General features: G+C 46.8%; 1 protein-coding gene, 2 long non-coding RNA genes and 1 pseudogene across 14 annotated transcripts in view; 2 read left to right on the top strand and 2 right to left on the bottom strand.

The window, feature by feature from the left end:
* Window positions 1–8,504, bottom strand: part of LOC142874378 (uncharacterized) — a 12,436-nt gene extending 3,932 nt beyond the window's left edge. The window contains exons 1-2 of the long non-coding RNA XR_012922200.1: window positions 8,305–8,504; window positions 2,213–2,323 (exon numbers count right to left, since the gene is read on the bottom strand). This is a non-coding gene — a long non-coding RNA (uncharacterized LOC142874378). The remainder of the gene's footprint in view (window positions 1–2,212; window positions 2,324–8,304) is intronic.
* A 43,953-nt stretch (window positions 8,505–52,457) lies between these two features.
* Window positions 52,458–55,965, bottom strand: LOC142874313 (uncharacterized). Of its 2 annotated transcripts, none has more exons than XR_012922136.1 (3): window positions 55,856–55,965; window positions 53,983–54,081; window positions 52,458–53,230 (listed from the first exon to the last, which is right to left on the bottom strand). It is a non-coding gene; the product is annotated as an uncharacterized LOC142874313 (long non-coding RNA). The 2 variants fall into 2 exon arrangements; XR_012922137.1 differs by lacking the exon at window positions 55,856–55,965 and adding an exon at window positions 55,358–55,440.
* Window positions 55,511–120,441, top strand: GGTA1 (glycoprotein alpha-galactosyltransferase 1 (inactive)). 11 transcript variants are annotated; one of them, XM_076009011.1, is made up of 10 exons: window positions 55,515–55,683; window positions 58,563–58,636; window positions 88,251–88,363; window positions 97,339–97,577; window positions 98,151–98,239; window positions 102,665–102,700; window positions 104,896–104,961; window positions 105,500–105,613; window positions 112,935–113,072; window positions 117,787–120,441. In XM_076009011.1, the coding sequence occupies exons 5-10, from the start codon at window positions 98,160–98,162 to the stop codon at window positions 118,478–118,480; spliced, it is 1,128 nt and encodes a 375-aa protein (XP_075865126.1). In that variant the 5' UTR covers window positions 55,515–55,683; window positions 58,563–58,636; window positions 88,251–88,363; window positions 97,339–97,577; window positions 98,151–98,159; the 3' UTR covers window positions 118,481–120,441. The 11 variants fall into 11 exon arrangements, with proteins under 11 accessions (XP_075865121.1, XP_075865127.1, XP_012627203.1 ...); XM_076009007.1 differs by lacking the exon at window positions 97,339–97,577 and having other exon boundaries at window positions 55,517–55,683; XM_076009012.1 differs by lacking the exons at window positions 97,339–97,577; window positions 104,896–104,961 and having other exon boundaries at window positions 55,513–55,683.
* A 10,374-nt stretch (window positions 120,442–130,815) lies between these two features.
* Window positions 130,816–143,061, top strand: LOC105875134 (N-acetyllactosaminide alpha-1,3-galactosyltransferase pseudogene; annotated as a pseudogene).
* The last annotated feature ends 255 nt before the right edge of the window (window positions 143,062–143,316 follow it).

The raw sequence follows: 143,316 nt of genomic DNA, 5'->3' as shown, positions 1-143,316 counted from the left end.
TGGGCTGCAGTTTGAATCGATGCTGCCTGTCACTGTTGCTACCGTTAGGGAGTGACATGGGCCAAGCAACTTGATCCTGCAGAGCCTGTTTCCTTCCTTGCACAACGGGGCTGCGGATAACTTTCTCCTTGCGTTGTGGGGAGGGTTGAGAGAGTCGACATGCGTGCAGAGCTTGGACCGTGGCCAGCACCCAGAAGACACCCTGTCACCGTGGGCTGGGGCTGAATCCTGTGAATCTAGGGATGGAGGGACGCTCTCATTCTAACCCCTTATACAACATCCCCTCTCAGTGGGTGCCCTATGTCTGCTTAAATGCTTCCAGTGACGGGGGACTCACCACCTCTGAGGAAGTCCTGCCCCTTCTGTCCTGTTCAGCTCTGGCCACGACAATGCCCTTGTTTATGTAGGGCCAAGAATCACCTCCCAAAAGTTTTCCAGCCAGGAGTTGGACCTATTCCAAACCTCTATCTCCCAGGGCCATCACTAACTCCTCACTTCCCTTCCCTGTGACAGGAGCTTCCGGCCTTTCCAAAATTAGACTCCGGCTCTGGCAAGCAGAGGAGGGCAGCCAGCAGCTGAGGTCTGCCGATTAACTACTTCCGTGCCGGGGCTGGGGTTTTCCTACAAAGGTGGGGAGCAGTTCAAGAGGCTGCTTCTGCTGGGACTGGAGACATCTCCGCTCAGTGTCCCTGTCACAGAGCCACTATACATGTTGTCATGGCTGCCTGAGGCTCAGAGCAGCACCCACTGGCCGTAGATGGGGAAACTGGGGCTAAGAAGGTAAGTGGGAGCTCTGGCTGCACAAGACTTTATTCATTCGTCCAAATGTTCTCTGCGCCCTACTCCTCGCTGGCCCTGTGCTGGGGGCTGGGGTCCTGCAATGAAGGAGACAGAGACCTGATTTTGTGATAGGCAAATGACAAAGGGAACTAGAGGGGGACACAGAGGCAGAAATAATTTATCCTTCCAGTGAGCCCGAAAGATGGCCTTGTTCACCCATCTGTCCATCCACCCATCCATCCATCCCTCCCACAAACATGCGTTGGGTGCCTAGAATCGGGGGCTCCCAGTGACCATTGTAGACATTTGTTACATTTGCAGCTCAGCATCCATGCTCTTTTCTTGGGGCAGTAGTACCCCGATTTTGCTTTGGGGGGACCTTGCCCCCCGGCCCACATGTTTCATAAGCAGCAAACTCCATCCCCCATCCTGGGGGCGGAGCCATGATCTAGGGTGAGCCAGTGAGCGCTTTCCATGATTCTAGCTGTGACAACCAGTTGGAGGACAGACCTGTGACCTAAGTCAGGCTAATGGGGACGAGCAAGACCCAACCCCAGGACTCTGGCTTGAGATATGGAGGAAGAGCACCATCCTTTCCTCTGGATTGGTGGTGATGGGAGCCGCTGGCACCACGCCAGGGAGCTGGGGGAGGGAGCCAACCAGTGATCCTGGTGACATTGTTTTATGGTCCTGAATCCACTTTTGCCCGAAGCCCAGTCTAGCAGGCATGTGAGCCGTTGCCTGCTCAAGCCAGTCTGGGTTTGTGTCACTCACAACACAAAGAGGCTGCCTGACTCAGGCACAGTCCTCTCTTCCCAGCTGACCCTGGGCAGGCCTCGGGGTCTGTGGTTTCTGCTGCTTTGTGACCACGCCCCACCCCCACCTCAGCCCCTGGTGACTCCAGTCCCCAGGGGGAGAGGCAGGGTACCCCTCCCGCAGGCAGCCTCAGGGCGCCGGCTCCTCAGCCAAGTTCACTTCTGACCTGGGCCCTTCCTCTCCGCTCTCGTCTCTGCCCCAGACCTTGGAACAAGCCCTGTCTGTCACTGGTGGAGCCTTGCTTGGGCTGTGCCTGAGGATTCTGCCTGCTGGTGGTGCTTCCTGTGCGGGAAAATGGCCCTTGGTTTTCTCATTCATTCATTTATTTTTTTAACTGAGAAATAATTGTACGTATTTATGGGGTACAAAGTGATATTTCGATATATGCAAAGCATAGTGATCAGATCAGGGCCATTAGCATATCCATCATCTCAAACACTTATCCTTTCTTTGTGTTGGGAACCTTCAATATCCTCCTAGCTATTTGAAACTGTGTAATGTATTATTGTTAACTGCAGTCATCCCGCAGTGCTATAGAACACTCCGGAACTTATTCCTCCTGTCCAGCTGTAGGTCCCTGTTTTGAATGAAACTGTGAGTTTCTCTACCAACTTACCTGCTGCTACTGTCCCCAGCAGCCACCAGAGGCCGACAGAAGAGCACCGGCAGGGGGTCCACCCGCATGGGTCCCTTGGGGGGTGACTGCCAGGGGTCGGCTGTGGCAGGGCTTCAGTGACACAAACACAGGGTGAAAGTTTAAGAGTTTTTAGTACTTACAGACCTGGAGGGTGCACTGCACACCTGGAGGTCACACACACACATGCACACATACACACACGCACACAGATCAGGGAGCACAGGCAGGGAGACAGGAGGGAGCCAGGGGCCGGGGCCTTTACTGGGTCTGGGGCATTGTCCCAACAGGTCTCCCAAGGGGAGCTTTCGTTGGTGAATTAAAGCAAGCAGGCGCCAGTTCCAGGAGGCCACACTGTGGCTGACAGGTGGTCACTTTAAGCTCGGAGGCAAATGGTCCATTTCAAGGAAGCCGTGGCAGGAAAGCAGGGAGAAGAGACGCCGCTGGGTTTTTATCTCTGTCCAGCAGCCGGAGCCATCTGGATGGGGCATGCTACTGGAAGCTGTGTCAAGGGTGACTGAGCCCTGCTTCTGGCATGAGAACGCTTAACTGATATTTTAAAATGGATGCCAGGCCGGGCACGGTGGCTCATTCCCGTAATTCTAGCACTTTGGGAGGCTGAGGCCGGAGGATCACTTGAGCCCAGGAGTTTGAGGTTGTTGTGAGCTAGGGTGACACCATAGCCCTCTAGCCCGGGCTACAGAGTGAGACTATTGTCTCAAAAAAAAAAAAAAAAAAGGATGCCAAGGAAAGATAAAATTATAAGCACTCACTACAGCCGCCATGATTGGGATTCTCTGGGCATTTCCCATTGTATTGGGTCATAGAGCACAGCGTCCAGCAGGGCTGCGCTCTGAAGTGCATGCTGGGAAACAGGGGTCTACGGACAAGCAGGCAAACTCCTTACTGAGCACAGCCCCACCTTCCCTCTCCCTCTCCTCTCCTGCCATCGTCCTCTACCCATCAAGGCCCTGACCCTAGCAACTTCTTCCTAGTTCTTGCATGGGTGTTTTTATCTTTTAACAGCTTTATTGATTTAAAAAAAAAACTACATATATTTAATTTATCCAATTTGATGAGTTTGGATATATGCATACAACCATGAAACCATCACTGCAGTCAGTGTAATGAACAGCCAGCACCTCCCAAAGTTTCCCTGTGGCCCTTTGCTTTTTTGTTTTTGTGGTAAGAACACTTCACATGCTACCTGCCCTCAGATTTTTTTGAAGTGCACAGTACAGTATTTTTAACTACAGGCATTATGTTGTACAGTAGATCTCTAGAAGTTATTCATCTTCTATAACTGAAACTTTATCGAACTATTCATCGAACAACTCCCTATTTCCTTGTCTCCTCACCTGGCACTCACCGTTCTACTCTCTGTGTATATGAGTTTGACTGTTTTAGACACCTCGCATACGTAGAATCATGCAGTATTTGCCTGGACAGGTCTCATTCTTTCCAACACAGTGTTTTTGCTGACACAGTTTCCTCTTCCTTCCCTCAGCTGGAAGACTCAAAGGCTGAGGATAATGCAATAACTGAGGTTTGGAATCATCTCGAGGCTCGTTCATTCATTCATACGTCTGCTGGTTCCTGCTGGCTGTTGGCTGGGATCTCACATGGGCTGCCAGCGTTTCCATGTGGCTGCTTGAGCTTCCTTACAGCATGGTGGGAGCTGAAGGCTGCCAGTTTCTCAAGGCCAAAGAGACACAACCCAGAGAGGGGACAGAGACCCCACCTCTCAGTGGGAGGAACATCAAGGAATTTGGAGGCTATGTTTTAATAATTCTCTAGGCTATTGTGCTAAGTGAAATAAGCCAGCCACAAAAAAACAAATATTGTATGATTCTTCTTATATAAGGTATCTAAAGTAGTCAAATTCATAGGAACAGAAAGCAGAATGGTAGACACCAGAAGCTGGAGGGGGGGAGGGGGAAATGGAAGTTGTCATTTGATGGGTATAGAGTTTCAGTACACAACTGAACTGTACCCTTAAAAATGGTTAAGATGGTAAATTTTATGTATTTTTTACCAAATTTTAAAAAACTCAATGATAATTTCGAAAACCCCAACTTAAAAAAGTGGACAAAGGACCTAAACAGACACTCCCCTAAAAAAATATATATATAGGTGGCAAATAAGCACATGATAAAGCGCTCAACGTCATTAGCTGTTAGGGAAATGAAAATGGAAACCACAATAAAATACTACTTTGTACCTAGTAGAATGGCTAACATAAACATACAAAACTAACAACACCAAGTGTTGGCAAGGATGCAGGGCCAGTGGAATTCTCCTACATTGGAATGCATGAGGTTACTGCCACTCTGGAAAACAGTTTGGCAGTTTCTTATAAAATTAAACTTACACTTACCCTATGACCGGCAATCCTACTCCTAGGCATTTATCCCAGAGAAATGGAAATTTCATACAAAAATCTGCACATATATGTTTATAGCAACTCTATTCAGAACTTCTAAGGACTGGAAATAACCCAGACATCCTTTAACGGACGCGTGGATAACAAACTGTGGTATATCCATATCGTGGAATACTACTGAGCAAGGAAAAGGAATGAAGCATTGGTAGAAGCAACAATTTGCATGGGCCTCAGGGCACCATGCTGAGTGAAAGAAGTCACACTGGAAGGGTTATATATTGTGTGGTTTCAACTGTGTGACATGCTGGAAAAGGCAAAACTGTAAGGATGGTGAACAGATCAGTGTGGCCAGGGAGTGGGGTGGGAGGCACACGTGATACAAACGGTTTTTGCAGTGATCAAACTATTCTACACCCTGCCTGGGGTGGAGGCTGCATGATTCTGTATGTGTGTTAAAGCTCATAAAACTCCAACAAATAAATAAATAAAATAAACTGAAAAAAAAAAAAAACCCTGAAACCAAAAACCTTCCTAGGGGTTCTGTTACGAACAGGAGGAATGAATGAATATTAGTGGAAATTAGTCCCCTTGCTCCTTCTAATGCCTGGTGAGCCTGGCTGGATGTTCACACTTGAAAGTGAAGCTTTACTTTAGAAGCTGGAAAAGGCAAAGGAATAGATTCTCCTCCCGAGTCTCCGAAAGGAGCACAGCCCTGCCGACACCTTGATTTCGGCCCCGTGAAGCCCATTGTGGATTTCCGTCCTACAGAACTGTAAGATAGGCCGGGCACAGTGGTTCATGCCTATAATCCCAGCACTCTGGGAGGCCGAGGCAGGAGGATCGCTCGAGGTCAGGAGTTCAAGACCAGCACCGAACAAGAACAAGACCCCATCTCTACTAAAAATAGAGAAATTAACTGAGCATGGTGGCTGTGCTTGTAGCCCCAGCTACCAGGGAGGCTGAGGCAGGGGGATCACTTGAACCCAGGAGCTAGAGGTTGCTGTGAACTGGGCTGATGCCACTGCACTCTAGCCTGGGCAACAGAGCAGGACTCTGTCACACACACACACACACACACACACACACACACACACACACACACACACACACACACACACAAAAGAACTGAAAGATAATACATTTGTGTTATTTTAAGCCCCTGAATGTGTGGTAGTTTGTTATAGCAACAACAGGAAACAAATATAGCGGCTAACCACTGCGGAGGTACGAGAGGTTGCTCAGGAATTTAGATGTAAAGTAGGGAGCAGCTGCTGCTCTTGGGGACAGTACCCAAGGACATACATCTTTCCTGTGCGCTTTTAAAATTTATCTTTGTCTTTGGGTTTTGGCTACTTTACTCTGATGTGCTCTAATGTGATTTGTTTGTATATATTTTGTTTTGGGCTTGCCAAGCTTATTGGATCTAGTTTGATGTTTTTCTTCATGTTTGGAAAATATTTGGTCTTTCTCGCTTAACATATCACTTCTTCCCAATTTTCTCTTTCTCTAACCATATTTATGTTATGTGAGATCTTTCAACTGTGCTGTATTTATGTCTCATGCTCTTTTATGTTTCATTTACATTTTTTTTTTTGAGACAGAATCTAGCTCTGTCGCTCTCAGTAGAATACAGTGGCGTCATCGTAGTTTACTGCAACTTCCAACTCGTGGGCTCAAGCGATCCTCCTGCCTCAGCCTCCCGAGAAGCTGGGACTACAGGCTGATTTTTCTATTTTTAGTAGAGACGGGGTCTCGCTTTTGCTCAGGCTGGTCTCAAACTCCTGGCTTTAAGCAATCCTCCCACCTCGGCCTCCCAGAGTGCTAGCATTACAGGTGCTAGCCACCGTGCCTAGCCTTCATTTGATTCTTTTTCAGAAAAATAATTCCAATTGTCTCTTGGGAAAATAGTGAAGCTTCAAAAAGGCGGTTGGAAGCTCGCTGCTTGGGTTCTGCTGGAAGAAAACCGAAGGGTGCGCAGATTTGTCATCCTCCTCATCAGTGCAGGTGCGTCTTTTGGGACTTAGTAGCCTAAAAGAAAAGTCCTGCAATCTCTCGCTTGGGGCTCTGGCTGTTGGGAGCAGGCCAGGCCAGGGAAGAAGGGCTGCGAGCCCCGCCATCCGAAATGCATACCCCTCCGTCTGCAGTCCTGTTCTCTGTGTGCCTGGTCTCTGCATGTCCGGGACGTTTTCGATTCAGTTTCTCCAAGAAACTGCTGTCCTTATGCCTGTGGGTGTAGCCGTCCGGCTGCACGGGACGGGGAGAAGACTTGGGAGAGCAGCGTTCCGTGTTCGGACTTCCAAGCACACCTGGGCCCTCCGAGACTTGGCCGCTCAGGGCTGGTTCAGGGCCGCGAGCACTTTGGGTCGTGGCCGCTCGCTTCCATGCCACTTCCCTGTGAGCAAAGCCGTCTTCCAAAGGGTTGCTCACATCTTTTTTCTGCTGATGTCTCCTCCCCCAGCTTCTTTGTCTTTATGGGTTGGTTTAGACCTACTGCATTCCTTCGAGGTCCGGTGAGCGGGGTCCGAGGAGGGAGAGGGGAGAAACGCCTTTTGCCCATGCAGCCGTCACAGCCAGAGTGCGTGAGAGGGTCGTCTCTACCTCCCGCTCAGCCCTCACCCGTCCAGCCTGGCTCCTGCCCGCTCCCAGACGTCCCTGCCCAGGTCTCCAAACCCATGGACTGCACCTTCCCCGCATTATCTGCTGCCTTGGTTCAACAACCGTTGAACTCACTCTCCTCCCCCTGCTCTCCCCCGTTAGCTTGGGGGCAGGGGACTGTGTCCCGAAGCCCCTTCCTGCATTTCTCCCACAGCTCTGGCCTCCACCTCGGGGCTGAATTGCTGGCTTCTCTTCCTTCTGCCTCCTGGAAACTGTGGCTATTCCCAGGGCTCCGTCCTTGGTCCCTTTCCCTGCCACCCCCGTCCCTGAGTGCACTCACCCATTTCTGTGGTTCCCATTTCGCTCCACAGGCGACCCCAGCACGGCCCCCGTCTCCAGCTGGCCCAGGGAGGTCTGTTCCTGGACCTCGCAGACCCCACACGCCCGGAGCCGCCTCTGCCTCTCCTTCCCCCATGCCCGCCTCTCCTTTACTCCTAGCTCAGAAATGGGCCCCGCCACCTGTCTAGTGGCCCAGAAACTCGGGTGTCATCCGTGACTGCCCCGGTCTCTCAGTTTCCACACCCGATAAGTCGCCAGGGCCCACTGCCTTTACCTCCTTCGTAAGTCCCAACTGTCTGCCCACAGCTGCCCCAGCCCAGCCTCCGCCTCCCAGCGGCCTCCATCCTGCTGCCTGCGTCCTGTCTGGATGCAAATCTCACCACGTCACCTCCTGCCCTAGCAGCCTCGGATGGCTCCCAACTACCCAGGAATTGGATCCAAACTGCCCCCAAGGCTGGATTTGCCAGATTTAGCAAATAGAAATAGAAGCTGTCCAGTTCAGTCTGAATTTCAGACAAGCAGTGAACATATTGTTTAGTATGACCACATCCCGTGCAATATTTGGCATGAGCGCCTTCCATGCCCTGGGCTCTTTGCACATCTGCAGCCTTGCTTCTTGCTACACCAGATTTCACACCTGAAACTTGGGACAGACTGGACTACTTGAAACTGCCGCGGATGGGCCTGACATTTCCCCAGCAATATGCTCTCTGTACCTGCTGTTCCCTGCACCAGAGGGGCCGTTCTCTCTGCTCACCTGGCCCATTTCTGCTTGTCTCATGGGTGTTGGAACACTGGGACCCTCCTCCTCCAAGAAGCTGCTCTGCTGCCTTGTGGAGGATCGGCTCCTTTCCTGGGGAGGCCCCTGTGTGCTGGGACGGCAGCATGCCACCCTCTGTATGGTCACACGGGCTCTCTCATTTGTCTCCCTCTCCTGCAGACGCGAGTCACCAGCAACTCTGCAACTTTCCAGCCCCAATTGGCCCAGCCCACACGGCCCCGTCCAGCTGGGTGCTCCCAAAGGCTCCCAGCCTTGGCCGAGGCCCAGCTTTCTTCTAGTTCTTCTGGCCTGGGTCCCAGTCTGACGGTTCACACTCCCTTCTCGCCCAAGTTCCCACGAAAAGTGGCCTCCACCCCCAGCCCCCTGCCCAGATTACGAAATGCTGAGACAATGGGGGCTCCAAGCCAAATTTCCAACAGGCCTGCTGTTAAATCACCTACAGCATCGGCACATCCATCTGGGGACAGATGCCAGCAGCTGGGGCTGCAGAGAGCACAGCTTTGTCACACTGGTCAGCATGGGCTTTGGTGCTGGTAGGTGGGAGAGCTCAGACTGAAAGTTGAAACACTTGAAACTTGTACCTTTCTAGCTGTGTCTTATTGGGCAAAGGAGCACCCTCCTCTTTGAGCCTCCATTTTCCCATCTGTAAAATGGAAAGAAGAGGCCAGCACGGTGGCTCACACCTGTAATCCTAGCACTCTGGGAGTCCAAGCCGGGTGGATTGCTTGATCAGGAGTTCAAGACCAGCCTGAGCAAGAGTGAGACCCCGTCTCTACTAAAAATAGAAAGAAATTAGCCAGACAACTAAAAGTGTATATATATATATATATATATATATATATATATATATATATATATAAATTAGCTGGGCATGGTAGCACATGCCTGCAGGAGTCCCAGCTACTCGGGAGACTGAGGCAGCAGGATTGCTTGAGTGCAGGAGTTTGAGGTCACTGTGAGCTAGGCTGACGCCACGGCACTCCAGCTGACTCTGTTCCCCCCCACAAAAGGAGAGAAGAGTGCTTATGCTATCAGAGGAAAGTGCCTACCACACACGAGGACACGTGGTGGCAAACAGGGTGCCACCTCTGACCTGCACTTGCCATTGTCGAGGCTGGTGGCAGCAGGACCCGGGGACCCCAGCTCTTCTTGAAGGTTTCTTCTTCCAGGGTCACCAACCATGCCCAAGCAGCTCTGCCCAAAGAGAGGAGAAGGGTCCCCAGACCCCAGTCTCTACCCACAGCACCGGCGCCAGACAGCATCTGCCCGGTGAAAGCACGTCCAACTCAACCGCCCAGCGGACACAGTAGAGCTCTAGAATCAAGCTAAAGGCGAGAACGACTGAACAAGGTGGTGGCAAAGGCCAGGGGAACAGCACTGGGCTGGGAGTTGGAAAGCCGGGGATGAGGGGGGTAGCCCTGGCTTCTCCAGGCTGGCCCCCCACCCCTCTCTCTGCCCAAGCTGGACTGTCATTGTCACAGGGCAGCCTTTGCTGCCCCTCCCTCTGCCTCAGGGTCCCCCTGTATACCTTCCTGGGGCACCTCTCATTCTGGCCGACAGGATGATCTGTTACCTCCACCTCCAGACTAAGTGCCTCAAGGGCAGAAACCTCGCAGTTTACAAATGACAGCAACCGGAAGTGTTTTAAAAAAATCATCTCCCTGATCTGATCACTGTAGCTTACAGATATCCAAACACCACTGTGTATCCCATGAATATGGACACTTATTGGTTGTCAATTAAAAAAATAAAATTAATTAAAGAAGATTATCTGCACACACAAAACATACACACACTTCCAGTTTCAGCTCCAGCATGTAAAGAGCTTGTGTAACCGAGTAGTCCCCCTCCTCCCGTAGGTACTGAAGGGCAACATTGGCAGTGGGGAATGTGTAACAGAGGGAATGGCCTGAAAAAAAAATGGCAAAAATATTTCCTGTCTCTTTAAGACATCCTCCACTCCTTTCTGAGAACTAAAGCCTGAACCTCTGCCGCAGGCCAGCGGCAGGGAGGGGCAGGGCAAGTCTTTTGTTCTTTGTGCTGCAGGAGGTGGCTCAGCCCTGGCCAGGGAGGTCTTGGGCAGAGGTCAGGGGATAGAATCATCAACTGTAGTTGAACAGCAATTGCCTGACGCTGAGAACCCGCCCTTTAAAAGCTCTGTGTTTCTGCTTAGTATTAGGACGGTGGCATTTCAGACAGAAGTCTCCATCCTCCTCCTTTGCCGGCAAGGTAATAAAGTTCTCTTTCCTTCTCCTCAAACCACTTGTTCTCCTTCTTCTGACGCAGCTCTTGGGAGTCATTACTTCCCTCCTCACAATAAGAAAGATCTGAAGAAACTGGAAATGGATGATTTGTCTCAGCTCCATCAGAGAACTGAAGTCACAGGGCAAGCCACCACCTAAAACCTGGAGTGAGGGAGGACCACAGTTCAGGATCAGCCTCGTGGCAAAGCAGGAAAGGCCAGAGCCAGGGACTGGGGGGCACACTTAAAATAGTCATCACTGGAGGCCCCTGCAGACTACATTGGGAGTTTAAGCCTCCTAAGGGGTCCAGTTTTAGGGGGACCCACACATTTTTTAAGGTTTTTATCTCTAAGAGCCTACCAGGTTCTCCTGGGGAAGACTGGAGAGAAATCGCCTCTTGCTTCCCCGCATAGGCAGGGAAATAACCATTGAGAACTACTCCCAGATCTGTGTCTCTAACAAAGGCCTGCCCTCAAGGGAACCAACTTTACCACAGTCTTGTCTGATCTTTCAGAAAAGGCAATTAGGTAACTCCAGCCTCCTCTGGACTTTCCACCTCACAAAAGCAGAGGACGAATTAAAAGCTAAGAAATTCTTGTGGAAGCCGGGCATGGTGGCTCACGCCTGTAATCCCAGCACTCTGGGAGGCCAAGGTGGGAGGATTGCTCGTGGTCAGGAGTTCGAAATCAGCCTGAGCAAGAGCAAGACCCTGTCTCTACCAAAAATAGAAAGGAATTAATCAATCAACTAAAAATATATATACAAAAAAATTAGCCGGGCATGGTGGCACATGCCTGTAGTCCCAGCTACTTGGGAGGCTGAGGCAGGAGGATTGCTTGAGCCCAGGAGATTGAGGTTGCTGTGAGCTAGGCTGACGCCACAGCACTCGCTCTAGCCTGGGCAACAAAGTGAGACTCTGTCTCAAAAAAAAAAAAAAAAAAAAGAAATTCTTGTGGAGGTCCTAGCTCAGGGACTCAGGCCCCCTAAAAACAAGAACAAGTGGGATTTACTTATAAGATTATAGAATGCTTCCTCTTTCCAACTCCTTACTTCCACATCAACAGGTATGATAACAGTGGATTATAATCCAGAGAGCTGCAAGTAAAAGACTGCTGTTTAGGAACGCATTCTTGGTTGCTGAAGAAACGAGAGGATTCTTCATGACATTGAGACTTTCTACAATACTGCAGTGGAGGAAATGCCCATGAGTGTGGCTGACCTTATCTAATTCCTGGGATGAGATAGTTTTGAATGCAGTGCTCGCTGTTACTGAATAGGTGATCACACCATGCATTGTGCATCTTTGGGAATATTTGAATCTTGTCTCAATGCTCATAATGGATCAGAAATACATATTTTGATAGCAAATCAACATTAGTCATGAGCTCTTATGAAAAGTCATTGGATTTATCCTCTTTAGAGTTAGACTGTTGAGTGGGTATAAAAGATGGGGTGTGTTAAATCTTTCTTAGAAATTTATTTCCTAGTTCTGTAGAAATGATTGTATTAGATGTTCTCTGTCATTTAATAATATACTTGTGGAAGAAAAGATATAAGTGCTGTATAAAATCAGCCAATTATGTTAAAGTAGCATATCTGCCTTTATTGTGTTTGTCATTAGCCTGAACAGAAAGGCCTTTAAAAATGATTTTTTTTGGAAAGCATTTGAATGCATTTTGTTTGGTATTATATTTATTCAATAAAGTATTTAATTAGTGCTAGGTGAACTGGACCCTGTTGCTAAGGCCCAGCAGGCAATCATATCCTAGGCAGGGCTAAATCCCCAGTAAAATTGCCATATTGCACAAGTCTTAATGAAGTTTGAATGTTAAATAAATTGTATATTCACTTTCATAAAAGGAAAGACTTCTTAGGAAAACAGAAGACAACAGGAGAGAAAAACAACAGGGAACTAGAAGAATTTATTTGAAGGCTGTGGCACCTACAGCTACAGCCAACATTTAAGGCAGCCCAATCTTAGCCAGATTAACATAAAACCTCACACTAAAAGCCTGATGACCTTAGTTCCTATTACCAGACACGTCATCGCTGGCTTTCAACAAAAAATTATATCATGTCCTAAAAAGCAAGAAAACAACAGTGCGAAGGAACAAAGCAGGCACCAGAACAAGACTCAACACAGATATAGGAATTATCAGATAAGGAACTTAAAATAGCTATGATTGATATGTTGACACAGACTCTCTTCTTTGACCAAAGTTTTAGATTTTAGGTGCCTCTGAATCCTCTGCTTTACTAGGCATGACCTTGGGCTTCCCTCCCTGACCATGTAGAATCCAAGTTGAGAAAGAATACCGCAGAAGTCAGTTTATTGAAAATCCCCCACCCTTCCTATCTGACCACCCTCCATATCTCATCAGCCTGACCTGCCTTCAGCAAATGTCCTATCAAGTAGGTTCGGCCAGAAACACCTTGCCCTTGATGTTTGCTCTTAGTAATTTTCATCCACTGGGACACCCACCCCACCTGGCCCCTTGGTAAGAAGTTCCCACCTGTCCTTGTTGGAGTTAGAGCTGAGCCCAGTCTCTTCCCAACTGCAAGACTCTGATGCAGTGGTCCCCATTCCTATTTCCATGGCCCCCTTGAATAAGATCTGCCCTACCATCTTTAACAAGTGTTTGGATAAATTTTTTCCTTAACAATGTAAAGCAGCGGTCCCCAACCTTTTTGGCACCAGGGACTATTTTCATGGAAGACAATTTTTCCATGGACTGGGTAGGGAGGGGATGGCTTCAGAATGATTCAAGCACATTACATTTATTATGCACTTTATTTCTAGTATTATTACCTTGTAGTATATAATGAAATAATTATACAACTCACCATAGATTGGGGACCCCTGACATGAAGGGATATAATGGAAAGAGTAGACAATGTGTAAGAACAGATGGGTAGTGTGAGCAGAGGGAAACAGAAAGAATCAAAAAGAAATGCTGGATTACACAAACCCAGATGGTAAAGAAATAAAAAAAGAGAAAGGAAAAAGGGAATGCTGGAAATAAAAACACTGTAACTAAAGTGAAGAATGCCTTCAATAGGCTCAGTAGTAGATTCAACATGGCTGAGGCAAACATTAGTGAGTTTGAAGATATGTCAATAGAAACATCCAAACTAAAATGCAAATAGATAAAAAAGTATGATAAAAAGAGAACAGAATACACAAAAACTGGGGGACAAGACAAAAGTTGTAACATATGTGTTATGGGAAGACCAGAAGGAGAAAACAAGAGAGAAAGGAGGAGAAGAAATATGCAAAGTAATAATGGCTGAGCATGTACCAAAGTTAATGACAGGCACCAAAACCATAGAGCCAAGAAGCTCAAAGAACACCATGCAGGACAGACAGTGAAAAAGTCTACACCTAGGTATATCATGTTCAAACTGCAGAAAACCAAAAACAATGAGAAAATCTTGAAAGAAGCCAGAAATGAAAAATGCCTTACCTATAGAGGAACAAAGATAGGAATCACATCAGACTTCTTGTCAAAAACCATTCAAGGAAGAAGAAAGTAGAATGAAATGTTTAAAGTTTTGAAAGAACAAACCCACCAACTCAGAATTCTGTGTCAGGTGAAATCATCCTTCAAAAGTGAAGGAAAAATAAAGACTCTCCAAGACTAACAGAAGCTGAAAGAATTTGTTGCCAGCATCCTTGCCTTGTAAGAAATGTTAAAAGAAGTTCTTCAGAGAGAAGGGAAATGATACAGGTGAGAAACTCAAATCTATATAAAGAAAGGAAGAGCATCAGAGAAGGAATACATGAAGGTAAAATACAATATTATTTTTCTTATTCTTAATTGATCTAATAAATAGGCATTTATTCAAGGTAATAATAGTAACAATGTATTAGATGATTATAGCTTAGGGATAATTAAAATTAATGACAACAATGGTGTCCTAAGGTACAGGAGGAAGGAATTGGGTATGCTCTGTTATAGGTACCTTCAGTATCCCTGCATGAGGTGATATGGTGTCATTTGAAGGAAGACTTAGATTAACTGTAAATATACATTGCAAACTCTAGGACAATCACTACAAAGTTTTATTTATTTATTTATTTTTTTTTTTATTTCAGCATATTGAGGGTACAAATGTTTAGGTGACATATATTGCCTTTGCCTCACCTGAGTCAGAGCTTCAAGCATGTTCATCCCCTAGACAGTGCATACTGCACCCTTTAGATGTGTATATACCCATCCCCTCCTCCCATCTGCCCAACACACGATGAATGTTATTAGTATATGTGCACTTAAGTGTTGATCAGGTAATACCAATTTGATGGTGAGTACATTTGGTGTTCGTTTTTCCATTCTTGTGATACTTCACTTAGTAGAATGGGTTCCAGCTCTATCCAGGATAATACAAGAGGTGCTAGATCACCATTGTTTTTTATGGTTGAGTAGAACTCCATGGTATACATATATGACATTTTATTAATTCACTCATGTATTGATGGGCACTTGGGTTGTTTCCACATCTTTGCAATTGTGAATTGTGCTGCTATAAAAATTCTAGAGCAGATGTCTTTTTTATAGAATGGCTTTTGTTCTTTTGGGTAGATGCCCACTAATGGGATTGCTGGATCAAATGGTAGTTCTACTTGTATCCCTTTGAGATATCTCCATATTGTTTTCCATAAAGGTTGTACTAATTTGCAGTCCCAGGAAGGTCTTTATTTCTCCTTTGTATAAGAAACTTAGCTTTTCAGGGTACAAGATTCTAGGCTGGGCATTATTCTGTTTGAGAAGAATGAAAAAGGAGCCCCAGTCTCTTCTGGCTTGTAAGGTCTCAGTTGAGTAGTTTGATGTTATTCTGATGGGCTTTCCTTTGTAAGTTACCTGCTTCTTTCACCTTACAGCTCATAGGAAGGCCTTTTTTTTTTTTTTTTTTGAGACAGAGTCTCGCTTTGTTGCCCAGGCTACAGTGAGTGCTGTGGTGTCAGCCTAGCTCACAGAAACCTCAAACTCCTGGGCTCAAGCAATCCTGCTGCCTCAGCCTCCCGAGTAGCTGGGACTATAAGCATGTGCCACCATGCCCAGCTAATTTTTTCTATATATATTAATTGACCAATTAATTTCTTTCTATTTATAGTAGAGACAGGGTCTCGCTCTTGCTCAGGCTGGTTTCGAACTCCTGACCTTGAGCAATCCACTCACCTCGGCCTCCCAGAATGCTAGGATTACAGGCGTGAGCCACCTTACCCGGCCAGGAAGGCCTCTTTCATGGTTATTTTGGCCGCTCTGATGACTATATGTCATGGTGTCTTCCTGTTTGCGATGAATCTCCCGGGAGGCCTTTCACCTTCTTGTATCTGGATATCTAGATTTTTAGCAATGCCAGGAAAATTTTTCTACATTATATCCTCAAATAGTTTATTCAACCCTTGTGTATTTTCTTCTTCACCCTCAGGGATGCCTATAATTCCCATGTTAGGTCTCTTCACATAATACCAAATTTCTTGTAGGCTTTGCTCTTTTCTCTTATTTCTCTGCTCTATCTCTGCAACAAACTTATATAATTGAAAGGTATTATCTTCAATTCCTGAAATTATTTCTTCTGTTTGATCTACCTTATTCTTGAGGCTTTCCACTGTGTCTTATAATTCCTTAAATAAATTCTTCATTTCCAGAAGTTCTGTTTGATTTTTCTGTAGTATTTCAATTTCTTTAGTGAATTTTTCTTCCATGTCCTGGATTTTTTTTGTGGTTTCTTTGTGTTGGGTATCCATTTTCTCTTCCATATCATTGAGTTTTCTTACAATCCATGTTTGAAATTCTTCTGTCATTTTAGTGTTCTGAATTTGGTTGATGTCCATTGCTCGAGAGCTGGTGCTCTCTTTTGGGGGTGTGCTTTCCATTTGATTCTTCATACTTTCAGAGTTCTTTCTCTGATTCCTTCCCATCTGGATTGGCTATTGCTTCTTACCTTTAGATTTTCATTTAGATAATGACATGCCCAGTTTAGTCTCTAAGCCAGTAGGTGGTGTTTTGGGTGAGATTCCACCACACCCTATATGATGAGACAGTAGATGCAGTAAAAGAGTGTTCAAATGACCTCCCTATCAGTAGGTGGTGCTTGCTGGGAGGTTCAAGCTGCAGTGATGTTTTTAGGTCCTGTAACCAGCTCTACTTCCTCTGGAGAGGCACTCTAGTGCCTCAGGTGGTGGGTGGGGCCCTGGAACTTCTAGGTGTGTCCTTATTCTCCATCTCAGTGAGGACAGGTAGGGGAATGAGGCTAGGCAGAGCTGGGTTGGCTGAGCCTGCCCTCAAGCTCCACAAATTCTGTTAGCAGGGGTCAAAGATCTGTTCTGGGCTTCTGGATGAAGCTGCCAGGGAGGGGCTAAGTGGTCTCATTCAGCCAAAAAGTCTATGTGTGGGGGTGGGGCTGTCTGAGACACCCCCCCCCCACCGTCTGGCAGTGTGGTGCAGGCCTTGCTCCTTTCCATTCTTCCCTATTCCATGGTTTCTCCTGGGCATCTGCAAGCAGACAGGACCTCAAGTCAGTGAGTCTCCCCTAGCTGTGATGTGAGCCAGGAGGTTCCCTGCCCAGGATTATAGCGTGATCTGGGAGCTTGGCCCTCCCATGGGAGGAGGGTTGCCCCTCAAGCACGCTGCAGCTAGGACTCACTCTGATGTGCCCCTGAAGGCACACACACCTGAGTAGACTCATTCACAAATATCCCTTCTGTGCTCCCAAGAAATGCAATCTAGACCTGGGTATATGGGATCTGGCCTGCAGGCCTATCCTTCCAGGAGATCAATCCCTGACCTTGCCAGGGAGAAGATGCTGGTCTCAAGTCACCCACATGTTGCCCAAGCTGGATCGATGTCTCTCCACCTCAGGATTTGCCCCACTCTGCTGGAGTCACCAGGCAAGCAGCACCTGGGAGGGCTGGCGGGTAGTGAGCTCACAGTCTGAGTACCCCTCAGTCTACTGCAGGGCTCCAAAAGGAATGGTCCTGTTCTCTGTGGATGCCACAGGGTAGTGGCTAAATTGTCTCTCTCAGCAGCCTTGGGTAGGGGAGAGAAAGAGGAGAATGAAGCAATATGATGCCTGCTGATTGGCTCTGGTCTGCAGAGGGGAGGTGCCCTGGGGAAGCTGGGAGCCTGGTGCCCTGTCCGCATGAGGCTCACCACTCACTGGCGGCAGCCATCTCTGGGCTGGTGTTAGCAGGTCTCTCCAACCACTGGAGAGTCCACCAGCAGTCTGAGATGCAAGGGAGGGGAAATTTAACAACAATCCACCCTTGTTGTGGGTCTCCAAGCCTCTCAGGGTGTGGAACCTGCCGATGCCTTTATCCTTCCAGTTCTGCTCTGCAACTTCTTCCCATGGAGTCTCCTGTAGTTTCAGGCATCCTCCTTCTGACCCTCATCTGATCTATGTTTGTCTGCCTATTTATTTTTTTTTCACTTTCATCTAAAACCTATCTTTCTTATAGAAACACTGGTCCACCATCTTGCCCCTCAGACAACAGAATCTTCCCGACAAAGTTTAAAAAAGAATCACAATTGATATTCTAAGAAAGGATAAAAACTGGAATTGTAGGAGCCAATGAGTCAAGTTCCCCTTGACCCTCTGGAGGTTGCTGAAAAATCAACTTGCAAGAGACAAATCAATTGGTGGAAAGGCAAGCAAATTTATTTAATGCGTATTTAACAAAAGCTTTCAGAATGAAGACCCAAAGATATAGGGGAAATTGTCCATTTTTATGCTTATATTCAAAAAAGTATGGACAGTCATGTAGAAATATGATGGGACAGAAAGGGTATGATCTAATGCCAATTGACTGTGAGAAAACCCAGTGAGACCTGTTGCCTAGATTCTTCTTGGCCTCTCTGAGCAGCATTTCTTCCTTCTGGGCGTGGGGCAGGACCCTCTCTGGAAGGGGGGGTCTTATGACCTCCCATCAAACAAGGCAGGTCAGATAATTTCTTTCTTTTTTTTTTTTTTTTTGAGACAAAGTCTTTCGCTTTGTTGCCCAGGCTAGAGTGAGTACTATGGTGTCAGCCTAGCTCACAGCAACCTCAATCTCCTGGGCTCAAGCAATCCTGCTGCCTCAGCATCCCGAGGAGCTGGGACTACAGGCATGCACCACCATGCCCAGCCAATTTTTTCTATATATATTTGTTGGCCAATTAATTTCTTTCTATTTTATAGTAGAGACGGGGTCTTGCTCTTGCTCAGGCTGGTTTCAAACTCCTAACCTTGAGCAATCCACCGGCCGCCTCGGCCTCCCTGAGAGCTAGGATTACAGGCGTGAGCCACTGCGCCCAGCCCAGATAATTTATTTTATTTTATTTTTTTTTTTTTGAGACAGAGTCTCGCTTTGTTGCCCAGGCTAGAGTGAGTGCCGTGGCGTCAGCCTAGCTCACAGCAACCTCAAATTCCTGGCTCAAGCAATCCTCCTGCCTCAGCCTCCCAAGTAGCTGGGACTACAGGCATTCGCCACCATGCCCGGCTAATTTTTTGTATATATTAGTTGGCCAATTAATTTCTTTCTATTTATAGTAGAGACGGGGTCTCGCGCTTGCTCAGGCTGGTTTTGAACTCCTGACCTCGAGCAATCCGCCCGCCTCGGCCTCCCAGAGAGCTAGGATTACAGGCGTGAGCCACCACGCCTGGCCCCAGATAATTTCTTTATGGACAGTTTTTAAACAGAAAGGCAGAGGGAAAATTAGAATAATATCATTAAGTTTTGTAGTTGGCTTTGGCAGAAAGGGGTTCTGGTTTCTATGGCCCACCTTGGAGAAGAGAGATTCTAGTTTCTACCTAGCCTTGGGGGAGAATGGGACTGGGAGACAGGAGGGCAGGAGAAGGTCAGAGAAATACTTATGCTTCTGAGGCCTTCATTTTGGGGTATTGTCTTCTGAGCCCTAAAAGAATCATATAAAATATGCAATTAAAACCAAAGAATGGGCTGGGCACGGTTGCTCATGACTGTAATCCTAGCACCCTGGGAGGGCAAGGTGGGTGGATCACTCAAGATCAGGAGTTTGAAACCAGCCTGAGCAAGAGTGAGACCCCATCTCTACTAAAAACAGAAAGAAATTAGCAGGACAACTAAAAATATATAGAAAAAATTAGCTGGTCATGGTGGTGCATGCCTGTAGTTCCAGCTACTTGGGAGGCTGAGGCAGGAGGATTGCTTGAGCCCAAGAGTTTGAGGTTGCTATGAGCTAGGCTGGCACACTCTAGCCTGGGCAACAAAGTGAGATTGTCTCAAAAAAAATTGTAAAAAAAAAAAAAAATCCCAGAGAAGGCAGAAAAAGAGGGTAAGATTAAAAATATATATACACAAAAAAATATAAAGAAAAAAATTAAAAAGGTCTATAATTCTATCTACCAGATGATTAATATTAAAATCATACTAAAAAAATAAAATTAGAAAATGCAGACAGCACAGTTATACAATGAAAATCATCTCTCCCCAACAATCTCTATCCCACTGTTGATAATTTCTTGCAATTCTTCCCAGAAAAAAAGCCTTATGCACATGTTAGCATTTTAAAATTCTATATACTACTGTTTTTAAAAAAATTGCTCAAAAGGGATCCAAACTATACTTACTTACAAACTATACTTACAGTTCTGCATATTGATTTTGCCTATTATAATATACCTTAAAGAACTTTTCATTTTCCTACATTCTGGACCTCTTCATTCTTTTTATTTATTTATTTATTTATTTTGAGTCAGAATCTCACTCTCTTGCCTGGGCTAGAGTGCCGTGGCATCAGCCTAGCTCTCAGCAATCTCAAACTCCTGGGCTTAAGTGATCCTACTGCCTCAGCCTCCCGAGTAGCTGAGACTACAGGCATGCGCCACCATGCCCGGCTAATTTTTTCTATATATTTTTAGCTGTCCAATTAATTTCTTTCTATTTTTAGTAGAGACGGGGTCTCGGTCTTGCTCAGGCTGGTTTTGAACTCCTGACCTTGAGCAATCTGCCTGCCGCAGCCTCCCAGAGTGCTAGGATTATAGGCATGGGCCACCACGGCCGGCCTCTTCATTCTTTTTAAAAGCAACATTGAATTCCTCCCTATGAAGGGATTGTAATTTGTTCAATCTGCTGCTTACTGATGACTACTTTTCTTGTTTTCAGTGTTTCACTGTTGTAAATGACACTGCAAAGAACATTTTTATACATTTCTGTCTTTAAAAAAAAAAACTTTTTCTTTTGAAATGGTTAGGCTTACAGAAAATTTACAAAAAATAATGCATTCTTTACCCAGCTTGCCACAATTTTAACATCTTACCTAACTGAAGTCAATGATCAAAACCAAAAAATGAACATTGATATAAGAAAATAGTAATCTACATTTTCCTACTAATATTCCTTTCCTAGTCTAAGTTTCAATCCAGGATTCCACTTTGCATCTAGTTGTTGTATTAGTCTGGGGTCTCCAGAGAGACAGAACCAATACAATAGATGGATGGGTAGATAGATGGATGGATATACATAGATGAGAGGAGATTTATTAGGGGAATTGGCTCAAAGGATTATAGAGGCTGAGAAGCCTTCTCCATTCACATACCACTAACTCACATGCCAGTTTCCTCTGAAAACACCCTCACATTATTCCTGAGTGTGACACACTCAGAAATAATGCTGTACCAGTTCACCAGGTATCCCTTAATCCAGTCAAGTTAACACCTAAGATTAACCACAAGTCCAACCCTGTTGACTTGGCACTCATACACATCTCCTTAAGCCATACTGAACCTCCAGTTGAAGACAATGATATGGTCATAGTTCTTCCTAACATGATACACCTATCTTGCATACAATTGAAAACACACCAATCCCTTCCCTAGAAGAGAAGGTAAAGTCCTTCGGTGGTGTTTTCTCTTTTCCTGATGTCCCATGACTTAAGTACTATGATGTCAAATTTATAGTACTTAAATACTGACATAAAGTCCATATATCTTATGTTATATGATAAAGGAATAAGAGAGTAATGAAAACAAAGATATTTTCTTAAGATATGCACATATGTACACACAAACATATTCTTAACAATAGGGAGAAAATACAACAGTTACCCTACTCGGTTCTGTAACTGGTCATGTGGTCGTAGCTGGTCTCTGTAACTACCTTCTTCTACCAATTCTTGCCTTCAGCAAGCACCACAGCTGGTGGCGATTCTCTACCTGGTGGGGTGACCCAAACTCAACATTCCTACAAGGTCTGGGCCATTCATAATCTTGCCCGGGTTGTGTTTCTGTAGTTTTCTATTGACATTAATCACAGGGCATGGAAAAACTAAGAGATGCTCTGAGGGGTCTCCCGGACTCCAGACAAACTCTCCCTTACCCCGTTGTGGGTAGTGGTCCACTTTCCCCTTGGCAGTCTGGCTCCACCACCCCGGCCAACACTGTAGCTTCCTTCGCGGCCGCTGACTCAGAGACGGGAGGAGCCCAGCGTGCCCGGCGGTCTTAACTCCCAGTTCAGTGGCATCATCGTTGTGTGTCCTGGTGGCAGCATTTCTCCCTCTGGACAGGAGACCTCTAGGCCAGCAAAGCATAAAGTCTTGGAAACAAGAAGCAAACATTTTGCTAGTGTTTGTGGTTGTTGACTTGGAAAAAGAAAAAAAAAGCTTTTGAATTTTGCTAGGGGGTTCCGAGGGGACATGGTCAGCGGTGCCACTCCCAGTTCCGCCCCGTGATTCCCGGACCCATGCATCCTGGCTATGGGAGAAACACGTAAATATCGGGTGCCGATTCGGAGCATATACAGCCTTCTGGAGAACCTCGCCCCATCCCTACAGAGCACTGTCACCTAGCTGGCACTGTAACTGTGGCTTCAAAAAGGCCATCCCTCTGTTCTATCAAGCCAGCTGCATCAGGACGGAGGGGGGGAGGAGCATGCAGCAAGACCAGCGCATTCCATGGGCGAGGGCCCAGCCCACACTCCCTTGGCTGTGAAGTGAGTTTCCTGGTCAGAGGCCCGGCTGCAGTGCTGTGCAGAGCGCCACGACAGTGCACAAGGCACGCCGGAAGTCCAGGGATGGGAGTTTGGGCAGCAGCGCTGTGTGCAGGGAAGGCAGATCCATGTCTGGAGTGAAGGACAAACACCGCCCCTTCCCTGAGGAAAGCGGTCCAGGTCACTGGCTGATCACCCCAGGGAACAGAGCCATACGGGAGCTCAGTGTCGGTCTTGCTGCTGGCGGATTGGGCACTCGAAGGTGGCCGTAGCCAGGTCGGCCTTGGTGAGTGGAAGGCCATGCTAACTCGTCCAAAAACACCCTCTCAGAAACATCCAGGATAATGTTTGACCGCATACCTGGGCACTGTGGCCGGGCTGAGGCGACACCTGAAGTTCACCACCACGGCACGCACATGAGCACACACAAACATACTTCCAGCCCTGTCTGCTGAGACCGACTGGGGCCAGTGATGCCCCAGTAGCAATGAGCACATTTAGCACCCAGATTTTAGTCTCAAATACTATTTCCTAATAGAAAGAATCAGGACTCCTTGGAGAAATGACTGATTCCAGGATTGAGAAAGGAAACATACAGATGAAACTGGAAGATCTTGTGGCACCAACAAAGTGAGGAAGAATTCAAAATCTGGGACAATTTGAGTAACAAAAGAAATCATCGTGGTGACAGGTTATAACTCGGAATAGATGTTCATATGTTTTTAGTGATAGAAATGATTGAATAAGTAAGTAAATGAAGGAGAAGGGGCAGCTTTTTCTTAGGAGTCCAGCTAACAAGTGTAGAAGGAATACTGGACATAACCATTCAGTGCACACCAGGGTATTAATGAGACAGGAAAGAGTCTGGCAGCTGCTAAAATCAGCAGGCCAGAGTGTGATGAGAGACAGGACATTTGTGTAATCTCTAAGTGTCTCTCCACAAGACACTCATGAATTATAAAGGGTAGGCAGTAATTTTACAGGGGATGGACCTGGCAGATATTTCCTGAACCAAGTGAGCCCAGTGAACAGCACCAGTAGCAAGGCATGTGGATGCACTGAGGACACGGTGTCGCTCCTGCAGGGTTCTTGGCCCACACTTGCCCCATGATTTAATCCAATCATGAGAAAATATCAGACAAATGCAACTTGAGGGGAAGTTTACAAACAACTAGCTACAACTCTTCAAAAGTGCAGAGGTCACAAAAGACAAAGAACGACTGAGGAATTGTCAGAGATTGGAGGAAACTAAGATGACATGGCAATGGCAAATAACCAGAATCAATTGTACATGTGTGTATATGCGTGCACCTGTGTGTGCACGTGTGTGTGCACGTCTCCAATACATATCCAGCATACATCCAAGGGTTCATACTGATACCTCCAATCCCAATCCAGTGCCACAGGATTTATTCTAGCCTTCCTTCTTTGCTTCTTTCTAACTCTTTTCTCCAGCAATGAGAAACATGGCCTTCATTATGTAACATTAAATATGTTAACTTAGTAACATTAAATATGTTACTAAGTAACATATTTACTTAACTGCTCAACCCTACTATATATAGGTAAAGTAGTTTCAGGACTGCTAACCCATACCCCTGTGAAAAACAAATTCACTAACAAGAATACAACATTGTGTATACTTCTTTTTGTCCCTAGTTTTACAGGAAATGTAACAGTATTTACTGTAAATTTTACTGTAAATATTTACAGTACAGTAAATATTTCCAAAGAGTCATAATAACTGTTTCCTGAAGTTTCTTAAATTAGTTTCCTTCCCCACTGCCTTCAGTGTGGCGACATTATTCATTTATAATACTGCTAGGTCTCTTGTTTGACAGCCTGGTTAATTTTATTTATTCATTTTGTGGGTATGTGCAATATTGCCATGGTTCTAAGAATCAGAGCTATGCAAAAGGTATCCTCGGAGGCCAGGTGCGGTGGCTCACGCCTGGGTGCTCACGCCTAGCACTCTGGGAGGCCACGGCAGGTGGATTGCTCGAGGTCAGGAATTCAAGACCAGCCTGAGCAAGAGCGAGATCCCATCTCTACTAAAAATAGAAATTAGCTAGACAACTAAATATATATATATATACACACACACACACACACACACACACACACACACATACATATTAGCCGTGCATGGTGGTGCATGCCTGTCGTCCCAGCAACTCAGAAAGCTGAGGCAGGAGGATCCCTTGAGCCCAGGAGTTTGGAGTTGCTGTGAGCTAGGCTGATGCCATGGCACTCCAGCCCGGGCAACAGAGTGAGACTCAGGAAAAAAAAAAAAAAAAGATATCCTCAGAGAAGTGCCACCCTTCTCTTTCCCCTATCCCCCTCTCTCCCCCCAACCCCGTTCCCACCTACCCACTGAAGGGAAATGATCTCCTTAGTTCCTGGTTTATCTTTACTGTGTTTCTTTTGTTCAAATGAGTAGATACATGTGTATTTTCTTATGTCTTTTTTAAAAACACATTTATCTTGAAAACACTTTGCAAAAGTTTCTATAAGTTCAATTCCAAGTATGAGATTTCTGACGTGTGCTGCATATGTTTCTTAGATCATGCAAATTGCTTCCATGTAATAGAGTAGTTGCTCTGTAAATATTTGTGGAACGAATGCATGAATTCCTGACTTGAGAGTAACTCACTGCGTGATTTGGGGAAAGTTTCTTGGTCTCTCTGGATTTTGGTTCTCCCAACTTTATAGCAAGGGAAGGCTCTTCCAGTTGTGACCTGAGAGGACATACCAGGGCAGTCAAATGTGCGCCTGGCCTTTTCCCTCCTCACTCTCCATGTTTCCTTTCACTTCTAGCCACCTGCCCTCTCCATTCCATCCCCATAAACAGCTTGTAACAATAACAAAAACAATAACAGCGACTACCATAATGGCTACAACCATTCATTGAGCACTTGCCACGTGCATTATCTCATTTAATACTTGCAAAAACCATGTGCGATAGGAATTTTTGTTATTCCTCTTTTACAAATGAGGAATTTCAGGTCAGGGAGGTTCGGTAACTTGCCCAAGGCTGTATAGTCCTAAATTATGGTGGCAAGACTTGCATTCACACCTGCCTGGCCGCTGAGGCCACATGGTTATGCGCTTTGCAGAGCATCCATCCTGTCCCCTGGCCCCTTCCTGCAAGCATGGCTCTCATGAGTTGTTGACCAAATTCCCTAAGCCCAGCATTTCCCATGCCTGGTGGATATAAATAGCTGTTCTGTGCTCAAATAAGTCCCAGGCTCTGTCCCCCAGGGCTTCCAGCACTTCATGTGCTCTGTGACTCTCCGCAGAGGCCCTGCAGGATGCAGAGCCGCCTGGACTTTTGTAAGCATGAAACTGCTTTTTCTTACAACCTTTGCTAACGTCTCATGTCTTAGTTCTTTGGGCCATGCTTTAACTAATGTAATGCCCTTGGGATTTTAGGGGCGATGTGATCCAAGAGGGTCTCTTTCCAGGGGTGGCGGGGTCGTTACATTTTCCTAGGAGGCTTACAGCCTGGGAACCATCCACAGGCCAAAAGGGGTGACTCTATGGGTGGGTTTTCAGGCCCTGGAAGAGCTGGCAGGAGAGTGGGTGAGGGCATGAGAGTTGGCCCGGCCCACCACACAGCAAACGTAGTTGGCAGCTGCTTCCTCTCCGCTTCCTGAGGCTAGTTCTAGGGGCAAGATGATGTTCCTTCCCCCTCTCATGTGGGGTGGGGTGGAGGGGGAGGTTGGCCTCAGCTGTGTTTCCTCTGGCTCACGAGGCAAATGCTAAATACGGTTTCTACCACTGGACAATGTTTCCTGCAAGCCTTGATGGGAAACGTGCAGAGAGCCCCGAGACAAGCAGTCTCCACCAGACTCTTCTTTATGGCGGGGCTGCCGCCCTGCACCACGCCAGGAGGCACTGTGCACATGGGGCACGTGGGGCGCTGAGCGTGCCCTGCTGGGTGTGTCCCCTGGCCTTGCGCTGTCCCCACGCTGCCCTTTTGCATTTCCTGAGCCAAAAATCAAGGTTTCATTCCACTGAAACAGGAAAAAAGGAGGATTTGAAGAAATGTGAGGCCGCTAAATGCTTGCAATTCCAGCATTTTCCAAAATGAGAGTTTTTACTCAGAAAAAAAAAAGAAAAACATCACTCAGTGAGGGATAAATGCCATGATCAGATATTTTAGAAACTTCCAGGTTAAATAAAATGTGGCAAGTTTCTTTGCTATGTGACTTGTCAGAGCCTTTAATATACTGAAGACTCTATAAATCCAAGAGGGAAAGGGGGACTGTGGCATTTCTCAAACTTATTTCACCATAGACTCCCCCCCCCCCACCCAGGAACATTTCCTGTATGTCAAAACAACAAAACAACATACTCTGGGAATCTCTGGCATAGAAGAGTATGTTTTCCTGAAAAAGTCACCTTTCCCCGATTTCCCCAAGAACTGCACAAAACATCATTATTCTCCTCCTGTCCCTTCCAACCTGAATCCCTGTTGGGACCCTAGGACAGCCCAGCCTGCCAGCCTGTGGGCCCTGCAATGAACTGTGGTATTTGCTGAAGTCCCAGGATGTGTTGTTGCTGAGCTGGTCTACTCTGTGTGGCTGGGCTGCCTCAGTTTCCCTGCCTGGTGCTGCAGTTCCCAACTGGGATGGGACCATCATTTCAAACTTCAGCCTATTTGGGTGGTCTGGTCACGGCTAGTTCATGGCCCAGGAGCGCTGGACCCTGCCTTGCACCCACTGTCTGCTGGCTGGGGAATCGCCGTGAAGGGTGTGGCTGCCTGAAATGCTGTTCTTTGCTGGGCCCCACCCTACCCCACCCCCACTACCTCCTCCTACCATGTTTGCTCAGGCTTTGACATCCAGCTGAAGTGAGTTATCATTGTGACTTGGCCACACTCCCCAGCTATGTGAATCTGGTTGGTGGGAGGGTGTATGACTCCTTTGGGGCTGATTAAGCACACATCATAAGGAAATTATAGACTTGCACAAGATAAAAGATACAGTGTGCTTAGCCCAGTGCTGGGCACGTAGTAGCTCTTAGCAAGTCCTCTTTGGTTGAGTGACTCCCAACTGTGCCACTTCCTGGCTGTATGTCCTTGTGCAATGTCTTTCTTGACCCTGAACTCCAGTTTCTGGCCTCTAAAGTAAGAACAATCATACATATTTCAGCGAGTCATTGGGAAATTGAATGAGAAAATGCATGAAAATGCTCTTTGGAAACCATGAAGCACTATGGAGTTATAGTAACCATGGTAACAACAACGAGTTAGTGAGATGTGTAGTTGCTGCACCAACCCCAGCAACACATTCTAAATCTCTGAGGAATTCTGTGTACTTGGCAGTGATTCCCTTGGATTGACAACCATTCATTCCACAAATATTTTTGGCTGCCAATTCTAAGCCAGGCTCCAGGCTTAGGCTGGGGCTACCTATTAAGAACTGGAAAGGGTATGAGACTTTACCCTGCTGAGTAGCTAACTTAGATGCTGGCAGAAGACAAAAGACTCCTGGGTCAGAGACAAAGGACTTTATTACGCACTGCATGACAAGCAGCACAAGCATCAGCTTATTTGCATGAGTTCCTTTTGGTCCCAAGTCCCACAGAGGTAAGGTTTGCCAGATGCAGAAAATAACAATATCGTGCAGTTGAATTTGAATTATAGATTAACAACGAATATATTTTTAGTATGTTTCAAATGTTGCATGGGATGTACATAGACTAAAAAAGTAATCATTGTTTACCTGAAATTCAAGTCGCACTGGGTATCTTGTATTTTTAACAGGCAACTCTACCCAGGGTGACATAGATGAGTCTAGCTGTAGGAACACACACACACACAGTGGGTGAGATTACAAGAGATGCCTCTGAGCTTAGAGAACCCAAATCTTTTATAAAGGGCAGTATAGTATGCCTGCGCTTTGGTTCAGAGAGATGCCAGTTCCGTCTTCCGCTGTGTTTGCTATACAAACGTCAGTGAAAAGACAGTCCAGGACAAAGGACACTCAGCGGCTCTGCTTGCAAGACTTGGAGAATTGTCTCCCAGTAGCGCCCCAGGGAATAGGTGTGGGGAAGAGGAGATGGTGGTGGTTTCTATCCCCTGGAGTCACTATTTTGGGATAATTGCTTGTCAGGGGGGCTGGGTTTCATCCACATCCCTCCCCTAACCCCCCACCCCAGTTACAAGCTGACTCCTTTGCAGGGAGAGAGGGAGTTGTACGGTAATACAGGCGTGAATCTGCTCCGAATAGAAGACGGATGAGAACGCCTCCCCCCCACTCCTATGCATTCAGCGAACGTCTGTCCTGGGCCTGCCGTAGTCCAGGCGCCGGGTTAGGTGCTGGGGCCGCAGCTGCGGAGGAGACCCACCCGGTCCTTGCCCAGCTGCGGCTTCTGTCTGATGGATCTGTGACGGGAGCGGGGAGCAAAATGACGGCTCCTTTTTGTAAAGAAGCAGCTCTGGCTGGGCGCGGTGGCTCACGCTTGTAATCTAGCACTCTTGGAGGCCGAGGCGGACAGATTGCTCGAGGTCAAGAGTTCAAAACCAGCCTAAGCAAGAGTGAGACACCCCCCCACACACACACATACACACTAAAAATAGAAAGAGATTAGTTGACCAACCAAAAATATAAATACATAAAATTAGCCGGGCATGGTGTGCATGCCTGTAGTCCCAGTTACTCAGGAGGTAGAGGCAGGAGGATCGCTTGAGCCCAGGAGTTTGAGGTTGCTGTGAGCTAGGCTGACACACCAATGGCACTCTAGCCTGGGCAACAAAGTGAGACTCTGTCTCAAGAAAAAAAAAGGGAACAGCTCTGCCCTGGTGACCTCCTGCCTGAAGTTGCCGGTGTCCCCTGCACTATTTCCCGCCCAGGGAGTCTCCCCACTGGGGGTGGCAGCCTGGAGACCTGAGTTTTGGCTGCAGCTCTGGTCTCCAACACCCCTTGTGACTTCGGATGAATCCCTTCCCGGGGCTGAACTGATAGGCTGGATCGGGCGGTTGCCCCAGTGCTGATTAGGAGGCTGGGATTCTACTGCCGTTGGGCCTGCTGATGTGTCTTTAGCTCCCTCCAAGGGGCAGAGCCCAGAGAAGAGCCCTGGCCCCTGTGGGCTCCGGGGGGCCTCCGTTTTGACCTCAGTCTCAGCCCCATGATGGGAAGGGAGCCCGTGCACCCTGCCGGCCGTCTGCTCAGCCGCCCCCCAGCACGGCCCCACGTGCGGCCGAGCCAGTCACTGCAGGAACCACGATTGCCCAAAGCTGCTTTCTAAATAACCACGAGCGCTGAGTTCCTGAGGAAGGAAGAATGTGGATAACGAAGAAAGGCAATTTCAAAACTCCCTTCTGGTTGCCACAGGATCTTGGGCCCCTGGGCCGCTCCCTGGCTCCCAGCACCCTCCAGCCTTTGGGGGGTCATGACCCTTTCTCTCAGGGCCACCAACTCAGACCCCCGGTTTTACAACTGAAAATCTCACATTCCAAGAACGTCCCAGGCCTAGGCAAACCAGGAAGGTGGGTCACATCACGCCCATGGCACTTTTCATATTTTCTACCTTAAGAATGACTCGGTGATCAGGCGTCTGGGCTCTGGAATCAGACAGGACAGGGTTTGGGTTCCGCCTCTGGCCCCTCCGTTGTGCAGCGTCGGGCAAGTGATTTCTCCTGTTGGAGTCTTAGTTTTCTCAGCTGTTGAATGGGGATGACAAAAACATTTTTTAAAAAAGGGTCAGTATGAAGATGTACTGAGATAAGGTGTAGTAGTATCTGGTCCCTTGGGTCCCAGAGATAGCACAGACCTAGCCCGCACCTTGGAGGGCAGGACATAGATGCTCTCTGGAATAGGATGTGTTAAGGGTTTTTTTGTTCTTGATTTTTTTTTGGAGACAGAGTCTCACTCTGTTGCCTGGGCTAGAGTGCCATTTGTGTGTCAGCCTAGCTCACAGCAACCTCAAACTCCTGGGCTCAAGTGATCCTCCTGCCTCAGCCTCCTGAGTAGCTAGGACTACAGGCATGCGCCACCAGGCCTGGCTAATTTTTTCTGTTTTTGGTAGAGACGGGTCTCACTCTTGCTCAGGCTTTCTTGAACTCCTGAGCTCAAGTGATCCTCCCACCTCGGCCTCCCAGAGTGCTAGGAATACAGGTGTGAGCCACCACAACCAGCCTTGTGTTAAGGTTCTAAGGCAGGTGGGAACCAAGGGTCCTGGGGCAGGCACATGGAGGGGCTAAGTCTGCCCAGGGATGGCAGGAGAGACTTGAGGAATGGAGATCCAGTTGGGAGGGGCCTTGATGGATGAGTAGGGGTCCTTCAGGAGGAGAATGGGGAAGAACATTCCAGGCAAAGGAAGCAGGCTGAGGAAGTGTGTGTCTGGTCAAATTTCGCTGAATTGCAACTATGTTTCCTGGAATTTCCTTCTGGTTAGGGTTGGCCGTAAGAAAAATCTGCGTGAACCCCAGGAAGAGAACTCTGCTGGTTTTTCAAGCGGGAACTTGACTAGCCTATTGGCATCTTGAGGCCTTTTAGAAAGCAGATGTACAGGAGAAGAGAAGTCGTGCAGCTTCCTGTTCTCTCTGGTGTTCAGGGGAGGATTACAGGCTTATTCCTTTGTGGTGGCTTTGAAATGTGCTGTTTCTCTAACAAGCATGTCTTTACCGACTTCTGTACTCTCCCGTGAAGCCCGGGGACGGGATAAATGGCCCCGTGCAAGCCACAGCCCAAGGTCCTGAGCTTCCCGAACAAGGCACACAGGTCCTGGGAGCTGGTGTGTGTCACCTTTGTCACAGTGAGTTCAGGAGGGACTGGGCTTGTCACGTCTCTGTTACAAACAGTTTAAAGTCTATTCCTCATCATTAAAATTTTTATTTTTTCTAAGGTATATTTTAAAAACTAAAAAAGAAAAGAAAACTCTGTGTGAGATCTGAGCAGTGGAAGTGAAGCATCTAACACGTTTATGCCCAGTTTGGGGGCGACACTGATGCAGCTCACGCGGGCTGCCGTGGACCTGCAGGCTCACTGTTTTTGGCGTGACGTGGCAGCTGGGCCCACACCAGCTCCAGCTCCCACTGGATCTTCTCCTTCGGTTTCTGCATCTCTTGGACCACGTTCTGCAACAAAGACTCCAGTTTCTCCTGCAGGTCAACCCCACGGTGGAAGCTGCAGGCTCAGACACAACGAGAGACCAGTGTGGGTCCCAGTTTGTTCCCGTGGGTTCCAGCCAGCCCTCGCTCTCCTCCACCTGTGTCCAGCTGCCGGCCCTGCTGGCCTCAGACCCAGCACTGGCTGCAGAAGCCACGGCTGGGTGAGCTCCTGTATTGCACACGGTCAACTGCCCATGATGCATCCCGAGTCTCTGTCCCTCCCGATGGTTCTGCGTCTCCAACTGAAACACTGAGTCCCCTGTGCCTGGGGGCTGGAGAGCCGGGGACATGAGGGTGCACGATAAGAAATGAGGATAAGCCTGGGCAACATAGTGAGACTCCATCTCTAGCAAAAATTAAATAAAAAATCAGCCAGCCATGGTGGTGGCACCTGTAAGTCCCAGACACTTGGGAGGCTGAGGCGGGAGGATCACTTGAGCCCAGGAGGCTCGAGGCTGTAGTGAGCAATGATTGCACTACTGCACTCTAGCCTGTGCGACAGAGTGAGACCCAGGCTCTAAAAAAGAAAGAAAGAAAGAAATGAAGATAGAGAGGTGGGGCTGGGCCTGGGGGAAGATAATGGGGAGCCATTAAAGGTTATTGAGCAGGACAGTGACACGGTCTGGTCCCAACTTTTCCTCTAATTCTTGGTTTCTTTTTTTTTTTTTATAGAGTGATAGAGTCTTACTCTATCACCCTGGGTGAGTGCCATGGCATCAGCCTAGCTCACAGCAACTTCAAACTCCTGGGATCAAGCAATCCTTCTGCCTCAGACTCCCAAGTAGCTGGGACTACAGGCATGCGTCACCATGCCCGGCTAATTTTTTCTATTTTAGTAGAGATGGGGTCTCGCTCTTGCTCAGGCTGGTCTCAAACTCTTGCGCTCAAGCAATCCTTGCCCTCCTAGAGTGCTAGGATTACAGGCGTGAGCCACCACGCCCAGCCTAATTCTTGATTTCTATGATTAAGTGTTTATTATGAGCCAAGCCCTGGGCTGGGTCCCCAGGGGCTCAGTGGGCATGTGAGTTATGCCTCTTCCTCAAAGAAACTCCAAGTAGAAGCTGGTCAGCGCCATAGGAGAGCTGGAAAAATAGTATTATTATATTACTATATTTCCTCGGTGAATATGACTTTCTTAAGCCATGTTTTTTCTCTACTTCCCCACCCAGGGCTTAGTATACAGCAGTTGCTCCTGAACTGACTTGGAAATGCTGCCTCCCTCTGCATCATAAGAGGACAAAAAACTCTCAGAGGCGTAAACTAAACAGACAAAGGTTTCAAAATCATCTTTTCTTCTCATCTTCCTTCATTCACCTAAACGCGTGGGTGGATCTGTGTATTGGCAGGGAGCGGGGGCTGGGAGCCCATCGTCCCTGTGTCTTGGGTTTCCTGGCTGATCATAGCTGGAATCCAGACGCCTTTGTCCGTGTGTCCAGGTAGGGGACACTCTTCACCCGGCCCCAGGCTGGGGGCACCTGCTGATTTACGTGGGGGCGGAGGAGCTTCCAGGGAGGGTTGAATGGGGTTCCAGCACCGAACCTTCCCTTTTGCAGCCGCCTGCCAGGCCGTGGCAGCTCTGCGAGGTCTGTGAGTGGCGGTGGCAGCTGTACAGGCTGAATCCTGGTGGCAGAACCCCGGAGTGGCAGAGGGGACGGCTGTGTCACATGACGTGTCTCCTGCTCGGCCCGCAGCAATGCGGGCACCGAGAGCCCCGGCCGTGGCCGTGACGTGGAGTGACCGTGTCACGCTCCTTGAGCCTGTTGCTCTTGCGGGGGGAGCAGGCGGAGGTTGTCTCGAGCTAACTGCCAGCGGGACATTATCTGTATCCACAGTTGGCGAGACCCAGGTCATGCCAGGCTCACATCCAAATGAGGACGAGCTGGTGAAGGGACAGTGCTGGGGTGAGTGGACAACTGGACCCTTGTCTTGCGCTGGCGGAGGATGTGGCGCTGGGGTGGGAAAGCCGCCGCTCTCTGCGGCAGGGCTGTCACTGTGCACACGTGTCCCACAGCACCAGGGAGAAGGAATGCGGATCCTCGAGAGGCAGCTTCCTCCTCAACCCAGGGAAGCGTTTTCTCACCGCCGGAGCCCTCCAGAGCACCTGGCCCCGCAGGATAGCCACCGAGAGCGGTGACTGAGTGGTGGCATTGCCCCAGACCCGCAGACTGCAGGGTCTCAGCCTCGTGGACCAGCAATCAATCAACCAGTCAGTCCATTACGAAAGTCATCTGGGTACTAACACAAGTTTAGCACCAAACAGAAGAACATATGCAGAGCCCTTCCCAAGAGGGATTTATCCATCATGTATATACCAAGGGGGGAAAAAAACCTAAAAGAATATATCACAATGTATGCCTCCAGCTCCCATTCAAACGAGAGACTGTTATACCACAGTGACTAGAAGGAACCGAAACCAGAAACAGAAGTCCAGATGAACCTCAGGAACATGACGTCAAGGGGAGAGGACACAGAAGATGAGACATTACATGTAGAAAAGTTTTAAAACATCAAGCAAAACCAAACACCGTGTTGTGTAGGGGTGGCCGGATCCGTGGGACAGCTGTTGTATTAAAGAAAGGGGACCAGGAACATGGCCTGGGGCTGACAGCCCGAGCTGCTCCATGAGACAGAGGTCAAGAGCTCGGCGCTCTCGGTCTTGTCTGGCTCTGCCCCAGTGATGGGAGTGAGCCTGGACAAGTCGCTTGTCCTCTCTGGGCCTCAGTTTCCCCAGCTGTACAGCGAAAGCATAGGAGTGGGCTCTGACCAAGGCTAGATGCCAGTGGCCTCAGCGCGTCTGGGACAGAGAAGGGTCTCAAAGGAGGAGCTGCCATCTGCCCAAATGTCGGCACCCCGAGGAGCTGGGCTTCCCTGTCCCCTTCCAAGGGGGCTGTTCGGGGTGAGCCAGGTGCCGCCCTCCTGACCGCCCCTGTGCCAGCGCCGCCCTGAGGGAAGGCTTCGGGGGCAGCTGTGAGGCGGCGGTGGCAGGAAGCCTCTGACAGCCGCCAGTCACCCCCGCTGCATCCCTGCCCTCACGGAGCCCCTCCTCCTCAGCGTGACCGCAACCTGGCCACTCGGTTCTCACAAGCGGAATATGGCGAAGGTGGTGGCTGTGGCCCGTGACGTTACAAGAAGACTGTGGCTTCCAGCTGGCTCTCATCCACTCAGACTGAGAGCAGTCCGTGCCGTGAGGGACGAGCCAGGCCTCTGACCCGCCACGGGGAGGAACAGCCCTTCAGCTGGGCGGGGGGAGGGCGGAATCCTGCCAGTGACCGTGAGCGAGCTTGGGAATGGGTCCCCCGGGGGAGACTGCAGCTCCAGCCCACACCTTGGGCCAGAAGCACCCAGCTAAGCTGAACCTGGATTTCTGACCCCAGAAATGATGAGATAACTCAGAGTTGTTGTAAGTCACTAAGTTTGGGGGTGATCTGCTGCATAGCAATAGATAATTAGCCCCTCCCTCCTGGGGCTCCTGTTTCCTGCTTTGCCTGTGGTCATTAGGGCTGTTCTCCAGCCACCTGTCCCTCTGTATTCTAGGCTATTCTAGGACAGGGTCACAACCTGTCTACCCCACCAGGTCTCTGAGGGGTCCTCTCTGTGCCAGCCTCTGACACCTGGAAGGAGGGTGACAGTCCGGCGGCACTGGGTTCTGGAGAGGGTGCAGTTCTGGAAACCTCTGCTGGGTTGCTGTGTAACTCTGCATGGCCATTTGACCTCCCTCTGGTGGCAGGATTGCCAGGAGGCTGCGAGCTCTCTAGTGACTGTTGCTATAAACAGAGAGCAGATGGACGTCTTTCCTGCCTGGAAGGGGCTCTGGTTTGTGGGTCTCCTGGGCCAGCTGTTTCCAATGTCATCATGGAAAGCAAAGGTTGTCAAGGGAAACCAGAGAAGCAACCAAGTCGTGGGGGTAGGGGAGAGAGGGCCGGGCCCAGCCTCCCCTGCTGGCCTGCTCGTGACCTCAGAGCCAAGCCTGCTCCTGTGATCTCGGAAGTGCTCCCCGGAGAACCGCTCACCTCTTGCCTCCAGCACCCCTCCACTGCGCCTGGAGTGGCGTCTCCTCCCCAGGAGACCCTCTTAAGGGACTTTGGAAAGAATGGAGGAAAGATAGGGACGAAAGGAGAACCTGGATTTAGAGTCAAACCTGGATTCAAATTCTGACTCCACTATTCCCTGCTAAAAGATGATGGGCATGGCAATTAGTCTCTCTGAGCCTCAGTTTGCTCATCTCTAAAATGGGGTGAATCATCTTTGCTTTAAGGTGCTTTAACATTTTTTTACTGTGGTAAAATATATATACATAACATAATTTGCCGCTATAATCATTTTAAGTGCACAATTCAGTAGCAGGAAGTCCATTTACATTGTTGTGCAACCGCCACCACCAGCTCTAGAACTTTTTCATCATCACAGACAGAAACTCTGCACCTGCTAAACACTAACTCCCCATCCCCCACCCCAGCATCCACTATGCTACTTTTTTTAAAATTTTATTTTAGCGTATTATGAGTGTACAAGTGTTAAGGTTACGTATATTGCCCATGCCCCCCTCCCCCCTCAAGTAAGAGCTTCAAGTGTGTCCATCCCCCAAACGTTGTGCATCTCACTCGTTGTGGTTGTATATACCCCTCCCCTCCTCCCCCCTCCCACCCTCCCGACACCCGATAAATGTTACTCCTGTATGTCCGCTTAGGTGTTGATCCGTTAATACCAATTTGCTGGTGAGTACATGTGGTGACTATGCTACTTTTTAACTCTATGAATTTGCCTATTCTAGGAACCTCACATAGGTGGAATCCTACAGTATCTGTCCTCCACGTCCGGCCTCTTTCACTTAACTGCTTTAGGGTGTTTGCGGAATAATTGAAACTGTGTGCGTGACAACTCCAGCTGGGGGCCAGCATGTAGGAGGTGCTTAGAGCTGCGTGTGCATGAGTAACTGACCGGACAGCCCCATTTGTCTCCCATGTCCCCAGGCTTAGCGGCTGAAGGAAGAGGACTGAAAGAAGGAGACATGCTTTTGCATGTGGGGAATCCTAGCCCCAGGATGGGAAGCAGCTGCCCGTGTCATAGCTGCCACCCAGTCATCCTGTCCCAAGCAGGCCATGTGGTTTATAACAGACCAGAAGGTCTCTTGTTCATTCAGTGCCACTGCCTGATGTCCTGCCATTAGGACTCCTTATTCTGGATCTTAATTGTTATTGATTCCCAACTTGTTTCCACACCTGTCTCTCTTGCCTATATTGCTCCTTCATCATCATAGCCCTGGAAGCTTCAGGAAAGGCCCTCATCAATGGCCACCAGCATTAGCTGGTGTGGACAGCACCCTAACAGAAGACAGACAGTCCTGGGAAGCATCTGCATCCATCCAGGGGCCCCTAGAGGAGAGTCCTCAAAACCAGAGGACTTTGTCCCCAATGCCTGACACCTGGGCTACAGAGGTCCATTATTACAGCAGAGGCTGTCTGGTCAGGGGAGCCCAGTGGCTCCGGGACTAATGCACCAGAATTATCAGGGCCCTGTGTTTTAGTTTCCTATTCCTACTGTACCAATGACCAACACTTAGTGGCTTAAAGCACACAAATTTATTATCTTATAATTCTGAAGTCAGAAGTCTGCCATGGGTCTCAGTGGGCTAAGATCAAAGTGTTAGCAGGGCTGTATTCCTCTCTGGAAGATGCAGGGGAGAATCTGCTCCCTTGCTTTTTCCAGCTTCTGGAAGCTGCCGGCATCCCTTGTCCTGTGGCCTCCTTCCCTCTGCAAAGCTGGAAACAATGAGCTGCGTGCCTGTGTCATGTCACTGCAACCTCCGCTTCCTTCTCAGACTCTCACTCCTCCTCTGCCTGCATCTTCACTTTTAAACACTCTTGCCTTGGGCTCGCCCAGTGTCTTAGTCCGTTCGAGCTGCTACCACAAAGTACTATAGTCTGGGTGGCTTATAAACAACAGAAATCCATTTCTTCCAGTTCTGGAGGCTGGAAGTCTGAGATCACAGTGACAGCACAGCCAGGTTCTGGTAAGGTGTCCCTTCTGGGCTGCAGACTGCTGACTTCTCCTCGTATCCTCACGTGGTGGAAAGAGAGCTAGAGAGCTCTCTGGGGTCCCTTTTATAAGGGCTCTAATCCCATTCCCAAGGGCCCCACCCTTATGACCTAATTACTTTCCAAAGGCCCCATCTCATAATACCATCACATCAGAGCTTAAGGTTTCATCCTGTGAATTTTTAGGCACAAAAACTTTTATGCCATTGTATCTGGATAATCCAGAACTCCTACATTTGTTTCTTTTTAAGGCCGGCTAACTAGCAACCTTAATTCCATCTACCACCTCAATTCCCCTTTGGCATGTATGTAACATAATGTATTCACAGTTTCTGGGGATTAAGCCATTAGTCTTCCAAGCTTTCTTGCAATGCTGATTCCTGGGCCCACTGTGGATGTGGGATGAATCTATCTGTGGCTAGGAATCTGCATTTTTCAGGCTTCTGTGGTGATTCTGATGATGAGGTTTGATCAGGTTTGGTAACTATATTTCTTTTTTTATTTTTTTATTTTTTTATTTTAGCGTATAATGGGGGTACAAGTGTTAAGGCTACATATATTGCCCATGCCCCCCTCCCCCCTTGAGTAAGAGCTTCAAGCGTGACCATCTGGTAACTACATTTCTAAGAGTCTTTGTGGGTGCGCACGTGGGCACACGTGTTTGTGGCATGGTCTGAGTGCGACTACGTGTGGCATCCACGTTTGTCTCTGTGCGTGCATCTGTAGTGCATGTGTAGTGCAAAGTGTTTGGAACAGACCATATGGTCTGAGAAGTTACCACATCTTAGTCATCAGCCCAGAAGTCCTTGTCCTGCAGGTTTGGTTGCAAGGCATGCTGGGAGAGCAGGGGCCCCGGCAGGAAGTGGGCGCCAGGGAGAAGGCAGAGCAGAGGAGCCAGCGTGGGGGTTTCCCGGCCAGCCCTCCGCAGACCCATTTGCTTCCAGACGGCCTCCTTTCCTGTCAGCCTCTGCAGCTGCCTCCTCCTCCTCCTGCTCAGAAAAACCAGAAACCCCAGAGCAGTGCCAGGGTCAGCCATGCCGTGGGTAAATTTAAGCCCAGGTCTGAAGTGGGAGGTGGGAACTGGGGAGGCAGCCAGGGTGCCCACGAGGGGAACCCCAGGTTCCTCGGATGGGTACTTCTGACTCCTGGAAACTGGCCTTTCTGTTCCAGGGCCCTGTGCCACCTTGTCACCTTCAGTCTGTGGATAGACCCTGGGGATTGATGCAGCTTCTGGGTGTGCCTCCTTGAGACTCCCAAATGCCTGTGTTCTGAGTCACTTTTGGGGTGGTGGCAAGAGCTGCAGGGGGCCTGCCAGAGCACGTACAAGAATCCCCAAGGAGTCTGGGCGCGGTGGCTCACATCTGTAATCCTAGCACTCTGGGAGGCCAAGGCGGGTGGATTGCTCAAGGTCAGGAGTTCGAAACCAGCCTGAGCGAGAGCGAGACCCCGTCTCTACTATGAATAGAAAGAAATTAATTGGCCAACTAATATATATAGAAAAAAATCAACCGGGCATGGTGGCGCATGCCTGTAGTCCCAGCTACTCAGGAGGCTGAGGCAGGAGGATTGCTTGAGCCCAGGAGATTGAGGTTGCTGTGAGCTAGGCTGACACCACGGCACTCACTCTAGCCTGGGCAACAAAGTGAGACTCAGTCTCAAAAAAAAAAAAAAAAAAAGAATCCCCAAGGGAAAGAAAATGTAGCAACCAGGTGGGGAGGGGTCGTTTTGTCACTAGAAAAATTGTAAAATGAGGCTCCAATGATCTGAAATGAGGAGGCCCTGCCTGGAACCCTCTCAGGCAACCACTGCTCTGGGGGTAACCGCAGTCTGGGCCCTGCCCCGCCCGCCCAGCCACCTCTCAGACAGTTCTCCCCTGCCTGTCTCCTGAGCCCTCCATGGTCTTCCTGTTAGCGGCATGTGCACCACGCTCCCTTCCTGCCCCCACGGGCCTCTGCACCCCCCCCCCCCCGTGCCCTCTTTCGTTAACACTTTCCCTTCTGCTCGTACTTCCGATGGAGCTCGGTCGTCAGTCCTCAGGGAAGCTTCCCTGCCCTCCCTAAGCCAGTCCAGGCTTCCCCCCCGTAAGCCCTCGGAGCAGCCTGCTGTTGGTCATCTCTCCCACCAGCCTGGCATCCTCAGAGCTTAGCATAGCGCCTGGCACACAGTAGGTGCTTAAAGAATATTTGCTAAATGAGTGAAAGGAGACCAGCGGTTACGCTGTCTAAAAGTAGAAGGTGCTTCTTTGGAGGGAGTGAGCCCCGCATCATTGAGAAGCATCAAAATGCACACTGGACATTTGTCTGGATGGAATGTTTGTCTAGAGGGAAGAGATGTATCAGATGAATAGCTCATGGGGGATTTCAGTTTCCCTTTTTCTTTTTAAGAGACAAGGTCTCACTCCGTCACCCAGGCTAAAGTGCAGCGGTGCCTGCCATACATCAGGGCTCACTGCAGCCTCGAACTCCTGTGTTCCAGGGATCCACCCATCTCAGCCTCCCAAATCCCTGGGATTTCAGCTGCTGCCACCACGCCCAGCTAATTAAATTTTTTTTTTTTTTGTCGAGACAGGGTCTCACTATGTTACCCAGGCTGGTCTCAAACTCCTGGCCTCATGCAGTCCTTTCACCTCGGCCTCCCAAAGCACTAGGATTACAGGCATGAGCTGCAGCACCTGGCCTCAGATTCCCTTAGACCCCAAGAAGCTGGAGGGCTGAGGAAAACTCCAGAAACAGCCTGGAGAGGCTCCAGTTGTGCGAGAGGCTCAAACTGATTTGGGGCTCTTACTAATCATTCACTGTAAGCACTTTATTCCCCATTTTTTCACTTTGACCTCCACTGACATCCATTTTCTCATGACATGGGGTGACAGTGCAAACTCGTGCCCCAACTCACGGAGCGATTGTGCACTCTGCATGACAGGAGGCTGTGAAAGTGCTCTCGTGTCACCGCAGGCAGGGCTCCTACAGGCAGAGCCTGAGAGGGGCTTCTCGTGGAAGTGTCATCTGTGTGGTCTCCGGACCAGAAGCCGAGGGGAGGGCTGTGGGTGGGGCGGGAAGGAAAGCTGAGGCAGCGTGGGGGCTCGGCGGGCATTAGTTTAACCTGACACCACGAGGCGCTCTCAGGAGTCGGTTCTGTCTTGAGATAAGAGCGGTCATTTCTACAGCCCCTAGCAGCCAGTCCTCGCTGGTTGCTGGGTGTGCTGGGGGTGAACATGACCTCCCAGGCGAAGCAACTTCCATCCGGCTAAGGACGTTCCCTAAAGAAGGGGGCAGCTGTGACCTTGGAAGGAACACTCACAGAGGCTGGGACAGGTGCACCCGCTGGGGAGCGGACACCTGCCGCGCCCTGACGGCATCCACTACACCTATCAGTGGGCTCAGCTCAGGCTCACTGGAGTTGAGACGGGTGGGTCGACCTCGATATCATCAGGAGTCTCATGTAGGGGCTTGTCCAAGCCCTCTTAGTCTGGCCAAGGGCACGGACTTGGACCCAGATTGCTTTGCTTTGCTTTGCTTTGCTTTGCTTTGCTTTGCTTTTCTTTTCTTTTCTTTTCTTTTCTTTTCTTTTCTTTTCTTTTCTTTTCTTTTCTTTTCTTTCCTTTCCTTTCCTTTCCTTTCCTTTCCTTTTCTTTTCTTTTCTTTTCTTTTCTTCTTTTTTCTGAGACAGAGTCTCACTCTGTTGTCCTGGCTAGAGTGCTGTGGTATCAGCCTAGTTCGCAGCAACCTCAAACTCCTGGGCTCAAGCAATCCTTCTGCCTCAGCCTCCCAAGTAGCTGGGACTACAGGCATGCGCCACCATGCCTGGCTAATTTTCTCTATTTTTAGTTGGCCAATTAATTTCTTTCTATTTTTAGTAGAGATGGGGTCTCACTCTTGCTCAGGCTGGTTTCAAACTCCTGACCTCGAGGAATCCTCCCACCTTGGCCTCCCAGAGTGCCAGGATTACAGGCGTGAGCCACTGCGCCTGGCCCCAGATTGTATTTCTTCCACAATCTCTTGCCCTGACCATTTCTCCTGCAGGGGCTGGGGCTCCCCCGGCTGGGGAAGGGGCCTTGCCCAGCTGCACAGCATGGGACCCGGGGGTGCGGTGGTTGGGGACAGAACAGAGCATCCTCATTGGAGGTACAGCTGCAACACTTTTCTCCATACTTCAGCATCCGGGCATGTGGACAAGCTTCGGGTGAGCTCTTGCAAACATGTCCCTCTGGTTCCCACAAAGAACGCAGAAATAACGGGGTGGGTGAGAATGGTTGAGGCTGCCAGCAAGCCTTAGTGCACCCACCGAAGTGAAAGGGGAACTGGCAGATCATACAAACCGCAGGCATTTCCTTACTTGGGCAGGGAAAACAAACCCAGGGCCACCCTGCTTCCTGTACATGCAGGTGCCAGGCAAACACCCCTCTCAGTGCGCATGCATGAGGCACACACACACACACTCACAGCCACGCACCCAGAGACATGCTCATGCACTGCCCTTGCAGACAAGCTCCCAGACGCACACGGGGGCCCATGCCCTCCACTCAGCTACACGGCCACACACACTGACACATGCACTCATGCTCCCAGCTCCAGCACGCCTATGCGCACACACAACACACGCCCATCCATGCCCCACTCCCACCACAAGGCACAAACAGGCACGTTCAGGTGAACACATGAGAATGCACACACAGCCACATACGTGCATAAATATGCAGATTCCCTCCAGCACACACACAGCTGCACACATTCATTCAACTGCATTATATTACATTTAAACATATCTGCACCCACAGAGATGAATACTCAAGCGTGCACACAGTCACAACATACCTATGCACACACACACACACACACACACACACACACACACACACACACAGACCAGTAGGCTTGACTGCCCTCCAGGCACAAACTGTTTGACCTCTCAGTAATCAAGGTGAAACACTATTCCTAGAGAGGTCTTGGTAGTCTCTTCCCTTCTCTGCCCTGCCCTCTCCTCCCTTCTATCTGTCTCAGGGGATGGGTGGCTTGAGCACTGGGTGACAGTTATAAGAAATTCAACTTGGAGATCTGGGGATTTCTCTCCTGCCTTGCATTGCTCCAACCTTTCTCCCTTGCTCAGATCACGCTGACTGCCTTTGACGGTCAGGACCAGGATTAGCAGGACCAGGTGGTAATCACCCCCCCAGGGGAAAAAAGGGTGATATCTGTCCTGGAACCCAAAGTTTGAAGAATTTGATAGTAAATATAGACAGACAAGAAAGTGAGGCCAGGCCTGGTGGCTCACGCCTGTAATCCTAGCTCTCTGGGAGGCCGAGGCGGGTGGATTGCTCAAGGTCAGGAGTTTGAAACCAGCCTGAGCAAGAGCGAGACCCCGTCTCTACTAGAAATTAAAAAAAAGAAATTAATTGACCAACTAATATATATAGAAAAAATTAGCCAGGCATGGTGGTGCATGCCTGTAGTCCCCGCTACTCAGGAGGCTGAGGCAGGAGGATCGCTTGAGCCCAGGAGTTTGAGGTTGCTGTGAGCTAGGCTGACGCCATGGCACTCACTCTAGCCTGGGCAACAAAGTGAGACTCTGTCTCAAAAAAAAAAAAGCAAGAAAGAAAGTGAGACCCAGGACTGATTCTTGGGTATGAAAAGGTGATTGTCATCTACAGTTATGGGTTGTGATGGCCCAAGAATGCCCGTCCTCTTCCTGTATCTTCACAACTACCTGTTCCAGTGCCTGACATTCCACTGTTGGATTATTCCTCGGTGTCCTGATAGTACTCTCTGCTGTCATGTGCTGCCAGGTGCCTCCCACACCTCATCTCTGGGCTCCTGAGCCGTTGGATTCCCTGTTACACAAAAGAGGACTCTGGGGAAGTTCTGGGGGGCAGTGTCATGTTCAAAGCCCCCAGCTGGTGAGGCTGAGGCAGGGTGGCAGCCTGGCTTGGTTAGAATCGAGGACTTTCTCTCTTTACTGGGGCTGCTAATTGTGGGGTCCTCCAGGCTGTGACGCCTGCCTCCAGAAACACAGGGGACTCCAAGTGTGCAAGCCTGGAGGCTCAGTGACAGTCAGACAGAAGGAGAAACACCAGGGAACCATGGGGCTGTCTAAAGGGGGGACACAGAGCTTCGGAGCAGAGGCCTCCCAACAAAGCTGCAACTCAGAAAACCAACCTGGGCTTTCAGTGCCTGCTCTCTTTTTTTTTTTGAGACAGAGTTTCACTTTGTTGCCCAGGCTAGAGTGAGTACCGTGGCGTCAGCATAGCTCACAGCAACCTCAAACTCCTGGGCTCAAGCAATCCTTCTGCCTCAGCCTCCCGAGTAGCTGGGACTACAGGCATGCACCACCATACCCGGCTAATTTTTTTTTCTATATATATTAGTTGGCCAATTAATTTCTTTCTATTTATAGTAGAGACAGGGTCTCGCTCTTGCTCAGGCTGATTTCGAACTCCTGACTTCAAGCGATCCGCCCACCTCGGCCTCCCAGAGTGCTAGGATTACAGGCGTGAGTTTTGAATACAAGATATTAAAGAAGTACACACAACAAGTAGAGAAGTGTATAAAGTAAGATGAAAAAGTTCCTTTCCCCTTGAATTCTTTTTCTTTCTTTTCTTTTTCTTTTTTTGAAACAGAGTTTTACTCTGTCACCCAGGCTAGAATGCGGTGGCATCAGCCTACTTCACAGCAACCTCAAACTCCTGGGCTCAAGTGATCCTCCTGCCTCGGCCTCCCAGAGTGCTAGGATTATAGGCATGAGCCACCACGTTTGGCTCCCCTCGAATTATTTTCTGATTTTTTTCCATGGATATGCTTTAAAAATGGGTTTATCTTCTACCTCATGCTCTGTGTCTTTCCTTTTATCACTGAACAGTGCATCATAATTAACTTTTTGCATCAGTAACATAAAGCAGACACATTCTTGTTCCTGGCTCTATAATATTCTACGAAATAGGTGTGGCAACATTTCTTTAACTGGTTCATACTGATGAACATGAGATGTCAGACGCTGTTGCAATGAGCATCCTTGTAGACCTGCCCATGTGCATGGCTGGGACCACAGGGCAGAGCAGTAGAAGTGGAATAGCTGAGACAAAGGCCACAAGCATTTATAATTTTAACAGAGACTCCCAAATTGTACTTCGAAAATGTTTGACTGATGTCACATGCCCACCAAGACTGTATGACACTAGGGTAGAACCTGAAAAATACCAGAGCAGCCCGAGAGGGAACAGACACTTTAGGGGTGGCAGTAAGTGTGTAAGCCGTATGTAAATGGATATGGGTGCCATGTTCTAGGAATCCCATAGAAAGGATTCGAGTATCCGATTGGGGAGAAAATAGAGGATGTCTCCAGGTTCCTTCCAACCCTGAGACTGTATGATGACAGAATATGAATCAGAATGACTCAGGAAGTCGAACATTTATAACTGCTTGGGCCCCCCACCAGAAGGTTCTGGTTCAGTGGCATTGGGCTGGGCCCAGGTAATATGCATCATGGGTGCTATTCCCCGGAGAAAAGCTTGATTAGTGCCAAAGGTCACTATTTCTACCCTTACGTTGCTTGAGGATGTCTGGGCCCAGGCCTGGAGGCCAACCTGCTCCCGTGGAAGGTGCCCCAACACCTGCCCCTGAGTAGCCGGCGTCACCCCCGTCTGCGGGCTGCCACTCTGCCCAGCCTCCCCCTCCCCCCAGCCAGGGCGCCTCCCAGCTGTCCAGGAGCACACGTGGCGACATATGGTCCTGTCACCATGGCACCAGGCCACTGTGTGGAAAACAAGACCCGTGGCTGGCTGCGACCAGACAGCTCCAGATGGTCTGGATGGAGGGCCCCACCAAAACTGCCCCGGAAAGAGACAGGACGGGCAGCGTGGGCGTGGCCTGAGGCAGGCTGCTGCTGCTGTGTGGTGGCTTTGGGGTCCCGCAGCCTGGCTGAAGCCAGTGCTGGCACTTAGGGCTGTACGGCACTAGAAAACCACTTTTCTTTGGACCTCAGTTTCCTCCTCTGTGAAGTGACAGTAGTTAGACCCACTTCACAGGCTGTGTCCCCAGGACTATAAGGTACAGTGGTGGGTGCGGATTTGCTCTCAGGTGCAAGAAACATCATGTGGCTCCATTTAGACATAAAACGAAATCGGGCTCAAGTCAAGAGCCCAGCATAGGCCAGGTGCAGTGGCTCACGCCTGTAATCCTAGCACTCTGGGAGGCTGAGGCAGGCGGATTGTTTGAGCTCAGGAGTTCGAGACTAGCCTGAGCAAGAGCGAGACCCTGTCTCTACTAAAAAAAAAAATAGAGGCCGGGTGTGGTGGCTCACGCCTGTAATCCTAGCACTCTGGGAGGCCGAGGTGGGCGGATTGCTCGAGGTCAGGAGTTGGAAACCAGCCTGAGCAAGAGCGAGACCCTGTCTCTACTATAAATAGAAAGAAATTAATTGACCAACTAATATATATAGAAAAAATTAGCCGGGCATGGTGGCGCATGCCTGTAGTCCCAGCTACTCGGGAGGCTGAGGCAAGAGGATCGCCTGAGCCAGGAGTTTGAGGTTGCTGTGAGCTAGACTGATGCCACGGCACTCTAGCCAGGGCAACAGAGTGAGACTCTGTCTCAAAAATAAATAAAGAGCCCAACACATTAGCTGAGGGCAGTGGCTCACACCTGTAGTCCTATCCTAGCCCTTTGGAAGGCTGAGGCAGGAGGATCACTAGGGCCCAGGAGTTGGAGGTTGCAATGAGCTGTCATCACGCCACAGCACTCTGGCCCAGGAGACAAAGTGAGACTCTGTGAAAGAAAGAAAGAAAGAAAGAAAGAAAGAAAGAAAGAAAGAAAGAAAGAAAGAAAGAAAGAAAGAAAGAAAGGAAGGAAGGAAGGAAGGAAGGAAGGAAGGAAGGAAGGAAGGAAGGAAGGAAGGAAGGAAGGAAGGAAGGAAGGAAGGAAGGAAGGAAGGAAGGAAGGAAGGAAGGAAGGGAAGGAAGGGAAAGAAGGAAGGAAGGAAGGAAGGAAGGAAGGAAGGAAGGAAGGAAGGAAGGAAGGAAGGAAGGAAGGGAGGGAAAGAAAGAAGGAAGGAAGGAAGGAAGGAAGGAAGGAAGGAAGGAAGGAAGGAAGGAAGGAAGGAAGGAAGGAAGGGAAAGAGGAAAGAAAGAAGGAAGGAAGGAAGGAAGGAAGGAAGGAAGGAAGGAAGGAAGGAAGGAAGGAAGGAAAGAAGGAAGGAAGGAAGGAAAATATGGCCTATATACACAATGAAATACTATTCAACCTTAGAAAAGAAGAGCATTCTGTTACCTGTGACAACATGGATGAACTGGAGGACATCACGCTAAGTGAAACAAGCCAGGCACAGAAGGGCAGATGCTGCATGTTCTCGCTCATGCCTTGGAACGCGGGGTCTGAAACAATCGAGCTCACAGAAGCAGAGAGTAGAATGGTGCTCATAGAGGCTGGGGGTGGAAGGAGTGGGTAGACAATGGTCAAAGGGTACAAAAGTCTCAATTAGACATAAGGAATATGTGGCTTCCTTTGAGTTCTACTGTGCAGTGTGGTGAATATAGTTAGTAGTAAAATACTGCATGTTTCAAAGTTGCTAAGAGAGTCAACTTCAAATGTTCTCATCACAAAAATGTTTAAGTATTTGAAGTGATGAATATGCTAGCTAGCTTGATTTAATTCTTTTAAATTGTATTTATAAATCGTAACATCCCTTTGTACCCCACAAATTTATACAATTATACAGTGTCGATTTGTAATAAAAAATAATGGTGCAGTAACTCTCACTTCACGCACCAGCTCTGACCTTGGTCTTACCACCGTCTCCGAGAGGCTCAGTGTCTGCGCCAGTGAGAGTCGGTGACTGGCGCACGTGGTGGCTCCACCCTCTGCTCAGCTATCCAGATGCATCACCCTGTTCTTCCAAGGGCTGATGGGAGATTCTCAGTTGCTATTCGGCAAAGTTGTGGTGGTGGCTGCTGAGGCTGAGACTGGGAGCCCTGATGTCTTGTCCATCCTCCTAGGGACACTAGGGAAGTCCTGCCACCTCCCAGGGCATTGCAATGGAATGGGGCACCCGCCTCCACTGCTCCCAGAACCCCAGATTCTGGTGAGTCTTGGGGACTCCCTCTGACCACACCCTTGGGTTCTCCCTCCCTTCCCACTCCTGCTCAAGGGCACCAGCCTCTTAACCTTCTGGCATAATCACCTTGGGCCAAGCCTGGCTTTGTACAAAACTTCTGTCCAACAAATGCTAGGGGTGGGGCGGTATTCAAACAACTTCTATTTTGGCAGTGACCGAAGGCTCCAGAGGGTCTAGCTAATGTCAGAGACAAATGACCGTGAACCAGCTCCAAGTAAGTGCTCAGGTAACAGCGAGATCCAAGGCTGGGCAGGCCCCATGTTTCTGGCCAGAACACAGCTACCTTTTGGGAGCGTGTGCACTGCAAGGAACCAAAGACCTAACTCCAAATAGCGTAACCTTGCGGGAGTCGGAAGTGGGCTGCTCCCTGGGGGAGTTAATCCAGCGGCTCATCAACATCCTTCAGGAGTCAAGGTTGTCCATCCTTCTCTGTCATCTTCATTGTCACAGGACAGCCACTGTAGCTTCCGGCCTCACGTCCTCACTCGTTTGCTCATTCATTTACTCATTCATTCACGGACACATGAAAGCACCTAATATAGGGAGATTGGACCACATCGGAAAGATGGGCCAAAGGCCGGCCTTGCAGGTGGAACTGAGGGCTTCATTTATCCAACAGTTATTTTAACAAATATTTATTGAGTGCCAGAGAGCTGAGGGTGTCGCAGTGAACAATGAGAAGTCCCTCCCCTCCTGGAGAGACAGACAATAGACACGTAAATCTATAGCAGCAAATGTCAACTGTGTGGAGAAATAAAGCCAGGTAGGTAAAGGGACAAAGAATGTGATGGGGGTGGGGTGTCACTTAAATGGAGTGGTCTGGGGAGGCTAAGTGCTCCAAGACAGCCTTTCTGCAGGGACCTGAATGGAGAGAGAAAGCTACCTGACTACAGGGGCGGAGAGAGACACACCCATTCCTGCAGGATTCAGTGACCGAAGAATTCAAAGAATATATTTATATAATTGATAATAGGAGATGACAGGAGCTCACATTGATTCAGTGGCTTATTGAATTTAGAGTCTCTTTTGCAAGACGACACATCATCTTATTTTTATCTTTATAAATCTCTGGGAGGTAGAAATAATTATCCTCCTTTTACAGATAAGATAACTGAGGCTCAAGGAGGTTAAGTCATTTTTTTTTTCTTTCCAAGGTCACACAGCAGTGGAATTCCAAGGACAGGCTGATCCCAGGCTTGTTCTACCAGATACAAATTTCATTTCTAAGGCCCAGAGGACAGCGTTCAAATTCTTGAGAGGACCTGGTACATTAGCTTTTTAAATTTGTGCTTTTAAATTTTATTTATGTACTTAATTTAAAAAATAGGATAAGACATTCTCATGGAACAATCCAAAAGTATAAAAGAGTTTACAGCAAGAACTTCCCTCCCCATTCAAATGGATTATTTCTTTCTAATGACTTTTTTTTTTAAGGTTGGGAGGAACATACTTTTAAAACTTGTGGAATGCAACTTTATAAATTTTGGTTGCGTAGGTAAAATTTTTACTTCAGCTGGTAGAATTCTTTGGCCCTGGGAGTGCTGTCAGTTTTTAAAAAATGAACCCAAAAGCATAAAAATACTTGGCTTTTTTCCTGTTTCTGCCTTTTAAAATTAGATACATGTAAATGCCAGAGGTGGAATTTAATATCCACCTCTAGAAAACAAAGGACTTCCAAGTACATAACCAAGTAAAAAGATAGGATATTTCTTCCCCTGGAAATAATGATTTTAACAGCATTTGGTTGGGGACAATAAAAGACAAAGAAGTTGATGGGTTAGTCAGTCCCTCATCTTCTATATTGTCAAGCCAGTAGGAAAGCAACGTTTGATGTCAGTCTCGAGTCAGAAAGCCTGTTTTTCTCTTTTCTTTCTTTGTTTTTTCCTTCCCTTCCTCCCTGTTTCCCCTCCTTCCTTCCCTCTGTCTCCCTCCTCTCCTCCCTTCTTCTTCACTGGATTTTTTTTTTTTTTTTGAGACAGAGTCTTGCCCTGTCACCCGGCTATAGTGTGGTGGCATTATCACAGCTCACTGCAGCCTCAAACTCCTGGGCTCAAGCCATCCTCCTGCCTCAGCCTCCTGAGTAGCTGGGACTACAGGCACAGGCCACTGTGGCTGGCTAATTTTTCTATTTTTAGTAGAGATGCTCAGGCTGGTCTCAAACTCTTGAGCTCAAGTGATCCTCCTGCCTCAGCCTCCCAGAGTGCGAGGATTACAGGCCTGAGCCACTGTGCTGGCCCTCTCCTCCTTTCTTTTTCCCTTCCCTTGTGACTTCATTTTTCAGGGGTGACTCAGATGGTAGGGTGAGGAATATCTCAGACACACCCCACCATGTCACTCTCCCTTCCCAGGGATCCTCCAGAGGCTGCTCTGTAGGGGAGGGACAACATGCTAATCCTGCTTTTCCTCTTCCAAGCCTCTCTGCCCCGACTCCTCAACTGGCCCCTCTTGCCCGGCCACGTGCCCACGCAGTGCCCTCCTGCAGGGACCCCGCTGCCCGCCCACGCCTTGGCAGGGGTGTCCCTCCCTGCCGGGCACCCCTCCCAAGTGCCTTCAGCTCATCTCCCTTCCTCCAAGACTCTGCTCTCATGTTCCCTCCTGCTTTTCCTGGCTGCCCACCCCGCTCTGGTAGCTTCTGTGACACACCTTCCCCTCTGGACTGGGAGGACTGGGAGTTTTGCCTGCCACCTGCCTGGGGCTGAGGAGCCCGTGAGAGAACACAGGGAATGCACGCTAGTTCTGCAAACTCCCAGCCTGCGATTTCCTGGAAGTCACTTCCCCATCTGGATCTCATTTCCTCATCTGTAAAGTGAGGGCGGGAGGCTGGGACCGGCCATCCCTCGGGGCTTCAGAGCTGTGTGTTGCCCTGGTTCTGTGGAGATTTTGCATTTCCTGCATCCAGTATCTCTGGGAAAAGGGCTTATCTCACTCCGGGGACATTGACATCTCTCTTCCCCACCAAGGTTGCAAGGAGGCAATTTTCTCAGCCAAGAACCTTTGGGATGTGCATTCCAAACTCTCCCTGCCAGGGCCAGCCCACCTCGCTGTTTCTGACATGGAGAATCTGAGGAAGAAAGGGACCTTGTTCAGAGAAGGGAGGACAGGACGAGGGAGGATGGAGGCTGGCAGCAGAGTGCCTGAGGGTGTGGAGATGCAAGAGGTAAACACCTCTATCAAAATCAGTGTAGCAAGCCCACAGTGGGTTAAATGGAAGGACCCAGACAGGATCCTGTTCTCAGGGGCGACCCATCTAGATGAGGCAGGCATAGAAAGAATCTCACTGTGTGGCCTTTTCATTCAGCCCCGCACCCCTTCCTCTAGCCCATCAGCACACGATTATTTCATTTCTCTTGTGTGCCGGGCACACGCTATGCCCTGGGAATGCCGGGTCAGACGTGGGCACCCTTGACTTGTGGGGCATGCTGCCAAATAAAAAATCATGTGACAAGTGCCATGAAGAGGACATACAGGGACCCTGACCCAGTGCCATTTCACCCAGGACTTTAGTCAGGTGTGAAAATGGAGAAGCATGTTTTTTTTCCCCTGTGTATTTGCAGGAGTCCTGATACATCCTGGATACCAATCTTTGCCTGGTTATCTAGGCTGCAGATACTTCTCTCAGCCTCTGGGTTTATCTGTTCATTGTTGAGGTGTCTTTTCTGTATGTTTAGCATTTTAGTGTAGTCGAATGTATCTGTGTGTTTCTTTATGGTCATTGCACTGTGTGTGTGTGTGTGTGTGTGTGTGTGTGTGTGTTTAAATACACCTTTACCTATTCTAAGGTATAAAGATATTTTCTTCTAAATGTTTTAAAGTTTCTCTTTCCTTTAGGTCTTTGATTCATCTATTATATGGTGTGTGTATGTGTGTGTGTACGTGCGTGTATTAGGAATGTAATCTTATTTTATTCGTCTGTATGGATGGCCCGCTGACCAGCAACATTTGTTAGAACTGTGGTAAAATTCATATAACATAAAATTCACATTTAAAATGGTTCAGCCATTTTAAAGCGTACAAATCAGTGGCGTTTAGAGCGTTCACAGGGTCGTGTGACCATCGCCATCTGGTTCCAGAGCATTCTCCGTCACCTCTCAAAGAAACCCCCAACCCACAGAGCAGTCTCACCTGCTCCGCCTCGCCCAGCCCCCGGCGACCACTTATCTGATTTCTGTCTCTGTGGATTTGCCTATGTGGATTATTTTATATAAATGGGATTATGCAACATGCGGCCTCTTGTGCCTGGCTCCTGTCGTTTAGCATAATGTCTTCCAGCTCCCTCCGTGCCTGCAGCGTGGATCAGCACTGCGTCCCTCCGGAGGCTGCCTGATGTTCCATTGCATTGTTTGTCCACTCCTCAACCGGCAGACATTCGGGCCGTTTCTACTTGTCGGCTACTGTGGACGGTGACGCCATGAGCACTCTCGTGCGAGTTTTTGTTTGCACGCTTCCTTTCCGTTCTTTGAGGCCCGGCAACACTTGTGAAGAGTCTGCTTTATCACCCACTAATCTGTGGTTCCTCCTCTGTCGCACGCTGCGCTCCCACACACGTGGGTCTCTTTCTGGCTTCCTCATTCTGATCCCTTGGTCTAAAAATGTCATGAACAAGACACTGCTTTTGTTGTTAGAGCTTCACATCTTTTTTTTTTTTTCTTTCTTTTTGGAGACAAGATCTCTCGCTCTGCCGCCCAGGCTGGGATGTAGGGGTGCAATCATAGCTCCCTGTCACCTCAAACTCCTGGGCTCAAGTGACCCTCCTGCCTCAGCCTCCTGGGCACTACAGGCATGCGCCACAGCACTCGGCCTTTAGGTACATCTTCACAGCTGGTTGAGCAAGTGCCCAATCCTCCCCTCCCCGTGTCCTGTCAAAACCGTCTTGGTTAAATGTGGCCCTTTGCTCTTCCATATGAATTTTAGGAGCAGCTCATCAAGTTCCACAAAAATTTCCTTGGGATTTTTTTTTTTTTTTAATTTATAGTTGATTTGAGGAGAACTGCCATCTTTGTGATGTTGACGCTTTCCCTACACACTCACAAGCCTTGTCCCTCCCACCTCAGGACATTTGCACCTGACTCTGCTTGGGCCACGCTCCCCCAACTCTGCCTCATCAATTCCCTGCTGCTGCTCCGGGCTCAGTCCTCCCAGCGGCGGGACCCTCCGCGCCTTATGGCTCCCTCTGAGCCTGAGCACCATCGCCCTGGAATTATGAACCGAGTGGTTCTTGGTTTACTACCTGCTTCCCAGTAGGCCGCAAACTCCTCCTACAATGCTGCCTAACTTGTTCACCTTGGCGTCAGCCCGCAGGACACGGGCCGGCTGGCAGATAGCAGGGTCTCTATCCATGTCTTCTGTCTCAATGTCTGTCGCATAAAGGAGACACAAGAGGAAGCTCTTCTGCCCTGGGGCATTTGGCCACATGCAGAAGGATGGCAAATAAAGTTACCTTCTTCCCTGAGCCTCTGCTTTTCCCCTGGAAAAGGGAGATGTGATTAGTATCTACGTCCCTTGGGGGGGGGGGCTGAGCATGAAAAGCGTTCCTGTGTATAAAACATGCTTGGAGCAAAGTCTGTCCCGGGGTCAGAGCTACCTGGGGGCTCACCTGCCGCACACCTCCTCTCCGTAAATTCTTCAGCCTCACCTTCCTGTAATGCTCTGATGGCTCCCAAGCCCTTTCCTGAAGTCATCCCATTTTGATTTTACTTCTGTGAATCAGTCGTCTTACCTCCATTTTGCAGATGATGCAGATGAGTCTCAGAGGGGAAGAATGACTCATCTAAGGCCTCACATCTAGAATTTCTAACCCCAAACCCAATGCTCAGAATCTTTAAAGTGTTTTCCCGCTCAGTCAGTCAGCAGAATGGCTAGTTCCACTTTGAGAACTATATGGCTCTTCTCAGATGGGGAAAAAAAAATCTAACAGGCCCACAGTATTGACTTACATTACTTTTATTTTATTTTTATTGAAACAGGCAGGTATAAACCTAAGATTAAGCCTGAACTTCTCATGCTCATTGCTCTAGAAACCAACCATAAAACCAAAACAAATCTTCAAATTAAATACAAACACAATCACAAAACCAACGAAATAATTCAAATTAACAACATTAAATCAAGTGACAAGATTAAACCTGCGACATTGGGTTTAGTGGTGGCAGAGTAGTGTTTTGGGATGTTTTCTTGTTTCCTGTGTATGTTGCCTTCTTCCCCCCCCCACACACACACCTTTTTTAATAGGGTCTTTACAGAGGTAAGTCATCTTCTTTTGGTTTTGGTCATGCTGGGCCATCATTTGAGCCACCATCGTATTCATACCATTGTTTTCTTAAAAAAAGAAAAAGAATTTATAATACAGTTTGATGGGCCAAGCAGTTTAAACAATGCGTTCCCATTCTCTTCATGCAATAAAGAAAAGTGGGGAATAATGCATAGCATAACATCACTCATTGCATATTTGCTGCGGTGCTCACCACTAATGAACTATTGCAAGTGTGTTCACAGAAGACGATAATGGCCCAATTTATCTTCCAGCAAAGGGCCCATTGTGCTGGCTGCAGTGAAGTCTCATTCCTGAGTGTGGGGCTGGGGAGTCGCTTCTCCCACCACTTTACTCCCCTGAGCCCACAGGGAAATTCCATGCTCCCACATTCCCGATGTCACCTGGCTCACCTGTAGGCCGAGTAAGTCCTTCCAGTATGCAATCAGGCCACTGTTCCTTTCTTATTAGCACGAGACCATTGAAATTATACATCATGTCTGTGCTCCGTGCCATTTTCAGGATGTCAAATGACAGTTCCAATACATTCAATTATTTAAGAAGCTAACTAGTCTACGAAAATGACACTCGGTGGCAAATGGTCCTGGCAAAAGGAAGTTTTGACTTTCCCACCCTAAAGGAGATCCTTATGAGCCCGAGGGCGGGAATGAGATGAGCCTCGTGGTAACCAGGGTAGGATGAGCAGACTGAGCCCCCCAGGTGCAGCTGATCAGAAGTGAGTCGCTTTCACAATAAGCACGGAAGTGCAAACACTGAAATGGGAATTTTTGGGTTCTCCTCTGATTAATTCTAGTAGAGATTTGCTGCACAGCCCAGGGCTGTGTAGAGCCCCATTTGTGAAACTCAGCGCTCAGAGATCGCTGTCAGTGAACGAACCCGGGGCAGGCCGGGTGCTGGGTGCTGGGTGCCTGATGGGGAGCCCCTCCTTTCCGGAGCTCGGGACCTGGGGGCCTCCAGCCAGAGCCCGCTGGCCTGTCGCTGTCTACATTTTTACTCTTCCTTCCTGGGAAACAAAGGGTGGATCAGACCTCCCAGGCTCTCGGCTTCCCCCCGTGCTTGGCCGAGTGCCAGGGTGCCGAGGCCCCTCCCCGCAGCACAGGGTGACAGACCCCAGCCCACCCTCCAGTGCCCCTTCCCTCCTCCACCGCCGCCACCAGCATCACCGCCACGTGCAGGCCGGAGAAGGCAAAAGAGGCCCAGCAACGTCATCAGGGATTTTATTTTCTATTTTTGCTGGTTTCAGGCTTTTTTCTGCCTGAGTGAAAATGAAACAAATGCCCCCTCCCTCCCCCGGCACACACACTCTCACTCTGGCTCACGCACCCGCGCGGCCGGCCTCCCAGCTGCCTGCGTCCGGGGCGGGGACCGGCTTGGCACCGACCGCGCGGGCCGGCCAGGGGGAGCGCGCCGGCCTCGCGCCCCGGCCCGTGCGCGCTGCCCGCGGCCCCGGAGCGGGCGCCCGGCCGCCGGCCCACGGGCGGGAGCGCCGCGGGCACGCCCCGCCCCGGCACGCCCGGCCCGGCCCGGGCGGAGGCAGCGCGGCGGCGGATCCGCCGCGGAGGGCGCCGCGGGGAACGGAGCGAGGCGCGGTCCTGCCCCGGCGCCACTCGCCGCGCGCCCGCCCTCGGCGCCCGCGTTCTGCGGATCAGGTGGGTCCCGCGGGGCGCCGGCCGAGCCCCAAGGCTGCGAGCCGGGCGCGGGGCGGCCGGACCCCGGGCTCGGCGCGGGGGCGGGCATGGCGGGGGCAGCGGGGCGGGCCCCTGCTCCGGCCCAGCCCTGCTTCTGCCCCGCCTGTGTCGCTGCTTTTGTTCTTGTCGCTACCTCTGTGTCCAGACCGGACCCGGTCCCTGTCCTCCTCCTGTGCCCGTCGCTGCGTCTGTCCAGCCTTCCAGACTGTTGCCCGAGGGTCTGGGGTCGCGGTCCCCCACAGGGTTCGCGGGAGCGGGGGGAGAGGGGAGACTCAGCGGGCGCGGGGTGCGACCCAGCAAGTCTCGAAAGGAGTGAGGGGTCTGTCCCCGTCTGTGGGCAGGACAGAGGCATGGCTCGTGCCCAGCACGGGAGCGGAAGGGGGTGCCTCTGGGAATGGGGAGCTGGCGGGGGAGGGGTAAAGTTGGGGCGCAGGGACCCTGGGGAGCAGGGCATCTGAGGAAGATGTCCCGGAGCCGGGGACCACGCCGGGAACCCAGCGCAGGGAAAGTTTCAGACACTGTAACTTTGGCAGCCAGCGTGCCCGCCGCCTCGGGGTGATGGGAGGCAAAAAGGCTCCCTCGCCAGCTCTTCGTACCACCTCGCCCCCGCTTGAGACGGACGCCACCCGCGTTTGAAAATGGCACGAAAACAGCCAAACAGAATGGTTGCACAAACTCTTGAAAAGCGTCCAAGAAACAGCAAAGGGGAAGAAAATGTCAGCGCACGGGGAGAGAGAGAGAGCAGGCAGAGCAACTGAGTCCCCACGTCCCCGCAGTGGCAGGCGCGAGGGAGGGGCGAGGCGCGGAGGGTGTCACCGCCGCTCCTCCAGGAAGGAACCGAGGCCCAGGCCGCCGTTTCTGTGGCTTTGGTTGTGGTTCGCACTCCTGGCTCCAGAGCAGGCCTCGCTGCCTCCTTCACTCACCTGGGACTAGGTGTGTCCCTGGAGGCAGGAGGCGCAGGGTGGAGCCCTGGCCTGGCCGCTTCCAAGCTAGGAGACACTTCCCGAAGGCCGTCAGACAGGATGCTGCCGGCCACCGCGCTTCCAGGCTCCCAGTAAGAAAGCGCAAAGCGCCTTGCGCATGGTGAGGGGCTCTGGGGGGCTGGGGTGTAGAGGATGCGGTTGTTCTGTTACACTTCTGTGCTTCTTGGGCTACACGAAGCACTTTCTGCTTTGTTCGGAGTTATCTCTAGGTGTCCTTTCGGTCTCCTGCCAGATGCCGGGCAGGCTGCAGATCCAGGTTCTCTGTTAGGAGTAACAGGTGCTCAATGAACTGAGTGAGGCAGAGCTGAACCAGTCCCTAGGGTTTACCCGGTCCCACGATTTCAAACTGTGCCCATGAGAGCCTGAGGTCGGGGAGGAGAACTGAGAGGACAGGGTCTGGCCCCTCTCTACCTTATTTTAGGTAGAGCCAGTTCAGTTCTGCCTTTATCTATCTCCCCTACCTATTGGGAAACCCCAGAGGGGGTTTTTTGGTAACAAATTCCCCAGATCCAGTCTGATCTGGTAATTTACCGCAGAGTAGCTGCGGTCAAGAGGGGTGCACAGGGATCTGGGCAAGGTCCTCCAGTGGCCAAACCTTACCAGGAAACCTGCCTCCTAAGTCACAGGCCAGCAGTGGCCTTTCTCGGGCGGAGGTGGCTCTGAGCAGCCATTTCTGTAGATGTTAGCACCCGCTCACCTACACCCTAACTCCAGGGCCCCAGGGCTGCCTTCTTACCTGCAGCCTATGAGTAATCCTCTGAGCACTTCCAGGCCTTTAGTGGGGCAATTTATGTGACTTTGTTTTACAAATTGAGGTCAAAATGAATTAGGTTCCCTACCCTCTGGGGTAGGCTACGTGTCACTATCCCATTTTATAGTTAAGGAAATGAAAGCTCAGAGAGGCCAAGTAACTCACTCATGGGCACTCAGCTATTAAATGGCAGCTGGGATTTAAATGCTCTTCTTTCTGGCTCTAAGGCTTGTGCTCTTTCCATTACATTATCTCTCAGGAGGGCTAGAAAATAGGTAATGGACAGGTGTCATGGAGACGGGGCAGAGGTGAGGGGAGAACGGCTGAAGCAGGGGTGCATTAAATGGAGGCTGAGCATTCGAATAGGTGCATTCCTTTTTTTTTTTTTTTTTTTTTTTTGAGACAGAGTCTCACTTTGTTGCCCAGGCTAGAGTGAGTGCCGTGGCGTCAGCCTAGCTCACAGCAACCTCAATCTCCTGGGCTCAAGCAATCCTACTGCCTCAGCCTCCCAAGTAGCTGGGACTACAGGCATGCACCACCATGACTGGCTAATTTTTTGGTATATATATTTTTAGTTGGTCAATTAATTTCTTTCTATTTTTAGTAGAGATGGGGTCTCGCTCAGGCTGGTTTTGAACTCCCAACCTCAAGCAATCCGGCCGCCTCGGCCTCCCAGAGTGCTAGCTAGGATTACAGGCGTGAGCCACCATGCCCAGCCGGTACATTCTTAATATTATGCACATACAATTTTATTTGAAATGAATGTGGTTTCTGCCCTGTACTTTTTCTATTTTAGATTTGTTTTATGGACATCTAAAAATTATTTTTCTAATTTTTAAGTAAAGTATAATTTTTCTTCTTTTTTTAAAATTTTTACTTTAATAATTTACATTTTCTTTTTCTCTTTTATTTAATGGAGATTTTCTAGGTCTAAAGTAAAGTACAATTTATATACATACAATCCACAAATCTTACATGTTTGGTTCATTGAGGTTTGACAGTTTGTTTATACCTTTGTAACCACCTCCCTGCCAAATGAAACATAAACTATTTACGCAACCCCACAAAGTTCCCATTTCTGATTAATTTTCCTTCTACCCTTCCAGGCAACCATTTTCTGATGATATCATCACTGATTAATTTTGTCTGTTTGTGGACTTCATGTGAATGGAATCACACCGTATGTACTCTTTCATGCCTGGCTTATTTCATCCGTAATGTTTTTGAGATTCGTCTGTGTGGTTCCGGGTATGAGTAATATGTTCTTTGTTGTTGCCGGATCGTATTCCATTGTATGGATGTACCACAATTTGTTTCTCCCTCCTGTTGTTGGTGAACATTTGGGTTATTTCCAGTTTCGGGCTATTATGTGAACATTCCTGTACAAGTCTTTTGTGAACATTTGTTTCCACCTAGGAGGGAAATTGCTGGGTTGTAGGGTGTAGCATTTTACACTCCCACAGCAATGTATGAGAATTAGGATTACTCTCCATCCTTGACAATATGTGGTATTGTCAGTCTTTTTGATTTTAGCCATTTTAGTGACTATGGAGTGGTATCCTATTGTGATTTTTACTTTCTATTTTTTATGATTGAATTTTAAGAGGTTTTGGAGAGGACAACATGAGTGGGGGGTAGAATATGAAATAAAATGGTGATGTGGAGACCATAATGGGCCATGACTTGGGAAGGAGAGAACCAAATGGTGGTTGTCATAGTGACCTTAGAAATAGGGGGTTCTCTGTGGCCCCACTGGCATTTAAAGAGCTGGAGCTTATATTCCATAAGCTGGGAAAATTCATCCATCTTCCTGGCTGTAAATGCCACTTCTATGACACTCATCTCCAGTTTTGGGCTCCCAATCCACATATTTAACTTCCCACTGGGCATCGCTTTTTGGACATCTCAAAAGGCACTGCAAACTCAATAAGTCTGGACTAGAATTATCTCACACCCAATAAAAGAAGGTTCCACTAGGTGAGACGATAAGGAAGGAGGAATGTTTAGGTGGGGAGAGATAATGAACTTAGTTCCCTGCCAAAGGGTGCAGAGCATTCCAGGAAAGTAAGGACTGGCAGTTGCACTGGGCAATTAGGAGATTACTGAAATCTACTTCGAGCAGTTTGGGTGGAGTGGAGGAAAGAAGCTGGATTGCCTATGGGTGAGAGGGAGAAACGGACACAGTGAGTATGGTCAGCTCTTTTCAGAAGTTTGTTTGAGAAGGTCGGGAGAGAGATTGAACTGCAGCTGTGGTGAGACAGGGTGAAGGAAGGGGTTTTAGGAAGAAAAAGACTAGTATAGGATCGGGGGAGGGTTCAGTCCAGGAGAGGGAAGGGATAGTGGATAGAACAAGTTGCTAGGAGGGACAGGAGGCAGAGGGGAAGGATGATTTTGAAAGAGAATGAATGACTCCATCTCTTGACACTTGGGACGTGAGTAATTGAAGGTGAGAAGATTCATCAATTAAAACAATCTAAGGTTCTTCTCAATCTGCACTTCTCATCTCACGTCTATCATGCGTATCAGGTAGCTATTGCTGTAGCCATACTGCATAACAACCCCCAAATCTTAGCTTTTGCCCACAAAGTTCTATTTATTATTCACATAACACGTCAGCTGCAGTGCAGTAGTGGTTGCATGGTTTTGTGGCTCTGCTCTAGGTGCCAGCCAGACATAAGATTTCTCTAGTGTCTTCTCAATTCCTGGACCCAAGCTGCTTCTGTCTGGTGTATGTTATTTTCTTGGTGAGAGCTGGAGCAAGAAAGAGATGACATGATGACTCTTATTGCCTCTGCTCTGAACTGGCACCCTGTCTCTTCCACCTGCTTTGCATTGTCCACATCCAGCTGTAAGTGTAAGTCCAAAGTCAACTGGGAAGAGATACAGACGATGCCTATTGGCGGTATATTGGATACTAAGGAACAATAATCCAGTTGTCTGTATATGTCTGCTAATAACTCCACAACAGAGATCTCCAGCCTAATCTCCATCTCTTTGGTACAATTGCTCAAACATGGCAATGCCCTTTCGAGTCTCTACACCTTTGCACATGTGGGAGTCATCTCCCACTCCCTCCCCACTGTCAAATCGTGGTTTGCATGATCCCACCTCTCCACCAACTGTCCCAATAGTCCTTTTAGTTCCAACCTGGCTGCCCCTGCGTAGCTCAGGCGCACCCCTCCAGCCTGGCCCCAGCTGTTACACTCTCTCTGCTGTCTGCTCCAGGCTTGTCCCCTCCAGTTCATCCCTGTGTCCCCACCGCGAAAGTCTTCTTCCCAGACCCCAGACTGATGGGGTTTTTTGGTCTCTCTGAGGCTCCCCACTGACCTAAGGATGAAGTACATGCTCCTTGGTGTGACAGCCAAGGTCCCGCCAGAAAACTTCTCTCCTTCATTGCCCTGCCCCTCTGAACCTCTGCGGTCCCCACTGCAGCTGGACTGCTTCCCTGGCTGCTCCCTCTGCCTGGACCGTCCTCCTCCCTCCCTCCCAAATCGACCTGCAGATCCCTCCTTATCTTCCAAGACCCAGCTCAGTCGCCACCAATCCCTTCCACCTGCCTCTGATGGACCAGACTGGCACTCTCCCCCAGCACCCTGGGCACACTGCAGGGTGGCACCGTTTGCCACCTGTCACAGTTTTTTCCCTCCTCCACTGTGAGCTGCTGCAGCCAGACAGCACAGCACACTGTTCTCACGACCACAGTGCTCTTTCCTCTGCACGGCACCCTCTGGGAGTGAAGGGCGGCCTCAGTCTAATCCTTAAGAGCACCCAGAGTCTGCTGATGGGTGTCTGACATTCGCTCCTGAGAGGGAGGCCAGTTGAGCTAGTTTGGGAAGTCCAAACAATGATGTTGATTTGGTCCATGGACTGAAGGCAAGGAGGTCATCATTTAGCACACTTAACCCAGAATGATTTCTAAAAGTCCTTTCAATTCTAAAAAGAGGAAATAAAAATATATTATCTAAATCTCCAGCCAAAGAGTCAATCTCGGCTTGTCCAAGCCACAGAACCCCATTACCTGCATTCAGACCCGGCCATGGGAGTTTCCCAGACTTGGGCTTCGCAGCCATTATGCTAATTTTTATGGCTGCACAGAGTCTCATAAAGCAGAGGCGATGACGGCAGTGCATGGAGATCCAATGTCCCATGCTCACATTTTTGTGCCACAGGGAAACCCTGTGCGGACTTTGACAAGGGACTTTGGTGGTGGGCATGTGCTTCCTCTGGTTCCTCTCCGAAGCTACGTGCAGTTGGCAGATGTGAATGACAGGAACAAGCATGGAGTTGCCACTTGGGCCAGGGTGTAGCTCAGACAGCGAGTGATCTGGGATGCAGGAGGAGCTTCCAGAGAGAGTGAGTGTGCAAAGCTGAAGGAGGAGGGGTTTCCAGGAGGGCATGGCCACGTGGGATGAGTGGCGCAGAGAGGTCAGGCAGAGAGAAGGGCCCTGGAAGAGATCAGCTCACTGTGAGTTGACAGCAAGATCCTGGGGAAAGTGGAAAAATAATTAAGGAATTATTACGATTAGAGTTCTCTACAATGAGGCCAGGCACAGTGGCTCATGTCTGTAATCCCAGCACTTTGGGAAGCTGAGGGCCAAGCCAGGAGGATTGCTTGAGGCCAGGAGTACAAGGCCAGCCTGGGCAATGTACCAATGTACCAAGGCCCCATCGTCCCCCCACCAAAAGAAGAGTTCCTTAGACTGGTCCACAATTTGAGAAGTGAGACTATGTACTCATTTCATGTGAGTCTCACAAAAGCCCTGTGAAAGGCCGGGCGCTGTGGCTCACGCCTGTAATCCTAGCTCTTGGGAGGCTGAGGTGGGCGGATTGCTCAAGGTCAGGAGTTCAAAACCAGCCTGAGCAAGAGTGAGACCCCGTCTCTACTATAAAATAGAAAGAAATTAATTGGCCAACTGATATATATATAAAAAAATTAGCCGGGCATGGTGGCGCATGCCTGTAGTCCCAGCTACTCGGGAGGCTGAGGCAGGAGGATCGCTTGAGCCCAGGAGTTTGAGGTTGCTGTGAGGTAGGCTGACGCCACGGCACTCACTCTAGCCTGGACAACAAAGTGAGACTCTGTCTCAAAAAAAAAAAAAAAAAAAAAAGCCCTGTGAAGTTGGTAGAATAGAAATTATTTCCCATTTTATATGTAGGGAAACTGAGGCTTAGAGTTTTAATTTCTTGATCAAAACCACTCAAGAATTTAGTGACAGAACTGAGGCATGAAAGCCGGGTCTTGACTCCCAACACAGTGTGGCTTGGAGCCCCGGGTAGGTGCTGGCGAGGGGATGAAGGTAGCTCTGAAGGTGGTAGCGGCTGTGATCTTGGCTGGGGCCCAGGGGAAGGCTCCTCCCTGGCATTGTTGGTTCTGAAACCAGCCAGAGAGAGCGAAAGGCAGCAACTGGGAGAGGCTGGGGAGGGAGAGGCCAAATCTCTCGATCAGTTGTTTTTCCGAGACAGTCTCGCTCTGTTGCTCCAGGTGCAGTGGTGTCATCATAGCTCCCTGCAACCTCCAAGTCTTGGGCTCAAGGGATCCTCCTGCCTCAGCCTCCCTGGTAGCTGGCACTACAGGTGCGTGCCACGATGCTCAGCTTATCATTCTACTTTTAGTGGAGAAGGGGCGGGGTCTCACTCTTGCTCAAGCTGGTCTTGGACTCCTGAGCTCAAGCAGTCCTCCCACCTTGGCCTCCCAGAGTGCTGGGATTACAGGTGTGAGCCACCGCGCCCGGCTTTGATCAGTTCTTAATAAGAATGTTTCAATCCATTTCAGTCTGGGTGCTCTTGTCTTGGGAGCCTTGCTTTTAATGCCCTGGACTTGGCTCCCCTTAGGGCTGGGGCACTGGAAAGGGATCTGGGTTGAAGGTGAGGTGGTCACATCCCACCGGGTGTGGTGCTACCAGCTGTGGTTGCTGGGGGAGCCTCAGTTTCCTTGTCAACCAAATGGCACAAGGCACAAGTCTAGCAAAGCTCCCAGAGCAATCCCTGCTATTAAGCAAAAAACAGAAAAATGTCCAAACCCATAGGAAATGGATGCTCAAACCCAAAACCTGTAAGGGAGATGCAGCTGTTGTGCACAAAGGAATCCCAAGTTTTTGGCTTCCTCTTGCCAGTTTTGGCACCAGAAACTGAGCTTCTGGAAGATACACCTGTTCCAGAGACTTGTGCTGTGAATCATTTATTCATTCAGCATTCACAGAGCTACCCCCAATCCATTCATTCATTAATTTATCCAGAATTTATCGAGCACCTTCTAAGTGCTGGGCTAGATACCTGAGATGGCTGCGAGCAAGACAGGCACAATCCTTGCCTGTGCAGGGGCCACAGTTTAGCTTGGGAGACAGTTGTCCAACGACTCACTGCACAGTGAGAGCCACCAGGGAGAAGCATAGGGTGTGCGACACAGGGGCCCGATCCTGTCTGGGGGGGCGGCAGGGAAGGCTTCCCCAAGGACACGACCTTTAAGCAGGGCCCTGCAGGAGTCAGGAGCTGAAGAGGGAGGAGTGTTTCAGGCAGAGGGAAGAAGCGATGAGAACCCATCACCCTGCTGTCCCTCCGGCTGCTCCAGAATCCAGACAGCCCTGGTGGCTGCAGGGACACAGAGAAGGGAGCAAGCCTGGAGCAAGGGTGACGTTAGGGTTGCCAATGTCTGCTGCACCGAAGCAGCTGCAGAGAAGCCATGAGTCCTTGAGTGGCAGGCCAGCTGTCCCAAGAGGAATTTGCCTGGCATCCGTGGGAAAAGCCAGGACAATTTTCAAAATCAGAGGCAGGGGTTCTTTTAATTGGGACTGGGCTCCCCCAGAGCAGGGACGGGGTCTGGGTTTGCTTGTGGCTGCCTAAATCTCTGGCTGTCTATGGATTGACATTTTGGGTAGTAAACTCTATTTTCATGTTAGCCGGAGCCAAGCAGAGGAAGCGAGAGTTAATATTTCTATGTGCAAATTTAATTAAGTGCTTAAGAATTCATTGATGGCATGAAAATTCAGTAAGGGAAGTGCTGAATAAATGACTGGGACTGATATATTGAGTAGCACACGAGAAGGTGCACAGGTCAGAGATACGGTTGTGAGCAACAGATGGAGATCCCAGCTCAGCGAGGCAGAAGAGGAATGCCTTGGAAGGACGTTTTTGTTGCTGACAAATTACCGTCATCCCTGAGAAAGCTGGAAAACCAAACTGGCCAGAACCAGTGAAGGCCAGGCAATAACCACGGTGAGGGTCTCGCACAGGAGCCAATTCTAGCTCTTCTGCAGCCAGAGCTGCTGTGAGTGGCATTTCTCCAGCATCTGCCTTCCTGAGGTTTCCTTAGCAAGCAAAGCCACCAACTGGCGAGGCCCACGTCACTCTCCCGAGTTCCAGGTGTGGATGAATGGACTCGGGGGAGGATCTGGCCCATTCTGCTCTGGTGCTGCTGCTGGTGGTGTTGGGATGTTGTTGCCATGAAAAGTGGGCAGCCACTAGTCCACCAATGCCACCAGAGATGGGGACCTTGTAGTGCCACTGAGTTTTGCTGGCGTAAGGAGGATCATAGAGCCACAGCTGAGGGAGGGAAAATGTCTTCTGGGGAACTTTCAGAGGGGCAGCCTGGCCTTGAGCAAGTCATTGAACCTCAGCATCCTCACATGTAAAATGGGTTGGTGTGGACTTCAGAGGCAGGGCCTACTGCCTGGCGTGTGGTGCTGTGGAATGGCAGTGCTGGTGTCATTATCAGTAGTAGAAGTAGTGGGAACTTCACTCTGCGGTTATTACAGTGCTTATGTCCTCAACGGAAGGAGACCCAGAGTAATCTAGAGAAATTCAGAAGTGACTATGCACATTTCTTTTTTAGAGACAGTATCTCATTCTGTCACCCATGCTGGAGTGCAGTAGCTCACTGCAACCTCCAACTCCTGGCCTCAAGCAATCCTCCTGCCTCGGCCTCTCAAAGTGCTGGGATTACAGGTGTGAGCCGTGGTGCCTGGTCAAGGTTCCTCGAAATGTTTACTTCCTCAGGGTACCTGAGGGATTAATTTACCAAAAATAAATAAACAAATGAATGAGCCACCATCTTCTAGACCCTTGACACATACTGTTGGAGAAAGTGGTTCTTTTGCAGAAGCAGACAGATGTACTTAGAAATCCCAGATGTGCTTCACTGCTGAAGCCTTAACAGAGGAGGAGGAACGGTCACACTCGCATGGCTGGGGGCACCCCCACCCCCCGACACACACACACCCAGGAGAGCTGGCTACGCACCACACTCTCCCACTGTCCCCTCGCGCAGGAAGAACGTAGCCTCCCCCAAACACAGACGGCCTGGGGCTGGCGATGAGCAAGTAAATGTTTCATGACCAGCTCTTTGAAAACCAAAAGCCCTAGGATGTGGTATTGTCATAGTGTAACTGTTCCCGCCATGGCCAATGTCACGTTACCACTCGAGGGGCCGGGCGTAGACGCACAGGAGCACAGTGTCGTATGGTATTTTCCACCATGCTTAGATACTATCGATACAAGGAACCTCAAGAGTATAATTAAAATGTAGTAAAATAATTAGGCAGTGATGAGTTTTTAGTATTACCTCTGTGCCTAAAACAATTCATTTAACTGTGAGTTTATCTAATTTAATTTGAAGTAAGAGCTGTGTTTAACAACTGGGTTGCTGAATTGTTGAGAATTTAACAGTTGGCTCATGCGAGCCAGGGGGAACCAACCCCAGGACGCTGCTGGCATGGGGCCCCGTGGAGAGGCCGGCACTAGGAGGCCACCCCTGAACAGTGCCCCCCGTTTGCTAACATGGCGACATCTTTTATTTGCTTTATAACCCTTTTTGCCACCTGAAATTATTCCCTTTGTTTGCTTCCCAACTGGAATGTAAGCTCCCAGAGCGCTTGTGCACAAGGGCTGAGGGGGCTTTGATAACATGGTTGATGGAATGAATGGAGGCGGGGCAAGGAGCCTTCGAGGGTTCACATCCTGCCTCTGCTGTAAGGTGCATCTTTCCTTGAGCCTCTGTTTCTTTATCTGTAAAAGAAGAGGGTTTGAGCAGACACACCCGAGGTTACCCTTTGCTATGAAAAGTCTGTACCTACTTATGGGGTACAGCGTACACTCTTCGGGTGATGGGTACACTGGAAGCCTAGACCTCACCACTGTACAGTGTATATGTGTGACAGAATTCAATTTGTAGTCCCTAAATCTACTAAAAGAACAAAAAGAGAAAAAAGAAAAGAAAAGTCCAGGCCTGATAAAGACGCAGCCTGGCCAAGCAGAGATCCTCAACCGAGTGCCTGCGAGGTGGGAGCTCGTGCGCGGGTTTCCTCCGCGGACAGCTTTTTAAACACTGAGCTGGAAACGGCTGTCTCCAGCGTCATGGTGTCCCTCGAGAGCCAGCCCTCTTCCCACCAGACAGGCCCATCCCTCAGTGCCAGCGGATAGTGCAGGCCCATTGCTGCTGGGTGAAATGTTTCAGGGTCAAAGTCTGCCTGCGCCAGGCGTTCCAACCAGTTGCGGAGACCCGCAACTCCATTCTGCACGTGGAGCCTCCCAGGGGCAAACCTGCCTGGACAGCCACTGCCCTGGGAGACTTGCCAGCTGCCTTGGCTGCCTTTGTTTCCCACAGTGGCTGGAGAAGTAGGTATCTGAGGATCCTCACTCCGCAGATGAGAACACGGGAGGCCCAGGCAGGGTTGGGGACACTCCCTTAGAGGAGCAGAGGGAGGCGGCACCACCCACACCCGAGGCCAGGTTGAGTCACTCCTTCTCAGAGCTGAGATGACTGAGGCCAGCCTCCTCCTTCTCGCATGGGGTTCAGGGGCAGAGGCAGGAACAGGGGCAAACCCAGGCCCAGCATGTGCTGCGGCATCTTTTGTCATCCGTCCTCCCCGGGCACACTGGGATGGGCGGGGCCGCTCTCTCTGCTGCCCAGCCTGGGTGCAGCCTGGCCGGCTCTGTGCCCGCCAGCTCCCCATCCATCTGCTTCGGCACAGCATCGTAGGATTTCCTGCCTTTCCCCCCCAGAGTTTCCTTTTCCTGCTGTGCTTGGCGCAGACGGATGGTGAGATGTGCTTTCTCTGAGTGGTGGGGCTTGGGCGTAGTCTGCGGGGCTCACAGGGCCGTCTGCCTTCTGCTTGCCCCTTTGCAGACACGGGCAGACTGGGAAAGGGAAGTGACCCAGAAAGCAGAATAAACGAATAGTAAAACGATAGCTCAGGCTTCTGGGTATTTTTTACATATTCTGGAGACTGTTCTAGGTGCTTTCTAGAAGTCTTGCCTTTTATTCATCCAGAAACTCCAGGTGGCAGGGATTGTTGTTCTTCCAGTTTTACAAATGAGGAAACTGAGGCACAGAAAGATTAAGAAATTTCGAAGGGCCACATGGTAGGGGAGAGATCTGGGGACTGACACACACGCAAGGAGGCGGTGCCATGCCTTTCATCAGGGCAGCCCCCCACTCAATCGATGGGAAACCCTGACCCAGAGGCGATGGGGGCTTCCCTGAGGTCACATGGGCCAGGCTGGAGCCCTGACTCCCTCTCAGTGCTCTCTGAGCCCCACCTGGGGCTCTCCCGGCCTTGGTCACTGTCACTTCCCGAGACTGCGAATCTGCTCGTTCCGTGCTGTGGGACGTCCTATGAATAGGCCAGGGTGGGGGCGGCGTGGGAGGCCCAGCCAGACAGGAACAATGTCCTGCTCCCACACCCTGTGCGAAAGGTCTTGGGGCGCCCAGCCCTGGCTTTTGCTGGAAAAGTTCAGAAACTCTTTGTTCTCCCGTCAGCCGCCCATGCCACGGAGAGCTGGGCTGTTTATCCGCTGCTGTGTCATGTTTCCTGTTTGTGCCCAGCCCCAAACAGAGCTTTAGGTGAAAGGCGAGCGGGGCGGGTCGCGCAGGGCCTCCCTCAGCAGTTGTGGTCCTCGAGGTGGAAGGAGCGTGGCAGAGTGAACCTTAACCATTGTTTCGTGGACAGGGAAACTGAGGCCCAGGGATTGTAAGAACCACCTGTCCTAGTTCATCTAGTGCCCCAGAATGACAATAGTTTTTGGTGGGGTTTTTTTTTGTGGTTTTTTTTTGAGATTAATAAAATCCTAGAAAGGGTGAACTGGCTGAAGTCTAAGACACTGGCTGGGCCACCTCCCATGTTCCATAGATGAGACTCTGGGGAGGGGACTTTCTTAAGAGCACAGAGCTGGGGAGAACCCTATTCTGAATCGACACGCGACAAATGCCACTGAACGCCACCTCTCCGCAGGTCTGAAGAGCCGTCAGTGCCCCAGAAGAAAAGAACTCAGGCCGGGCGCGGTGGCTCACGCCTGTAATCCTAGCACTCTCGGAGGCTGAGGCAGGTGGATTGCTCGAGGTCAGGAGTTCGAAACCAGCCTGAGCGAGAGCAAGACCCCATCTCTACTAAAAATAGAAAGAAATTAATTGGCCAACTAATATATATAGAAAAAAATTAGCCGGGCATGGCGACGCACGCCTGTAGTCCCAGCTACTCGGAAGGCTGAGGCAGGAGGATCGCTTGAGCCCAGGAGTTTGAGGTTGCTGTGAGCTAGGCTGACGCCACGGCACTCACTCTAGCCTGTGCAACAAAGCGAGACTCTGTCTCAAACAAAACAAAACAAAAACAAAAAGAACTCAGTGCTCCGGGGAACCCGGGGAGGGTCTCATGCAGGAAGTGGCCTTTTAGCTGACTCGGGAGGGTAGGGAGGAGGGGACAGGGAAGAGAGAAGGGCCGAAAAACAAACCCTGTTGCTCACTCTTTTTATAGACGAGAAAACTGAGGCCAGAAACTGGAAACCTGTCTGGCTTAGTGCCTCAGAGAATCTTGCCTCTTTTTCCCTTTTCTGTGTTTTCAGGGAAGAGGCAAGAGGTAATCAACTGCGCAAGCAGTAGCGGCAGAGCTGGAAGGCAGCACCCTCTGCTCCCTACGCCAAAGAGTCATTTTAGAAAACCCTAAAGTTGGCTGTTTCCTAACTGTGACCTTGAACGAGACAGTTAAGGTCTTTGAGGCTCTGTGTCTCCCTCTATAAAATGAGCCCACACAGACTCCACGGAAGGTCTCTGTGTGCTGCCCAGTGTGGGGGCGGGCGGTGGCGAGGGGAGGGGCCTGCTGGCCCCCCAGGCCCCACCCTGAGCCCCAGGTCTGCGGGGCCTTGTCTCTACCCACTGCTTTACTGTCATCCCTGCCCCTGGCACTAACTACATTTTGGCACCCGCCCCCCACCGCCCTGCACACACACCCCCCGTGAAGACACACATTTTATATGGCACCAGACACTTCACACATGGGACAACATCTCACGTGCACAACCTCCCCGCAAGAAGGACGAGTCGTGTCCTTCTTCCTGCTGGTTCGCTGGGGACACCTGAGGCTCTGCAGGAGACTGCCTGAGGACACTGTCTCACGGTCAGTGGGGCCCCTCCAGGGGGCTGTCCCAGCTGCTCGGACCCTTCCTGGGGGCTCCGTTCTGGCCTGTCTGCCTTTGAGCCGCCCTGAACAGAGGGCGGGGGAGCCAGCGAAGGTGGACTCTCGTGGCCTGGGACCAAGGACACCCTGGCAGGCAGACGCGTTGGCTGCCCTTCAAACCAATATTCTTTTAATATTTGTCCACCAGTTATCTGGGGTGGGGAGTGTCAGAGGAAATGGGTTTGCAATAAATACAAGTGGTGGGCCTCTTCTGGATTCCAAATTCCGTTCTGCACAAGAAATGTTTTCCAGAAGCAGAAGGAACAGAAATTCACTGACAAGGTTACTTTCCCAGCTGCAGCGAGTCGATGTCCTGAAAAAACACTGGCTGTTCCCGCTTTTCTGCAGTTCCCTTTTTTTCTTCGGTTTTCGTTTGAGCTTTTCCAAGCCAAATGCCTTCTGGGGAGGCTGATGAGAGGATTTATTTTGGTTCCGTTTTTATGTGAGATTTACTTAAATACAGACGAGAACATCTCGTCTTAGAAGGGAGACAGCTCTGCGTGTCATTTATTTTGACTTGTGTATACTTCACTTGGCATCCTTGAACTTGACTCCTTTTATTGAGTACAGAAAGTATCACTTACACTTACATAAAAGCAACAGTGCATTTTTGGACAGTGTCAGGGAACCACCAGATTTATTTACTTAAATCGCTTTCTGTCTGGTTACAAAAGTAATACGTTCTCATTGTAGAACATTTGAAAAATGCAGAGAAGCAGGAAGGATAAACAGAGCTCTCTCCCACCACCTCCTTGCGTGGACTTCACGGTTATTGCCGCATGAATCTAGTTCTGGCCAGTATGTTGTTGTTTTTTTTAATTGTGGTAAAACATACATAACATAAAATTTACCATTTTAACCCTTTTTGAGCATAGAATACAGTAGCGTTAAGTACATTCACAACATTGTGCGACCATCGCCATTATCCATCTCCAGAACTTTCTATCATTCCAAACAGAAACCCGACACCAATTAAGCAATACCTTCCCAGCCCCCCCTTACCCCATTGCCCAGTGACCTCCATTCTACTCTCGGTCTCTATGAAATTGAGTGTTCTAGGCTCCTCATATTAGTGGAGTCACGAAGTATTTGTCAGTTTTTGTGTCTGGCTTATTTCGCTTAGCATAATATCTTTAAGGTTCATCCGTGTTGTAGCATGTGTCAGAATTTCCTTCCTCTTTATGACTGCATAATATTCCATTGCATGTATGTATTAATGCCACGTTTTGTTATCCATCCATCCATTGATGGACATCTGAGTTGTTTCTACCTTTTGGGCTATTGTGAATAACACTGCTTAAACATTCGTATACAAATACCTCTTTTAGTCTCTGCTTTCAGTTCTTTTGGGAATATAACTAGAAGTAAGATTGTTCTATCATATGGTAATTCTATGCATAATTTTTTTGAGGAACTGCTATACTTGTTCAGTATTTTTGATATACAAATTCCATAGTTGAGGTCAATGTACAATTATATATCTGACTTTCTCACTTAATTTTTGATTTTAATAACTATTCTCCAGAAACACTGTTTTTTAAAAGTTATATGATATTCCACTGTGTTGCCATACCACATTTTTTCCCTCCACTTATTCATTTTTGGACCATAGCAAACGATTTTAAATTATGATGATAAAATAAGTTGCTTTTGGTAAATAGCCTCATGCTCATTTGAGAAATACTTAACAAGGATAAGTTGCTGCCTTCAAGGAGTTCTTTTAATTTCTCCTTGAGAATTCTTGGAGATCATCCAATTCAGTGGTTTTGAAAGTTCTTTTTAGGCTGGATGCAGTGGCTCGCACCTGTGATCCTAGCACTTTGGGAGGCCAAGGCAGGAGGATCGCCTGATCCAGGAGTTTGAGACTAGCCTGAACTACATAGTGAGACCCTATCTCTACAAATAATACAAGAATTAGCTAGGTGTGGTGGCATACACCTTAGTCCCAGCTACTCGGGAGGCTGAGGCAGGAGGATCACTTGAGTCCAGGCGTGGAGGTTGCAGTGAGCCCTGATGACACCACGCCACTCTACAAAGGGCAGCAGAGTAAGATCCTGTCTCCAAATAAATAAATAAATAAATGTAAATTTTAAAAAGTTACTTTTAGCCAAGGGACCCTCATGCCAAACAAAACAGCATATGGACGCAGAGCATACTATAACAGACAGATGAAAGGCCACATGCTGTAAAGAGGGGTGGGTGGGGGATTAGAATCCTGCTCCCTGGGCCTCCTGTCTCCTCCTGGTGGTCTCTGAGGGACTTCGGGGAGGTTTGGGGTTCTCTGGGACACACTTTGAAAACTGCCAGGCTTGCCCAGCCCCTTTCTATTAAAGAAGGGGAAGGAAATCTTGAGGGAGAAAGGAACTTGCCTGAGATCAAGTTCATTTTTTTATTCATTCATTCATTCTTCTCTACTCATAGCGCCACTGCCTACATCCAGAATCACTGAGGGCACTTGTTCCAATGGCAGGTGTCCGGGACTCTTCCTCGTGGGTGCCAAAGCCATAGGTGCGGGAGGAACCAGGGCTGGAAACTCCAGTCCACACCGGCCCTGGGAGGTGCCCCCAGCCCAGCCCCCTGCACCCTGGGTGCCCTCCCCGCTGGTGCGACTCCGCCCAAATGCCACACTTCCTCTTTGAAGCCTGTCTTCAAGCCCCAGGCGCGATGCCTTACTCCTTCCTCTGCGGCCCCAGAACATGGGACTTCTGTCTCTGCTCGAGTTCAGTTCTTTCAGTTCCACGTAACAGTTCGTTATCACAGGTCTGCATCGCCGTCCTGGAGCCCCATTAGAATGTAAGTGCCTTCAGGGGAGAGATTAGGGGTTTGTAGAACCTCCCCATTGCCCACCGTGCCAGGCGCACAGTAGGTGCTTTGTAATTGTTCATCAGCTGGAGCTGGATCTAGTACCACCCCCATACTGGCAGGACAAGAAAACCAGGGCCCGGGGAGGGGCAGCAAGGTGTGGAGTCCGGTCGTCCAGCCCATCAGGTGCCTGAGGGGCCCGAGGCTCAGCCCTGGGCATCAGCCCAGGATCAGCCAGGATCAGCCCGAGATCAGCCAGGGTGATCTGGCTGGGGACAACTGCACCCACATGCCTTGTCCCCAAGTCCTACAATAGCCTGTCCCCGGCCCAGGGGTTTGCTGAATTCCAGAGAGGGCTGCCAGATTTGTGACTGGGCGACCTGCCGGGATGCCTGTCATCGCCTTGGTAAAACACCAGTGCGTGCAGCGTGAGATACCGTGCGAGGGCCGCTTAGAGGTCGAGCCAGTGCGCAGGCGCTGAGAAAGCACCTGGTGGGGGCGGTGGGCCAAGGTGTCCTCGGCGCCGCCGGCTCTGGCTGGGAGCCAGCCAGCATCACACCCAGGGGCGGCTGCTGCCAGCCCCCCGTCACCCCATGTTGTGATCAACAACTGATACGTTTCTAGTTCGCACACAGGATGCTAAAACTTGATTTGATTTCTTTTTAATTGGGGACATGAGGGACTTGTTAATTATTATGATGAATGTTGTAATAGGCTTGCACTGCAGAAATCAAAGGTAGCTATGCTGTGCGGATGTAGCTGTCACTCACGCCCCACCCGTGCACAGAGACGGCAGAGAATCCTTCACGCTGGACCAGCCAGGAACTCTGGATCCTCTGGGATGCACGGAACACAGAATCCTGCTTCTGAACCCCGGCCCTGCCTCCACCAAGGTTCTCAACCCTTCTTATGCCATGGACCCTTTTGGTGTCTAGGAAAGCCTATAGACCTTCTGAGAGCATTTTTATTTATTATTATTTATTGTTTATATACTTTTTTTTGAGGCAGGCTAGAGTGCAGGGGCATGATCACAGCTCACAGCAACCTCAAACTCCCAGACTCAAGTGATCCTCCCTCCTCAGCCTCCCGAGTAGCTGGGACTACAGGTGTACACTGCACACCCGGCTAATTTTTAAACATTTTTTTGTAGCAATGGGGGTTCGCTCTGTTGCCCAGGCTGTTCTCAAACTCCTGGCCTCAAGTGATCCCCTTGCCTTGGCCCCCCAAAGTGCTAGGTTGAAAGGTGTGAGCCACCACACCCAGCCCTGAGAACGTTTTTAGATGTGAAATATAAAATAAAAAGATGATAGGGGAATGGAGTCACATTGAACGACAGTCATTAAAGTATTCATATTAGGGGCTGAATCTCACCTCGGCCAAACTGGGCTTCGTCCTCAGCTGTAAATGGAGATGATGCCGGGACCTCATTGAGTGCCTCGGACATCGAATGGGAGAAGAGCACAGCGTGCTGAGAGCCTGGCCTGGCACGTCCTAGGCCCTCAGTGAATGGAAGCATGTGCGGCCACTGCTACTGTTGTCAGAGTTGGTAGTGTTATGTTATTGCGTGAGATGCAGATCCCTGCCCTGAAGATGCTTGCAACCTGGAATGGGAGAAAGGACATATGGAAATGATAGTGATTAAAGAGAAAGGTAAAGGATGCGAAGAAAAGCCCACTAAAGGGCCAAGGAAAGTTCAGGAAGAGTGAAGTTGCTTCTGGTTGGAAGAGTAGAGCGTAGTGGTTAATTAAGCCTTTGTGCCAGCCGGACTGGGACTGGTTCTGGCTTTGACCCTCAGCAGTCTGAGCTTGGGCAAGAGATGTCATCTCTCTGTAAAGTGGGGATAATTTGTAGAATCTACTTCACAGGCATGCTGTAAGCTCTTCCCCTTCCCCTCCCGCAATCGCCAGTCAAATCACGCATCCATCTGTGCTTTTAACCAGCTTCTCCTCTTTTTTTATTTTTTATTTTTTTAAGAGACAGGGTTTTGCTCTATTGCCCAGGCTGGGGTGCAGTGGTGTCATCATAGCTCACTGTGGCCTGGGCTCCAGTGATCCTCCTGCCTCAGCCTCCCAAAGTGCTGGGATTACAGGCCTGAGACACCTTGTCCTCCTTGTCTTTTGGGCCCACCCACCTGACCAGTCAGTCCCAAGCTGTGGATGAATCCAGCGAGTTGCTACCTCTGCCACTGTCCCTGGGCTGCTGAATGGGACCAGCAGGGAAGTTACGGTTGGGGACAGCCCCAGCCCCTTCCCTGAGCTCTTCCATTGCCTGCTTGTGTCCCCATCCCTGGTTGGTGTCCTCTCCCAGTGCTCCTGGCTTCTGCTCCTAACCCAGGGTCCCTCAAGCTTCTGTGCCACTTGCTCTAAGCAGTGACTCATCCTCCCGTGTCCTAGGAAAGGGGGCCTAGAGAGAGGAACACTCCGAACTGCCCTACAACTCCTCTCCAATCCAGCTGAATGTTTGAGACTCAGGAGGAGAAAATTTCCACAATACCTTGGAGAAATATTCTCACTTCCACTTCACTTCCCTTAACTCACACAGGACTCTCATGGAAGAAGGGGTAAAGGATTTATAGGGAAGAGCGCAGGCTAACACCCAGACTCCCTCCTCCTCTCGGTGAGGGGGGCGGTGTAGCAGTCAGGGTTGGGTGGGGTTATGCTGCAGTAACAAACAGCCCCTGGTCTTAGGCGCCAAAGCCACAAAGCTTCACTTCTTACTCCAATTCAATTAACAGGAGCATCTTGGGTCAGCTGGGGGCTCTGCTCCTAGTTCAAGGAGCCAGGCTCATGGAGCCATCACCTTCTTGAATATAGTCCACGGCACAGAGAAAGAGAGTCCCTGACAGTCTTGCATTGACAATGAAATGCTCGGGCCCACTCCCATCTTATTGGTCGACTACTCACATGGCCCTACCCAACCAACCCCAGAGGGCCGGGAAAGGGAATCCTACATGAAGGTGGAGAGCAGGAAATATTGGGTTGAACAACACAAATAAGGACCCCAGGTTGGATGTTCCCTTTTGTACCCAACTTGCTGACATCAGCTCTGCAGGCTGAGGCACCTGGCCCGGGACAGAGCAGCCTGTGGGCTTTGCGTTGTGAATACTAGGACACCACGCCCAGGGAAGAAAACCCCAAAGCCACTTGTCAGCCCCAAGAGCTGCGCTGTTGACGAGGGAAGTAACACTGCATAGGTTGGATGTGCCTGCTAAGAGCCGGAGGCCAATTACCGTGCTGAACACTGGGAGGGCGGAAGCAATGGGGTGGAACCGGGGCTTGCAAACTGCGTTCTGCAGAACAGCTCCACGTGACGCTTCGTAAACGGAGCTCATTTTAGGTGCTTTTGCTCTGTTTCTGAGCTGTTTGTGTTTATGCTTGAGTGAGGGGTGTTCTTTCTGAATTTAATGCCTCACTCCTCTTGGGTCCACCCATGATACTCCCCCTTTTCCAGTGGCGTTTCTGTGCGCACGTCAGAAAGCCCGCCGTGGCGGCATCGTTCAAGAGCAGAGGTGGAGGGAGGGACGGTGATGTGGACATCGCTGGCTGAGGTCGCTAGGTTTTCTCCAGCACAGATGAGGAGACTCAGCAAGAAGACAGTTGGTCACAGCCCCCAGCCCCTGCCCTGAGCTCTTCCGTCTCTTGTGCTTTGGTTAAGACGCCCCTTGTCCCAGGGACATGTTGGACACTGGGTACCACTTCATTGCCAAGGGGCCCTGGGTAAGCCATTTCCCCTCCTTGATGCCTCAGTTTTCTCATCTGTAAAATCGGGCAGCTCAGAGACGCGCTTGAGAGGAGAGTGACCGGGACAGCGGGGGGACCTCCAGCCGCACATGGCTGTGCCGAGTGGGATTGCTCTCTGAGGCCTCCAGGAGTCCAAGGAGCTCCGAGCGAAGGGCTGACTGAACGTAGGGGAAGGTCCTTTGTCACTGCCGTCCCAGGGCACTCACCTCAGCTGGATAATGCGTATGGCAGCGTGGTGGTTGTAGTCTGGGCTCAGCGTCCCGCTAGACAGTGAGCTCTATGCGAGGGGCCATATTTTGCCTCATCGCAGAGCTGGCAGCCTGAACCATGCGTTGCGCGTGGTGGGTGCCAATATCGGTGATAAATAAATTTTTATCTAATGAACGAATAAACAAACGAACACATAACTCCCTCTAGCTCTGATGGAATCTGTGACTTGCAGACTTCTTATGGGGCATGAGGAGGTCAGAGAGAATCCTTGGACATCGCCTAAATCCAGCTTCCAGTCCCAGCTGAGTCACCTCGGGCAAGTCACCAGACCCCTTGGTGTCAGTCTCCTCTCTCTGCAAGTGGAGAGAGAGCAGCACGGCCCTGCCTCACAGGCGGTGGTGGAACCTCCAGTGGAACAGCGGATCAGAAATGTTCTGGAAACTTCCACACCCCATGCAAATGAAGAGTTGGCTGTTTCCAGTACACAGGAACGAGGAGGACTCTGGGTTCACCGGGCAGACGGCGCCAGAGCCTATGGGGTGGAGAGTTTTGGAATCATTGTTAATGGGAATTGAATGGCTACCGTTTGTTGGGCACTTGCTAAGATACGAGGCCCTGCACTTTAGGTGCACCATGTCAGTTACGATGGACAGAAGACAGAAAGAGAAGCACTGTTATGCTCATTTCGAGTGACTGGCCCAAGGTCATGCAGTTAGTTCCTGTCCATGTCTGCCTCACTGAAGTGCAGGCTGTCACTCCTGGCCCCAGGGGGAGGTGGAGACAATGCTTGTCTCTTAGGCACCAGTGATAATAATGCACCTTGCCTTTTCCTAAGTACCTACAAGATAGCAGAAACCTTATAGGTGTTATTGTTGATGCTTTTGACAGCCCCTGGAGTACAGAATTATTATCTCTATTTTACAGATACATAAACTGAGGCTCAGAGAAGGTGAAGTGAAGGTGAACCCAGCGTGACTCAGCAAGAAATTAGTGGAGCTATGCCTGGTATGGTGGTTCACGCCTGTAGTTCAAGCTACTTGGGAGACTGAGGCAGGAGGATCACTTGAGCCCAGGAGCTCAAGGCTGCAATGAGCTATGACCATGCCACTGTACTCCAGCCTGGGTGACAAAATGAGAACCCGTCTCTATTTAAAAAAACAAAAAAGAGGCCGGGCGCGGTGGCTCACGCCTGTAATCCTAGCTCCCTGGGAGGCCGAGGCAGGAAGATTGCTTGAGCTCAGAAGTTCGAGACCAGCCTGAGCAAGAGCGAGACCCCGTCTTTACTATAAATAGAAAGAAATTAGCCAAACAACTAAAAATAGAAAAAATTTGCCGGGCACAGTAGCACGTGCCTGTAGTCCCAGCTACCCAGGCGGCTGAGGCAGGAGGATTGCTTGAGCCCAGGAGTTTGAGGTTGCTGTGAGCTAGGCTGACGCCACAGCACTCACTCTAGCCCAGGCAAGAGAGTGAGACTCTGTCTCCAAAAAAAGAAAACAAAAAAGAAAAGAAATTAGGGGAGCTGGGATTTGAATCCAGGGCTGTCTCATTCCAAGAACAGGTAGGAAAAAAGCTATCTCCATGGTGGCCTGAGTTAAGAGGGTTTTTGTTTGGTTGGTTTTGGTTTTTAAGCTTCCTGCTAGGGTTTCTGGAATCTCATCATTAGAGATTAATTCTTGGAAGGCCTTTTCTGTTCGAGCCAATTTATTACACGAGACACAGGAAAATCTAATGGAAGAAAAAAAAAACCCTCAGAATTTTCCAGTAAAATTTCAGACTCAGAATACTCCTCTGGCCATGCAACAACTTACTTTAGCCTCAGGGAGGGAGGGGACAGGGGAGCCTTCACAGCCACAGGGTGTGTGGGGGGATTCAAGGTGAAGTAAGGGCAGGAGGAACTGGGCTTGTGCCACCTCTGAGCAGTCACAGGAAGGAATCCGTATATCGGAGAGGGGTAACCTAAGGGACCAGTAGGATTAAAAACAAGCCCTGAATCCTGGAGGGTCCAGGCTGGAAGGGTTCCTGAAGAGGACTTCATTGAACTCTATTTTGTTGGCCACTTTTACACAGGGTGACACCGATTTATTCTCTAGATCGGCACCCTTTTGAGAGTAAAAAGGGGACTAAAACAATGAACCCGTTAGCTGATCCATAGCAGGTGTCAACCAGAACTGTCCTGGGGAAAGCGTTTCAGACGCTCACCCTGATTTTACAGGAGTTCCCTGAGCCTCCCTCTCCAGACATGGAAAGTGGGAGAAGAAACGCCCCCCACCAGCAAGGGTTGCTGGGAAGAGGCAAAAAGCAAAAGTAGGAGGGTGGTGGAAAAGCAAAACAAAACAAGAGGGGATGGGGCTCCGGCAGGGCGGAGCAGTGGCTCCCACCCGCGGCGTCTGTGGAGTGCTGCCGCGTGCCGCCTCGGCGTGGGTGCAGGTCGGCGGGCCCCAGGTCTGCAGATACGCCCGGTGCCTGTGTGCGCTCACCTTCCTGTCACCAGACCCGACTGGAAAAGTACAGGCAGTGGGTCTGATTCATTTCTGTGCTTGTCCCATTCCCAGGCACAGCCCCAGGTACTGGGTGAATGTCCTTCAAATGTTCATTGACGCAGTGAGTGCTAGTGGGCCAGGCTTTCCTGAAATGTTCCAGGAAAGATATTATTTTGCTTGGAGCGGAGACGCTCAGGGAGCCCTGTCTCTGACGAGCTGTCGTGCTCAACGGGAAGGGCAGCGCTGGCATGGACGCGCAGAGCTCATTGTCTCTCTGATCTCGTCTGTGTTGCCCCACCTCTGAGCCGCGATTTCTCTGTCTGGGAAATGGGGAGGGTGTTCACTGACTACAGAAAGGATTAAATGAGATTAACTTAAAGGATTAAATTCGTGTATGTGCACAAATGGTAGACTTCACTATTATTAATAACGTCCTGTGCACGAATGGTAGATTTTTATTATTATTAATAACGTCCTGAAAGGCTGAGCTGAGCTCCACACTGAAAAGATGTGTTTTACTATTAGAATAGTCCGGAGGTGACATAGGCTGCCAGAGGAGGTGATGAGCTCCCCGTTGCTAGAAGACTCCAAGCAGAGGCTGCCTGGCACAGATGCTGTAAATGGGGTAACCACCTCTGGGAGACAGGCTGGGCTGGTGGATTACTCCTGGCATGAAGGCCTGAGGATGACAGTGACCTTTGACTCCTCGCAAGGCAGACTGTGCTGGCAGCCAGCCAGGGGCCGCACAGGGGCAACAAGGCTGGGCCGGGAGTTGGCCCCCCGAGAGACGTGTCTGCTCCTGGGAGGGAGGGCAGGACGCAGGCAGAGGCCAGCCTGAAGCATTTCGCTTCTCTGCACGTGGAACGCCTTTTGCTCCAGCTGGGGCCTCCCAACTGGCCGAGGGAGAGAGAAGGCGTCTTTAGAACTTGACTCTCAGCACTTGTGACGGCAGCCAGATAAAGCCGAGGATTAGGCGCACCTGCTGGCTCCTGCCTCTCGGCCCAGAGTGCCTGTCCTTCACCCAGGCTGCCCACCTGCCCTCCCGACGCAGTCTCGGGAGCCGCGTCCCGTGCCCGCTGCTGCACGGCAGGGCGTCGTCGCCTGGAGTCCAGGTGGGCATCGGGCGCCCTGAGCCCCCAGAGCTGGGATACAAGCGCAGAGTGAGAGACTCTAGTCCAGAGTTTCGACCAGCAGGAAGGGGGTGGAATTAACCAGGCAGACCCCGGGAGCTGCCCGGAGCTGGAGGCAGAGCTTGGGTTCCCGGTTCCCAGACCTGGCGGGGCCCTTTCCTGCACAGGGTGGGCTTTACGCCGCTCCTCCGCCTGCGGGCACCCCTTGGGGCTCTCAGACAGCTGCGTGGCTCCCCGTCGCCCCTTCGCCCAGGCACATGTCTGTGGCTTTCTTCTCCCTTCCAGAGGTAAGTGGGGCCAGAGAGCACTGAGGATGGAGAGCAGAGAGGAGCTTTGCAAGCTTTAGTGCGAGGCCGGATCACCCGGAGACCTGGCTCCTGCCCTGGTCCCTAGGCCCCACCCGAGACTTTCTAACTCCGCCGGGCTGCATTTGTGCCAGCTCCCGGGTGGTGCTGACAGTGCTGGCTGTTCGCTGTCCACACTTTGAGTATGGACTAGAGTCTCCCCATCTCCCTCTTCCTCCCCCTGCTCACTCTCATTGTTATTTCTGCCATCCGTTTTAAAGTAGTTAACATTTGCTGAACGTTTAGGTGCCAAGCCCTGAAATAGGCATGTTTTATGGCCTACTGGTATTTACTGAGTGCAAGTTACTTTTGCATTGGTAGAGAACATACAAGGTACTTTTGCATTGGTACAAACGCCCCAGAAGTTGACATTCTGACAGAGAAAGAAATTTAAAAGATAAATAAGTAAACGACGGAAGGTTAGAAAGTAATTTTACATCTGGGAAGGTCTCACCAAGAAGGTGACATTAAAGCAAAATTTGAAAGAGAATTTATTTCATGTAACCTAAGGTCACAGGATGCCATCTCCTTCATTTCTCTCAAATCATTGCTGCTTTCTTGTCTTCCAGCTCATTCCATTGGTTTAGGTCTTTCCTCTTTCACTTGGACATCCGCCGCAGCCCCTGGCTGGAGACTTTCCTTCTCCCACCCACCCTCGCCCTGCAGCTGAGTGAGTTTTCTGAAACAGAAATCGTGTCATGCCCTTTGCTTAACCACTCAAGGATTTCCAGCACCTTCAGGTGGAAATGCAGATCCCTGATTCGCTTCTGCCTGGCCCTCCACGCCTAGAACTTTTCAACTTTCTCTTTGCCCCGAACTTAGCGCCAGCCCACCCATCCGGGGCTCCTGCCCTTCCGCCTGTCCTAGGGGCACCCCTCCTTGCACGCCTGGAGCACACCCCACCTGCCCCTGCAGGGTGACCTTCAACAACTGTCTTCCCTCCTCTGAGCTCCAGGCTCCTCTGCCCACTGGGCCTCGTCTGCTGTGTACTCCGGACACTTCTCTTTCTCCAGTCTCTGCAGCAGACACCCTGACCCCAGCTCTTCCCAGACAAGCTTGTTCTTTCTTTTTTTTAATTTCAGAATATTATGAGGGTACAAATGTTTTGGTTACATACATTGCTTTTGTACTGTTCAGGTCCAAGTTGTAAGTATGCATGTCCCCCAGATAGTGTGCACTGTACCGGCCAGGTGTGAACTTACCCATCCCCTCCTCCCACCTGCTTGACTTCTGATGAATGTCATTTCCATATGTGCACGTAAGTGTTGATCGATTAGTTCCAATTTAATGGTGAGCACTTGTGGTGTTCGTTTCTCCATTCTTGTGATACTTCACTTAGAATGGGCTCTAGTTCCATCCAAGGTGATACAAGAGGTATCAGTTCACCATTTTTTTAATGGCTGTGGCCCTTACTCTGACCAACATCACTTCGTCACCTGTCATTCTTTCCTCCACCCCCTGCAATCTAGCATTTGGCTCCGTGCTTCCGTTGAGTTCCTTGGTGCCAGCTGTCCCGGGGGCCCTCTCTCCTCTCCACACCCTGCCCCGTCCAGGGTGGCCTCCTCCACTCGCGTGTTGGCAATGCCCGGAGCTGAGCATGGACATCGGTAGCAGCATTGCTCCTGGACAGCACGCGGCGCCTAGGACAGCGTCTGTCCCAGAGGGGGCATCGCTCTCCTTCCTGTGTACACTCTCCTCTCCCCTTGAATCTTTCCCCAGAAAATCCTGGTCAAAGAGAGATACCCTAAGGATTCCGTCCACTTCCCTCTTTCTCAGGAACAATCTCTTTCCTCCCCTGTGCTTTCAACTCTGAAATTGTGTCCGTCCAGTTCGGGGGGATTAGTTAGTTGCATTAGCCTTAGGAAACCAATCCGCCATCCATCGGTCCTTCCGTCCACCTGCCTGCCGTTCTGCAGCACCTCCTCTGTACTGGGCCAGAGCGAGGACTGCCAGGGGCTGCTGCTGCCCTTGAGAACTTTCACCGGAGAACTTTCGCCGGTGTATGCATGCCATCCTGGGACGATCCTGTACAGGGGCCGTGGCAGCTCAGGGGAGTAGTAGTTCCAGCTGGGGACGGGACCTCTGCAGAGGTGGCTTTTGAACTTCGAAGGCTGCACGTTGCATTCATCAGCCAGGTTTGCAGAGCAAGTGAGAATAGGCTCGTCATAGCCACCTCGTGGGTCCCTACCAAGACCTCGCCACCCCCAAAACAAATCAAAGAACATGAGGCATCTTGGGGATCCTGGCAATGTTCTGGTTCTCAGCTGGATGAGTGCAGGCTGGGCGCTGTGAGGCTCAGACAGAGAAGAGCGCTTGCCTGAGGCCATGTGGCCCGGGAACTGTGTCAGTGGGTTTGTAAAGCACTTTTTTTGACCTCCTTTTTCTAGCTGTGTTATGAGTATTGATTTAACATTAAAAAAAAAAAAATTCTTCACTGTAAACCTGCCTGTTTGCAGGCTCTTTGGCCAGAAAAAGAAATGCTTCCTGTTAAGCTGGGTGGGAGGGGCCGTCACAGTTGCTGGGCCCCCACCCTGGCCCCTGCTGGGACCCAGGACCGGGGGAGGGTTCCCCATGGGCTCCACCAGACCTTGAGTCCCCCGTCTCAGGAAGCCGGTTTCCCTCTTTTGGCCTGGCTGGCTGCCTCTCTTTTGTGGCTAGAATTGGTGTTTCCTCCTCTCGCCCCGGTGGGCCGGGGCTTCCACTGGGAGGGCACAGTGGGGCTTCAGGGTGAGCTGCCTGGTCTGGGGCATTCTGCGCCCCATGGGAATCCAAAGCTGGTAATTTCATAAGGTGACCCCACAGGACCAGCTGGGGGCCAGGCCTGAGCAGAAGAGGATTTATAAATCCCAAAGGGCAGGGTTGCCTCACCCTCCCCTGCAGGGTAATTTTCCAGCTTATCTTCAGGAAACATGTGAGAAGAAGGGAAAGAGGGATGACAGCCTGTACAGACTGAGATGCCAGGTCTCTGGAAGGAGGGGCAAGGGTTAGGAAAGCCCATCTGTAAAGGTCCGGGAATGTCACCTCTTCCATGAAGCCTTCTGAGATTCTCCTAGTCAGAGTTCTACAGGAGCCTGATTCACAGCTGCATCGCAGGCTCAGGCCCAGGCAGGGCAGTGGAGCCAGAAGGGACCCAGAGAAGGGGAGGGACATGCCTATGTGCCATAGGCTGGCAGTAGCAGAGGGGAGTGCAATCATGGTGCTTCTAGCTTCCAGTACCTATTTCCCCTATGGCCAACATACCACATTCGAATTCAGAGAAGTGACATCTGGGCACAGTTTTCTTTTAAAATCTGATTTTATGCATATTCATAATTGAAAATGGCCTGTAAGTTTCTTTGCTCATTCTGTGCTTGACTGGATATTTTGGCCTCCTAAAATGAGCCAGATTTATTCTTTCTCTCTATGAGAATTTATCTAAATTGGAATGACATGTTCCTCTGTCCTTTAGGTTTATTCCATTGTTTTTCGAATATATAAAGTTGGTCATCTAACTCACTAATTTTCAGAACTATATCTTAATAAATAATTTAAGACCTGATTTGGGCAGAAGCTAGTCTACTGCAGACCCTATCATTCCTCCTTGCCTTATACCTGGTCAAATTCACACACTTATGCTGCCTGCCTGGCCCGGTAGCCTTTTACTCAACATTCGTTGAGAAAATACCTGTTGAGCGTCTAATAGGTGTCAGGCACTGTTCCAGGTACTGGGAAAACCCAGCAGTGGGTGAGATGGCAAAAAAGGTCCCCGCTGGGATAGTGTTTGTGTCCTAGTGACGTTCGCAGCCCCTGCCTTGTACCATGCCCATTCGCCTCCCAGCTTGGTCTGGCTTCACCATCGCCAGGGGTAGAAGAAATTGGGGCGAGATAGGCTCGTGGGAAGACCCCACACTTGTCTTCCATGCCAGGGTTGGTGACTCAAAACATACAACTCAGTAAGATTCTTACCCGATCTTCAGTTTCTCTCCTGCAATTTGAGATGATAATCTCTGCCCTACTTACCTTCTAGGGTGGTATGAAGGTCAAATAGGGCTGGTGTAGACAGCAGCAGGGTGAGGGAACTCACCGGTTTCCAGACTCGCGCAGCCCAGGGAGAGGTGAGGTCGTCTAGAAGGGTGTGGGCCTCTGGATTAGACTGTCATCAGAGAAGCCAGGTGCGTCTCTCTCACCTCCCTGGAGATGGTTTGCCATGCGTTGCTCGGAAAGAGTCACAATGACTCCATTTTTCTAGCCCTCCCAAGGGGCCAGACTTACAGGTACAAATTCTGACTGCAGTAACTAATCAGATAAGCCTTCACCTTCATTTCAGCTGATACTCATGGGGCTGGGGCAGTTCTTAGCGGTTGTGAAAACATTGTGCTAGAAACTTCCCTGTCTCCCTCCCTTCCCACTCCTCCAGGACTGATAGAGTCAAAATGTATATTTGATACACAAATGTACAGTTGCGTGAATGCCAATGTTGGGTTAATTGAACATCAGAGACAAACAATTATTGAGCAACTTGAGACCCTATGCTGTGAGTCCTTTTCAGGGAATACTCCTTTAATTCTTATAGTAATGCGTATTGTGTATATATCCCTTACCATGTGCCAGCTATTATTCCCATTGTACACATGTAGAAATGGAGGCACAGAGAAGTTCATTCAGTTTCCCAGAATTGCACAGCATAAGGGGCAGAGCCAGGACTCATATCCAGGCAGCTGGGCCCCAGAGTCTATGCTCATAACCACCAAGCTCTGCAGCCTGTCGGCCACCCTGGGAGGTGGGGGTTATGATTAGCCCCATTACACGGAGCAGGAAGCCAACCAAACTGCTCTCTCACTTGCAAGCATTCACAGGCATGTCTTTTGTGCCTGCCTTAGACGTGTTTAGGATTAAACAAATAATGGCACTCTGCAAACTTTGTGTCTGTAGTGTTCTTTGCCAAGAACACTTAATCCTCACCTGCACAGAAGTAAGCAGGGTGAGGAAATTTTGTGGGGTTTTTTGTTTGTTTTTTTAGAAATGAGTCTCACTATATTGCCCAGGTTGGATCTGAACTCTTGGGCTCACGAAATCTCCCTGCCTCAGCCTCCTGAGTAGCCGGGACTACAGGCCACGGTGCCCAGCTCAGTGTGGGGATCTTGACCTTCATGTTTCCCAGCAGGAAGTGATCTGGGCTATGAAACCAGAGCTCCCCACACCTGGGCTGCAGCCGCCTCTATCACAACACCCAGGGCCTCGACGTGTCTGACTCAGAAGGTCAAGTACTGAACGCTGGCTGCGGCCTGACAGATCCGTGTGCTGTTAGGGCTGGAATGATGAGATTCGTCAACTCCGGGCTGGGCACCGTGCCGAGCTCTTACCTGGGCAGCCTCTGGCCGGCTTTGATCAGCAGGACTCAGAAGCCTGAGGCTCATTTGCAACGGTTCTCTGCCTCTCCATTAAGGAATGACCACAAATGTGTGCTGCTTTGTGTTGAGAGTGAGAGGGTGGACATGTGTCAGGGAAGAAGGAAGGTCACGCTTGACTTCTCTAGACGTCAAATTGTCTGCCTTCCGGGTGTGCACGCACTCTGCCAGGCTGCGGTTAACCAGCCTGGAGCCTTATTCTTCTGCCCGTCTCTGGGGGTTCCCTGGAGGCACCTAGGCGGGAAGAGCAGCAGAGGACCCGCCAGAGAAAGTGACCTTGAACGAGTCACCGAGACTCTCGGAGCCTGGCTGTTTCATCTGTGAAAATGGTGACAGGCCCTTCCCAGCCACCCTGTGGGTGATTGTGAGACTCCACGGAGATAAAGGAGAGAGGCTGCTTTGCAAACTGTAAAGTGGGGGGCCCATGTGACCGTGATCAGTGCTTGCTCCTCGACAGGACCAGTTCGCCTTAGCCCAGCTCTTCAGGTTTTGAACTCTGTTTTCTTTCCCTTTCCCATTGACCGTAGGCCCGGATTTCTGGATGGTTTCATGCAAAAGATCATCCCCGAGCCCCTCCTGAGGCGCTTTGTGGTGCCTGGGATTGGGGAGGGGAGGCCATGGGAAGCCAAAGGCAGGGCCTGTCGTGGTCCCGTGGCCCTGGTGGGGGGGACAGATGGTATGAGGGGCGCAGCTTCCAGCAGGAAGGTTTCCGTTACTTTTTGTTCTTAACATACATATGGAAAAGGCACATTTGTGATGTATTTTCAAAAACTGGACACATTTGTGTCACTACCACCCTGCTCGAGAAGCAGAACGTGATCAGCCCCCATTGCCTGGGTCCCTTCACTGTACCCCCATCCCAGGGAAGCCATCATCGTGACTTCTACCACCACTAGTTAGTTTTGCCTGTTTTTAAACTAAATAAATGGGCTCACCCAGGGTGTTACGTGTGTGCGATTCGTCCTTGTTGACGGGCAGCTGCAGCTCCTTCATTCTCATTGCCGTAGATAGAATCCCTGTGGGACTGGGCGACAACCCACTGTTCTGATGATGGCCTTGGGAGAGTGACCTGGTAGGGGTGTGCTGTGAACGTTCTAGCGCACATCTCTGGGTGAACATACACACACTTTCTTTGGGGCATAGAACTGGGAGCAGAAGGGCAGGGTCGTAAGGTATGCATTTGTTCAGCTTGAGCAGATCCCAGCGGGAAGGATTTAAGAAAGGTGTTGGGAAGAACTTCTAGACCCTCAATGTTGTGGCCAACTAACTCATACCCTTAAGAGAAGGAAGCTGTGATGTCTCCTTCTGAGAACAGGAGGAAGAGGCTGGATTAGGCATTGACTCGGGGCCAGGCCTGGATTCCTTCCTGGCCAGGGTTGGTCCCCTCTCCTTAGTCTGAGGTTTCCAGACTACTCCCTGGAGGGGTCTCAGTCTCTTGGAGGGTGAGGTGGGGGCTTGGAGCATTGTTTCCCCGCTTCAGCCAGAGCAGCGTGTGCTCTGTTTTATGTAGCGTGTGGTGGGCGTTCGAGAATGACTTCACTTGCCTGTTGAAAAAGTTTTAGGTGTTTTGATGCCGTAAATCCACTGCCCAAGAGTCCCTTCCGGCTGGAAGTTTCTATTTTGGGAGAAGACGGGTGTGGGAAGGGTTAAGCATTGTTCAGTCAAAGAGCAGGGCTGAGCCTCACTGACCTTTTAAAGTTCTTGCAGTGTGGTTTGCGATGCGGGAGGTCTCATAACATTCTATAAAAATACAATGTTCAAACAAAGCAACTTCCGAAGCCTAAAGGATGTAGACAGAGGAAGGGCTTGACTCTGAGGAACATTTGAGTAGAATTTCCACAAGAGTCTCGAGGACTCTCAAGAGCCCTTTACCCACCGTGCTCTGGGTGTGTGTGTGTGTGTGTTATTCCCCATCGGCTGTTCCTAGGAGCAGTCACTTGAGGTTGTTTGGGTCCAGAACGGTTCCCATTTTTGCCCAGCAGTGGGTGACGTGGGCAGACTGTGTGTCCCTCTCAAGGGTGGGTGGTGGCCCTTCCTCCTCCATCACCAGGCCCAGTTTGGACTGTGGTTTCACTTGGCAAGGGGGCTGGGCTGTCCGTGGGCCCAGAGAGGAACATTTCTGCCTTGGCGCGTAGCTCTGAGTCAACAGGCCCGATACACAGCCCGCTTCCCAGGGCCGGCGAGGAACAAGGCCCCCCGGCTGCTGCGGGATCCGTCTACCCCCCTCTTCCTGAAACAGCTGTTTATTCTTTTGACAGGAGTTGGAACGCAGCACCTTCCCTTCCTTTGAGCCCTGCCTCCTGCACAAGGGAGCTCAATAGAGCTTTGTCGTCTTGCCTTTTACTCTGGGGTGAACGAAGCAGACGATGAGGTATGTGCAACACTGAAATGATTTGCTTCGGCCATGAAGGGGTCACTGTGGAAACTCAGGCTGCTGCGTCGACCCCCGCCCCCACCCCGGGGGAGGATCCTCACTGTCCCCTTAACCTTTTGCTGGTCCCATCAGTAGTTCTAGAGGAGGACAAAGTCCTTCCCTCCCCAGCAGCGGATCTGGAAGCAGGAGCTGGCAGGATGCTGGCTCAGGGACTTCGCTGTGAGTTCTGCTTTATTTTGCTCCCCTTGGCAGGACCTCCCGGGGCCGAGGCTGTGGCCTGGAGTTTCCTCTGAAGGATTTAAGGTGGCAATGCAGGGGCAGGGGCTGAGGCTCAGGCCCTGGGGGATGTGGGCGGATGCAGAGCCTCTCAGGACAGTTCGGCATCTACCATTTATCTCACTTGGGTTCCCTTGGGAAAACCCTTGCACAGTGATTTCTGAGCCAGGCGACAAGGAAAAGCTGGCTGGATCTGGGCTTTAGATTTCTGGATAGGGGATTCTAGAAAAGGCACTACGGATGTACCCCAGAGAACAGGCCATTCCGTCTGCGACGGCTGGAGAGACAGTCTGCCGTGTATTTAGTCTGAGACCTGTCTCTTACTGTCCTGCGTCTGTGTTTACTCTGAGCTTTATAATGAAAACCATGACTGGCGACGGCCTTGCATGCACTCTTCCCCCAGGAATCATGCCACGTTTCTTCCCGCGGGGAGCATTTCCCTGGGACGCCCACCGGTCCTGAGGGCTTTCAGGAAAAGGCTGTCTCCCTCCTCGCTCCTGCACCACCCCAGCGCCAAGGCCAGGGCTGGGGGGGTTGGGGGGGGCAGAGCAGCTGCATGTAACATCTGGCACCAGCACTTCTGGGTGCGCCCCGTGATCTCAGGCAAGCTACTTCCCTTTGCTGAAGCTCCGTTTTCTCAGCTAAAAAGCCAAGTGAAGGCCACCACACTGACTGACAGTGAGAAACAAGATGTGAGCTGAGGACACCCCACACCAGGCACACAGGAGGCACCTGGAGAGAACTGAGCCAGTGCTCACCAGCTGGCCCAAGGACAGCCTAGCCCACAGTGCTTAGCCTGTGCATGAGCCTTCCTGTCTCTTCAAGCAACAGAGTGGTTAAAAGAGAGGGTACCAGAGGCGGAGTCCCTGCATCTGAATCCTAGCTCCACCACTTTGCGCTGTGTGACACTGGGCAAATTACTTAACCTTTCTGAGCCTCTGTTTTCACATCTGTAAAATGGGGATTATAATAGAGTAACTTCACAGGGTTGTGGTGAGGCTTAACTGAGAGACTGCTGAAAAAGGGTTTAGCCCAGGGCCTGGCCTGGCTCAGTCTGGGAGGATCTAAGCATTGCAGGGCTTGGAGCTGATTCAATCTGGGAGGCCCTCTTTAAGAAAAAGAATGCAAAGTTATTAATACAATATGAGATATGGAAGTGAATCCTTAGAATATAAGAACTATCACAACAAGTAACAAAGACTGAAATACTCCAAATATGACAAAATCCAAAAGACAGCATAAGATGATATAAAAATAATACAAAAATGATTAGTATTACTCAGCTGCCTGAGGCACCTGTCATGTTTTGGTTTCATACTTTTTGACTGTCACCTTATCTGATAACAGTTTTTCAGTATCGTTTTTTTAAATTTTTTTTTTTATTCCTTTATTTTTTTTTTTCCATTTTCAGTTGGCCAATTAACTTTTTTTTTTTTTTTTTTTTAGTAGAGACGGTGTCTCGCTCTTGCTCAGGCTGGTTTTGAACTTCTGAGCTCAAACAATCCACCCGCCTCGGCCTCCCAGAGAGCTAGGATTACAGGCGTGAGCCACCGCGCCCGGCCGACGAGAATTCTACCACTGAACCACCAATGCTTCTCAGTATCATTTTAAATAGAGATGAAAGATAAATCAGTTTTGGCTCTGGCATGGTTAATCAGTGGTTGCTTTTTATTACTGAGAGTTTAGAAGAGTTTCTTTCAACTTCACAGCCCGTTTTGGTGAAGCCACACCTGTAAGTCTTCTGACAGTCTCTCACTCGGTGGCCCCAGCCAGATCGCCAGGGAACTCAGCCCTGTGATCCTCGCTAGGCACAGTGGGCCTGGGTGCTGGATGGGGGTGGAGGGTGGGAGCACCAGGTGGTTGCGAGACCTGGGTTGTAGTGACCCCTGAGCAGGGAGCAAGGTGACCAAGGTCCACCTGGGGTTGTTCCTGGGCCCTGGGCGGGTGTGCAGGAGGAAGGGTCCGCCCCCAGCACAGCCTGCGGCCCCAGGACGGGCGCCAGGGCTAAAGAGGATCTCTCCAGGCAGGGGCAACACCCTCTACCCCCACCCCATGGGAAGTGAGGCCCAGTCCTGCGAGGGGGCCTGTGCAGGAGGAGACCCTGCCACCTAAGCTTCGTCAGCTCCTGGCAAGTCAGCCTCTGCGCTCAATGCGTGTTGGTCGGTAAACGCTATCATTTGATCCTCACACCGAGGAAGCCGCGTGGGGAGCTGCAGCAGGATGAGCTCCGTGTGGCTGAGTCAAACGCCCTCAGGGAAAATGTGGTTTCCAGCCCTGTGGCAGATTTCTTATCCACATCCTGGGGCAATCAGGAAATTCTGTTGAAGAAAGTTAGGGCCAGAGCATCTGTTTTCTGGATAAGGAGACTGAGCTGGAGAAATTTGTGAGCCTGGTTTAGAACTCGGGCTCTGTGATAACTCTGGGGCTGTCCCCAGGGCTGCTAGAAGGTCGAGCTTCCGTCTGCCCCTTTGCCTGCCCTGTGTTAGGGACGGCCCTCAGGGGCAAAAAGGGGCCTGGCTGGTCGGGGCTGCACAGCCAGGCCTTTTCCCGGGGGCAGAGCAGAGTGGAGCTGACTTTATCACAGCACGCAGTGGGGTGCGGGCTAGCCCCGACAGTCCTGTGAGGTCCTGCCACAGGGGACAGAGAGTCCTCTCTTACATGGACTCACAGCTCTGCTTTCAGGACCAAGCTCTGAACCATGTGTTTCTGAGTCTCTCCCATGAAAAAGCATCATCATTGTTACAGCTGCTGTTTGTGGAACATTTGCTGATGTCGGGCACAATGTGCTTCATAGACATGGTCTACTTCTGGCCTTTCCCTGTGAGGAGGGTGTTTGAATCTCCATTTGGTATATGCAAATGGGGGCTCAGAGAGCTAACTTGCCCAAGGTATCCATCTATGACTCTGCTGATTTAAGAGTCCTAAGCACTAGCCTATTTTTTACCTAGACACACTTGTTTATAATCAAGCTATGGAGGACTGTAGACCAGAGTCTTGTCCAAGGTCATTAATACCCAGTTAGTTCCTATACCTTTCTCTGTCCCCTTACCTTCTTTGTTTCTCTTTGCAACACTTGTCCCTGCCTGACATTATATATCCTGTTGAGTCTCTTGACTCCCATTGGAACGGATGCTCTATGGTAGTCTTATTCACTAAAGTATCTCTGGCTCCAAAAACCATCTGGTGTGCAGTAGCCAAGTTCCGTATTTGTGGATGAATCTATATGGCAGAGCATGATTAGGGCTCCTCAGGACTCTCCTTACTCATTTGTTCACCCCAAAACACTCTGGGTGCACCTGCTGGGTGCCAGGGCCTGTGGCAGTCTGGACCCATCTCAATAGGCCACAAGCGATTAATGCTCAAGTGTAGGCGGAGAGGCCTTGTGGAGGTGGGGATGGATTCTAGGGGCATGGTGGAGGGACCTCAGGCGGAGAGACTGCTTCATCCAGCAGCGAGGTTTGGTTTCCTCTGCCACTGCTTTCCCCTGGCCCGATAATGGCTTTTCCACAGCCTCTGAGTACACGGCTATCCGCCTGAGAGGTTCACCTTTTCCCCTGGTGTGAGATGGAGAAAACAGGGTCCACCAGAATTCCTTTTGGAGAGGAATTCTGTTTGGAAGGAATACCTTGACTTTGACCAGCTGGGGTGGAGCCATGAGATTCTCTGAGGATGTGTGAGTTGTTTTGTGTGAGATGGGTTGAACGTAGGTAGGGAAGAAATAATTTATGGGCCACATGGAAAAATGTGTCTGACACTCCAGGGAAATCAAAGCAGAAAAGGGGGAGGGTGAGGGTGGAGTGAGGAAGGTGGAGGAATGACAGGCTTTACAGCACAACCTTGCCTTTCAAAATGCCTCTGCATCTGTAGTGCAATCCACACATGTCCCAGGAGTGCCGGGTGTGGGTGGCTTCATCTGGGCAGCAGTGCAGGGGCTGAGTTCTTGTTAACTGAGTTCTGGGAGGGGGGTGGGCCTGGGCCTGGGAGCAGCCCATGTGGGGCTGTAGGATGGGTTCAGGGAGAAATTACAAGAGCATTATTACATTATATCACGGGCTGTGGCACTGGGGCTGGCTGAGTTCACCCTGTCCTCTGAGGGGTGGGGACAGGGATGCTGGGGTCCACTCTCCCACTTAGGACAGGGTGTTCATACTAGGCAGGTCCTCATTCTGGGCTCTGCTTCTTGAAGGGGGGATTTAGAAACAAACTCATTTCTTACTGGCAGGTAAGACAGTCAACCACCCATCTTCTGAATTACAGAGTTTTAAAAATTCTGAGACAAACCCATAAGAGAAGGACTTTTAGATCACATTGGCTGCCAAATGCCTCATTTTCTTGTCCAGAGAGAAAAATAAAAATGTTTTAAAAGATCTACTGGACACCCTGCCAAGCCTTCCTTCCCCGGAGACTTGGATTCCAGATTCCAGAAGACATCTCCACCCATTTCTAGTGCTTTGCTAAAGGATGCAAAATTGGATCATTCGGACAGCTTCCAATTGTAAGTCTGAAACAAGAGTGACTATAGCAAATAGGCAAGCAGATTCCAGCCATCTATGAAGTCCAGGAAGAAATGGGCTTTAGGAGTTGCCTCTGATGTTAATTTCTGCAATTAAAAAAAAAAAAGGTTAAGCACCTGCATATTCGGGAGGGGATTAGGAAGTGTATCTGATCTGAGTTCTCCCTGACTGAAGTGCCATAAGAGTTTTCACTTCTACAATTTGCATTTGCTCCTCAGCAGGTGGGGCTGGCAAAGCTGGGGACACACAGCCAGCCAGCCAGCCGCACAGTTGTCTCCTCAGCATACACAGGCGGTTGTGGCAGCGCCTGGGGCTTGATCAAAGAAAATCAAAGTCACATCCCACTTCTGAGGAGCTCTTAATCAGGCTGTGGCATAGAACAGATGGGTAAACCCTAGAGTCCCTCGTTTGCATATATTTGCACTTCATTGTATAACATGTTCCTGTATTCCAAATCCCTCCTTCCTTTCCTTCCAGTCTGTTTTGAGCACTTGCTAAGTACCAGGCACTGTGCTATCCTCCCAACAGTCCGTTTTATGGACACCAGTTATAAGAACTAGCAGTGGGCCGGGCGCGGTGGCTCACGCTTGTAATCCTAGCACTCTGGGAGGCCGAGGCGGGCGGATTGCTCAAGGTCAGGGGTTCAAAACTAGCCTGAGCGAGACCCCGTCTCTACTATAAAAATAGAAAGAAATTAATTGGCCAACTAATATATATATATATGAAATTAGCCGGGCATGGTGGCTCGTGCCTGTAGTCCCAGCAACACGGGAGGCTGAGGCAGTAGGATTGCTTGAGCCCAGGAGATTGAGGTTGCTGTGAGCTAGGCTGACGCCACGGCACTCACTCTAGCCTAGGCAAGAAAGCAAGACTCTGTCTCAAAAAAAAAAAAAAAAAAAAAAAAAAAAAAAAAAAAGAACTAGCAGTGTTTTTTTTTTTTTTGGTTTTTGGTTTTTTTGGTTTTTGGTTTTTGGTTTTTTTTTTTTTTGAGCAACTATGCCAGACACAGCACTAAGTATTTCATGGACACCATCTCTTATAATCATCACTATTTTTAAAGGTGAGGTCATCAATTTAATGTGATCCAGGAGAGGTCCACAATCCCTTAACCTTGGGTCAGAATGTTTTGGATGTGGATTATATATCATATATTACACAGCATCCCAGTGCAGCAGCACCCCAAAATAAAATACATCAACATTTATGCAAAGAAGCAGTCTCACTCACTGGGATAAAGATTATAAATGCAAGTGGCCTCATGTCAGTTAGGGCCATGATGCCAATTGTTAACAGAAAGGTATGTAGAGGCCAGGCATGGTGGCTCATCCCTATAATCCTAGCACTTTGGGAGGCCAAGGTGGGAGGATCATTTGAGGCCAGGAGTTCAAGACCATCCTGGGCAACACAGTGAGACCCTGTCTTTACAAAAAATAAAAAAATCAGTTGGGCATAGTGGTACATACCTGTAGTCCTAGCTACTAGGGAGGTTGAGGTAGGAGGATCACTTAAGCCCAGGGGTTCATGGTTATAGAGAGCTATGATTGTGCCACTGCACTCCAGCCTGGGTGACAAGACCAAGACCCTGTCTTTGGAGTTATAGATGAGAGCCACTGCCCAGTGTTACCCAGATTCATGTGTCAAGGTTGAGACTGGAATCTCGCACCTCACCCCAAAGCCCGTGGCTCACCACTATCCACACGTCTCTGGGAGTGAAGACACCAATACACAGAGGTGGCCACAGCCTCAGACTGAGATCTGTTGGCACCCAAAGCCTGGACTTTTTCAAACACTTAATGCCAGTGCCATTTATGCAGACTTCTTGTGACTTTTTTCAACAGTGGGGCTGAGTTGCCTGCAGCCATCTACATTTTTTTACTTTGCCGTGGACCCTGGGCTGTATGTGTCAGCTCACATGGTTTAGAGGGAAGAAGCCTGAGACTGAGGCTTACCTGTGTCCCAGCAGGTCTGTTGTCTTAGGGGTCTCTGGCGTATCCCCATCATAGTTGTATGGAAAGCTGGAGGTTGGGTTATGACATTGAATTCAGCCCTTGCTTTTCCATTTCCAAACAAGCTCTAGGCAAGTAGAAAGAGAGTGTCATGGCTGAACATCCTGTTCTTTCTCTTCTTTAATTGAATTTAATAATAAAGGTGATTAGCACATGAGATCTGAGACTGGAATAATCTAAGAAATCTCTTTGAAAAGAACTGGAAAATCACTTATCCCCAGAAAGGACAGATTATAGTGTCAATCTCATTTTATTTCATTCATTCACCAAACATTTATTGAGGGCCTTGTCTGCTCTACGTGAGGCACTGGGGATTGAGGGCTGAATAAGAAGACATACCTCCTTCCTTTGGGAAGCTCGAAGACCAACTGGTGCAGGAGACAGAGCCATATGGGATGTTACTGTGTGAGCCATCCCCGAAATCGACACGTGTAGCAATGTGAAAGGAGTGAGGGAGGAACGTGAGGTGAGGCGGGGACTCCGTTGCTGGTTGGGTGGAGGTGAGATGTAGCTTTACAAAAGCAATGACATTTGATGCACGGCTGGCCACCATCTCCTGTTAGCTTCCAGATGTCTCCACTCTTGGCTTTCTACCTACTTCCTGGACCTCTCTCTCTCTCATTTCCTCCTCTGTCCTACCTCTTAATGTTGGCATTTTCAGGCTTAAGCCCAGGGCCACCTTATTTCCTTTTTCTCTCTCTGCATTCTTTTCCTAGCAACCTCATTCATTTCCTTCACATTGAATACCATCCCTATGTGGATAGCTCCCGCATTGCATGTCCAACCCACATCTCTCTGTTCAGTGCCAGACATAAATGTCCACTTGCCTACTGGTCATCTCCACTTATGAATTTATAGACACCTCAAAATCAACAAGTTCCAAGTGGGGACTCATGAATCTTACCCCCTACACCTGCTTCTCTTCCATCCCACCTGACCCATCTCAGGAAATGCTACAGTTGTCCACCTGCTTAGGCAGAAAACTTTCTTCTTCCCTCTTCCTTGTCCCTGATGCCTAAATTACCAATCAAGTCCTATCAATTCTCTTTCCAAAGTATATTTGAGTTGATCTACCACTCTCCATCTCTGTTCTTTTATGTGATGGCCAGTCAGGTGTGACCACAAGAGGAAACACAGGAGAGGCTTAGGAAAAAAACATGTATTATACTCACAGGCCCCAAAGACAGGAGGCACAGCGCACCACTCGGGGCCCCTCATGAAAAATACCAGGGTGGTCAGGAGATAGGAGCAAAGGGAAGCTTGAGGCCAGAGCCCTTACTGGGACTTCCACGGGAAAGGCAGGGCAGGGCAAATTGTTTAGGATTGCCTAGTTTGAATAATTTCAGCAGGCAGGCTGTAAGCTCTAGGGGTGGGCCTTAGCTGTCTGGTACCTGGTCCTGATGGGACGATTAGGGCCGAGTCTTACTGCCTCCTGGGGTGCAGGGGCCAGACAGAGGCTGTACGGCTCTCGATTGGTTGGTTTGTATATCAAAGGCATACTACCATCTGAGCCCTTGCTAGCTCTAAGAACTGGCTAGCCCCAGGAGGGACAGTCTCTCCCCAGCCAGAAAAGTTTTTAAAGATGTCAAAACATCATAATATATAGCCCAATAAAAAAATATACATATACAGGCTGGGTGTGGTGGCATGCACCTGTAGTCCCAGCTACTTGGGAGGCGAAGGCAGGAGGATCACCTGAGCCTGGGAGTCTGAGGTTGCAGTGAGCTATGACGATGCCACTGCACTTTACCATGGGCAATGATACAAGACCCTGTCTCCAAAAAAAAAAAAAAAAAAAAAAAATATATATATATATATATGTATATAAAATACACACAACACATACAACTGGCCACCCGCTCTTTCTGGCCATCAGAATATTCTCCTGACTGGCCTCCCCACTCTGCCGTTGAGCTCTTATCCACACCCGCACCCCAACATGCAGACAGGTGTCTCTGAATGAAGCTGGGTCTGGTCATTCCCCAGCCTCTGAAACTCTTGTGTCTCCCCCTTGTGCTTTCTGTGGTTCTGTCTTTCCTACCCCCTGACCTGTTGTCTACCACCATCCTCCCGTGATCCAGCCACTCTGAGGTGAGAAAACTTCAGTGTTTTTTCTTATTCAGGTTTTCTTGTTTTTTAAAATATGAGTGAGCTTTTTCTCCTGTCATCCTGTTAGAAATGCTGTTCCTGAAATATTCTCATCCCTTCTCATGGCGCTTTTCATCCTCTTCGAGCCCGTCTTCATGCCTTGGGACTTGACTCTAATTTTACCTGCACCGAGAGGCATCTCTGACCACCCGCATTAAAGCACTTCCCAGCCTGTTACTCTCCACATAGCACCCCTTCCCTTTCAGTCACAGTTTCAAGCAACGATCAAGAAATAGCTATGCACCGGCAACAATTGTTTGCTTGCTTGTGAGTGTGGTGAGCCTAAACTGGGTAGAGCTGGGAGTGAGAAAGGCCTAGATTGTAAACCCAGGGTCTTTTTTTTGGGGGGGGGGGGGGAATGCAACAACTTTATTGAAAGAAAAGTACAATGAAATTTGTTGAAAGCTTAAACTTAGACACCTGGGCAGGGGGTGTGTAGTTAGCAAACCAAGGACGTGGAGCCAGGGAACAGAGTGGCTCCCTACAGCCATGTGCCAAAAGGTGGAGCCATCTGACTCAGGAGGCAACTGGAGTCCCTGGGACCATTTACAGTTACTCCCTCACCCTCCTACATCCATGCTGGATATCTGGATACTTTGCCTCTGAGCCCCAGCGTGGTCTTAGCATCCTTCCCAACCCGGGCAGCCTCCTCTGCTAACTGAACTGGTCTGATCTGCCATTGTAGGCCTGTGCAATTTAAGGTAGAATACATTCCTCAGCTCTAGTTAAATATTCCTAAATGCATCCTTTTAGAGAGAATGTGGGTAGAAGTATTTCTTTAAGACCATATTTTCCTCTATGTTTCATTTATTTAATCTACTTTTTCCTCTTTTTTCCTAGGAGAAAATAATGAATGTCAAAGGAAAAGTAATTCTGTCAATGCTGGTTGTCTCAACTGTGATTGTCGTGTTTTGGGAATATATCAACAGGTAATCATGAAACATGATGAAATGATGTCGATGAAAGTATTGCTTTGACCCTGTTCTGCTAGTATCAGCCAATTCACCAGGCTGCATTAAAATTAGGATTAACTCAAACCATATATGAGGAATTCCACTCTTTCTAATCCCTGAGCCCTAGATTAACTTTAAAAAACTTTAACATTAGATCTCCCAAATAACTTTTGGCTAATTATCTTCCTTCCTGCCATGTTCCTAATATCTTGGTTTTTTGTACTGGTAGGCTAGATTCAGACAGAGAGAGGTCAAATTAAGCCCAAAATGTAATTTTTAATAACTTGTATAATCATATATAGAAATTATCTTAAGAAATTTCAGACAAGAATTTTATGAAAAATCCACCCTAAATTTTGCAATCCTAAAATATTTGCAGAGTTTAAAGGAGCAATTCAAGTTGTTGACTTTTTCTACAAAATACATTCTGAGTTGCTGGTGATTCATTTGTGCCTGGCTAAAACTTTTGGGTGTTATATTTTTTTTTAACTCTGGAAAGCAAAATGAATTAAAGATTTCTGAGTTTTCAAATTCATCTGTGGATTCATCCCAAATATATGAGCTGCCTCTGTGCTTTTTGAAACTACTATGCCTTAGAGATTCCAGCTGGAGAGGCTTCTGAGAGAAAAGTCTCCGCAAGCAGCTACAGAAATGTATGATGCCTTTGACTCAAAACCCTGGAAAAGCTCAGCTTTCAGGTTCAGACAGTCTGCTGTACAATTGAATTGGACAGAGCTGTCCCAGCACCATTAATATTTTCATGGTGAAGGCTTTCAGTGGCCCCCAAGTTCAGGATGATGTTCAGGATTAACATTTGAATTTCTCTTTCAATTCTTAAATTCTAAAATTTGATGAGCCAGCCAGGACTATCTTGGCTACTAAAGAAGGAACTGCATATTTAGGGACATCAGAAACAGAGGAATCTCCAGAAACCTGGAGCCAAATCTAACCACTTCTGGAATGTTCTCTTGTTTCATTCTGAGCACTCATTTTAAGAAAAACATGACAAGCTAGACTGTGACCAAGTTAAAAGAGTCTGGAAACTAAGTCTTTTGAATTAAGGAAACTGAGGGTATTTAGTCCAAACAAGAGATGGCTCAGAGTTGGATGCAGGCACCCTGGGGTTTCCTTAGGCATTTGCAGGCTGGAGAAGTACCCTGGCCAGACTCCAGAGCTGGGCTGCCACTTACCTCCTCTGTGACCAGGGGCAAGTTACCAGTCACTGTTCTTTAGTTTCCCTCTCTTTAAAACTGGGGATAATAATAGGGCCTGCCTCATAGGGTTGTTGAAAGGATTAAGTAAGTTCTTGTGGATAAAAAACTTGGGACAATGGACTCAATAAGCACTCACTAAATGTTACCTGTCATCATCATCATTATCATTGTCATCTTAATCAGCTCAGGCTGCTATAACAAAATACCGCAAAGTAGGTGGCTTAAACAATAGGAATTTATTTCTCACAGTTCTAGAGGCTAGGGAGTCCAAGATCAAGGTGCCAGCCAATTCAGTTCCCCGTGAGGGCCCTTCCTGGCTGGCAGATAGCCACCTCCCCCCTGTACCCACACATGATGGAGAGAGAGTAAGCTGCTGTCCCTTCCCCTTCTTAGGGGACACTAATTCCATTATGGGCATCCCACCCCCATGACCTCATCTAAACCTAATTACCTCTCAAAGGCTCCACCTCTAAATACCACACACAGAGGCCGGGGCTTTAACATACGAATTTTGGGGGGATACAAACATTTACTCCACAAGAGTCATTATCATCACCGTCACCGTCATCATTTGCTCCAGAGGACAAAAGAGGGCAGGGGATTTTGGCAGTTGGAAAAGTCCAACCGAAGAACAAGTGCCCTTTGCAGTTCCTGCCTAGTGTCCGTATGTTCTTCTGGATAACCTTCCAGCTCTGAGTCTGTACACTTGATTAGATAACTGTGGCGTTTTGCATTGTAGCCAGAATCGTACTTCCATAATTTGGGCGGTTCACAAAATTAAAATACGACAGACAAAGGCTCAGATGTGCATGTTGGCACTGGCCTCTCAGAAAGAGGGTTATTTTTCAGTGCTGGGTATATTTTCTCTGCACGGTGGCCAGAGCAGGTTCTAGCTGCTCTTCAAGGCCATGTGCATGGTCTGGCACCTGGACTCCGCCACATCATTCTCTCATGTGCAGAATCCACTTGATCATCTGCAAGAGGCTCAAAGGGAGATACATATTATGAGTTAGCCAGATGATGGCTTGAGGTGAGCGGAGGATACTAACCTTAGGCAGCACTGAGCTAAAAAGGATTTAAAGATAAGTCAAACACATCAACTATTAATAATTAGTAAATAGAACTGCTGTGAGTAAAGCACCCTGAAAGAATGTCATCCAGGACAGCATTTGATTTGAGGCTGGGTAAAAAAAGAAATTTTAGGCTGTTAGAGCTGGAGGAAACTTTAAAAGTTATAGTGAAATAATAATGGTGATTACAACGATGGCAGCTGTTAGTTATTAAGTGTCTGCGTGTGCCAGGACCCATCCTATGCATTACCTCCAATTCTTATGAGAGCCCTGCACAGTGGGTATTATCCCAAGTTTCTAGATGAGAACACCAAGCCTCAGAAATGTTAAACATTAATGTTCAAGGTCATATTTTCAGGAAGATTTAGGTGCCTGGCTATCTAACTGCAGCTCATTCTCAACCTTTCCTTTAGTCAGTGGCTACCATTTTAAAGTGACAAAATGGAAACCCAATAGGTGAAGCAACTTAATAGTGAATTTATGTCTGTGTTCTATTAGAATTCAGATCTTCTGAATCATTGTCCTGGACTCCTTCTTGATCTGAGTGCTGTCAGGGATACAATGTGAGCCAAATAGAACTCCTCCCCTCAGGATGCTATGACCTAGGCTGGGCATAAGATGTGTTTATAAATAACCAATGATACAAAGTAGATGAAGGACATCAGAGGCAGAGAAGAGGGCTGGAAGAGTTCAAGGAGGCAAAGACTGTGTTTGGGTTGGAGGAGAATCCATTTTTTTTTCATGCATGCACAAATATTTATTGGGCACCCTACTATGCTAGGCACTGTGCTAGAATCATATCAAGGAGGGCACAGAAGACGTGGCATTTGAGCTGTGCCTTGAAGGATGAATACATATTAAAATGCCACTCAAGGTCAGGAGTTCGAGACCAGCCTGAGCAAGAACGAGACCCCATCTCTACTAAAAATAGAAAGAAATCAATTGGCCAACTAAAAATATATAGAAAAAATTAGCCGCGCATGGTGGTGCATGCCTGTAGCCCCAGCTACTTGGGAGGCTGAGGCAGGAGGATTGCTTGAGCCCAGGAGTTTGAGGTTGCTGTGAGCTAGGCTGATGCCACGGCACTCTAGCCAGGGCAACAGAGCAAGACTCTGTCTCAAAAAAAAAAAAAAAAAGAAAAGAAAAAGGAGGGGAGGTTAAAGAGATATGACAAATTGGTAAACCTGGATCTATAAATTTGTGCGCTGAGTGCCAGGCGGGGTTCTGAGTGCTGGGTTACAGCTCTTGTAGGTGCTTTAAGATAGTCTCACTGCCTTCATTAAAGAAATGTCTTCTGCTCTGTATAAGGCTCTGACCTGGACATGGCATTAGGCTCCGAAAGTGAGGCTTTATTTTCTGGGGTAAGATAAATCCTGGATAAGGGATGGCTGGACCATGGTGTTTCCACCCTCCAGGGCCGTCTTCAACACCAGACACCTGAGTATAGGTGGTAAAAGAGGACCCATCTATGGAGCCTCTCTCCCTCAGTGATGCCACCCCTGGGCAATGGAGAGCTGTCTTCTTTTTTTTTTTTTTTTTTTGAGACAGATTGTCACTCTGTTGCCCAGGCTAGAGTGTCATGGCATCAGCCTAGCTCACAGCAAACTCAAACTCTTGGGCTCATGCAATCCTTCTGCCTCAGCCTCCCAAGTAGCTGGGACAACAGGTATACACCACCATGCCCAGCTAATTTTCTATATATATATTTTTTAGTTATCCAGCTAATTTCTATTTTTTTTTAGTAGAGACAGGGTCTCGCTCTTGCTTAGGCTGGTCTCCAATTCCTGAGCTCAAACTATCTGCCTGCCTCAACCTCTCAGAGCGCTAGGATTACAGGCGTGAGCCACCATGCCCGGCCTTCTTTTTTAAAAAAAAAAACACCACAATTTGAGATCCGCCAGAGACTCCCATCTCCTTGATATCCTGAAGTTACTGCAAGTGGAAATTCCCAGTCTCCTGTTAGCATTGGTTATGTCTCAAAGGAAAGTGGAAACTTGGAAGTAGCTAAAACCCAGGCTCTCAGTACAGCCCAGGGCTCAATGATAATGGTTAAAAAAAATAGCCTTTCTCAGAATTAAAAGTAACATGATATGTTTTTGTTTTTCATTTGCTTTTAGCCCAGAAGGCTCTTTCTTGTGGATATATCACTCCAAGTAAGTGCTTTGCATCTTAGTAGCTGGCTCCCACATCCACTCTTGCACCCGCTACAGCCTGTTCACACGGCAGCCAGTGATGGTGCTCAGGCCCAAGCTGGAGGGAAGCGGGTGGATCCCAGGGGATCTGGGCTGTATTCCTCTGGCGCCCGGTCTTCTTTTTATCATTAAATTTTTTTTAAATTTTGGCATGTTATGGGGGTACAAATTTTAAGGTTTCAATAAATGCCCTTTCTCCCCCACCCCCCACAAGTCTGAGTTTCCAGCATGACCATCCCCCAGATGGTGCACATCTCACTCATTATAGTATGTATATACCCTCCCCCCTCCCCCTTGCCCAATGCCCTATTACTGTAGTACCTATGTGTCCACTTATTGGCCCCCAGTCTTGTCTGTATAGAGCCATGACTTGTATTTTGCCCTCAGTTCTCATCAAGGGTCTCTCTACGTAGTGCATTTGGGGAACAGTCCTGTTTTGCAGATGAAAAGAATCTGGGAAGATACAGTCCATTATTCTGCCCCATATGTTTTCTAAAGACCTATGCAAGAAATTTCTCTGAGAATAAGAACCAGGAAAACAGTCTGAGTCTCTTGATAAACTAGCGTTTATCTTTTTTAATTATTATTTTTTGAAAAGAAAATGAGAGCCATGTAAACCTTTATCTTCCTATTCTTGGCTTGGTTGTTAGAAAGCTCAGAGCAAAAAGTATTGTACTTAACTGCTTGTACTTGCCCAGCCTTTGTTTCTGATATAATCTGTCCTCTGGTGTTAAATCCTGGCTTTTATGCTTACATGCCATGGGACCTTGGCAACTTGCTCAAACCCACTCAGCCAATATCTCAGCTGTAAAATGAAAATAAAGTAAAACCTTCATTTGGGCTGGTGCAGATCATGTGAAAATACATACCTGGGTGACTAAATCAATGTTTCAGTTCCCTTTGGGTTTCTTAGTCTCGTGTTATTTTGCTTATTGTACCCATGTATCGTGAACTATCTCAAATGCTTCCAAGAGTAGATGGGCTTTGAAACAGGTTTCTTTTTTTTGAGACACACTGTGTTGCCCCAGCTAGAGTGCTGTGGCGTCAGCCTAGCTCACAGCAACCTCAAACTCCTGGGCTCAAGCAATCCTCCTGCCTCAGCCTCTCGAGTAGCTGGGACTACAGGCATGCGCCACCATGCCTGGCTAATTTTTTATATATATACTTTTAGTTATCCATCTAATTTCTTTCTATTTTTTTTAGTAGATCTGGGGTCTCGCTCTTGCTCAGGCTGGTCTGGAACTCCTGAGCTCAAACAATCTGCCCCTCACCTTCCCGGAGTGCTAGGGTTATAGGCATGAGCCACCACGCCCGGCCTGAAACAGGTTTCTTAATACCATTCTGCCTGTTCACAAATTACCTCAACACCTGATTTGTCCAACTGGAAGGCACCATGTCCCCCAGCTTCCCCCTCTTTCCCACTCCTCTAGAACGCCCCCAACTTGAACAGATTCTCACAATGAGAGAGTGGACACTTTCTCAAGTGGGTGGCTAAAGTGGCTTCTAATTAGTTTCCTGAACTCCTTGTTCAGTGACTCTCAGATTTCCTGAAGCTGTTACTGCCGACCTTTGGGCAACTTGAATTTTTCTCAGGCTGACCTTTGTAGCAACCTGAATTTTGCTAGTTTAGCAAAAGAGATGACTCTTGGGAATGTGCATTGGTTTTTCATTAAGACTCTAACTTGTTACGGCTATTTACAACTTACAAAGCTCTTTTACATATACTAGTTCAGTCAGTCTTCAAATTTACTTTCATGGTAGGTTTATTATTATTAACTACATTTTTTTAGAGGAAAAAGTCAAAATTCACAGAGGGAAAATGTCCTATTGTAGTCACACAACTAGTAAGTGGCAAGTCCAGGACTCAAGTTTATGTATTTATATTAACCCCAGCCACCCCCACCCACCCTCTTTTCCCCCACTCTCCCTGCTTGAGCTTCCAGGGTGAGCTGAGGGCTGGCAGCTGCCCCAAGGGAGGGGCGGCCCAGGGAGCCTCAGTTCTGTCCTCTCTCATTCAGCTGCAATGCTTCCCTTCTGTGTGTTTTATGAATTGGCAGTTTTAAATTTTGTTTCTGTTTTAAATGATCTCTACCATAAAAAGAGTTTGAGGACTGCCTCATTTTCTCAAAATATTTATAATCTTTTTCATTTCTTAGAAACCCTGAAGTTGGTGACAGCAGCACTCAGAAGGGTTGGTGGTTTCCGAGCTGGTTTAACGATGGGTAATCGGATGGCAGTCTTTGTTTGCGCACCCACCCAATGCTTGCAGAGAGTCCTCGTATAATGGTTTCACATTCATGACCTTCTCAGTCACTCACCTTCTTATTGAAATCATACGGGAATCTGTTTTGTGGGTGGGACTAGGACATTTAAGTTTTGTTTTGTTTTTGTCCAGTTAATTTGGGGCTAGTGCTTGGGCTGAAGTTTAGATTGCAAGAAAGATAATCATAAACTAAAATGTTCTTAGGACAACAGTTATCAAGTTTCCTCCACCTGAAATAACCTGAGGGCTGTTAGGTCATTAAATGGCTAACTGTGCTGACTCGGAGGGTGATGAGAAAGGTGAATACCGTACCTTTTTATCCAAAGTATGCCTTTATGAATAGACATCTAGTGCCTGGAGCCCTTCCCCAGTCAGTAACTTTGTGCATGTATTTTCTGCCTCAGAACACGTTTTCCCGCGACATTCACCAACTGTCTGTCCCACCACCAGGGATCGCCTTCCCTGTCTTACCCAGCTTGCTTTTCCTTTGTACTTAGGACCCACAGTAATCAAGAAGAGGAAGACATAGACAAAGAAAAAAGAAGAGAAAGGGAACAAAGAAAGGAAGATGATGAAGAAGAGCTTCAGCTGTGGGACTGGTTTAATCCAAAGTAAGAAAAGAAGCGTCGCTTCACGTGCAGTAAATCCATCACTCAGCAGGGGGTGGCAGAGGCGGTGGAGGCAACAGTACCATCGAGAATATTCCTGATTTGGGAGAAAGAATTGTAGTATATTAGACCTTTAACAATAGACTTTGCATAAGAAACTGATATCTGGATATTTTGAACCAAATGGATTGAGCAACACAGTGATTCTGACAGCAACTGGCTAATGGTAGCAGATGAATCACTGAATATTGGGGCTGGAAGGGGTCTTACAGGCCACAGAGTATTGTGGAAAGCCACAGGATCTGGAGCCAGAGCAAGAAAATTCTCTCAGAGGTTCAGTTAACTCATCTGTAAAATGAAAATGATAATAAAAAAAACCTCATGGGGACATGAATTAATTAAGCAAGTATATAAGAAATGTTTATCAAAACTTATGACGTGCTAGCCAATGTTTTTCAAACTGCGAGTCACTATCCATTAATGTGTTCAGAAACTAGCCTAATGGGTCAAAACCAGCTTTTAGAAAAACTGACATAGAACAGAATATCACAGGCACGGCATGAAGCAAGGATAAGTATTGTTTAGCAGAATTTTTGTTTTGTATAAATGTGTATGTGCTTGTAATTTGGTTGTGATGGAAAATGTATTTCTCCCTATGAGTTATGGTCAAAAGCACTGTGCTAGGCATTGTGTTAGGCACAGGAGATAAGAGAAAGCAAACAATATGGTTATATTTGAGAAGTTTACAGTCCTATAAAGGCAGTAGATGTGAAACTAGTTTTTGCAAAGATTGGTGAGGAAGCATGATCCACCCAACGGTGGAGGGATGTGGTTTGAGGAGTGAGGAGATAGGAGCTGTCCAGGGTGACTGAAACCTGAGAAACTGTAACCAGGAAAAGGACTTGAGAAAGAAATGCAGGCCTTGGAGTTGGGGAAGGTGAGGAGCATGTATATGGATTCAGGTGCTTATAGGGTGTCTGCACAGTCACAGGGTGCCCTTGAGCTTGGCAGAGGTCTGTGCTGGAGGTGTGCAATGAGAGTGTGCATCAGAGTATAGATAGCAGTGGGATCTGTGGGCCTGGATGAGGCCACCCAGGGAGAAGAAGAAGACTAAATCCTGTCTAACATCAGCATTTAAGGGGCTGGTCTTAAAAGGTGCAGGGACAGTCAGAGGAGGAGGATAAGGAGAGAATAGCATCTTTTCCAGTGTATCTTTTTTTTTTTTCTTTTTTTTTTTTTTGAGACAGAGTCTCACTTTGTTGCCCAGGCTAGAATGAGTGCCATGGCATCAGCCTAGCTCACAGCAATCTCAAACTCCTGGGCTCAAGTGATCCTTCTCTCTCACCCTCCCGAGTATCTGGGACTACAGGCATGCGCCACCATGCCTGGCTAATTTTTATATATATATTAGTTGGCAAATTGATTTCTTTCTATTTATAGTAGAGATGGGGTCTTGCTCTTGCTCAGGCTGGTTTCGAACTCCTGACCTTGAGCAATCCGCCCGCCTCAGCCTCCCAGAATGCTAGGATTATAGGCGTGAGCCACTGTGCCCGGCCTTCAAATGTATCTTGAGCTCTGGAAAGATTGAATATGTTCTGGCAAGTTCTCTTGCTTTGGGATAGGGATCCATACCAGTGTGGATGGATGGGAATTTTGGCCCCCCAGTTGTCATTCTATGAGCTGGACAACAACAAGGTAGGCATCTATGAAACACTAAACCACTACTACAAATGTAAGAAGGTAGAAGCATTGTTGCTTTGATGAGCCCCTTAGATGGGGAAATGAGATCCCCCCAAGAGGCAGGCTAGCTGAGCCAGAGATGGTCACCCCAGTGCCCTTCTAAGGAGAGTAGTGCAATTTTACCATGGCACTTGTGCTTTGCTGAGTGGGACTTGGAAGGCAGGGCCAGGGCTGAATTACTGGGAGCTAAGAGACCATGGCTATCAGCCATCACTCTCCACTCTTCCTCCTGCATGGCTTCACCTCCAAATGAATGGTGAGCAGATTTTTAAAGAATATTGGTTTGAAGCAGCATCAAATTTAAGTCTTGTCAAGGCACCAAAATCTATTTCTTGCAAGAATGAATTACTGGAGGAAAGAATGAGCAAATAAAATATATTTTCTATAAATGTATCCTTTTCTATAAATTTCCTAAAACATGACAATATATTGTACACGTATTTCCACATCAAATTCTCTTCATTTCCATGTCACCACATCCTCATTTTTCTCCTACTTATCCATTCTCCTTCTCAGTCTCCTTGAAAGGGGCAGCTCCCTATTCCCAGCCATCCCCCAGCCAGGGATTAGAGGTTCTGGGGGGGGTGGGGTGGTGGTGGTGGTAAGTCCATCAGCCTCTTCTTTTTTTTTTTTTTTTTTGAGACAGAGTCTTACTCTGTTGCCTGGGCTAGAGTGCCGTGGCATCAACCTAGTTCACAGCAACCTCAAACTCCTAGGCTCAAGTGATCCTTCTGCTTCAGCCTCCCAAGTAGCTGGGACTACAGGCATGCACCACCATGCCCAGCTAATTTTTTCTATGTATTTTTAGTTGGCCGATTAATTTCTTTCTATTTATAGTAGAGATGGAGGTCTCACTCTTGCTAGGCTGGTTTTGAACTCCTGACCTTGAGCAGTCCTCCTACCTCGGCCTCCCAGAGTGCTAGGATTACAGGTATGAGCCACTGCACCCGGCCCTCTTCTTTTCTTTATACAGCATTTCCGCAATGTGCTCTCATTCATTTTCATGGCATTAGATACCATCGGTGAGAGAATGATTTTCATATGTATATCTTTAGCCCAGACGTTTCTGCTGAGCCCTAACTTGTGTCCCCCTGCATATCTGACATCTCTGCATGTTTCACATGACCCAAGTAGATTTCTCAATTCCACCCCACCCTTATTCTTTTTTATTTTTTGAGACAGGGTCTTTGTTTTTGTCACCTAGGCTGAAGTACAATGTCATGATCATAGCTCACTGCAGCCTCAAACTCCTGAGCTCAAGCGATCCTCCCACCTCAGCTTCTTAAGTTGCTGGGACTACAGGCACAGGCCACCACCATGCCCGACTGAATAATTTTTTTTTAGAAACAGAGTCTTACTATGTTGCCCAGACATTTCCCAGGCTAGTATCAAACTCCTGGTCTCATGTGATCCTCCTGCCTCAGCCTCTTGAAGGCCACTGTGCCTGGCCACCCCACCCTTATTCTTCTCATTTCCTATCTCAGTAAATGGTTCAAACCAGAGTCCAGGAGACCTCTTCCTCTGTCCCCTTTACAATCTAATTCATTAGTACATTCTACCAATTCCTCCTCTGAAATCCTTCCTACATTATCCCCTTCTCTCCACTCCACAGCCACCATCCCTGTTCATGTCACTATCAGCTCTTCACTGGATCCTGGTTATGCATGCTGCCACTTAGAAGTTCAGGCAATGAGTTGTATGCATTTCACATTTTCTTTTTCTTCACCTGCATGATTCATAGAATTTTAACACTTCTAGCCCTCAGGTACCACAGTGTACCCATAAATAAATACATTAAAGTAAAAAGCTGCCAATAACCTAGGGAGGTGTGTGCTTTGGTTACGGCGGCCCTTTTATTTTTCGGGAAGATTTTGGCCTACACTGATGGAACTGTGCACGCTGACGTCACACAGTTGGATACCCTGTTTAGAAGGAAGACATCTGAGCAGCTCTTTCCTGGTGATTTTCCCTTCTTTTTGAGCCCCATCTTTGTGATCACATTGTACCTTTCTGGCAGATGACATTGTCAAAGACTAGCTGTTGCTCATGTGTGGGCTACCCCTGTCACTTCCTTTCTGGGGTTTGTGGGTTTCGATAACTAAGACTCCTTGATGCAGAGGTTCATCCAAGAGCCAGTCTCATTCTGCCTCCTTCCCTACTACCTGCATTTTCAGGCTATGGTATGGCTTCTTAGCCAGGGGCACTGACATGTTGGAACTGTCAGTGAAATTGAATAATTAACAGCTGGGAAATAGAACATATTAATTTTTAATTAAACATTAATTTTTAATTTCACTACTTTTTCTTCCTGCTCGAAGGAATCTTTCCCATCCAAGTAACCAAAATGGACATTAGTTTTCTGACTCAGTCTTTCTAGAAGATGTGGAGTGTGTGGTCATGTAGTTGAGGAGTGTGTAGCAGACCTGTTGGGACTGTGAGATCCCCAAGGGGCAGGACTGGGTCTCATTTCTCTGTCCTGCTTAGCAGGACAACCTAGTACAGAGCAGGGAAGGGGAAATGCTCATCAAAGGATTGAATCCCCTAATCTGGCCCTTTGTATAAATTAAATGGTAAAGGACTTCACTCCCTTCTTCTCTCCTACCCTCTGCTTTATTTGTAAAATGGAGATGATGACAGTACCCATTTCAGAGGGTGGTTGTGAAGATAAAATGGGAGAATGGAAGTCAAGTACTTAGCCCTTGGTACATAGTAAGTATTAAGTAAGTGTTCCTTTTCCTTTTTTAAAAAGATATGACCTGCTTACCAAATGTTTAGCTTATACAAAGCTACAAGACTTAGCTAGTGGGCTGAGTTAGAATTATTAGTACTAAAAGATCTTTGATGGGTTAAACTAAAACTGCAATGAATGAGGTGGCACATATATGAGAGAATTTAAGCTCAGAAACATTGGTTATACAAATATAAGCTCTGTGTGTGTGTGTGTGTGTGTATGGCTTTTTTTTTTTTTTTTTTTTTGGTTTGAAATCCTGTGATTCAACAAAGCTGGGGGTTTTATAAATTTAAAACACCATGTAAGCTTCTAAGAACAAAAAAAACTCATCATTTTTCAGTCTGCACTGATGAACATGCCAAAGCAGCTAAGTTGAATGGAAATACTATTACCTTTAGATCAGGGCAAACCTGGGTTTTAACCCCCACTTCATCAGCATAGCAAGTAAATGTCCATATAGGAGCAATATAGGTGGCAGCTCAGAGCACATACTCTAGGGTCAGACTATCTGGGTTCAAATCCCAGCTTTAGCCCTTATAAGCTGTGTGACCTCAGGCAAGTTACTTAACCTCTCTGCACTACAGTTTCTTCACTGCCAAAATGAGAATCAAAATAGCACACACCTCAGAGGGCAAACCCTTCACACAGTGCCTGGCCCCACAGGAAGTGCTCAGCGTGTGTCAGTTGCCATTATTAGCAAATAGCTCTGTGAACAAGTTAATAAATAAGCCTCTTTGAGCCTTGGTTTTCTAACCTTGACAATGGATATAATACATCACAGGGTTGTTGCAAGGACTAAATGAGCAAGTATATGCGACAGTGCATGGCAAACATTGATGCGGAGTGCACGGCAGCCTCTTTCGTGATTGAAGGAAACTGGCAGCAGCTATGTCCTCCGGTGTATCAGGCACACCTGGAGTGCTGAGGGCAGAGTCGGTCTGAGTTTGAGACTCCAGACAAGAAAGGGCAGGTCTTGAGAGCAGCCTGAACGTGTTTCTCCACTCCACTATCTGGACCAACCTAGGGCAATGCCACCTGTGTGGGGGTAACTAGGAAGCAGGCCAAAAGCAGACTGGGGTGGGAGGACAGAGCCAGCTCAAGAATTACAGGGTGCAGAGTTTGGCAACAAGAGACAGGAGTCATGAGGAGAGTCTACTGAGACTCCTTTTCCATGCTGGGGCTACAGCTGGATGAGGCAGGGGCTAACCCAGCCATGCTCACCAGCATCACTCTGCTGATGGGTAGGGACAGTTCTGTGAAAACCCAGCCCTCCACCTGCTATATAAGGGGCAGGGAAGTTCTTGTTGGCCCAAAATATTTGCTAACCTTTCCCCAAAGCCTTAGCAGGGCCACAGCTTCACAGCTGGGAGGAAATCAGGAACCTGGCAGGGACCACCAGGACTTTGCCCCAGTCACTTGCTGTTGAGCTGAGGTGCTCCCCCCAGTGAAATACAAGAATATGGCATGCAGGGTGCCAGGCCCATTGGAATTTGAATCTAAACAATCATGTGCCAATCCCCACTTCCCAGTGGGGGAAATGTGGTGACTTCCTGAGCAAATGGGTCGGAGCAGAGACTCCACCACTCCAGCTGCGTGGAACTCCACCAGCAGGCTGAGCCCCACTGCTGCTCTGGCCTTGGCACATTTACCATTCAGGGTTTTATGCTTTGTCATTGCTCTTATGTCACTCCCTGTGTTTGTGTTGACCTTGGCAAGTCCCTTTCAAGCTATGTTTTTTTTTTTTTTTGGTTTTTTTTTTTTTGGGCATATTATGGGGGTACAGATTTTAAGGTTTCAATAAATGCCCATCCTTTCAAGCTTTCTGATTGCAGAAAACCCACTGGCCCCCAAACTCAAACACTTTTGTTTTCCTAGTAAAGAGGCAACATGTTCTGGTAGATGGTCTTGGGGTCTCTACTAGAGCCCTGTGTTCCAGCCTTGGCCTTGTTGGGCCTTTATCAAGTCCCTTCTTTTCTGGGTGCCCTTGTTTCCTTGTTTGTAAAATGACTGGTAACACCAGAATCAGCTTAGTCTGGGCCCTTTTTGGCCAACAACCAGGTTCCTACCCAGAAATCCCTTTCTGGCAAAAGGCAAATTGAAACAGCTTTCTCTCTTTCAGCTTAGTGTCACTGTCTCATCCCCCTGTATCAAGGATTAGGGTCTTCTTTAGGCTCAGATGGCACCCACAGGGATAAATACCCAAAGATGCCCCTGGCAGCTTAGGAAGAGGCTGGGGAGACAGGAGAAAGGATATAGAAGTAGGAGAAGAACCAAAAAAGCAGGAGGAGAAGAAAGAGGGTATGAGATGTTTAGGTAAGATCCTCATGGGCTGGGCACAGTAGCTCATGCTTGTAATCCTAGCACTTTGGGAGGCCAAGGCAGGAGGATTGCTTGAGGATAGGAGTTCAAGCCCAGCCTGAGCAACATAATGAGACCCTGTCTCTCTAAAAAAAAAATTAGCTGGGCATGGAGGCATGCATCTGTAGTTCTAGCTACTTACGAGGCTGAGGCAGGAACATCGCTTGAGCCCAGGAGTTTCAGGTTGCAGTGAGCTATGATGATGCCACTGCACTCTAGCTCAGGTGATAGAGCAAGACCCTGTCTCTAAGAAAAAAACATCCCCCTGAGAGAGTTCTCAGAGGGAGGACCTGAGCCAAAGCCTCCTATCCCTCACCCAGAAGATGCTGTCCTTGCAAATGTCACACCTCCCAGCCAAGTGCTTGGGGCTAAGCTACAGTCAGGATTCAAGGACAGTCACTGCAGATCATAGCTGACCCAATTTTTCCTTGGACAGTCTCTGCCCTGCCTTAGCAAAGCTGTTCTGACTCAGGGTGCTCTATGTTTTATCACCAGGAAACGCCCAGAGGTTGTGACAGTGACCAGCTGGAAGGCACCAGTTGTGTGGGAAGGCACTTACAACAAAGCCATCTTAGAAAATTATTATGCCAAACAGAAAATTACTGTGGGGTTGACAGTTTTTGCTATTGGAAGGTAGGTGTCACTGATAAAATTGTCCTTGACTTTTTCTTGTTCCACTGTCAAAATGTTTGTGAGGGACTCATGGAGGCTTGTCTGAGTTATCAGATAGGAGACTGTTTAAGGGGGAATATTTCTGTCTCCTTTTGGTGGAAGCCCCGAAAGCCTGGGAGCAAAACAATAGTAGGTGAGTCTATCCATTCCTACCTCAGAGGGATGGTCTCCAATTGCAGACAAAAATGTCCACTATATCCACTGAGGTCAGAGTCAACAGCATACCCACAAACCCCCACTTCCGGACCTCCATGGCTTCCTCTGGAAATTCTACAAGTGCCAGCTACTAGACAGTCCAGAGTGCATCATTCTTTCTGCTATGCTCTCAAAGCCCAGGACCAAGGATAGAAGGATTTACTACAAGTTCTAGGTACAGAGTGACCTAAGCACAGTGGTTTTCCATGTTGGAACACAGATGACCACTCTTCCATGGGTTCTTCAGGTCACTTTTACCTTATCCCTCCTGGAGGATTTAGCCCTCAGGTATTTGGCTGGTCAGAACTTCCTCTTCCAAAGATTGGAGAGGTTCCAATTTCAGCTTCCCTTTCCTTTTTCAGAACATTTGATGGAAAAAAAAACACAACAAACTGCAGTCATTCTTACTTGAAAGTTCTAGCTGTAATATTAATTGTTAAATAGAACACATTTTGCTTTTTTGGAGAATTTTTCAATTTTTTTTCCCAAAAACAAAACAGAAAATTTCAGTTTTCCTTTTTTTTTTTTTTTCTTTTGTCCTCTGGGCATTTCTACCTGTACCTCTTTTGAAAAAGCCACATCGAAAGTTGATTCCATTGCCTCGTACAAAGAGTTGAAAGCTCACATTGATCTAAGCTTGAGCTTTGTCCAGGTAAGACCTAAAAGAGAGCTCTGTGAAGATCTACTAGTTCTCCAAAGATAACCTTCCCCAACCCAGAGGCCAGGAGTCATCACCGGTGCTATCGTTAACAATATTAATCAAGTTCCAACATCACTGAATGTGCTGATCCCAGGGGACTACGTGGCATCTCTAATAGTGAAGGGTGACTGTGGAGTTTTCACATTTTTACTAGAAGAATCTGCACTGTATGGGTTGGGAGCCAATGCTCTGCTCACCTAATCCTTTGGTACAAAAGGGGATAAGCCAGCCACATTGCAGATCGATTTGATCCTGGTGTTTCCAAAAAGAACAGAATGTTGCCCACTGCCCCACGGCAGCTTCAACCATCCAGTTGCAGCTCTGCAGAGCTAAACTGTAAATTGCCCGTCCTGGTGAAAGCGCTGTGCCCTGTGCCCTCGGCTCTGAGGCAAGAGAGAACTGTTTGTACTCAGCAGCAATAAATCCCTATAAGTGGATTTGGACTTTTAGGAGGTGTGATATTTGCTTTGTTTTCTAGCAACAATGCATGGCGCCAACTACAGTGCTTAAATCTCTAAACAATGTTAAACCTCAGAGTGACTCTCCTCAGCACCCTGACTTACTCCAGTATTGTTTCCTAAGCGTCCTGGCACAATTGATTTTTCTTGAACTTCCAGAGTACTGAAGGATTTTCTGACCACCAGCTATAGTCATATCGAAGTCTCTCTTTATATTGTTCAGATACATTCTCTCCTCTGTCAACAGAAAATAGCCAAACTCTGTAAAATGATTTTAAAGAGATTTATTCTGAGCCAAATTTGAGGACTACTACCCGGAGTCACTCCCAAGGAGCTTGAGCAAGTGGACTTGATGTGGCTTACAGTTTGGTTTTATACATTTCAGGGAGGGGTTACAGGTAAAGCCACAAATCAATACGTGAGAGGCATACATTGGTTTGGTCCGAAAAGGTAGGCCATCTCAAAGCGGGGGCTTACAGGTATTAGGTGGGCTTAAAGATTCTTTGGCTTATAATTGGTTAAAGACATGAAGCTTTGTCTAAAGGATTGGAATGTTTCAACATAAGAAGCTGTTATGAGAGATAAGCCACCTGACATAGATTTGTTGTGTAAATCGAGGACCTGTAGTTTTGTCTTGCATACCCTAGGCCTGTTAATGTGTTACAAAGGATGTCCCCAAGAAGGAAGGGGGTTATGATAAGGCATGTCTGACCTCTTTCCTCCTGGCAGGCAATTTAGTTTTAAGATATTCCTTTGGCCTCAAGGGGGTCCATTCAGTCAGCAGGTGAGGGGGTGAGCCTTAAAATTTTAATTTAGTTCACACCTCTTAAAGAATCAACACTGTGGGGGTGGGGGCAGGGCGGTGGTGGCTCATGCCTGTAATCCTAGCACTCTGGGAGGCCGAGGTGGGCGGATTGCTTGAGGTCAGGAGTTCGAAACCAGCCTGAGCAAGAGTGAGACGTCCATCTCTACTATAAATAGAAAGAAATTAATTGGCCAACTGATATATATAGAAAAAATTAGCCGGGCATGGTGGTGCATGCCTGTAGTCCCAGCTACTCGGGAGGCTGAGGCAGCAGGATTGCTTGAGCCCAGAAGTTTGAGGTTGCTGTGAGCTAGGGTGACACCACGGCACTCATTCTAGCCTGGGCAACAAAGTGAGACTCTGTCTCAAAAAAAAAGAATCAACACAGTAAACCCCTGGCTTTCCAGATGCCAATATTATAATAAAAGCACACTTTATTTTAGTAGCAAAGAAAAGGAATCCTTGCATCAACAAAAAGTAAAAAGTACCCATCGTTATTACTCACAAAATGTCATGATTGACCAGTACTGTGGTCGGCAAATTAAATTTAGTCCATGTTCAGTGCACAAGAGTTTTGGGTTTGGATGAATTGTATTAAGCCATCTGATTTCTTCTTCCTCTTCCCTATAATCTCCATAGCATGGCTTCACAAGACAGTATGTAATTTGGACTTGTAGAAGAAGAGACATCAATATAATGTTTTTCAAATGAATAGTTAAACTACTACTACACACGTATTAAAATGGGCAAAATTCAGAGCACTGACAGCAAATGTTGGCAAGGACGTGAAGCAATAGGAACTCTCATTCATTGCTGGTAGGAATGCAAAATGGTAACAGCCACTTTGCATTTTCTTACAAAACAGCTGATTTGACGGTTTCTTACAAAACTAAACATATTTTACCACACAATCTAGCAATCGTTGTTCCTTGGTATTTACCCAAAGGAGTTAAAAATTTATGTCCACACAAAAATCTGCACATAGATGTTTACAGAAGCATTATTCATAATTACCAACACTTAGAAGCAACCAAGATGTCCTTCAGTAGGTGAACAAAAAAGTAAACTGTGGTGCATTCAGACAATGGAATATTATTCAGTGCTAAAAAGAAATGAACTATCAAGCCATGAAAAGACAAGGAGAAATCTTAAATTCCCATTATTAAAAGAAGCCAAACTGAAAATGCTACATACGTTATGCTTTTAACTATAAGACATTCTAGAAAAGGCAAAACTATGGAGACAGTAAAAGATCAGCGGTTGTGAGGGGTTTTTTGGGGGAAGACAGGATGAATAAGCAGAGCACAGAGATTTTTAGGGCATTGAAACTATCCTATATGATACTATAACGGTAGATACGTGCCATTATACATTTATCAAATGTACATTTGATACGTTTATCAAAACCCATAGAATGTACAGCACCAAGAGTGAACCCTAATGTAAACTATGGACTTTGGCTGATAGTGAGATACAATGTAGGTTCATTACCCGTAACAAGCATGCCACTCTGGTGCAGATGTTGATGGCGGGGGTGTGGGGGCAGGAAGTATATGGGAACTCTCTGAACTTTTGGTTCAGTTTTCCCATGAACCTAAAACTTCTCTTAAGAAAAGTCTTTAAGACAAAGAAAAAGGTTAAAATAAGGTTAAATCAAAGGTTGTTTTCTCTAGTATTTGCATGGATTTTATAATGATAGTATGTAGACAATGGACTGGTGTTTTAGATGACCATTGGGAGGCTGAAAGGAAGACTGTGTAACATGAAAGGAGATTCATGTCCCATACCCATTCTCTGTATCACAGAGGAAGATAAGAGAATGCTGCTGTTTGGGCTTAGTACATCTCCAGTGGATGCAAGGGTCACATCCCCCTTGCATGTGGTCTGGCAGCAGCAACACTGGATATATATTGGGGTTTTTGAGGGAGGCTCAAGAATTAGCACCTGCTTTGTCCAGAGTCTGAACCAATTGATAAATAAGACAAAGGGGTAAATAAGGCAGATGGTAGTAAATATCACCTTTGTTACAGTTAAAGCTGGTAGGAAATATGCCTTATATCTGCAGGCCCTGGGCCTCCTAAATACTGAACCACAGAATTAGAAAGGCTTAGGCACCCAGGCACCTATGACATTAGAACTACCAGGGCTTTGGATGTGGGAATAGAGCTCATACCACTAGGCTTCTTGCAAGGCCCAAAGCAGTTGAGAACACATACTCTCTTGGACTAGCTGGCATCCAAGAGCAAGAGAATAGGAGGGACAGGGCTATGTCCAGCTGCTGTTCCAAAGTTGGCAGTCAGACAAGACATTCCACCTCCACCAGGAATGAGTGACCGAATGGTGAAGAAAAGCCCAGAGTGTTACACTAACAGATGTCCCTCCATATGAAAACACATCTGGTATAGAAAGAAATCATCCCCTTCATAACTGTGAAATACAGACAAGATGATTACAATACCATGTGGTCTCCTGCAGGAATCCCAGAAGTTAAATGTTTCCCATTCTTCTTTGTTTCAGATACATTGAGCATTACTTGGAGGAGTTCATAACATCTGCTAATAGGTACTTCATGGTTGGCCACAGGGTCATATTTTACATCATGCTGGATGACATCTCCAAGATGCCTTTGATAGAGCTGGGTCCTCTGCGTTCCTTCAAATTGTTTGAGATCAAGCCCGAGAAGAGGTGGCAGGACATCAGTATGATGCGCATGAAGACCATTGGAGAGCACATCCTGGCCCACATCCAGCATGAGGTTGACTTCCTCTTCTGCATGGATGTGGACCAGGTCTTCCAAGACAATTTTGGGGTAGAGACCCTGGGCCAGTCAGTGGCTCAGCTACAGGCCTGGTGGTACAAGGCAGATCCTGATGAGTTTACCTATGAGAGGCGTAAAGAGTCAGCAGCATACATTCCATTCGGAGAGGGGGATTTTTATTATCATGCGGCCATTTTTGGAGGAACACCCATTCAGGTTCTCAACATCACCCGGGAGTGCTTTAAGGGAATCCTCCAGGACAAGAAAAATGACATAGAAGCTGAGTGGCATGATGAAAGCCACCTAAATAAGTATTTCCTTCTCAACAAACCCTCTAAAATCTTATCCCCAGAATACTGCTGGGATTATCATATAGGCCTGCCTGCAGATATTAAAATTGTCAAGATAGCTTGGCAGACAAAAGAATATAATTTGGTTAGAAATAATGTTTGATTTCAAATTGTGCCAGATTTCTGAAATTGAGAGAGTATTATTCTGGCTGCTTTCTCAGAAAAGTAACACTTAATTTTAACTTTAAAAAAATACTAACAAAACCAAGATGACAAACACATACTATTCCTCCTTATAACTTTGAGCCTTGTAATATGGGAGAATGCATTTATGACAATCAGATGTAAATTCCCAATGATTTCTGATCTATTCTGGGTTTGGGGGAAATACTATCATATGAATCAAAAAGAACTTGGCACAGGCAAAGAAAATGCCAGAAAAACCCTACATTTGCCAGATAATGTGCTGGAGAAAAGGGTGCTAAGGGAAGTATTTGGCAACAAGATATGGTTTGAGGGAGTTGTCCCCTTGATCTCACTGTCTTCCTGTTTTTGATGGGTGTAAAGCAACATGAAATTGCTTTGTAGCAGAACTCTCAGTAAGGACACCATTTACCTTGGCCATCTTTGAAAGGCTTCAACAGCACACTGCTTCAGGCCATTTGTAGTCTATGTCCTTTTCTTATCAGGATATTGTTTGGCTTAAGTGTGAAAGATTGGTGGCAGTTCCCAGCAGATATCATGGTGGTGCATGGTCAGAGCCCCAGGGAACTCAAAGAAGCCAGTGGGTGCTCAGTGTGAAGGGAAAACAAAGCTTCCATGTGAGTTTGCCATGAAATAGCAAAGAGCGTGTGGAAGAGAGGGGCTGATCACTGTGGGGCAGTGCCAGTGCCACCCTGGAGGGACACAGGGCATGGGGTTGGTGCTTAAATACATCATGGATGCAGGCACTGAATAGGAGGCAGTGTGGAGCAGGGACTTGAATGGAAGATGCTTCTTGTTTTGTCCAAGTCATATTCCGTCTATCAGACTCTGCAACTTGTGTCTTCAGTCCTTGGTGAGGAGATGTAGATGAAGTTTTAGAAGGCAAAGGCCTGAAGTGGATTGGAAAGGCTTGCAAGGATTTCTGTTTCCAGGAACCAGGCTTTATCAGAGGACAATCAGTCATCGGACGTTCCACCATTTAGCTAGTGTAAACCTCAGGGTTCCTCAGCACATCATATGCCCACTAGGAGGGCTGGCATCAAGGAGTGGACTGGAGAAAAAGCCCTCCTGTCAAGCAACTTCTCCTTGTCCCCTGCTCCGTCTACACTATGGAAGTGTAACAATCAGATGTACTTGACAAAATGGTTAATTGATTTTATAACAGAAGCATGTGGGATAGCAATGGGAGATCTAATCAGGACTGAACAGCTTAACATTCAATTCCCTTCTCTAAGAGAAGCTATGAAATCCTACATATTATTTAAAGCAAGTCATGAGGCAAAATTTACATATGTACAAATCTTTATATTTTGCTTCGGTTCCAGTTTAGGTCATTTGTTTCCATTTTCAAGCAATTTATTTGTAAAACCATTAAAATCTTATCCCCAGAATATTGCTGAGATTATCTCATAGGCCTGCCTTCAGATATTAAAATTGTCAAGATAGCTTGGCAGACAAAAGAATATAATTTGGTTAGAAATAATGTTTGACTTCAAATTGTGCCAGATTTCTGAATCTGATAAAATGAAACTTGCATTTTTATCTACCATTTCACTGTGACTCCTACTCTTCAATTCTTGTCAACAAATCTCACAGCCAACAAAACAAACAAAAATCTTAAATTATTTGCCTTTGAAAAAGAAAAAGTAGCCCACACATCAGTTAAGAATCTTGCTTCTCTATTACTCAAATTGTTTTTGAGCCAGTTTGGAGTAGGAGACTTTAATACTTTAAGTCCTGAACCAAAGAAATGATCTATCCTGTAAGTTTAGAAAAAATAACTGATGTTTACTTCTGATTTTTCAAGTTCATTTAAATTTAAATCTCCAATGGACAAATTTAAGATCTCATATATGGTTATTAAACTTTTTTAAAAAATAAAATTCCTTATTTACAATTAAATAAATTATTTTCTCAGTATGTTTGGGTCTGGTCGTGGATTATATATTTTCTCCTAAAGATGTTCAAAATTATCAATTATAGAATTTTAAGTTTTTAGACTCAGAGTTCTCTTGCTCTTCTGAAAATGTGTCCACTATTATAAAGATAGAACAGGCTTGAGAGTCTCAAACTTTTAAGTAACAAATGCTTATATAGAGCTTTCCAAAGCAATGCACTGAAATAATTAACTGCCAGTAAAAGAATCATTAGGGGAAAAGGCTTATCCCTAAAGCCCAGGGTGGGCACAGGAAGAAAACAATACTATAACCGTATCTTGGGGTTATTAGTCCTGAACTCTGGGACATATATCTGGCCAACGGGAAAGTCTGGATTTCTAGTAGGTATATTTATAACATAAAAATTAAAAGGAGACCAGGTTGATCTAGTGAGATGCACTGAATATATAACAGGACATGATTCCCTCACAATAGAGAATTACTCCCATTTTGTAAGTGAGGAAAGTGAGGGTCAGGAAGGTTCAACCACCCAGTTGGTAAGTGGCCAAGCTGAGGCTCAAACCAGAGAAGCTCACAAGGACAGATATGTTAACACAGTACATATGGAGGGCCATGTTTCATATCAGGGAGAGTGCAACTAGGTATCTTTCCAGGCCTGTATCACCTCCCACTTTTTATGCATCAAACTTGCCCCCAAAGCATTAAATAAGTTAAAATGCATCATGTATAAAAAAAATAAAAGATTTGGTTATCATTCTTTACATTGTGCATGGAAGGCTGACGCAAACACCATTGGCATGCACTGAGTTGCACTACAGAAGATGTGATCAGGCAAAGGGAGTGGGTTGAAGGGACAGCCATGCCTCCTTTCTTTCCACTTCCATCTGGGAACCACAGGCAGCTAGAAGGGGAAAAATTTGTTCAAGGCCTGAAGGATTTCTCTTAGTCCTTTTTTGATCTCTCCTAGCCAAAGTTACTACCATATGGGAACCTCAGCTATGGCAGTACTTATAATTACAAGTATTTATTAAATGTACTATTTATTAAATATGCCTTATGTAAATGAATAATAGGTATGATAGCATACTCACGAACATGAAAAGTCATACAGGCTGGGCGTGGTGGTAATGCCAGTAATCCCAGCACTTGAGAGGCTAAGGCAGGAGAACTGCTTGAGACCAGGAGTTTGAGACCAGCCTGGGTATCATAGCAAGACCCTATCTCTACAAAAAAATTTAGAAATTAGCCAGGTGATTGCTTGAGCCCAGGAATTTGAGGTTACAGTGAGCTATGATTGGGCTACTGCACTCTAGCCTGGGCAACAGAGCAAGACCCTGTCTAATAAAAAAAGAAAGAAAAGTGATAGAATGAATATATAACATACCATGCATACATTTTAAAGAGAGAAGAGGGTCAAGTGGGGATCCATTGGTCAAAGTCTCAGATCTGAAAGGGTGCAGAGCCAGGATTTAAACACAGGATTGTCTGACTGAATCCTGTACTCTTTCCACCTCTCCAGACTGCCTCTCTTTTTCATACACACACACACACACACACACACACTTTAACCATCTCGTTTTTGAACAAAGGAATCCCCATCAAAGCTCTCCTTTGTTAGGCATTAAAGAGAGGGAATTTAGTAGACTAAAAACTCTTCAAGGGTAGAATGTAGGTCTAAAGTTGGAGAAGCAAGAGCATGAAACCTAAGCAGGTATGAGGCACTGGTAAGTACAAAGGCTAAGGGAGTATGGAGGAAGGAAGGAAGGATGTCTGAGGAGGTAGAAGTAGCCAGAGAGGGGCTGGCTCTGAGCTGAGCTTTGAAAGAGAAGGGATCACTGTGAAGAGTGGATGGAACGAGGTTTCGGAGGGGGAAGCAGCAGTTGTGAAGCCCAGAATGCTGCAATAAGACTTTCACGGAAACCCAGAAAAATGGTGCTGAGGCTTTGAGACTGGATAAAATCACCTGGCAGAGCCTGTGTGAAAAGAAGCAAAGACCACATGAGGGCCTTAGCTGGTTGACCACCCCACATTCACCCAGTACTGTGGCTCTCTCTTCCTTCCCAACAATCCGTGGGTTCCTTTGGCAATCTATGTAATTTCCTTGGAAACTGGGGCCATGGTCAGAGCAAGTGCTCTAAGCTAAGCCAACCAGCACTTTTCATCCCCCTGGTGGCAATGATTGATTCAGGGGTGGGCAGGTGACCTAAACTAGTCCAAACAAAGTAAATTTCAGATCTTTTAGTAGAAATGAGGAAGCATATATTACTGGGGGCTGTTAGACAACAGAAGTCTGTCTGCCTTAGGATGAAACTGACGACAGGAAAGAAAGAGCAGGGACACTGAAGGAAACCAAGTCCCTGGTGACAACTTTGAGCCACTCAAACCAGCCTTACCTAGTCTGCACAACTGAAAACATCCCCATTGAACTCCTCTAGGATTGCTAGCTCCTGAAAGGCAGGACCATAACCTGCCTTTCCCTCAGCTCCAGCACCTACCACATTACCTATCTCAGAGGCACTGCTTAACAAATATTTACCAAATGAATGAATAAATGCATGTATCAACATCCACTCCCATCATGCCTCATAAGAAATAATTTTCTTGCATTTTAAAAATATTGATTGTGAACTGTGTGTTTATTAAAAAGCTGATGTTTCAATATCTGGTACCTGGAACTTTTCCTCCTGTAGTACACAGAATGGGAACTCAGGAGTTGTAGCCTAGGCTTCAGGCTTAGGTTCTACCTCAGTGTTCCATAACGTATTAAGGTCAGCACTGCTTCAAGGTCAGTGATACATGGAATAAATTTGCTTCATGAGCATAGAGCAGTGGTTCCCAGCCTAGGAATTGCTCCCCTCCTCTTTCCTCAGGGACATTTGGCTATGGCAATGTCTGGAGACATTTTTGGTTGTCACAGCTGGTGGAATGGTGTTATCAACATCCACTGGGTAGATGCTAGATATGCTGCAAAACATCCTGCAATGCACAGGACAGCCCCCACGACAAAGAATTATCTTGTTCAAAATGTCATTAGTATTGAGGTTGAGAAACCCCAGTGTAAAGTCCTCCTGGATTTCATTGAGAAAGAAACATTGGGAACTAATATGCTTAATACCTGCCTGTCTATACCCTGGGAACAGTCTCTTGTCAGGTCCAAGAGCCTCTAACTCTGCGGTTCCCAACCCCTGGGCAAACCGGGCCTTGGCCCAGTACCAGCCTATTAGGAACCAGGCTGCGCATCACCACTTGAGCTCCACCTCCCTGCTCCCTCCCCTCCCCCATTCATGGAAAAATTATGTTCTATGAACACGGTCCCTGATGCCAAAAACATTGGGGACCGCTGCATAACTCCCCTCCTTGTACCCCATTAACATTCACAGCTAACACAAAAGTAGTTCCTGATACTGGACACCAGAGGGCAGAAATTTCCAAAGATAACCTTGTTATCCTTAGCGACTTCAGTGATTTAAAACATCTTTTTCTGGCACTAGTGAAGACTATGCCCATTTGTAGAATTAGATATTAATTTGACATATAAGGGAAAATGGCTATAAATATTTAAAAGGTGTATCTGTGAAAAATCAGCCAAAATTAGAACATACTTTTAGTGAATTGGCTGTAATTGTTCACAGTAAGAGGTTAGGTGTTTTAAAGATAGTTTGGTTGCAAGGAGCTGTCTAAACCCCAAAAGGAGTTTATTGGGAGGCTACTGGAGAGTTCCACTGAATACAAGGCAGAGTTGACAAGCAGGCAGTGGCATGCTGAAGCCAGCTCCTACTGGCTTGTCAGAGCTTACAAGCAGTACTTCCCAACTCCCTGTTCAATGACATCATTGTAGTAGCCTGAAACAGACCATAGTGGGAGTATTTACACCAGAATCAGCAAACGCTAGAAATACAAGGGCTCTTTTCCTTTCTTTCTTTTTTTTTTTTTTAAAGAGTCAGCTGTTAAAAATTTACCAGCATGTCACTACAACCACGCCATGAGCAAGAACCAGAGAAGCTCAGGGCCTCAACAGCTGAAAATTATGAACTCCCCCTAGAAGTCTGCCATTAATATGACCCAGCTCCAACTATCTCCAGTCTCGGGGTTTCTTCCTTCAAAACTCTAAATTCCTAGAAAAGAACACGCAAACGGGCCAGGCGCAGTGACTCACGCCTGTAATCCTAGCACTCTGGGAGGGCGAGGCAGGAGAATCGCTCAAGGTCAGGAGTTCAAAACCAGCCTGAGCAAGACTGAGACCCCATCTCTACTATAAATAGAAAGAAATTAATTGGACAACTAAAAATATATAGAACAAATTAGTCAGGCATGGTGGCACATGCCTGTAGTCCCAGGTACTCAGGAGGCTGAGGCAGGAGGATCACTTGAGCCCAGGAGTTTGAGGTTGCTGTGAGCTAGGCTGACACCATGACACTCTAGCTCAGGCAACAGAGTGGGAATGTCTCAAAAACAAAAACAAAAACAACCACACAAACAATACAGCACCACTCCTGCTCTCAGCAGCTGTGCCTTAGCATAGATTTACTGAAGGTGATTACACTATGGAGAAGTTCTCAGAGGAGGATATAGCACTGTGAGCTGGGTATCTACACTCTAAAAGTCTCTACCACTTTCCACTATGTCTGCCAATTACTTCTTCCCATATATCTAAAATATTCCCATGATCCAAAATGTTATATACTACTCCAGCACAGCCCCCTCTCCTAGTAGCAGATCACAGAAATCCACAGGTAATATCATAGGGCCAGGCTTGTTAGAATCCACTTCTCCAGATATTAACCATTTCTCCTTTGGCCACTTAGCTCATCTGACTATTCTGCAATCTATGAAATAAATGGTAAATTTTGCACACACCCAAACACACTACAGTCAATACTGAAAGACAAAGAAGAAAAAGGGGGAAAAATTATAGCAACTGCTATTTAAAGGAGGGAAATGATGGTTACCTGCTCAAGGGGCATTCCCTTGCTCTGGAATTCAGTGGGTCTCGCTGTAAGTTTTCTGTCAAGGCTAGTCACAATCTTTATCCACCATCCAGTCTGCTTCTGACTCATTCAACTATGTAAGATATGACTGGTCGTAAGGGTCATGGCAGGGTAACTTGCCTACAACCTGAACCAGTCGAAGAGCTTTCTCTTGACCTGGGTCCCACTGGAAGCTCACTGTTTTTATATTTATCAGGTGAATAGGAGGCAGCTGGACAGCCACACGTGTGGGACATTGCCTCCAAAATCCAAAGAAGCCCACAGGAATTAGTCCTCTTTCTTAGTCATAGGAGACATGAAGCACTGACTCTCAAACTTGGCTGTACCCTAGAATTTCCTGGGGAGCTAATATTGATGTCTGGGTCCAACCCAGAGATTCCAATTCAATTGGTATGAAGTGAAACCTGGACATTGGGATGTTCACAAGTTTCCCAGGTGATTCTAGTATGCAGAAACTTTGAGAACCACTGGCATAAAATACAGCAAATTGCCCTGTGATTTCCTAGGTAGGTTTTCTTTGTATTTTTATTGTTTGGGATTTGCTAAACTTCTTGGCACTGTAAGTTTATAGCTTGCTTTTAAATCAAATTTTGGAAATTAAAAAAAAATTTTATTTCTGCTACATTTTCTCTCTTCTCTGTTTCTGGGAATCCAATTATATACATGTTAGACTGATTGATATTGTCTCATAGGTCACTGAGGTTTTGTTTATTAATCACTTTCTTTTTTAAAAGGGATGATTAACATTGATTTACCTTTCATTTCACTGACCTTTTCTTCTGCAGGGTTCAATCTGCTTGTAAATCCATCTAGTTATATTTTTATTGCAAATATTGTACTTTCAAAGTTCTAGAATATCCATTGTTTTTATAGCTTCCATTGCTTTGCTGAGAATTCCTACCATTCATTCATTTTGATACAATTTTCTATTAAATCCTTAAACATTTTCATAATCGCTGCTTTAAAGTTCTTATTTATTACTTCCAACATGTGGGTTATAGTGGTTTCCTGAGTAGGAGATAGTATTGACTCAAAGGGGCCTAAGGAAAGTTACTGGGGTCATGGATATGTTCTGTGTTTTCATTTAGGTGGCTGTTACACTCATATGTATGTGTATAACAAACCCAATGAAATGTACACTTAAATTATGTTTTAATTCATGCCAATTATACCTCAACTTAAAATTTATTATAACGCTTTTAAAACTCCCCCCCCAAACAAAGGGAGCTTAAAGGATCCTTCACTTTTTAAAAAATGGGACAAAATCTAGTCCTCTGGTACTGACAAAGAGAAGCTACTGGCATATGAATTGTTATGATTGAGAATATCTACTTATTTCATCATCAAAAGAGAATCTGATGACATCATCATTCACAGAAGACTGAAATAATAAACACACAAACTGGAGAGTCATAGAACCTAATTAGTATCTGATTCATGATTTTTCAAGGGCCTCAAAATGTCCTGCTTAAGATTCTCTACATGTCTTCTTAAACTACTATACCATAAACGTTAAGAGTCTCCAATGAAGAATCTGTTTAAAATTCCTATATGATTTTAGGAAAACAAAAGGTAAGACATTGTCCTTACTTTCAACCAAATTGAGCCATATCTACTTCCTTTTCTGCACACAGACAATTTTATAGTGCATAAATAACACAAAGGACTGTTGTAACTTTGATGCCAAAAAATCCAAGGTCATTGCACAGATAACCTAAAAATTACACTTGAGCCTCCAGCCTGTGCTCTGAATCAATTTGATATTCAAATATTTTTGATAATGGGCATATGTTTTATGCTTTCTGTCTTTTCTTTCTTGGAATGATTAACTTCATAATATCATGTAACTAAAACTAACAACTTCCTTCATAAATCTACAACTCTATTTAGAGTCCAGGTAAGTATTTTCATAATTATCTCTTTTCACTGACACCCCCCGTCCCTACAAGTTAGGCTGGGAAGTGGCATTTCTACATTTCTTTTCTGCAAGTAAAACCCTTTATAATTTAGAAAAAACAAATGAAGGTTATGAGATCTCTTGCATCAGGGCCAGCTAAGACCAGCTAATGTCCTAAGACTTTCTGCAGCTAGCTCAAATAAAACCAAATGTGTCCACAGACTCAACTCTATTGTCATATAGACAGACATCCAAAGAGTAGCAATATCTTAATTGCTAGTCGATATCTGCTAAAGCATCTAGTTTAAGTCACAGAGAAGCAGGCTTTATCACAGCTTATTGTGTATATACTGTACTTTATTTAATCTATGTTCTTCTGTTTATTTTTCCTCCCAGGAAAGGATGATATACACAAGAAAAATAATTCTATTGTTATTGATTTTATTTTCTCTATGGGCATTGCGTAGTGAGTATTATCTCAGGTAACTATAAAAACTTAATGATTTTTTTTCTGATGTTTGGTAAGGATCTGGTATGTCAAAAAGGTGATAATCTTAACCCCTGAATAAATCAGCATCTGAACATCTCAATCCAAATATACCCAAATGATATCCAATTATATCAGTATAAACATAGTCTTCAGCATCCAAATCCTTTTGTTGCTAGTGGGATTGTGGCTAAAGATAATTTTTGTAGACGCATAGCTTCTCCCATGAGCAGAAGCTATATTAAGCTACTAGTTACTGTGGCAGTGTAATATTAGTAAATGTTACAGAGAAACTACCATTTTAAAATAAGTGGCATCTTCTTTAAGAAACATCTCTGATGTTGATGACTTCAGACACTACATACAGTATTTACCCTCTCCAAATTGGAGGCATGTAGAAAGACTTCATTGGCAATTAGCAAGTTTCACTGTTCTAATGATATTAAGCTTCTCTTTTGTGTCTCAAAGAATTAGATTGTGGCCGGGCACGGTGGCTCACGCCTGTAATCCTAGCTCTCTGGGAGGCCGAGGTGGGCGGATCGTTTGAGCTCAGGAGTTGGAAACCAACCTGAGCAAGAGCGAGACCCCGTCTCTACTATAAATAGAAAGAAATTAATTGGTCAACTAATATATATAGAAAAAATTAGCTGGGTATGGTGGCGCATGCCTGTAGTCCCAGCTACTCGGGAGGCTGAGGCAGAAGGATTGCTTGAGCCCAGGAGTTTGAGGTTGCTGTGAGCTAGGCTGACGCCATGGCACTCACTCTAGCCTGGGCAACAAAGTGAGACTCTGTCTCAAAAAACAAAACAAAACAAAACAAAACAAAACAAAAGAAAACAAACAAAGAATTAGATCGTGGATGTTGTTGTTTTTAAGATATAGCATATGAGGTCCTTAATTATAATGATTCTTATCATGTTTATTATTAATCTCTATAACCAACAATGTACCTGGAATGTAGTATGTATTTGGTAATATTAGGAAACAGAATAAATGGATTGATGGATTCTAGCTCTAGTCATGTTATATGTGGAAAACCTTTATATACATTTAAAAGTAATATAATGCTCTTCATTTATCCTAAGAACAAAGGAACTACAGAGGATGTATCACTGCTGGTAAGTCTTTATTTCCAAATATTTTCTGACCACTTCTTTGAGAACAAAACTGGTTGGAGGGAATGGAGTGCCTGTGGGTCCTTGATTCCTTCAGGCAGAGTAAACCAAAGCAATTTTACAAACATGTTGGAGACAATTCGCTTAACGTAAGAACACTAGAAACCTAAGCCAGAGTAGACTGGAGAATGCCATCTCTGACAGAGAAGTAGGAACTTGTTCTGAAACATATTACAGAAGCCAAAACACAGCTCTAAGGAACCTTAGGTCTTTTAAAGCTCTGGGCAAACACATAGAAGTAAAGACTTGGCTGGAAGACTCTCAGGAGACTGTATTAACCACTATACAAATTATGCCATCAGGATGTGTCCAGGGAGGAAAACTTTTCTTTTCTTTTTTTTTTTCAGCGTATTATAGGGGTACAAATGTTAAGGTTACATATATTGCCCATACCCCCACCCCCACCCCCCTTGAGTCAGAGCTTCAAGTATAGGGAGGAAAACTTTCCCAAAGATTTTGCAAGATTCAATATTAAAATACATTCTTCCATTTCTTCTTCTTCTTCTTTTTTTTTTTTTGAGACAGAGTCTCACTTTGTTGCCCAGGCTAGAGTGAGTGCCGTGACATTAGCCTAGCTCACAGCAACCTCAAACTCCTGGGCTCAAGCAATCCTACTGCCTCAGGCTCTGGAGTAGCTGGGACTACAGGCATACGGCACCATGCCCGGCTAATTTTTTCTCTATATATTAGTTGGCCAATTAATTTATTTCTATTTATAGTAGAGATGGGGTCTCGCTCTTGCTCAGGCTGGTTTTGAACTCCTGACCTTGAGCAATCCGCCCTCCTCAGCCTCCCAGAGAGCTAGGACCATTTCTTCTTATAGTTATGGGAACCCACATAGAGAAATGAAGAGCAGCTTTCTTTCTGATGCTTGTTGTGTGCAGGAGCTTTGTCTCTCTGATGATTCTATGATTTACAACATTCCCCACTAAGACCATGACTTATCTACCTGGTTGAAGCTGGGTGAACTATGCCATGCATTAAAACAATATAATAATAAGGTATGTTTCCCCTATATATAGCCAAGGCTAACAGGGGACAATAACTTTCAACTACCTGAAATCAATAGGAAAATCCCTAGGCAAAGATGAGAACATTCAAGGAAAGTCAGCTGCAGCAGAAACTGGGAGAATAAATAGAATAAAATGTTTTCTGGCAAATGTGTTTGATGTAATACATTCAAACAATAGTTCTATTATTAATTTCTCCTTAGCATTAGGATTCTACAGCCTTAACATACTAACACTCACCATCCAAAGGCACAGCTATCAATGGTAGTAGATGTTTGAATAGAATGCCATGTCTTAGTCACACCCCTAACATTGAAGTTACTCCTATCTGTGTGCATAGAATAAAGACAGTCTCATGACATATGACTCAGTTCCACAGCTGCCAATGCCTTCATTAACTCAGCCCAGGATCAACTCTCAAAAGGTGTCCTAGCTCGATAGCCAGACTGCCATTAGTATATAGTGAAGAGGAAGAGAAAGGACTACGGAAAAACTGTCTTTCCATTTACTGTGTGACTCTGGACAAGACGATGAAAGTTCTTTGTGCCTCAGTTTCCTTATCTGGTAGAACAGGGATAATAAGAGTGCCAATCTCATCTGGGTGCTGTGTGGATTAAATCAGATAATACTAAGGAAAGTATTCAGTAAGTATTAGCTATTAATGAAGTGACTCTAACTTCATCTAGCAGATTAGGGAGCACTTCCCTTAGGAAGGGATATTTAAAGTGAGATCTATGTAGGCTATGTAGGAATTAGCTGGATGAAGTTGTAGCATGCTTAGGGAAATTAAAAAAGGCCAGTGAGCCTGGAAAATTATAATGATAAGGGCTTGATAGGAGATGCAGCTAAAACTGTGTAAAGGGCCAGGTAAAAAACAGAATAATGACATGGCGAGAGTGGAGCTTCAGAAACATGATATTGGAAGCAGAGTTGAAATACAGAGAATGAGTTTAAAAAGGGACAATTCAAAGACAGGCAGAGAGGGCAGCACACCTTGTTATTAATAATTCTGGAGGATGGGAATATGGAGGTTCATTATATTAGTCTATATACATTTGTGTGCCTTTAAGATTTTTCATACTTCAAAGTCTTCTTTTAAAGCATACAAACAGTGAGACCAATTAGGAGGCTATTGGAGTAGCCCAGACAAGAAATGATGGTGGCTTGAAGTCATATAGCGGCAGGGAATGGAGATAAGTGATGGACTTGAGAGATTCTCTGGAGGTTAAACCAACAGAATTAATGATGGATTTGATGTCAGGATTTAGGGAGCATTCTAGTATAGAATTGACTCTCATGTTTCTGCCTTGACCATCCAGGTGGATCCAGTGAGATAATGCACCATCTGAAGGGCAGATATTCTTGGGGAGAGATGATGACTAACATTAAACATCTTCATTTTGTTGTGTCGGCGAATGCAAGGAGAGAACTTCAGAACACAGTTCTATATTCAAGTCTTAAGTTCATGGGAGAAGTCTAAGTTGTATGTAAAAATTTGAAGCCATAGGATGTGACAGAAGAGAGTGTCACATGATAAAATAGAAAGGCTAGGGGAAACTCTTCTGAGAATAAATGTCAAATCAAGGCTCCTGAGCAAATAGGATATTTAAGGCTAACCTTAGACAGAAAGTAGGGTTATATTTCCATTGTGAAAGAAGGAAAAAAAAGCCTAGTGCTACAGGTAAATCTGGAGGAAAGGTGGCAGAAAGTTAAGAGAGCTTTTATCTGATGGCTGCTATTTTCTCTGTGAATTAGAAAAATGAGAATGAGAACTATGGAAACATCAAATTTTCTGACAGCACAGAAAAGTAAGTTTAGTTTGGAAACCATGACTTTTCTGTGCCACCACCATAAAAATTCCTCAATATTCTTCTCACTGCTTCACTCATTTTTAATTTTGTATCTTATAATACTGCCCATGACTTGATACTCAATTATTTCAAACTCTAGCAGACATAGCATGACTATTTGCATTCTTTGTCCTTATAGGTCTCAGAAAAATAAACCAGAATTACAGCTGTCAGACTGGTTTCATCCCATGTAAGAATCCAAATCTTGCACATGTGAGATTAATCCATAGAAGTTAATAGATAGCAACAATATCACTACTGGTATTCCAAATGTTGGAGAGTAGATAGGTCTTTGATTACAACATTTCAAAAACTAAGCAGTGGCCAAGACCCACTGGGGCTGAACATTTGGACCCACATTCTCCATGAATGAGAGTTTCAATTGCATAAACTCAAAGGTCCTAGGAGGATGGCAGGCTAAAAGTGTGAGAAGGTATTTGAGATGATTTGTTTGATTCTCCTCACTTCACCAATGAGAGACCTAAAGCCCAAAGGGGACAGGTGGGCTGTCTACGCATTTCCTATTTTTAGTCCAACAGTCTTCCTCTCTACTTCCATATGCTCCCTCTACCCTCTCATCTTTCACCCCAATGCTATAGGCTTTAAGGAATTCCCCTAATTAAAACTTTGAAAGGAGACATCCAGGTTCAGATCATGATGGATAATGGTCCATGATTCATCTCATAATATCATAACATTTGTCAGAGTCCAACTAGGCCACTGAAAGCACACCAGTTATTTAAACAGAGAGTTGTTAACCAATATAACGTTGTTAACTAGGTAAGGAAAAGACTGAAAAGAGGACTCTAAGGGATCATGACAGTAACAACTACAGGAACTAACTATTCCTCCTAGGACTGAAGAAACAAAAGGAAGAGGCTGGAATTGTTAAACATTAGAAATTTAGAGAAGAAGCTCATGGAGCTTAAACTCTGATGCCACTCGACTGGTGCTGGTGTCTCTGAGCTCTATGGAGGCCTCTTGGAGCTGGGATCCATACCTCTAAGGAGAGGCACAGAGAGGCTGGTTTTTTTAAGTGTTGGAAAAACTGAAAACTAGATTCATCTGCTGTTCTGGAAATGAATTGCTATTGTTGAGGTGAAGAAGCATTGCTGGGGTGGGACTTACAGGAATGGGAAGCAGACAAGAAACTTACGGAAAATAGGAAAGAACAAGTTTCTTCCTCCAGCCTTGTAATTTTCCTCCTGTGCCCTCTATTAGCAGAGTCTAACAGGGTACCAGCTAGCAAAGGAGAATGTGGTTTCAGAGTTCCAGCCCTAGGATAATAAAGCAGAATATAGCATTGTGGGTTTAGTTATGAAAGACAATAGCTTAATCACTGGCACAGCATCCCACTAACAAGATAAGTAAGGTATATTCTAGTAATTCAAGGTGATGATTCATCACAACAATTGGACAAAGGAGAAAACTACATAATCATTTTAATAGATCTAAATAGGCTACTGATATTGTTCAATTCTCATTGCATTTTTTCTTAATTACCATCAATACTGAACATCTTTTCATATGAATATTGGCCACTTGGATATCCACTTTAGTAAAGTGCCAGTTCAGATCTCTTCTTTTTCTTTTCCTATTGGATTTTAGTACGTGTTATTCACAATGTTGTGCAACTATCACTACCGTCTTTACCACACCAAAAAGAAGCAGTTAACTCCCCATCCTCTTATTCCCCTAGCCCTTGGCAAACACTAATCTGATTTCTGTCTTTATGGATTTTCTTATTCTGGCCATTTCATATGAATGAAATACAATATGTGGCCTTTTGTGACTGCCTTCTTTCACTTAGCATGTTTTCGAGGTTTCAAGAAACTTGTAGCAGAATAACTCCAATCTCTGCCTCTGTCTCCACATGGCTTACTTCTCTGTCTCTCCTCTGTGTATCTTTTTGTCATCTTATAAGGACACTTGTTATCAGATTTAGGGGCCACCCTTAATCAGTATGACCTTATCTTAACTAATTACATCTACAAAGACTCCATTTCCAAATTAGATAACATTCCAAAGTTCTAGGTGGATTTGGGAAAACACTGTTCAACCCACTACATGTACGGATTATATTAAACCTGTAGATCATTTTGGGGTACACTGCCATCTTAACAATAAAGAGCCACAATCCAATCCATGAATGTGGATGTCCTTGCATTTATTTATGTCTTTAATTTCTTTCAAGAATGTTTTTAGTTTTTGTTGCACAAGTCTTATGCCTCCTTGGTCAAATATTTTTCCTAAATTTTTATTCTTTTGGATGCTATTATTAATTTCATTTTCAGATTGTTCACTTCCAGTGTATGGAAACACATGATTTTTCCATGTTGATTTTGTGTCCTGCAACATCTATTAGCTCTAATTGAATTTTTTTTTTTTTTTTGACACAGAGTCTTGCTCTGTTGCCCAGGCTGGAGTGCTGTGGCATCAGCCTAGCTCACAGTGACCTCAAACTCCTGGGCTCAAGCAATCCTCCTGCCTCAGCATCCAGAGTAGCTGCAACTACTGGCATGTGCCACCATGCCTGGCTAATTTTTCTATTTTCAGTTACCTAGCTAATTCCTTTCTATTTTCAGTAGAGGTGGGGTCTTGCTCTTGCTCTTGCTCAGGCAAGAGCTCTCTGTCTCAGACTCCTGACCTCAAGCGATCGTCCTGCCTCGGCTTCCCAGAGTGCTAGGATTACAGGCATGAGCTACTATACCTAGCCTGGGAGCATATATAATTCTTATATTGTCCTGATGAATTGATCCTTTTATTATTAAATAATGCCCCTCTTTGTCTCTTTTTACAGCTTTTGACTTGAAATCTGTTTTGTCAGCTTCTCATGCTCATTTTTGGTTCCTATTAGCATGGAACATCTTTTTCCATCCCTTCACTTTCAGTCTATGTGTGTCCTTACAGGTCAGGTGAGTTTCTTGTATACAGCATATAATTGGGTCTTTTTTTTTTAAATCAATTCAGCCAGTCTATACCTTTTAAGTGGGAAATTTAATCCATTTACATTCAAGATTATTATTGATAGGTCGAAACTCACTCCTGCCATTTTCTTGATTGTTTTCTGTTTGTTTTGTGTATCCTTCATTCCTTACTTCCTCTTTTATTGTTTATTTTTGTGACTGGGTGGTTTTCTGTAGTGATATGGTTGGATTCCTTTCTCTTTCTCCTTTGTATATATAAATGTGACTTGGAGAAGACCTATTTAGGTTGAATCTATTTGAGGTCCTTTGAGCTTCCTGGACCTGGATGTCCATCTCTCTCCTAAGATTTGGAAAGTTTTGTGCTATGATTTCATTAAATATATTTCCCTTAACTTTTCCCTTCTCTTCTCCTTCTGAAATGCCCATAACATGAATATTTGTTCATTTAATGGTATCCCATAAATCCTATAGGCTTCTTTCATTCTTCTTCTTCTTTTTTATTTATTTATTTATTTATTTATTTAGTCTGTGTTATTTCAAAAGACCTGTCTTAAAGTTCAGAAATTCTTTTTCTGCTTGGTTGAATCTGTTTCTGAAGCTCTCAATTATATTTTTTATTTCAGTCATTGAATTCTTCAGCTCTAGGATTTGTTTGGTCTTTTGAAATTATCTCTAGCTCTCTGTTGAATTTCTCATTCAAATCTTGAATTGTTTTCCTGATTTCATTGAATTGTCTATCTGTATTCTCTTGTATCTTGCTGATTTTCCTTACAGTTATTATTTTCAGTTCTTTTTCTGACATTTCATATATTAATATTTCCTTATGATTGGGATCTATTACTAGAATTATTGTTTTCCTTGGGAGGTGTCATGTTTTCTTGCTTTTTCATGTTTGATGTGTCCCTACATTGATTTCTATGCATCTGATGGAAAAATTGTCTCTTCCAATTTTATGAAGTAGGTTTCAATGGGAAAGACTTACTCATATGAATGGGTCTTGGAGTGTCATTTTGGTGGGGTGCACTGGCCTTGTTCCTAGGTGGATGCAGTAATAAAGTCTCCTTGTAATCCACACTAGTGGTGTTTGTAAGTTTCTCAGTGGCTTAGGCTTTTTCCCACAATAGGAAGTCTCTCCTGACTCCAGGAAGATCTAATCCAGGCAGGGGAGATGGGGCTGCAGAGGGCATATGCTTCCATGCTGCCCTCCTGGACTTCCAGTTACTATAGGTGTATCTCCACTCCACTGCTGCACTCCAGCACTCTCCCTTTGACACTCTAGTCAAATATTAGCTGTTTATTCACTGCCTTGGTCCTTTTTTGTGGGGGAACGGATGAACACCAGGCATCTCTAGTCAGCCATATTGCTGATGTCACTTTCTAATCTTTTTCTCTTTATTGATAATCTCTATCATTTGAGACATTATTTTCTTGGTTATGTTATGATTATGAACATTATGTTCATGGTTTCCTTTAGTTCTTTGAACAAATTTAAATTAGTTAAAGTTTTTATTTAGTAAATACAATGTCTGGGCTTCCTTGAGGACAGTTTCTATGAATTTTTTTCCTGTGAATGGGCCATACTTTCTTGTTTATTTTCATGCCTCATGATTTCTTTTCTTTCTTTTTTTTTTTTTTTTTTTTTGAGACAGAGTCTCACTTTTGTTGTCCTGGCTAGAGTGAGTGCTGTGGCGTCAGCCTAGCTCACAGCAACCTCAAACTCCTGGGCTCAAGCAATCCTACTGCCTCAGCCTCCCAAGTAGCTGGGACTACAGGCATGTGCCACCATGCTCGGCTAATTTTTTTGTATATATATATTTTAGTTGGTCAATTAATTTCTTTCTATTTTTAGTAGAGATGGGGTCTCGCTCAGGCTGGTTTCCAACTCCCAACCTCGAGCAATCCACCCGCCTCAGCCTCCCAGATTGCTAGGATTACAGGCGTGAGCCACTGTGCCCGGCCCCATGCCTCATAATTTCTTATTGAACAAGAAGAAAGAAGAGAGAAAAAGAGAAAAAGAAGAAGAAGAAGAAGAAGAGGAAGAAGAAGAGAAAGAGAGTAAGAAAGGAAGGGAAGAAGGAAGAAAACAAAAACCTCTCTTAGTCTTTGCAGATTGTCTCTGTGTTTGGGCCTCTCCTTCATTTATTTATTTATTTTTATTTATTTATTTATTTTTTGAGACAGAGTCTCGCTTTGTTGCCCAGGCTAGAGTGAGTGCTGTGGCGTCAGCCTAGCTCACAGCAACCTCAAACTCCTGGCTCAAGCAATCCTCCTGCCTCAGCCTCCCAAGTAGCTGGGACTACAGGCATTCGCCACCATGCCCGGCTAATTTTTTCTCTATATATTAGTTGGCCAATTAATTTCTTTCTATTTATAGTAGGGACGGGGTCTCACTCTTGCTCAGGCTGGTTTCGAACTCCTGACCTCGAGCAATCCACCCGCCTCAGCCTCCCAGAGAGCTAGGATTACAGGCGTGAGCCACCACGCCCGGCCTTGGGCCTCTCCTTCAATGTTTGGGCCAGTTGTTCACAATTCTGCCTTAGCCTTAACTTCCTGCTTACACTGATCGTAAACATCAGCCAGAGGTGAAAGTTTAGAGTCTTCTCTCATCTTTTCTGAGCACATATCCTGCCCTGGAACTTGCATGAATTTCTAAATATCTCATTATACATAATAGGTTGTCTAATCCCTTATTTTCCAAGGTAACTCTCTTCCCAGGTTTTCCTCCCAGGCTTTCAGCATCTTAAGTGTTTTCCTCATCTGTAGTCTTTTGCATGGTGGCAGGCACTTGTTTCTCTTTAAAATGTGTTCAAAGAATACCCTCTGCCTAGCCACTTTTCCACCCAGAGAGATCTGAGTTAGGTGAAACAAAGGAAAGTGCTTTGTGTCAGTCCTTCAGGGAACCCTCAGGCATGTCGGAACAGACAAACACAGTTTCTTGAGAATAAGGTCCATTCTGCTCCCTCCAGAACCAGATATTCACACTGGGAACATAATCTGCTATCTTCAATACTGCTGACACTTTGGGGAGGGAGTTGGGTCAAGGTTAAGTTAAAATACCACAAAGTTTTCCTATTTCTACCATGTTGAGTCATCTTTTTCTTGATTTAATTTTTACCTGGTTGCTCTAAACCTTTGACTATTTTCCAGAGTTTTCACAAAGTTGATTCTGATAGTATGCAGCAAAATTAGTACTGACAGCATTTCAGATTATGAAAACTGGGAGGGTCACTTTAAAAAATATAGTCTTTGAAAATAAAGTCAAAAAACCTAAGACCTAGAGGTTTTGGCTAAACATAAGAGAAATTATTACTTTAATATTTTGGGACACATTTCAACTATGTGTCCTGAAAGATCTTGGAATCACAATATAAATAATCTATAAGTGTAATTTTGTAATGATCTGGCCATTTTTTATATACTGTTTCTCTAGTTTGTCATAACCATCAAGGCTTTGGGTTAGGTGTAAGGAGATGCTGCAATCAGATTCAGGCTTTATGAATTAATATCTCCTGCTGTTTTATTTTGTATTTATAATGTATTTTGTTCAAAAATGTTATGTCTTTCCTACAGTGTACACACGAACTTGACTATTACTGAATGGTCAGCTCCAGTTGTGTGGGATGGCACTTACAATGAGTCAGTCTTGGAAAATTATTATGAAAATCATAAAATTACTGTGGGGCTGACTGTGTTTGCTGTGGGAAGGTAGGTACATTCAGGCTTACATTCAGGCTTTTTTTTTTTTTTTTTGAAACACAGTCTCATTCTATTACACCCGGTAGAGTGCAGTGGTGTCATCATAGCTCACTGCAACCTCAAATTCCTGGGCTCCAACGATCCTCCTCCCTCAGCCTCCTAGTTAGTAGAACTAGAGGTGTGTACCTAGGTAAGTTTTCCATTTTTAGTAGAAACAGGGTCTCACTCTTGCTCAAGCTGGTCTTAAATTCCTGAACTCAAGCAATCATCCCCCCTTGGCCTCCCAGAGTGCTAGGATTACAGGGATGAGCCACCACACCTAGGCACATTCAGGCTTTTTACTATAGAAAATGGGAGGTAACATACTGAAGCACCTCATAATTTTATTTAATAATTATTCTCTGCAGGTCAATTCCTTCCATCATTTTAAATATCATCATTCACTTGGTCCACTCAAAAAAAACTCCAACTCCTCAGTTTCCTTTCTGTTATCTGATATTAAAATCCTCTCCCAACATGAACTTAATTTCCTGGGTCTCTTGACAGACATTTAAAATATCTTTTGTTCCTTCATAAGTTTGTGTCTCTGTTATAGCCATTCTTCATTGTCTTTACATTGAGTCAACCCAATAATTTGCTCCCTCAAGTGCTTTACCCAAGTCATAAACTACTTTCTGATAAACTTACTTAAGTGTACTTATTGACCCTTCACAGGAACACTGTTTCCATATATAACAAGCCAAGGTAACTGCAATTGTCTGTAAAGGAATTTTTACCTTCTACATTTTCTGACCACCAGTCATAATACAAAAAATAAAAAGAGAACATAAAAATCATCCAGTAATTTAAAAATAAAAGCCAATTTATTTTTAATTCCTAATCAAATAGAAAATCAAAACCATTAAAGTAGACTCTGAAAAAAATCACAATGAAATATTGTCATTTAAAGATGGATGGCCCTTATTATGCTGAAATAAATTTTAAAAAAGAAAAAAAAAGACGGATGAATACCACCATTGCATTGATCTCCTATCTTCTGAAACTCTACAAAGATAATAAATATAGATAAAAAGAAGAAAGCTTTAAGGTCAACAAATCTAGGAAATGTTTCAAAGTAAACATTTAACTTTGAAGATTATATGCCAATTCTAAAAGTTGGACCTAATTGGAGAAGACATCAAATTGGATGTATACATCTACAAACTTCATAGTGTGCAGTGAATGTTCAAGACAGGTTGAACAATCTCCCAAAAACCTAGCTGACCATCCCTTATCTAGAGTGGTGAGATCTAGGGGCACAGATAGACCATAATGGTATCCATTCAGGTACCCCATATCATGATGGTGTTGTGGCTGAATGGAGACAAATTGATTCATAGCATTTATGTTCTCCCAAGGTCAGATGATTTTTCAATATTATCATATTTAAGCAGTTCCACTCTCTTTTTTCTTTGACACACCCTCTTTACTAATGTATGAACTTAGTGCTATAACAAACATATATATAATAGTCCACCCAACAAATACACATTTTTCTGAAGTATACATGGAACAATCTTCAAGATAGACCATATTGTAGACTTCAAAAGTCTCAATAAATTTTTCAAAATTGAAATATAACCACTTTTCTTTTATGACTACAACAGAATGGAATTAAAAATCAATTATAGAAGAAAATCTGAAATATTCACAAATATGTGGAAATTAAACAACATACTCTTAAACTTCCAATGGGTCAAAGAATAAATCACAAGGAAAATTAAAAAATAAGATGAATGAACAAAAATACAACATATTAAATTTATGAAATGTAGCAAAAGCAGTGCTCAGAGGGAAATTTAGAGCAACATTAAAAAAGAATAAAGATCTTATATCAATAGCCTAATCTTCAGGAACTAGACAAAGAAGAGCAAATTAAACCTAAAACAAACAGAAAAAAATAGGCAATAAAGATTAGAGCAGAAATAAATAAAGAATTTTTAAAAAATAGAATAATTAAAGCCAAAAATTGTTCTTAGAAAAAGATCAGCAAAGTTGACAAACCTTTGAAAAAAAATTGAGGGACATTTTACAAAATATCTGAGCAAGACTATTCAAAACTGTCAGGGTCATGAATAACAAGAAGAGAAACTGACACAGATAGGAGGAGACTAAAGAGACATGAAGACTAAATGGAATGTGTGAGCTGGATTGGATCATGGAAACTAAAAAAGCCATTGGAGGAAAAGTAGTAAAATCAAAATAAAATCTGTAATTTAGTTAGTAGTACTTTACCACTAATAATGTCCTAGTTTTGACAAATGTGCAATGGTTACATAAGATGTTAATGTTAAGGGAAGCTAAATGAAGGAGCTCTCTATCATATATTTGATATATGTATATATCAGCACTCTTTATCATATATTTGCAACTTTTCGGAAATTTAATATTGTTTCAAAGTAGAAAGTTTTTTCATAATTGAAAAAAATTAAGTTTGCCCTATATTACACCAGATACAAAATTAATTCAAATGGATAATAGACTTAAAATGTGAATGTTAAAACAATAATGCTACTAGAAGAAAATGTAAAATATTTTCATTACCTTACGGAGGCAAAGATTTCTGAAACATACACAAAATTACTAACCATAAAAGAAGTATGAATAATTGGACTTCTTTGGATTTGAGTTGCTAGCTTCTAGCTCAGTAGAATATTTTAAGTAACACTTTTCATAATTTACCTAATGATTTTAGATGTTCTAAACCAGCAAGTTTTCTCCTGACATTTCATCTGCTATATTCTTAAAACTTAGATCAACATCCAGAATTTATTCTTAAGGATTATTAAACATTATTTAAGGTGAGCCACCTTTCTTTTTTTGCATTTACCTAAGGCTGTTTACTCTCAGAATCTTTGACTGGCTTGAGAGACTAGAAAAGAGAAAGTTTTGTTTTCCAGCCCACCTATTCTAGCATCCTAATAAAAGACACAAGAAAAAATAAGAAAAATGATGCAGATGGTGGATTATTGACTATGTCACCTCTGGTCTTGTATGCATAAGTGACTATTCATAAAGCAAGACACAGACAATGATAACACCCCCTACAATGACTCAATACCTTTCCTGCCTATAACCCCCAGAGCAGGTGCTCATAGCTCTGATAACCCTGAAAAACTCTGGCTCTCATTTTAGGCTGGGCTCTGCTAGTTTTCTGATCTCACCAACTTTCATTCCTTCTCATGAGGAACTCTTCTATCCTATCATCTGTGGAACCCCGTCAGAGAGAGGAAAGGTAGATAATTTCACTTTCTTCTGTATCACTTAAATACAACTCAAGAAGCATTTCTAATATTTGGTTAATAGTAGCATTGCTGGATAAGCTAAATTCAGTGTAATTCAAATAACATGTGTTCCACTAAAATATAAGAAAATGAACTTAATCACTTCTTATTTGTTCACAGATATCTTGATTTCTATTTGCAAAGGTTTTTGGCATCTGCTAATCAGTTTTTTATGACTGACCAGAAAGTCATAATTTATGTCATGGTAGATAACTACACCAAGATGCCTTGGATACCTCTGAATCCCCTCCGTACATTCAAAGTTTTTGTAATTAAGAAAGAGAAAAGATGGCAAGATATCAGTATGATGCGTATGAAGACCATTGGTGAACACATTGTCAGTCACATCCAATATGAAGTTGACTTCCTCTTCTGTATGGACGTGGACCAGATATTTACAACAAAATATGGATTAGAGACTCTGGGAGAGTCAGTAGCTCAGTTACATTCTTATTGGTATCGGGCAATTCCTATGATGTTACCTTATGAGAGAAATCAGTTATCAGAAGCTTATATACCTATGGGTAAGGGGGATTTTTATTACCATGCTGCTGTTTTTGGTGGCACTCCCATTCAGGTTCTCAATATTGCCAGAGAATGCACCCAAGGGATCTTGAATGACAAGAAAAATAACATTGAAGCAGTGTGGCATGATGAAAGCCACTTAAACAAGTATTTCTTTCTGCATAAACCCACTAAAATCTTATCACCAGAATATTGCTGGGATTTCAGAGTTACAAGGAATTCTGATATCAGAACTGTCAAACTTTCTTGGGATTTTAAGAGTTATGAACATTTCAGAGTGACGGCTTAATTTTATAGCTCTTCCTTCACATTTCTGAATTTAAGAGCATTGTTTTGTCTTATTCTTTAGAAAATTGTCTTATTCCTTAAAATTAGCACTTGACAAATTTTAGCACTAAAAAATAACTAACAAAATGGTAAGCCCACCACACAGCAAACTCATACTTATCTTCACATTCATTTTGAACCATATAACATGGGATTCAGTAGTTGCAGAATGAGTTTGTTGAAATCATATGTAGATGAGCATGTTGAGGAATTGTATCTGTTAGATCACATTGAATAAAATAGATTCTGTCACAAGAAAATTAAATCTTAAATATTTTAATAGATCCAAGTAGATATACATTTTTCATATTGGTTAAGGAAAGGAGTTGTCTAGAGGTGTGGGGAAAGGCAGATCCCTGCAACTACACTAAAATGCCCTGCATGTAAAACTTTGAGAACATTAAAGCTGCCACCAGCTGGGCAGTTAGTTAGGAATCTTTGAGTCATTAAAAAATAACTATATGCTTTAAAACTACAAAGTTGTTTGTTGTAAAAACTTATGAAAATAAAAGGGAAAACTGAAATCCTCCCTTATACTTTATCTTTGAAAACCTATTCTCCATATAACTTTTATATGCATTTATATATCTACCACATGAATATATATATACACATATATATACTCACACATGTCCTTATATAATATTTTATACAAATTGACTTATATCACACACACATATACACATGCACAC

Source organism: Microcebus murinus, chromosome 12 (assembly GCF_040939455.1).
Source record: "Microcebus murinus isolate Inina chromosome 12, M.murinus_Inina_mat1.0, whole genome shotgun sequence".
Taxonomy (NCBI): Eukaryota; Metazoa; Chordata; class Mammalia; order Primates; family Cheirogaleidae; genus Microcebus; species Microcebus murinus.
The sequence above is the reverse complement of the archived record's forward strand: the minus strand, read 5'-3'. Positions and strand labels throughout refer to the sequence as shown.

Coding starts and splice junctions, on each gene's coding strand:
- GGTA1 (XM_012771748.3), top strand. CDS start 58,577: ATGATATCATCACTGATTAATTTTGTCTGTTTGTGGACTTCATGTGAA. Junction 58,637..98,150: donor CATGTGAATGGAATCACACC/GTATGTACTCTT, acceptor CTTTTTTCCTAG/GAGAAAATAATGAATGTCAA. Junction 104,962..105,499: donor CCGAGCTGGTTTAACGATGG/GTAATCGGATGG, acceptor CTTTGTACTTAG/GACCCACAGTAATCAAGAAG.